Source organism: Hypanus sabinus, chromosome 17 (assembly GCF_030144855.1).
Source record: "Hypanus sabinus isolate sHypSab1 chromosome 17, sHypSab1.hap1, whole genome shotgun sequence".
Taxonomy (NCBI): Eukaryota; Metazoa; Chordata; class Chondrichthyes; order Myliobatiformes; family Dasyatidae; genus Hypanus; species Hypanus sabinus.
Window position 1 is genome coordinate 36,646,633 of NC_082722.1, and position 144,179 is coordinate 36,790,811.

Consider the following 144,179-nt stretch of genomic DNA (forward strand, 5'->3'; position numbering starts at 1 on the left):
GTTTAGTCACATCCTCAAAATATTCAATCAGGCTTGTAAGGCACAACCTGCCCTTAACAAAGCCATGCTGACTATTCCTAATCATATTATACCTCTCTAAATGTTCATAAATCCTGCCTCTCAGGATCTTCTCCATCAACTTAACAACCACTGAAGTAAGACTCACTGGTCCATAATTTCCTGGGCTAACTCTACTCCCTTTCTTGAATAAGAGAACAACATCTGCAACCCTCCAATCCTCGGGAACCTCTCCCGTTCCCATTGATGATGCTAAGATCATCGCCAGAGGCTCAGCAATGTCCTCCCTTGCGTCCCACAGTAGCCTGAGGTACATCTCATCCGGTCCCAGCGATTTATCCAACTTCACACACAAAATACTGGTGGAATGCAGCAGGCCAGGTAGCATCTATAAGGAGAAGCACTGTCGACATTTCAGGCTGAGGCCCTTCGTCAGGACTAACTGAAAGGAGAGATACTAAGAGATTTGAAAGTAGTGGGGGGAGGGGGAAATGCAAAATGATCGGAGAAGACCGGAGGTGGTAGGGTGAAGCTAAGAGCTGGAAAGGTGATTGGCGAAAGTGATACAGAGCTGGAGAAGGGAAAGGATCATGGGATGGGAGGCCTCAGGAGAAAGAAAGGGGGAGAGGGGGAGCATCAAAGGGAGATGGAGAACAGGCTGGGAGATGGGCACAGAGAGAGAGAGAGAGAGAGAGAGAGAGAGAGAGAGAAAAACAAACAACTAAATATGTCAGGGATGGGGTAAGAAGGGGAGGAGGGGCATTAACAGAAGGTAGAGAAGTCAATGTTCATGCCATCAGGTTGGAGGCTACCCAGCCGGTATAAAAGGTGTTGTCCCTCCAACCTGAGTGTGGCTTCATCTTGACAGTAGAGGAGGCCATGGATAGATATATCAGAATGGGAATGGGACGTGGAATTAAAATGTGTGGCCACTGGGAGATCCTGCTTTCTCTGGCAGACCGAGCATAGGTGTTCAGCAAAATGGTCTCCCAGTCTGCGTCGGGTCTCACCAATATATAAAAGGCCACACCGGGAGCACCGGACACAGTATACCACACCAGCCAACTCACAGGTGAAGTGTCGCCTCACCTGGAAGGACTGTCTGGGGCCCTGAATGGTGGTGAGGGAGGAAATGTAAGGGCAGGTGTAACACTTCTTCCACTTACAAGGATAAGTGCCAGGAGGGAGATCAGTGGGAAGGGATGGGGGAGAACAAGTTGACAAGGAAGTTGCATAGGGAGCAATCCCTGCAGAAAGCAGAAAGTGGGGGGGAGGGAAAGATGTGCTTGGTAGTGGGATCGTAGGGAACGATCCCTGTGGAAAGCAGAAAGAGGGGGGAGGGAAAGATGCGTTTGGTAGCTGAACACCTACGTTCGGTCCGCCAGAAAAAACAAGATCTCCCAGTGGCCACACATTTTAATTCCATGTCCCATTCCCATTCTGATATGTCTATCCATGGCCTCCTCTACTGTCAAGATGAATTCACACTCAGGTTGGAGGAACAACACCTTTTATACCGGCTGGGTAGCCTCCAACCTGATGGCATGAACATTGACTTCTTTAACTTCCGTTAATGCCCCTCCTCCCCTTCTTACCCCATCCCTGACATATTTAGTTGTTTTTTTTTCTCTCTCTCTGCCCATCTTCCTGCCTGTTCTCCATCTCCCTTTGGTGCTCCCCCCCCCGCTTCTTTCTCCTGAGGCCTCCTGTCCCTTTCCCTTCTCCAGCTCTGTATCACTTTCGCCAATCACCTTTCCAGCTCTTAGCTTCATCCCACCCCCTCCGGTCTTCTCCAATCATTTTGCATTTCCCCCTCCCCCCACTACTTTCAAATCTCTTAGTACCTCTCCTTTCAGTTAGTCCTGATGAAGGGTCTCGGTCCAAAACGTTGACAGTGCTTCTCCTTATAGATGCTGCCTGGCCTGCTGTGTTCCACCAGCATTTTGTGTGTGTTGTTTGAATTTCCAGCATCTGCAGATTTCCTCGTTTTTGTGATTTATCTAACTTGATGCTTTCCAAAAGCTACAGCACATCCTCTTTCTTAATACCTACATGCTCAAGCTTTTCAGTCTGCTGCAAGTCATCACTACAATCACCAAGATCCTTTTCCATAGTGAAATCTGAAGTAAAGTATTTCATTAAGTACCTCTGCTATTTCCTCCAGATGCACTTTACCACTGTCACACTTAATAGGTCCTATTCTTTCATGTCTTATCCTCTTGCTCTTCACATACTTGTAGAATGTCTTGGGGTTTTCCTTAATCCTGCCCACCAAGGCCTTCCCATGGCCCCTTCTGGCTCTCCTAATTCCTTTCTAAGCTTCTTGTTAGCTTTATAATTTTTTAGATCTCTAACATTACCTAGCTCTCTGAAAATTTTGTAAGCTTTTCTTTTCTTCTTGACTAGATTTATTACAGCCTTTGTACACCACAATTCCTGCACCGTACCATAACTTCCCTGGCTCATTAGGATGTATCTATGCAGAACTCCACACAAATATCCCCTGAACATTTGCCACATTTCTTCTGTACTTTTCCTTGAGAACATCTGTTCCCAATTTAAGCTTCCAATTTCCTGCCTGATAGCCTCATAATTCCCCTTATTCTGATTAAATACTTTTCTAACTTGTCTGTTTCTATCTCTCTCTAATGGTATTGTAAAGGAGATAGAATTATGATCACTACCTCCAAAATGCTCTCCCACTGAGAGATCTGACACCTGACCAGATTAATTTCCCAATGCCAAATCAAGTACAGCCTCTCCTCTTGTAGGCTTATCTATGTATTGTGTCAAGAAGCCTTCCTGAACACACCCAATAAACTCCAGCCCATCTAAACCCGTTGCTCTAGGGAGATGCCGATCGATATCTGGGAAATTAAAATCTCCCATCACGACAACTCTGTTAATCTTACACCTTTCCAGGATCTGTTTCCCTATCTGCTCCTCGGTATCCCTATAACCATTGGGCGGCCTATAAAAAACACCTAGTAAAGTTATTGACCCCTTCCTGTTCCTAAACTCCACCCACAGAGACTCCGTAGGCAATCCCTCCATGATGTCCACCTTTTCTGCAGCCTTGACACCATCTCAAGTCAACAGTGCTACACTCCCACCTCTTTAAGCCTTCATCCCTGTCCTTTCTGAAACATCTGAAATCCGGCACTTGAAGTAACCATTCCTGTCCCTGAGCCATCCAAGTCGCTGTAATGGCCACTACATAGCTCCACATACTGATCCACGCTCTAAACTCATCTGCTTTGTTCACAAAACTCCTTGCATTAAAATAGACACATCTCAAACCATCTGTCTGAGCGCGTCCCTTCTCTATCACCTGCCTATCCTCCCTCACACACTGTCTCCAAGCTTTCTCTATTTGTGAGCCAACGGCCTCTTCCCCAGTCTCTTCATTATGGTGCCCACCCCCCAGCAATTCTAGTTTAAACTCTCCCCAGTAGTCTTAGCAAACCTCCCCGCCAGGATTTTAGTCCCCTTAGGATTCAAGTGCAACCCATCCTTTTTGTACAGATCACACCTGATCCAAAAGAGGCCCCAATGATCCAGAAATGTGAATCCCTGCCCCCTGCTCCAATGCCTCAGCCACACATTTATCTTCCACCTCATTCTATTCCTATACTCACTATCACGTGGCACAGGCAATAGTCCAGACATTACTACCTTTGCGGTTCTGCTTCTCAACTTCCTTCCTAACTCCCTGTAGTCTGTTTTCAGAACCTCTTCCCTTTTCCTACCTATGTCATTGGTATCAATATATACCATGACCTCCGGCTGTTCTCCCTCCCACTATAGGATATTGTAGACGCGATCTGAAGTGTCCTAGACCCTGGCACCTGGAAGGCAAACTACCATCTGAATTTCTTTCCTGTGTCCACAGAATCGACTGTCTGACCCCCTGACTATGGAGTCCCTTATCACTACTGCCTTCCTCTTCCTTTCCCTACCCTTCTGAGCCACAGGGCCAGACTCTGTGCCAGAGGCACGGTCACTGTTGCTTCCCCCAGGTAGGCTGTCCCACCCCCCCACCGTCAACAGTACTCAAACAGGAATACTTATTGTCAAGGGGTACAGTCAACAGGAGTACTCTCTAGTACCTGACTCTTCCCCTTTCCTCTCCTGACTGTTACCCACTTGTCTGCCTCCCGTGGCCCCAGTGTGACCACCTGCTTATAACTGTTTTCTATCACCTCCTCGCTCTCCCTAACCAGACGAAGGTCATTGAGCTGCATCTCCAGTTCCCTAACGCAGTCCCTTAGGAGCTGCAGCTCGACACGCCAGGTGCGGATATGGCCGACCGGGAGACTGAGAGACTCCAAGACCTCCCACATCTGACACCAAGCACAGAAAACTAGCCTCACACACATACTACTTCCTTTCCACAATTAACACAGGTAACACCTTCCTCACCTCTTTACTGCCTAAGCCCATTGAGCCAACACCCTATCACTCTGCTACCCACTGAAAATGGCAGTCTTTTTAAACTTTTACTGCTTTTTCATCTTTTCCCTTCTTATAGCTTTTTGGTTGCCTTTTGTTGGATTTTAAAAGCTTCCCAATCATCCCACTCACATTTGCTACCTTATCTGCCCTTTCCTTGGCTTTTATGCAGTCCTTAACTTTCCTTGTCAGCCACAGTTACTTAGCCCTGCCATTTGAGAACTTTTTCCTCTGTGGGCATATCTATCCTGAACCTTCTGAACTATTCACATCTTTGCTCTGCCGTCATCCCCACCAGTATCCTTCTCCGATCCACCTGGGAAAGGTCCTCTCTCATGCCTCTGTAATACTGATCCTTGAGAGTTAAGCTTCTCCCTCCCATATTGTAGTATGAATTCAATCATATTATGATCACTGTCTTCTAGGGTTTCCTTTATGTTAAGCTCCCTAATAAGATCTGGGTTATTACACAACACCAAATCTAGGATAGCTTTTCCCCGAGTAGGCTCAAGCACAAGCTGCTCTGTAAAGCCATTGGACAGGCATTCAGCAAATTCCCTCTCTTGTGATCCGACACCAAACTGATTTTCCCAATCCCCTTGCATATTGAAGACCCCCATTACACTTATTACATGCCGTTTCCAGCTCCCTTCACAATCATAACCCCACATCTTGGCTACTCTTTGTAGGCCTATTTATGATTCCCATAATGGTCATTTTACCCTTGCAGATTCCTAATTCCACCCACAAAAATTCAACATTCTCTGACCCTATGTCATTTCTTTCTAAAGATGTAATTCCATCTCTTACTCACAGAACCATTGCATATTCCTTCCTGTCTGTCCTTTTGATACCAAGTATATCCTTTGATGTGAAACTCCCAACTATGACCTCCTTTCAGCCACAACTCAGTGATGCCCACAACGTCATACTGACCAATCTGTAACAGTGGCACAAGTTCGTCCACCTTATTCTGAATGCTACGTGCATTTAAAGACGCCTTCAGTCCTGCATTCTTCGCTCTTTTGAATTTTGCCTAGACTGGTCTCGTGGTGTGCACCAGTTTTAATTGCCTGTTATTTCAAACACCAGCTCTGACTGGACTTTCAGTTTGCTCCTATACATTTTTAATGGTTTTACAGGAATGAAAACAGAAGATTTGGTGATAATTGGAATAATACTGGTGGAGTAACTTCAAGGGACTCATATCAGTACATTATACATGACACTGGTGAGGCAGACTAGAAGGCACGGGTGGATCTTTCCCATCCTGATCCACATTGACTGCTAAACACCATAATATTAAACATATTTCTCTTCACAGAGTCACAAAGTCATAGTCATAGCATCATACAGCACGGAAGTAGATCATAACATCCACACAGAACTTATTGTCCATCTACACAAATCCCACTTGCCCATATTAGGACCATTTCCTTTTCTGCTTTGCCTCCTTATGTGTCTGTCTCTGTGCCTCTTAAATGTTAGGCAATTGTATCTGATTCCATCACCTGCTGTGACAGTAGTTCCAGCTGTCAGTCACTCTGTGTAAATAACCTATCCCTCAGTTGCTCATTAAACTTCTTCCTGTCACCTTCAACCTATGCTCTCCTGTTTTTGATCCTCCTACCTTGGAAAGAACATTTTGGCTATTTTCCCTAGCCTTAGGCACTTCTATCAGATCATTCTTCAACCTCCATTTCTTGAGGGAAAGCAAACTCAGCCTATTTAATCTTTCCACAGAACTAAAATCCTCATCCTGCAGCCCTTCTACACCCTCCAGCACCATCACACCCTTCCTATTGAATGGTGAACAGAACTACGCACAGTACTACAAGAGCAGTTTAACCAGGGTTTTGTAAAATTGCAACGTCATGTCCCAATGTTTGCGTTCTGTGCCCTGACCTACGAAGGCAAGCATGCCATATGCATTCTCCATCACCCTTTCCTACTGTGTTATCACTTTCGGGGAAGAATGGTCTTAGATCACTAGGTCTCTCCATTCATTAACATCACTTAGTGCTGCACCATTTATTGTACATTTTCTTCCCCTATTTGAAAATGCATCACTTCACAGCTGTCAGGATAAAGTTCTGTTTGCCAATGCTTCACTCAAGTTTCCAATAGACCTTTATGTGATTGTAGTCTTAGAGAACTGAGCATTAGACAACCATCCTGGCCATCCACAATACAACCAACTTTCAGAAGTGTAGACTTACCAATCAAACCTCTTTTATTCATTAAAATATATCACAAACAGTAAATGGTTCAGCACCAATCTCTGTAGTACACAAATATTTACAGACTTCCAATCATTAAGAATTTCTTGAAAAGCAATAAAATTGCAGATGCAGCAAATCTAAAACAAAAATGAAATATCTTGAAAACACTCAGCTGATCAAGCCACACCAGAGCTATTTTTTCAGGTTGAAAATTTGACAACGACTAGCTGACCTGAAATATTCACTCTATTTTTCTTTGCACCCGATTCAAATTTCTGATATGTCTGTATTTCTTTTAGATAAATATTTCTTCATTTGTGTTGCATTTCATTTGGATAAAAGAACGTGGCCTTCATTTGGTAGATTTTAATTTAACATATTGAATAAATGTGGGTGGTGGGGTAGAGATATGTCTCTGCCACAGGAGGTAAGGTGCTCCTTCTCTTTCGCTAGCCTGCAGGTCAGCCTTGGGCAAGGCGTAGCATCTACTTAGCTCCCTGATCAGGTGATGGGAGTAGGTAGTAGATGGTCACATGAGTAGCTGTTGTACATCACTAATCCTAGTTATGTGACCACTGACACCAGGCAGGCAATCTCTGAAGAGAATTGATGATGGCTGGGGTCACCTGTCTTGTAAAGACACTGCTCAGAAGAAGGTGATAGCAAACCATGTCTGTAGGAAAATTTGCTAAGAACAATCAAATGGCTCAAGTTAATATCAAAGAATGTATACAATATACAACCTGAAATTCTTACTCTTCTCAGTCATTCATGACACCAGAAACCCCATAGACTGAATGATAGAAACATCAGAACCAAAGCCCCTCCCTCCTCCCATCTCACAAGCAGCAGTAGAAGTATTGACACTCTCCTCCCCTCCCCACCGCTCACTTGCCCCAGGAGAAGCACCGACTCCCCACCCCTTTCTAGGCGAGCGCTAGCAAAAGCTCCCAAGGAGACTTTGATCAAGACTACAGTCCATGACCCAGCACTTCGGTATCTCAAACAGGCTCTCTCTCTTCACTGAAGAGGGAGAGAGAAGTCTCTCCTGTGGCAACGAGAGCAGAGACCAACAACCCACTGCTCCAGTGCTTCACATTGCAGTTGCTTCTCCAGTCCATGACCCTGTTTCGGGGACTGACAGGCTCTCAGTTTAGAGAGAGAGAGAGAGAGAGGTTACCCGAATACTGAGGTCTTCTTCCAACTGCAGCACACATCGCCAGCTGTTCGGATGTTTCAGTCTCCCACAACGCTTCAGTCAGTGAAATTGGTGAGGAATCAGACCATCTATGGGACTGCTCCCTGAAGGCGCATGTCTCCAAACCGCTCTTGGAGCTAGCGAAGCGCCTGGTCTCACAGTCAGTCTGAAAACCCACCGGTTGCAAAGAACCATCACTTGAATTGTAGATCACAGACGACGACGATGATCACCCATGTCAAATGACATGACACGTAATGAATGAATATGAATAAAAGGCACTGTAGTATGAATAATGCTGGAAGCAAGATTGTAACTTCTACACAGTCACTTAACTGAAGTGCTTGACAATGATGTTTTATTATTGACATTGACCAGAAGACCATTATTATATCAGTACCTACAGAAAGCAAGATAAAATGTTTGAATGACTACTGCTTGGTAACTCTGACATCTATTATCATTAAGTGTTTTGAGGAGCTGGTCATAGTTTGTATTATTGTATTAACACCAAACTTGCAGACAACCTTAAGCCAATGTAATTCTCTACCTCCAGAACAGATCTGGAACTTTACCATGGACAGTCTCAAGCCCATCTCAAAAGGAGAAGGATTGGGCATGGGGCTAGCAACCCGATCCTGTGAAAATCCTGGTGATACAGAAATGCCAACAGAGGCTCCAAAGACCTCATCCCTGAGAGAGGAAGGACACACTGAGAAGATGGGCTACACCTGGGAATACTTGAAAGAATGCCCCGGGACAGACAATGCAGGCAAGCTGCTTTTGCTGGCCTATGCCCCAGAAGGGGTGATGGGTTTAAGAAGAAGAAGAAGAAGAAGAGGTCTATAGTTAATGCATCACCCTGCCCCTATGTACATTTTTGGAGCATCTTAACATTAAGGCACCTATGTTAGACTATTGTTTGTTGACTACAGCTTTGCCTTCAGTACTACAATTGCAAGAAAACTCATCTCCAAACGCCTAACCTGGGGCTCAACACCAAGAAAACTCATCTCCAAACGCCTAACCTGGGGCTCAACACCAAGAAAGCTCATCTCCAAACGCCTAACCTGGGGCTCAACACCAAGAAAACTCATCTCCAAACGCCTAACCTGGGGCTCAACACCAAGAAAGCTCATCTCCAAACGCCTAACCTGGGGCTCAACACCAAGAAAACTCATCTCCAAATGCCTAACCTGGGGCTCAACACCAAGAAAACTCATCTCCAAACGCCTAACCTGGGGCTCAACACCAAGAAAACTCATCTCCAAACGCCTAACCTGGGGCTCAACACCAAGAAAACTCATCTCCAAACGCCTAACCTGGGGCTCAACACCAAGAAAACTCATCTCCAAACGCCTAACCTGGGGCTCAACACCAAGAAAACTCATCTCCAAACGCCTAACCTGGGGCTCAACACCAAGAAAACTCATCCCCAAACGCCTAACCTGGGGCTCAACACCAAGAAAACTCATCTCCAAACGCCTAACCTGGGGCTCAACACCAAGAAAACTCATCTCCAAACGCCTAACCTGGGGCTCAACACCAAGAAAGCTCATCTCCAAACGCCTAACCTGGGGCTCAACACCAAGAAAACTCATCTCCAAACGCCTAACCTGGGGCTCAACACCAAGAAAGCTCATCTCCAAACGCCTAACCTGGGGCTCAACACCAAGAAAACTCATCTCCAAATGCCTAACCTGGGGCTCAACACCAAGAAAACTCATCTCCAAACGCCTAACCTGGGGCTCAACACCAAGAAAACTCATCTCCAAACGCCTAACCTGGGGCTCAACACCAAGAAAACTCATCTCCAAACGCCTAACCTGGGGCTCAACACCAAGAAAACTCATCTCCAAACGCCTAACCTGGGGCTCAACACCAAGAAAACTCATCTCCAAACGCCTAACCTGGGGCTCAACACCAAGAAAACTCATCCCCAAACGCCTAACCTGGGGCTCAACACCAAGAAAACTCATCTCCAAACGCCTAACCTGGGGCTCAACACCAAGAAAACTCATCTCCAAACGCCTAACCTGGGGCTCAACACCAAGAAAACTCATCTCCAAACGCCTAACCTGGGGCTCAATACCAAGAAAACTCATCTCCAAACGCCTAACCTGGGGCTCAACACCAAGAAAACTCATCTCCAAACGCCTAACCTGGGGCTCAACACCAAGAAACCTCATCTCCAAACGCCTAACCTGGGGCTCAACACCAAGAAAACTCATCTCCAAACGCCTAACCTGGGGCTCAATACCAAGAAAACTCATCTCCAAACACCTAACCTGGGGCTCAACACCAAGAAAACTCATCTCCAAACGCCTAACCTGGGGCTCAACACCAAGAAAACTCATCTCCAAACGCCTAACCTGGGGCTCAACACCAAGAAAACTCATCTCCAAACGCCTAACCTGGGGCTCAACACCAAGAAAACTCATCTCCAAACGCCTAACCTGGGGCTCAACACCAAGCAACCTCATCTCCAAACGCCTAACCTGGGGCTCAACACCAAGCAACCTCATCTCCAAACGCCTAACTTGGGGCTCAACACCAAGAAAACTCATCTCCAAACACCTAACCTGGGGCTCAACACCTCCTTTGCAAATGGATCCCTGACTTACTGATCACCAGATCAGAATCAGCAAGGATAGGCAGCAGCAACTTTGCTATGATGTCCAACAAGGCTATTCATCACCCCCTACTCTACTCGCTTTACACTCAGTAGTCTTTGAGGCCAGATTCTGCTCTAACTGCAAGTTTGCAGATGATACCTCCACATTGAGCTGCATCTCAAATAAAAATGAGTCAGAGTAAATGAAGATATAGAGATCCTAATAACATGGTGGCATGATACCAACCTTGCAGTCACAGTCAACAAAACAAAATAAAGTTGTTCATTGACTTCAGGAAGGGGACAGTGTACCTCAATGGTGCTGAGGTCAAGTGGGTTGACAGTATCAAGTTCCTAGCAGTAAAGGTCACCATTAAGCTGACCTGATCCATAAAATGTTCAAACCATGGCCAAAAAAATTACCAGTGCTCTATGTCCTTAGGAGGCTAAAAAAATTGGCATGGTCCTTTGACCCTCGCCAATTTTAATAGATGTACCATAGAAACCATTCTATTTGGATGCATCATGGTATGGTTTGGCAACTGCTCTACCCTTAACTGCAAGAAACTGCAGAGAGTTGTACTCACAGCTCAGCACATCACAGAAGCCAACCTCTCCTGCAAGGGTTCTGTCTACACTTCTCGCTGGCTCAGCAAACCAGCCAGCATAATCAAAGAAGCACACACTAGGTAAATGCTGGAGGAACTCAGCAGGCCAGGCAACATCAATGGAAAAGAGTACAGAGGACACTTCAGGCCGAGACCCTTCGGTGGGACTGGAGCAAAAAAGATGAGGGGTAGAGTTAAAAAGGGGGACGAGGGGAGGGAGAATCACAAGATGATAGGTGAAACTGGGAGAGGGGAGGGGTGACATAAAGAGCTGGGAAGCTGATAAGTGAAAGGACTACAGGGCTGGAGAAGGGGGAATCTAATTGGAGAGGACAGAAGGACATGGCAGACAGAAAAGGGAAGAGGAGATGGGCAGGTAAAGAGATGAGGTAAGAAAGGGAAAGGGGGATGGGGAATGGTGAAGTGCAAGGGTAGTACTGGAAGTTTGAGAAATCATTGTTCATGCCATCAGGTTGGAGGCTACCCAGACAGAATATGAGGTGTTATATTCCGTCTCGATAGCCTCCAACCTGATGGCATGAGTATCGATTTCTCGAACCTACGCCAATACGCTGGGGCATTATACTCAGGAGTGCCCCATTCCTGAACAATTCCACTCAGGTTGTTCCTCTGACCTGAGTGTGGCATTATTGTCACAGTAGAGGAGGCCGTGGATTGACAAGTCGGAATGGGAATAGGAAGTGGAATTAAAATAGGTGGTCACTGGGAGATCCTGCTTCTTGCAGCAGATGGAGCATAGACGCTCGACAAAGCAGTCTCCCAATCTACGTCAGGTCTACCTGATATACAGGAGGCCACTCCGGGAGCACTGGACATGGTATGTGACCCCCAATAGACTCATAGGTGAAGGATCGTCTCACCTGGAAGGACTGTCTGGGGCCCTGAATGGTAGGGAGGGAGGAGGTGTAGCACTTGCTCCTCTTGCAAAGATAAGTGTTAGGTGGGAGATCAGTGGGGAGGGATGAATGGACAAGTGAGTCGCATAAGGAACAACCTCTGTGGAAGCAGAATGAATGTGGGGAGGAGGGAGAAGGGAAAGATGTGCTTGATGGTGGGATCCCATTGGAGATGGCGGAAGTTCCGGAGAGTTATGTGCTGGACGCAGAGGCTGGTGGGATGGTATGTGAGGAAAAGAATAACCCTATCCCTGGTAGGGTGGCGGGAGGGTGGGGTGAGAACAGACATGTACAATCAAAAACTCTGCCCACTGTGGATGCTCTCTCTTCTCATCTCTCCCATTGGGTAGAAGATACAAAAACTTGAATGCATGTACCACAAAGCTCAAGAAAAACTATTAATGTGCTGTTATAAGACTATTGAATGTTTCCCTCATATGATAAGATGGAAACTTGACCTCATGATCTACCTTGTTTGACATTCACGCACCTTAGAGGCTGCCAGCACGGCTCTTTACCACATTATTCTGCACTCCATTATTGTTTTACTTTGTACTACTTGGCCTTACTTTGAGGAGTCTGATCACCCAGTGTACTTCTACACCCTGAGTATAGGCAGAGACTGAAGACTGCAACACCAGCAGTGAGGACCAAGAAGGTTTGGACAAGGGAAGCACAGGAGCACTGACAGGGCTGTTTTGAATTGGTGGACTGGACTGTTTTCAGGGATTCATCTTTGAATCTGGACGAGTATGCTGCTGCAGTTGTTACCGCCATCATTAAAACCCATGTGGATGAGTGTGTGCCCACAAAGAGTTACTGTACGTTCCCAAACCAAAAGCGGTGGAGGAACCAGGAGGTAGGTTGCCTGCTAGAGGTTAGGTCTGTCGCATCCAAGTCTGACGACACAGGTCAGTACCAGAATACCAGGCATGATTTGTGGAGGCCTATTTCAAGGGCAAAGAAACAATTTTGAACAAGGTTGGAGGTGGCATCGGATGCATGAGAACTTTGGCAGGATTTGCAAGACATTACTTCCTACAAAGCAAAACCTAATAATATGAATGGGAGTGATGCTTCACTACCAGGTGAACTTAATACCTTCTTTCTCGCTTTGAAAGGGAGAATATAACTACAGCTGTGAAGATCTCTGTTGCACTTGATGACCATGTGATCTCTGTCTCAGAGGCCGATGTTAGCCTGACTTTGAAGTGGGTGAACCCTCGCAAGGCGGAAGGTCCTGATGGAGTACCTGGTAAGGCTCTGAAAACCTGTGCCAACCAATTGCTTGGGAGTATTCAAGAACACCTTCAACCTCTCCCTGCTGCGGGTGGAAGTTCCCACTTGCTTCAAAAAGGCAACAATTTTATCAGCGCCTGAGAAGAATTATGTGTGTGAGCTGCCTTAATGTCTATCACTCGGTAGCACTCACATCGACAGTGATGAAATGCTTTGAGAGGCTGGTCATGACTAGACTGAACTCCTGCCTCAGCAAGGACCTGGACCCATTGCAATTTGCCTGTTGCCACAATAGGTCAACGGCAGATGCAATCTCTCCACACGGCTTTAGACCACCTGGACAACACAAACACCTACGTCAGGATGCTGTTCATCGACCATAGCTCAGCATTTAATACCATCATTCCCATATGCCTGATTGAGAAGTTACAGAACCTGGGCTTCAGTACCTCCCTCTGCATTCAAATCCTTGACTTCCTAACCAGAAGACCACAATCTGTGCAGATTGGTGATAACCTATCCTCCTCGCTGACAATCAATGCTGGCGCACCTCAGGGGTGTGTGCTTAGCCCACTGCTCTAGATAGAGTGAGCAGTTTCAAGTTTCTGAGTGTCAAGATCTCTAAGGACTTAACCTGATATTGACATATTTATACAGTTATGGAGAAGTCAAGACAGAGACTATACTTCATTAGGAGTTTGAAGAGATTTGGTACACTCAAAAACTTCTATAGATGTACCATGGAGAGCATTCTGACTGGCTGCATCTCTGTCTAGTATGAGGGTCAAGTGCACAGGACCAGAAGAAGCCGCACAGGGTTGTAGCCTACAAAGTACCCAGGACATCTTCAAAGAGCAGTGTCTCAGAAAGGCAGCGTCTATTATTAAGGACCTCCAGCACTCAGGGCATGGCCTTTTCTCACTGTTACCATCAGGTAGGAGGTACAGAAGCCTGAAGGCACACAACTCAGTGATTCAAGAACAGCTTCTTCCCCTCTGCCACCCGATTCCTAAATGGACATTGAACCTGTGAACTCTACCTCACTTTTTATATATATTATTTCTGTTTTATGCATGATTTTTAATCTATTCAATATATGTGTACTGTAATTGATTATTATTATTACTTTTTCTTCTATATTATGTACCACATTGGACTGTTGCTGCTAAGTTAACATATTTCACGACATGCCGGTGATAATAAACCTGATTCTGATTCTGAATGCGCCTTTCTACACAATTTATATGTATGAATGGTATGCAAGACAAGTTTTTCACTATATAGTACCTCAATACAAGTGACAATAATGTGCCAATTTAATTTACCAATATGATCACATTACAGACTGCTTTGCAAATTCAAAGCAGAATGAATATTGCCAACTAACTTTTCTTCATATTATTTTATCGTATTACCATCAAATATTACTACATTTAACTTCTGAAGTTGAGTACTTGAATGTGAAACAACATGGATCTGCAACAGTCAAATGGCCACTATAAAGAAATTGAGGGTGGCCTTGAGTAGCAGAAGGACGAGATCTTTCATTCATGCACCAGGAACCCATAATAACATATGCAACTCTCTCATGTCCGTCTAAATCAGCAATAATACACAATTCACTGAAATGTTACTGGTTGTAAGGAAAGGTAATAACCTGACAACACAGTAATCCCATCATTTGCTAATGTACCTAACTCTGCAGCCAGAATCTCCTTGATGCTTACTCTTCTTTACAATGTCTTTTTCCTCCTTTTTGTTGCCCCCAACTGTTATGATATCTCTTTTTGCGCAGAAATTCCCCAATCATTGCCTGCACCATGTCCCAAACATCCAATGTAATTACTCATTGCTTGTGATATCCTCCTACCGACCACAATGTCTCATTCACCCCCATGATGTTCAGCTTATCCCCCCCCCCACCATCACGATGTGAGGTATCAATCTCTTTGTCCCAAAAGGATGTCCTTTTACTCCCCCTAACAAGATCCAAACCACCACAATGTCACATTGTCCTTTCTTTTTGATCATTTTAAGCAGGTCCCACTACTAACTTGGGCAGAAATAACAAAAAATATGCACCTTACACTTCTGGTTTCATTACAGTCACGGTGTACCATGGTTTAATAACCACTCTTCTCCCTTAATCTTCGACATTACACTGTGGATCCTAGATTTCAGTCACTTTGCTTCCCTCTTCTCCTACCCACAGAGCAATCTTTCCCCAAATACTCAAATTAAAAGCCTAAGGTTTAGTTCAGCCTATTAACCACATAACAATTACAGCACAGAAACAGGCCATCTCGGCCCTTCAAATCCGTGCTGATGCTTACTCTCACCTAGTCCCACTGGCCCGCACTCAGCCCTTAACCTTCCATTCCTTTCCTGTCCATATACCAATCCAATTTTAATTTAAATGACAATACCGAACCTGCCTCTACCACTTCTACTGGAAGCTCATTCCACACAGCTACCACTCTCTGAGTAAAAAAATTCCCCCTCGTGTTACCCTTAAACTTTTGTCCCCCAACTCTCAAATCATGTCCTCTTGTTTGAATCTCCCCTACTCTCAATGGAAAAAGCCTATCCACGTCAACTCTATCCCCCTCATAATTTTAAATACCTCTATCAAGTCCCCCCCTCAACCTTCTATGCTCCAAAGAATAAAGACCTAACTTGTTCAACCTTTCCCTGTAACTTAAGTGCTGAAACCCAGGTAACATTCTAGTAAATTTTCTCTGTACTCTCTCTATTTTGTTGATATCTTTCCTATAATTCGGTGACCAGAACTGTACACAATACTCCAAATTCGGCCTTACCAATGCCTTGTACAATTTTAACATTACATCTCAACTGTACTCAATGCTCTGATTTATAAAGGCCAGCATACCAAAAGCTTTCTTCACCACCCTATCCACATGAGATTCCACCTTCAGGGAACTATGCACCATTATTCCTAGATCACTCTGTTCTATTGCATTCTTCAATGCCCTACCATTTACCATGTATGTCCTATTTGGATTATTCCTACCAAAATGTAGCACCTCACACTTACCCACATTAAACTCCATCTGCCATCGTTCAGTCCACTCTTCTAACTGGCCTAAATCTCTCTGCAAGCTTTGAAAACCTACTTCATTATCCACAACGCCTCCTATCTTAGTATCATCTGCATACTTACTAATCCAATTTACATCTTGAAACACAGTGAATTCAAGATCTAACTCTCTGTATCAAACCACCTTTCCTTCTATTCACCGATCTTAATTCTGCGACTTTCTCCAGTCCTCTAGTCTCGTCCTTATGTTTCCCAGTTCTGACTCCCTTTTGTGTTCTTTGTCCTGCCTGCCCTCCCTCCCATCTTCCCCAGCCTCTTCTATAATATACCACTACAAAACCCTATAACACATTATTGTGATAACAGAGAATTGTCCTCCTGATTCACTCCCCTTCTTGATCAGATAATGTTTTACTGATCATTTCTCTCCACAAAGAAAATAATTTTGGAATTATCATTGCAAAAATTAAAAAGGTCGCAGACCATTTCATGGTGTTGCATTAAGAGCTAATGTTCGTAATTCTATAGATATCTTAACAGTGAAGTGTTTTCTTTAATGGCTAATCTTAACCATGCAGAGAGAGAAGCTATTTAAATGTTTTAATAGTGGACATTTGATTTGGCTTTCATTAAATGGCTATTTTTTCTTATCTAATATAGATGTAAATTACTCATAATAGTTTAATATTTTAGCTTTGTGGTATGCACTCAGAAGTATGAGGTGATTCCTTTTTCAAAAGCCATGGGTCAAGCTAGGCTGCATTCATATTGCAAGGTCTCTTTCTAACCGATAATGAGCCAAGCCATTTATTTTCATTTGGCTGTACTTAATTGTATGGCTCTTGCTTGGAATATTAACTCAATGGACAGGTGGTTGGAATTCCAAGCAAAGGCAATGGAGCAGTTCCAGGAGAATAAATTCCTTGTCCTCAATGGGAAAAATATGACTGGAAATGTAGCCAAAATGCTAAATAAAATTAATTTAAGAAATGAATAAATTTAGTCAAGGTGGCATTAAAATTGAATCTGTCACCATGCATTTGCTTGGAGTGTGGCAATTGTCTTCTTATTAACTGAGATCATTAAATAAAGTTTTAAAAATAGGAACCTGCCATTTGCGTGGTTGGGTTGCCTGTAATTTGGTTCTCACTCAATGCAGGGTAATTTATTAATGAACTGATTTTAATTGATTGTTTTCAGTTTGCTTGCACAGTCACTCAGAGGGATATGAGAGTGATCGGACATAAGTCCTAATGGTCAAGTGTTAGAGATCGACAGGAGTTGTTTATTCTGTACATTTACGAGCACGATTCGCATTGATCCCCTGATAAAGGTGCGGTGGGTGATATTTATAACACGAGTTTCGTATTGTGTTTACATCTCGGCGCCTCCCTGCTCATGTGTACTATCGCTTGATTACTTTTTTTAAAGAAAATAAGACTTACGAAATGCATTTCCAGTTGGTCTGAACCGGGGAAAGGGACTTGAACAAGGAGACTGAAACTGCCCAGAAGTAAACTGGTTTATTATGGCTGAGATACAATGTAATCTTTGGTTTGTGTGTGTGTGTGTGTAGAGTGGCAGCTGCTCTTGGTGGGAGTGGTGAGCAGTACTGGGAGTGGCTCATTATGAAGCTTTCTTTACTGCCTTCCAAGGGCTTTACTTATTCATCATTCTCAGGGAGCGCTGCCAGTAGCAGCTTCAGAGCTCTTCAGCGCTTTTGACTACAAGCTGTGACCGTTGGGTGGAAGACTTGCACTCCTGTTAGCAACCCCTGGCTTTAAATTCTTCAAGGACAGCTTTTTAATCTTGCCAGCCCAGCTGGCTGTGCGTGCGTGAGTAGATATGGACGGCTAAAGGTACTATTTTAAGAGTTAACAGGAAAGGAGCGAGAAAAAAAAAGGCTTGGAACCGCCTCCGTTTATTATAAGGGACTCAGTTGCTGTTCCAGTGTTTATCAGCAGCCCAGATCAGAGTCTGCAGTGGTGAAGCTGGAAAGCATCAGCTTATCAGTGCTGGTCGCGTGGCTTCTTTGTGTACAGCAGCTGCTGTTGAATGCATGGACAAATACTGAGGCTCAGCACTGGGCAGTTAAACACAGACCCAAGGAACACAGGAAATACATGTATCTTTTCTAAACAAGAGATTTAAACCACTTTGTACACAATCCCCAGGGTTACATCTGTGCATTATTTATCCTCAATTGAGTTAACACTTAAGTGGATGTCAGAAACCCCCACAATAATCAAAGTGGTTCATTATTGAGGGTTGTTATATTTTTTTAAAAAATGGATGTACGTTTTTATCCAGCTGCTGCTGGCAACACTATTCCTGGAGATCCTTCCAACCTGGACCTTTCCCAATGCTTGGGCTACTACAACTACAACAAGGTGAAAAGATTTCTTTTATCTTCATTGTTTCATGCTTTACGTGATAGTTCGTAAGAAGAAAGATGATTGAATAACTTAGCATTAAATTGTATCCTGCATATACATTGTCACTATTTTATGATTCTACCATTTTGCTTTTATGATTTCAAATGTATTATGTGCACTAGAAGTCTTTAGAAAGTAACTCCAAGTGCATAATCATTATCTGTCATTTTAGATTTCCAAAATCAATAGGAACAGTGATGAGTTTGGCAGTACTATCAGTAAGCCAGAAACTTATTGTTAACCATCTTCTGAAGAAAAGGCCATATTTGAACTCCTGAAAATCAGGCAGTTAACAGAAGCATCATTTTCGATATTGTTTTCTGCCTGTGGATATGCCCTTCAAAAGTCGTTTTTTTTAAAAAAAAGTGGAATATTTGTTTGAAGCTATAAACTTGAATACCAGAGAAATTTACAGATTCAAGCAGTGTAAAAAAATTTTGTCACGTAAAAGTTTACAGCCCCTTTTTGGAGGTCATTTGAAATGAATTTATGTCTTATGAATTGCAGTATTTTATTGTGTTGGTAATGTGCTCTCCTTACACTGCATTGACTTTATTACTTGTTTACTGGATGCTTTTACTGTCTCTGGGTAACACATTGCTCTGGCAATTGTTGCTGTAGGCTTATGGGACATTGCATCTAATTATTGCTTAATTAATGTGAGAAAGTTTATTTTCTTCCCCCCCCCCCCACCCCCACTCTTCTTTTTCTTGTGTTAACATTTTCATGGCAGCATTATCTTCTGATTCTCTTGTTCCGTGTATTAGGAAAGTAATCCTTTTGTGCTGTAGTACCAAGTATTGTTTCTGAACTCTCACATGGTAAATACAAGCCTGTAATCATCGCGTCCTCTTTTCAGCATTATTAGCACTGCTGATCTTTGTTGATAGCTGTATCATCATTGCTGTTTAGTAAAGAGTATGGTGGATTCTAAAGAGGGTTTGGTAATTCTAAAATGCCTTTCTTTGCTCCTGTGAATATTTTGGTGACCTGCTCCAGATATGCTACCATCTAGCAAGTCCAATTGATTGTGTTATTTAGCATACAGTTGTGATCCTACTGAGTAAATGCTTGCTCATTCTCCCATGTTTCACTGGAAAGGTGTTAAATGTTTCGAAGCAGTTCCCAGTTTAATTTCAGTTATGAATTTGTGAATGTTTTTTGAGCTGAATTAGGTGCTAACAGTACATAAAACTTTTTGAATATTGTACTTTGAAGCATTTGATGTTTAAGAGCTGAAACTTTGGAAGTGCTGCAGCGGTTATGAGTAAAGACTGCACCATCCTGAAGCTTATTGAATATTGAAAATCACCTGCAAAGTTGGAATACTATTTTAGTTTGTTTAAAGGATAATGTAATTTTGTAACAAGGAAACTGTCTTAAACTGTTCAGAATTAACTCAGTGCAATGGTGAATGTTAGAAAATGAAAATACTTTATTACTCAACCATAGGCTCCACCCACTGTTATTACTTCATCTCTGAGCATGAGCATCATCATCATCATTATCATCATCATTAACTTCAATGTGTCAGAATCTGATCTAAACAGTGACAGTCTAACCTGCAATCATTGACGTCACAATGGATCAAAACTAATTTTCTTATTATACCTGAAAATGTCAGCATTATCAGTGTAAATATACAGGTGCTTTTGTAAAAATAAATCATGTTTCTGAAGATGTAAAATTTGTCACTTAAAAAAACTGTTATTTCACACGAGGTTGCAATTAGAATGTTTCCCCCCCACTAAAAATGTATAAAAATGATTGTACTTGTATCTAGAAAACGAGTGGAAATGGAATTCTGATATTTTTGGACATTTGGTAGAGGTTGATGGGCTTCTTTGCTTTGAGTAATACCTACTTAGAATTTGGAGAACTGCAGTGTTGTCATTCATAACTTAAGTATAGTAAAGACTTGTTCTGGGTACAAATCAGAAACATTATGCATTTAATGGCCTTGAATCCGTTACCCCCCCCCCCCCATATTGTAAGTGCCTGAAGTACAATCTAATGGCACAAAGGTAATTAGTTTAGATTGACTGGCTAACCAATGTTTTTGTTGAATGTGTGTAGCTGTCCAGTCACCGTTGTTTACCATCAGTAATATATTCAAAATATCCTGCGTGCAGTAAAGTCAAAATGGTACATTAAATAAAAATCTTCCAACTACAGAATTTTAGAGTTTGTACCATAATTGGAGTAGGAGGAACCTACCTCAGCAATATGAGCTTGTCCAAAAGATATTCAACAAAGTTACAGTATACATTTGTGCTATACTGTAGTTAGATATTTTTGGTCTAAAGTTCAAAGTTTTTTTGATTATTAGATGAATTGAAATGATCCAGGTTTAAGATAATCCCAAATATTGCTCTGCATATTTATGAGAAAGAGGAGGAGCTGGAGTATGTTTGATGCAAATATAATATTTCCCAGCAGTTAAATGTTTTTGTTCTTAAGACGAAGAAACAAGTTTTTGTTTCTTGATATTTTCTGGGTCCATTTCAACATAGCCTTATGGGCATGTCTTCAAGATGGTTTTATAAAGTATCTGCCAAAGACTTTAGTCAGGCTATTTGTTCCCAGGTGGTTCTCTGCAAAGGTAGTAGATATTGTTGATATGCAGAGCAGCCATGATGTAATGGGATGTCTGAATAGCTGATGGAAGTTAGATTAGGATGATTAGACTAACCCTGTGTTAGTAGAGATGAAACTATGGATGGAGTTAGAACCCATTATTAGTGCACTTGTCAAAGTCAGATGCAATGAAAATTGAATAAAAGTGTATGGTTAATGTTCTTGGTGGATAATAAAATTATAACTCTTCATTAGTTTGTTCTGCTTCTCAACTCATTGGGCCTTCAAAAAACAGCAAGTGAAAGGAATAATTTTTGGACTGCTGTTTTCTCTGAAATTGTAATTAGTGAATGAAGTCATTGCAAGGGAGTAAATGATAAAGAAATTGAGAACCTATTGTTTTGTTTGTTGAAGGTATCCAATGGTGCATATTAGCATTTGAGGCAACTCTTGTTTTATTATTTCATAAAAAGCTACTGAACAAATACAGAATTTATTTTGTAGCTCTGAGTTAATGATCCAACTCAGACTCGGCTTCATTCTGGAAAAGAAGTTTGGTATTCACCAGGTATTACAACTCTGATTTAATCAGTGTAGCTTAATTTGACATCAGAGAGAACACTACATCATAAACAGTGACAGAGTGATCACAGTTTAACATTACTGTTTATCCTTCATTCATAAAATTTTGCTTATTTTCCCTTTCAGGAGCAAACCATGTTCTGTTTTTTTTGATAAATAATTTATCAAAAAATGTGATAAATAAAAATGGTTATCAATTTTTTAACGTTCCAAGGCTCAGTAAATGAAAATCTTGCTCAATAAATTTAGTTTTGGGAGAGATTAGTTTTTAAATAACTTTGAAATGTACTTGCAGGAAGGGAATATTTAAATAATGCATGCATTAAATATGACACTAGAGCAATTGAACTGGGGTTAATACAAGGGCTGAGGAAATTGACAGAAAATATATACACGGCAGCAGTAGAAGACTGCATTCTGTTTGCAAGGAATATGCTTATATTTGTAAAGTGCTTTTGAAGTTTTGATTTATTGTACAAATGTTACGAAGCTAGTGAGGGTAAAATGTAGTAAATAAGGACAATTGTAATGAAAAGCCACTTTACATTAATATAGTATAACACTGATTTTATATGCAGACAATAATGCCATCTTGCCTGGGTGTGTGCAATCATAGACTACGTTAATATGTTTTATTTTCACAGTTTGCTACTTAACCAGCATGTGGTAATCAGCATCATTCTCCAACCTCTCTCTGTGGTGCATATTTAAACAAGGAGAGAAGTACTCAGCTGTGTCTGAGGTTCAGTGCTGGTAAAACACAAGTGATAGATGTGCTTACCATCTTTTTAGTGTGTATTGATTTAACTGCTATGATCCATAAACTGGCTGTATCAATAAACTTCTGAAAATTAATTCAGAAAATCTTACTCAGGATTAGCAATGTCAAAAACATTTACCAAAAAACGAGAAGTGACAGTTCTTGAACTAAGGGTTTTGCTTGTGTTTTTTGTTAAATGCAGTAAATATCATTGTCATTTTTCATTAATACATAAAATTGAAAATTTACTGAGTTATGATGTTAAATAACCAAAAGTTTCTCCCATCGGCTTTTGTTTGTTTACTTGTGTTAAATGCATTAAGTGACCTTGCTGTGCTAGGAAAGAACCAATTTAATCTCGGGAATGGCTGGATTTAATAAGGAATAAAGATTGGAAAGATCTGAAGATTCTCTGCCTGTGTCTCCTTTATAATGTTACAATTCAATTCAATTGATGTAAAATTGTATGGATAGATTGAGCAATCAATTTAGCTTACATATTCTGTGCTAGAGAGAGGCTTGCAACTTGTATATGCCTGAAACTATGTGTTGTATATGTAAGATCACAGCAGGGAACAAGAGAAATTGTTGACTTATTATGGATGGAAAGCCTCTATTCCTTACTGAAACACAAGAGTTTTTCAGTACCTTTGCAGCGAAGACACTTGCACTGTGTGTTGCTAAGCCGTTGATGGCTGTGAGAGCAGAGAAGTTGAGGTATTATTGTCCTGCTACTTGTAATGACAAGATCCCAAAGTTTGTAATATGTAATTTTGAAATAGCTATTAGACGGAGGAGAAAGAACTCACTTCCAGAAAGTAGAAGGGAACCTGCTTTTGGAAAGTTACTTCATAATGTGCATGTTTCCTAAATTTGGAGGGGGAAGGGCCAATAACTGTTCAATTTCTTTGTCTTGGTCCTTGGCATACCTTTTGGTAACCCTGGTAACAAAACAGTTTGCAAGAGAATGATTTGTCACAGCATGGTACTGTATTTGAAGCCACATATGCATAAGTGGTTTAAAATGGTATTTTTCTGCATCAGTTTCTCCACTGTGACTACTGAAATGATTTTAATTACAAGCTTGTATGGAACAGTAGTAATAAAAGTACCTGACCTCAGTGTAATCTGCCTCAATGCTGGCTGTCAATGATAATGTTTATTATACTGTGCATAATTTGAGTATTAGTGGCCAAACCAATTTCTATATTTGACAATTACTAGGATTTGCTTTATTCTAAAGTTCATTTGGTGTTGCCAGCTGTCTTAGCATTTTGATCAATAATTGCACACTTGCTTAATTTTTATCATGAGTGCTTTCAGCAGCTAAGTATGGCTATATAAAAACTAATTTGTTTTCAACGGGATATGACTACAAGCATTATACTACTAATAAATAACCTTCACACTAGAAGCATGTTCTTTCTCTTTTGAGGTAGGAACCAGAATGTAGCCACACATCTTTACTAGAGTCATTAATGGTCAAATGAATACCCCACAATGAGACAAGGGTAGAGGGTGAAAAATCTCATTGAAAGGATGGTTGAAAGTGGATCTGAATGATTGTAAGGCATGATAATCTCTCTGAAAACAATACAAAAGTATTGACTTGGGTATTGTCACTTTAATCTCTGTTCAGAGAATAACGAGGTGGTGGAGCTGTTGTGCAGCGGGGTCTTGCCAAATCACAGAATGGTAGAAATCCACAGCTCTTAGGCCTCTGGTGTCCATACTTGTGGAAAATTGCTGTTTGTATACATCACCCTTCCCAGATATCAAACTGCATTCTTGTAAGTAATGCCATGTCAGAATTGATCCATGTACATTGAAAGTGAAATTAGGTCTTTTGACTTCCTCCATTATTTGAATAAAACAAAAAAAAAACTCAACTCCTCCCCTAAGGAGCTTCCACACTTAAATCTGTACCTTGGGTTTTTGAACGTGTTGCTAAAGAGTATAGATTCTTCTTAATCCATCTCCAGACCTTTCAAGATGCCATCATCTTGGTTAATTGGCTTAATACTAGTCCCCATCTGATCTTTTTCCTGCGAACTAGACCAATGCCAATTCCCCACGTGTGAGCAGTCTCTGAGGGTCAGTACAGACAAATGGCAAGTTCTCTAAGTAGGGTTTAAGATGGTGTTAAAAGATGGCGAACTCCTGGCGTTGCAAATACAGATTGTTTTGGTCACTACTAAGTGCCATATGTACAGCAGCTGCATATCTGAAGGTGTGAGAAATTACTGTTGAATTGTGTAAAATGACTACACAAATGAAATAATACATGGTTGTTCACTTGTAATTCAGAGCAAGCAGAAGTCATTTTTACCTAATCTGTATTGAAAGAAACTAACAGGACCAGGTTGAACAATAGTTTGGCAGCCCACCCAATTTTACCCTTCACTGACTTCAGTGGAGGGTAATTTGAGCCTGGTGTCAAAATGGCATGTAGTGTGGGTTTTGTCAATTTCCCACTGGGTGAATTAGGTCAAAATTACCAGTAAGGTTTCAGCTTGTTGATCTTGGTGGATTGTTTTTGAAGAATTAATATATATCAAATATGGCTGCTACAAATGGCAGGTGCAAATTTTGTAGCTTTTGCTTTTAGTGTTGGTTATTAATGTAATAATCCCTGATACTTAAACTGCACCAGGGCATCTGCCAGTATACAATCTTAGATTTAGTAGACAACTCTTATCGTATTGATTCAAACTGAATGCAGGCACTTTGGGGAACACAATATAAATGGAACATTGGACCGGAAAAGTACTGCTGTTCTATCCAAAGAATTGAATGGGTTATATATTCTATGTTGTAAAAGTTTATGAGAAAATAATGTATTAAAACATTCTTCTGTGATGACTTTTTGCCTTGTCAGAAGGTTAAGGTTCCATTCTACTGCTGTTGTACATTATTCATTATAAAACATAGTAAAGAGCACAGTTCTAAAGTCCAATTGAATTGGTTTTGGCTGCTGTATTGTGTTGTCAGTTAACTGAAAAAACACTGCTGTTGTATATAGTGACAGTGAGCATAAATGCTTTGCTTTCCAAAGTGCAGAGCGGAACACAGCTTGTTTCTTTGTGATTGAAAGTGGTTCAAATCCTCCTAGGTAACTGGCATTGACTTTTAAAGCCCTGGACATATGGTACAGTAAATGATTTGTATTTACAGTACTGCCAGGCCTGGGTATCATGTTTCATAAAGGCAGTGTTTTGTAACAGTGCCCTAGTTTGTATTCCCAGTCCTCTTTTCAGTGTGCCATGTCTCGGTATCCAGCAATTGAGGTAGCCATTATCTTTTACAAATCATTGCATCTGTTATCTTCTCAGGTTACTGTTGACAAAGGATTGAGCCTCAACTGCCTGCATATTCAGTTACCACCTTGCTTGTTTGTTGGCTGTCTGACCAAATGTAGCAAAGATTTTTTTGCTATAGTTACTGTATTATAATTTTAAATGTTTCATTATATTTAATGATGCAGGTTTTTTCAAAGAAAAGAATGGGTCAGCAGACATGTTTCAATTTGCTGTAATTAAGTAGATTTGTTTAACTATTTATTTGGTGTTTGGAATGGTTAAGAAATCTGCTTTTCATGTACTTGCTCTTTGTGGGATTTAAGTTCCATTTCCATTTTAGCTCTCATTAAACTGGATCCAATCTTCTGCATTGCTGGCATGCAAAAAAAAAACCTGAGACAGTGGGAATTACAATTTTTTCTCTCGGTACTGAATGTTCATAAGCAATGACAGGGTGACCGTTGTTGCATAATTGTAAGCTTGTAAGCTTGTAAGCAGATGTAGCTAAAAGGAAATTCTCGTATTGCTTGATCAACTTGTTCCAAAAGCAGCAACAACTTCTATCATTCAACTAGTGCTGTTTGAGAAGATAGATTTGAAACTATTCCATAAAATTTTGCTCCACAATGCAAAGCAGTTGAAGTCTTAAATGGCATTTCCAAGCAGATGATCCTGAGGCACATTTTCAGAATAATATTAGTATTATTCTAAATGCATTCTACACCTTGTTGAACTTCACATGATATTTTAATGTAACTTGCTAGTTTTCTATCAGTGAAGTTACTTATTTAAATTATGCAGTGATGCTTAATAAGAACTGTTTGGGTAGTATTGTTTATAATAGAGGTGGATGAAAAAAGGTACAACATTTGTATAACATTCCTCTGCCTGTGAGAAACATTTCAATAACTAAAATGGGTTAATGCTTTACAAGTAACCTCAGAAGGTGATGTAAATAAATTATTGTCCTGTTAGCACTGCAAGTAGTTTGCTTGTAGTGTACATGCTTCAACTTTTTTAAAAAAAGTCAATAGAAATGATATGAATGATTTCACAACAGCTTAATAATAGAGCAAACTACTTAGAGAATTGCATTTTGTAATCGGGCAAAAAATGGATAGACTGTTCATTTTGTATATTTTAAAAAAATCCAAATTTGAAGGTAAATTTTTTTCAAAAATGTGGAATATCCAGAGATTTCTGATTTGCAAGTAATGAACTTATTTTCTGATTAACTGTGTTCGGAGTGGTTTGGCTTTGGCTCAACAGGCTTAGGCAAGCACGGACAGATGTTCTAAGTAATTTCTAGTTATATGTTCTTGGTGTGAAGTGCGGGAACTCTGGGAGACTTCCAGTATCCCAGATAACTACATCTGCATGAAGTGCATCAAGCTTCAGCTCCTTAGAGTCCGTATTAAGGAACTGGAGCGAGAGCTGGATGACCTTTGGCTCAAATGGGAAAATGAAATGATAAATGGGAGCTACAGGGAGGTAGTCACACCTGTGTTGCAGAAAGCAGGTACCTGGGTGACTGTCAGGAGGGGGAGAGGGAATAGGCAGCCAGTGGTCATTCCCCTCAATAATAAGTGTACAGTTTGTGGGAGACGACCAATCAGTGAGCAGATCTCTGGCACTAAGTCTCCCTCTGTGGCTCAGGAGGGAAGCGGGGAGAGGAGCAGTGCAGGCGTGTGAGGGGATTCCATGTTTGGAGGAGTAGAAAGCAAATTATGTGGATATGAAATTGGATGGTATGCTGCCTCCCAGGTGCCAGGGTCAGGGATGTCTAGGACCTTGTCCATGGCATTCTAAAGGGGGATGGTGATCAGTCAGAAGTCATGGTACATTTTAGTACCAGAAGGTTGGAAAAAGGAGGTCCTGAAGTGAGAATATAAGGAATTAGATAGTATGCTGTAAGTCTGAGTCTCTAGGATAGTAATCCCTGAACTAAGCATCAGTGAAGGTAAGAATAGGATGATTTAGCAGATGAATGCATGGCTGAGAAATTGGTGGATTTCACATTTCTGTATCATTGGGATCTTCTCTGGGGAAGGGTTGACCTGTATAAAAGGCACCAGATACACCTTAACCTGAAGTGGACCAATATCCTTGCAGGCAAGTTTACTAGAGCTGTTGGGGTGAGTTTAAGCTAATTTTGAATGGGGATGGGAACCAGAGAGATAGGGCTGAGGATGGGGTAGTTCGTGTACAACTAGATGTAGTGTATCGTGAAGCAGTGAGGAAGGATAGGCAGATGATAAGGCAAATTGCAGTCAGTGGTATGAGTAACATGTAACGGAAGTGCAAAGTCAAAATGGGTGATGAATACAAGACTAGATGTTACATGTGAATGCACGTAGCATACAGAATAAGGTAAGATGATCTTGTGGTGCGGTTAGAGATTGGCATGTAGGACGTTGTGGGCATCTCTGAGTTGTGGCGGAAAGTGGATTGCAGTTGGGAGCTTAACATCCAAGGATTCGTATTTTATCCAAAGCACCAGAAGGTGGGCAGAGGGGATGGGTAGTTCTTTTGTTTTTTAAGAGCAGCTTGTTGAACCCACTAGGGGAAAGACATTTCTGGTTTGGTTGTTATCTTGCGTTTTAGATTTGATTAGGAAGCTTAAGGTAAAGGAACCCTTGGGAAGCAGTAATCATAATATGGTAGAGTTCATCCTGCAATTTGAGAGGGAGAAGCTAAGGTCAGATATATCTGTATCGCAGTGGATTAAAGGGAATTATAGAGGCATGAGAGAGAATAGCAATGGCTGGTATTTATGGGGGAAATTTGAAAGATGCAGGAATGATACATCACAAAGATGAAGAAATATTCTAAAGGGTTGATGAGGCAACTGTGGCTGACAATGGAAGTAAAAAACAGCATAAAAACAAGAGCGTATAACGTAGCAACAATGGAAAGTAGAAGATTGGGAACCCTTTTAAAACACTAGAAGGCAACTAAAAAAGTCTTAGGAGAGAAATGACAAAATATAAAGGTATGCTAGCCAATAATACAAGAGGATATAACATGATTTTTCAGATATATAAAGAATAACAGAAAAGAGAGTAGCTATTGGATCACTGGATAATGACCGGAGAAGTATTAATGGGGAACAAAGAAATAGCGGATGAACTGAAATATTTTGCATCAGTCTTCACTGTGGAGGACACCAGCAGAATGCCAGTAGTGTGAGAGTGTCGGGGCAGAAGTGAGTGACATGGCTCTTACTAAGGAAAATGTGCTTGTGAAGCTGAAAGGCCTGAAGGTAGATAAATCACCTGAACCAGATGGACCCCACCCCGGGTTATAAAAGTGGTAGCTGAAGAAATTGTGTAACAATCTTACAAAAATCACTAAATTCTGGAGGATTATGAAGGTTCCCGAGGATTGGTAAAACTCCAAAAGTCACTCTATGCTTTAGGAAAGAGGGAAGGCAGATGAAAGGAACTTATAGGCCAGTTAGCTTGACTTCAGTGGTTGGAAAGATTCTGGAGTCCATTATTAAGGATCAGATTTCAGGGTACTTGATAAAATAGGCCAAAGTCAGCATGGTTTTCTAAAGGGGAAATCTTGCCTGACATATCTGTTGGAATTCTTTAAGGAGATAACAAGCAGGATAGATAAAAGTTAGTCAGTGGATGGTGTTTCTTTGGATTTTCAGAAGGCCTTTGACAAGGTGCTACACATGAGGCTGCATAACATGATAAGAGCCTCTGGTAAGACAGGGGAAGTAGAGCATGGATAGAAATTTGGCTGACTGGCAGGAGGCGAAGTCTGGGAATAAAGGGGGCCTTTTCTGGTTGGCTGTCGGTGACGAGTGGTGTTCTGCAGGGGTTTGTGTTGTATGTCAATGACTTGCATGATGGAATTGATGGCCTTGTGGACCAGTTTGCAGAAGATATGATGATAGGTGGAGGGGCAGGTAATGTTGAGGAAGCAGGATGTCTGCAGAAGGGCTTAGACAGATTGGGGGAGTGGGCAAAGAAATGGCAGATGGAATATAATGTAGAGAAGTGCACTTTAGCAGAAGGAATAAAGGTGTGGACTCTTTTCTAAGTGGGGAGAAAATTCAAAAATAGAGAGGTGCAGATGAAGTTGGGAGGCTTCGCGCAAGATTCCCTAAAGATTAACGTGTAGGTTGAATCGGTGGTAAGGAAGGCAAATGCAATGTTAGCATTCAATTTGAGAGGACTAGAATACAAAAGCAAGGATATGATGCTGAGGCTTTTTAAGATATTGGTCGGACTGCACTGGGAGTATAGTATTGTGAGCAGTTTTGGACTCCTTATCCAGTGCCAGAGGGCACAGCCTCAAAACTGAGGTACATCCATTTGAAATGTAGATGAATAAAAATTTCTTTTGCCAGAGGGTGGTGAAACTGTGAAATTCATTGCCACAGTTGGCTGTGCAGGCCAAGTCATTGGATATATTTAAGGAAGAGGTTGACATGTTTTTGATTAATCAGTGCATCAAAGATTACAAGGAGAAGGCAGGAGAATGGGATTGAGAGGGGTAATAAATCAGCCATGATGGAATAGCGGAGTTGACTCAATGGGTTGAATGACTTAATTCTGCCCCTGTGTCTTATGGTCTACTAAGTGCATGGAACATGCTGCCTATGGTGATGGTGGAGGCAGTTACATGAGGGGATGTAAAAGGGCACATGGATGAAAGAAAATTAGAGGGTTATGCAGGAGGGAAGAGTTAGATTGAGCTTAGATTAGGTTGGAAAACATTGTGGTCTGAAGGGTCAGTAATGTGCCCTAGTGTTTTATTTTCTATGTGGAATCTCTCTTATTCTCTGTTAGAATGGTGCTTTGATTCAGAGTACCATCAGCACTGTCGCTCCCAGCTCACTCCGTCCTCAAAGTGGTCACTCTTCCATTAATGAGGATGTGCTGGCTTTCACTATAAATGCACACAGACGCATCAAATCGTGCAGCATTTATGGAAGGGAGTACAGAGTCAACATTTCGAGCTGAGACCTTCATCAGGACTGGAAGGGGAAGGGCATGGATGTAATGTTTGGCTTTATAAGGTGTTGGTCACACCACGCTGGCATATTGTGAGCAATTGTGGGCCCTGATCTAAGAAAAGATGTGCCAGCACTGGAGAAGGGTCCACAGGAGTTCATGAGAATGATCCTGGGAATAATAGGGTTACCTTATGAGGAGCATTTGATGGCTCTGGGCCTGTACTTGCTGGAGTTTAGAAGATTGAGGGGCAATCTTATTGAAACCTATTAAATATTCAATGACCTTGTTAGAGTGGACGTGGAGGCGTTGGTTGTTATAATGGGTAAGTGTAGAACCAAGAGGGTACAGCCTCAGAATAGAAGGATGTCCCTTTAGAAAAAAAAATGTGGAATTTCTTTTCCCAGAGGGTGGTAAGTCTGCGGAATTCCATCTGTGGCATTGAAGTCATTGGATTTGCATAAAGTGGAGGGTGATAGATTCTTGATTAGTAAGGCATCAAAGATTATGGGGAGAAGTCAGGAGAATAGAGTTGAAAGGGAAATAGCCATGATCAAACGACAGAGCAGCTTTAATGGCCTTAGGGTCTTTAACCTGCAGCCAAGAAAGTTGGAGTATGATGAAAATTAAGAATTGGGCTTACTCTGGAGACAGAAATAATGATATTGGACGTGCCTGAAGCTTTATAAAGTTGTGTTAAATCTATTCAAGAAAAAAACTTTAAGGCTTTCTTTCTTTCTTTTTCAATCTTTTTATTAACTTTCATATATAAAAAAAATAACACAAAATAATGAATAGATTACAGATTCAATAGACTTGAGATTACATTAGTAATAGGATAATAATATCCTATTAAAACATCCATCAACAAAAGGTACATAAATCAATCAAGTCTATATAAATATATATGAAAAACAAAAATAATCGTCGAAAAAAGAAAAAAAAAAAAATTGAAATTATATATGAGAAAAAATATATAATGAAAAAAAATACTAAACTAAAACTAACATGGGCAATAATAGCACTTTATAAATATATAAAGGTGTCAAGAAAAACTCCAGAACTCCATACCTGAACAAGTATAAGTAGAGAAAAGGATCAAGGCTTGGTTCCAAATGCTGCTCTTCACTGCTTATGGAGTCATGAGGAAAAATAATAATTCATTGAAGTTCAGGCGTAAAAGTGTGTACTTCCTAATGAAATATTGTCCAACCTGATGAAAATTCTCTATATTTGGAATTGGTTGATTGAGCTGCTGGCATGCGTTTAACTTGCAGGCAAGGAAGACTACATTAACAGTTACAGAATACACCACACATCAGCTGAAGAGGAGTAAATAAGAATTTTATGTTACAGAATGTCAAATAAATGAGGAGCTTGATGCAATTGCAGAATAAGTGCGAGATGGCAAATTAATAAAATTGAAAATTACAATTATTGCATGGGAAGCAAAACAAAGGTTATAAACCGGGCTTCCAATCTGATATTGGTGTGCTCGTTCAAGATACATCTAGAGATAATCACATTGAGTACTGTGAGTAATGGCTGATTCCATTTCAATATCCACAGTGGAAAACTCAAAACAACAAATTATAGTTGTGGGTGGTTACCTTTGGGAATCTAATTTAGATCATGACATTGAGGAGATAATTCTGTGTTTCTGGGAACAAATCTTCACTTGCCTGCTAAGCATTCAAAGTTTGGGTGAGAATCATATCTTGATCCCACGTGTGACTTGAGAACTTATTTACTAATGAGTTTAACGCTTGTGTTATCTCTGACAATTAATTTAAAATAGAGTGATGTTTTGCTCACACTTAACACGATAAATATCTCCAAACATAGCTGATACACCAATAATACGATTTACAGCCATGATTAGAAACTGTTTCTTTACTTTCTCACATCTCATGTTTTTATACTTTTTTTTCTACAATACTTATTCCATTTTAAAACATTCTTATTTATTTGATCCTCTGCAAGATTCAGTGTTTTATCTAATGTGTTATCTTTTCGAATTGTATGTTTATTTATCATGAATTTTATGGTTACTGTAGATGTCTGTGTTGGAGAAAAACCAGCATTATGTTTGATTTTCATCAGTTGCCATTCTACACAGTCATGTTGTATAGAACTGGAGTCCACTTATATCTGCCCAGTCTTCTTCCTGGCAATGAGTGATTCTGTTCTGTGAACTTGTACCTGTTTTTTTTAAATACTGGGGTTGGCAATGAAAAGTTACTGAAGTTTTGAAACTTTATCTGGCAGAAATAAAAATCTCTTTCCTTCCAAATATTGTATGTACATTTCAGTTATAGTAACACAAGGTGATGAACTGGATCCTTTAGAAAGGCACTTTTGTGCATTGACCATCAAATAATTGCAGATAAAAGTACCAGCCAGCATTTTATCTTTTAAGTGCTATCATCACATTCATCCTGGCTTTCAGCAAAATCTAAATTGCTTCTTTTAGATAGCTGTGCTTGGAGTAATCACACGGACTTTCACTTATGAAGATGAATTGAACAAAAATTTAACTTTTTGGTTTTGATCTAAATGATGACTATATGTCACATTGAATCTGTGGTGAATGATACTCAGAACTCACCTGAGGCCATATATAAAGGATTATAAGCTTCTGTCATCTCTTGGAAAAATGATTTAGGCTTAACATTAAAAATGCGGATTATTTAATTCAAGAGTAGTATCCATTGGAAGATTTATGTTGGTATCTGGATCAGCTGGTGTGCTCTTCAAAATTTTGGTTGCCCTAATTGGTGCCATTGAAATCCCCACTAATAATGAACTATACTTGTGTTGAAAAGTAGAAGAAATTGTCAGTGTATGGGTTTGAAAGGGTATTTGCTGTGGAGAGAACTGGAGTCTGAATTGGGCAAAATTATTGATACTATTCGTTTGATTGGCATCATATTGGGTGCCAACAAATTTGGAGCTTCACTTAAATATAGCAGTATGGTCATTATGCCTGACTTGGGGATGTTTTTGAAACTGATGTCCAGATGTTCTTGCAATACTGCTTCAGTCACCCACCAGAGCATCATATTAGTTCAGCAAGAGTTTGCACAAGGTGTTGGATGCTTTTCACTTCTAGAACATCAACCCAGTCAATTTGTTTTTTTTTTCTGGTTCAGTTATTTTGCAAAATAAATGGCAAAAGCTTTTTTTTACAAGGGTTTCCTTGTTCTTAATTACTGATGATGCAAATGGCCTGGCGTTACCATAGGCTTCCACATCAGGTGGGACTGCAGCTTTGTGGAGTGGAGGAAAGAGATATAAACATTTTGGGGAAAGTGGTGACGGAGACAAAGGAGACATTATAACCTATGAGTCTGTAACCTATGAGCTGGAGAAGGTGTATGCATGACTCTGCATGCTTCTCATCACAAACCAGTAGTGTTTTTAAATGAGAAGGGTATGGTTTGGTATTTGTTGTGGTGTGGAAAAACAATCCTTTCAAGTCTCTGCTTAGTTTTCTGATGAGAGTCAGTATAGCTTAACAGTGTGTCAACTCTCATTGGGTGCCTTTGTCTTGCCTTTATCATTGGTTGGCAGGATGGCTACATTAGGACAAGACTAGCCATACATCACACTAGCTTTTCAGGGACTGGTGCTATGCAATGATGAGTGCGATGCACCAACAACGAATCTGGTGGAGCAAGTTGCTAATGTCGTTACATTTAATAATTCTAGGCAGCTGAAGAGGGAAGCTTCAGTACAGGTGACAGTAAATTTTAATATTCAGCTTTATTTGCTGCGTGTCTCAAAAAATCTTAATGTCTTACGGGAATTTCATCTGTCTGAAGGAAGTTGATTCAGAAATGCCACTCAGCGCGGATAAAGAGTGCAAACAGCCGGGCTGCTGAAGTTATAAAACCGCATGTTCATGAAGACTGATTCTCTTCAACAATTCCTTCCTGTTCAGAGCTCGAACTTCTTTAACCATTCTGACATCCGTTTAATCAATGCATTTAATATTAAACAACCAGTATGTTGATGTCATATTAGTACAGTTAAGAATAAAAGGTGTTATAAAACTTAGCACTGCTCTTTTCAACAGCTGCCAGCCTTAATACACGAACATCTAATCTTGTGCTCGATGAGGTGTTAGAGTTTGAAGGCTGCGAAGCATCCTCAACAGCCTCCTCATCCAACACATAGTTCTTTGTAACTTCCACCATCTCCACTGGGATCCCACCACCAAGCACATCTCCTCTTTTCCCACCCCCCACCCCCAAACACTTCCTGCTTTCTGCAGGAATTGCTCCCTATGCAACTCCCTTGTCCTTTTGTCCCTCCCCACTGATTTCACTCCTGGCACTTGAGTTTGCAAGTGAAACAGGTGCTACACCTACCCCTACACTACCTCCCTCACTACCATCAGAGTTCCCAAACAGTCCTTTCAAATGAGGCAACACTTTACCCGTGAGTCTGCTGGGGTCATCTACTGTATCTGGTGCCTCCTGTATATCAGTGAGACCTTGCACTGAGCACTCTGTCTGCCAGAAAGAGCATGATCTCCCAGTGGCCCCCCCATTTTAATTTTTCTTCCCATTTCCATTCTGACATGTCAGTCCATGGCCTCTACTACTGCTGTGATGAGGCCACCCTCAGGTTGGAGGAACAACACCTTGTATTCCGTCTGGCTAGACTCCAGCCTAATGACATCAATTTCTCAAACTTCCAGTAATGCACCCCTCTCCCCATTCCCATTTCCCTCTCTCACCTTATCTCCTTAGCTGCCCATCACATCCCTCTGGTGGACCTCTTCCTTGCATTTCTTCCATGGCCTTCTGTCCTCTCCTATCAGATTACCCCTTCTCCAGTCCTTTATGTCTTTCACCAATTGACTTCCCAGCTCTATACTTCACCCCTGTCACAGCCCAGTTTCGTCTATCACCTACTACCTTGTATTTTCCTCACCTCCCTCCCACCTTCTTGCTCTGACTTCTCATCTTTTCTTCTTCAGTTCTGATGAAGGATCTTGGCTCAAAACACTGACTGTTTACTCTTTTCTATACTTGCTGCCTGGCCTGCTGAGTTCCTCCAGCATTGTAAGTGTGTGTTGCTTGGATTTCCACCATCTGCAGATTTTCTCTTGATTAAGCTTCCAATTGTTCAGATCATGGAGGATGACAGAGGAACTAGGACTCTTGACCTTATCACAATGTGCTGGGATGTTGGTTTGAACAGGGTAGTCTGGATGGCTTGGCAACATCAGCAGAAAATAATTATGAATGTCAGTGGTATTTATCTTTCATATCAGGTGGATCTGAGTACAGGAGCAAGAATGACTTGCTGCTATTTTACATGGCCTTGATGAGGCCACACCTGCAGTATGTTGTGTAGTTTTTGTCCCTTCCCAAGAAAAGGTAGAAAGACTGCATGAAAGGGTCACCTGACGTGTTTGTTGTATGGAAGCAGAACAGGTCAACTCGATTTGTCTTCACAAGAGGTTCGAAGAATAGGGGATATTATTGGAACTCCCAATATTCTAATGGATCTCAACAAACTGGATATGAGGAGATCAGCTAATGCAGGGATCAGTCTTGTATCATAGGTCAAAGGGCATAGAGCACTTAATAGGTCAAAAATAGGCAGTCGGCATGGTTTTGAGGACAGATAATGTCTAACAAACAAACGTCTTACAATTTTTTGAGGAGGTAACATGTAGACTAGAAAAAGGAAAGTTGGTAGATGTTATTACTTGGATTTTCAGAAAGTCCTCGACAAGGTACTGCTTGTCAGAGGCCTTCTGAAAATCCAAGCAGTAACTGCGAGGCTACTAAACAAAATAACAGTCTGTGGTGTTGGAGGCAAGGTATTATCGTGGATAGATGAATGGCTGACCAGAGTGTGGATGAAAGAGCCGATTTTGGATTGATCAGTAGAGTTCTGCAGGGGTCACTGTTGGGACCATGACTTTCCTCTTTTTTTTTCATTTATGATCTGGGTATAGGGACAGATGACATTGTGACCAAGCCTGCAGATCATATCAAGGGAGATGGAGTGTAAGCTGTATAACAGAGGCGGGAGTCTGCAGAAGGATTTGGACAGGCTTAGAGAGTGGGCAAAAAATGGCAAATGGAAACTGATGGGGATATGGGATGACACACTTTGGTAGGAAGAATAAAGATGTGGACTACTTTCTAAATGGGGAAAGAAATTGAAGAAAATTTATTATCAAAATATGTATACGTCACCATATACTACCTTGATTCATTTTCTTGCAAGCACTCACAGGAAAATAAAGATATACAATTGAATTAACAAAAAACTACCTAAACCAAGACTGACAAGCAACCAAAGTGCAAAGGAAGACAGATTAAATGTGAGAATCCTACAGCAGGATTCCTTTGCAGGTTGAGTTTGTAGTAAAGAAGACGAATACAATGTTAGCACTCATTTCAAGAGGATGTACTGCTGACGATTTATAAGGCATTGGTTGGACTGCATTTGGAATATAGTAAGCAATTTTGGGACCCACATCGAAGGAAAGATGCGTCGGCCCTGGAGAGGGTCCTGAGGACGTTCACAAGAATGATCTCGGTAATGAAAGGCTTGATGTATGCGTGTTTGATGTCTCTGGTCTATACTCCCCTGAGTTCAAAAGGGTGAACGGGGAATCTTGCTGAAACTTGCCATCTACTGAAAGACTTGGTGTGCTTAAACACTTGATCACCGCCCTTATAAAATGTCTACCCTTGGTGTGCACAAGTTGGACCTCTCTGCTGTTTGACTGTATTGTCAAAGTTGTACGTGAGAAGCCCAGTGCATTAGAACATCTCTGCAGATTGTCCTTGGATCTATATCCTGCTCTGTGGAGCTAGGTCGCAAGCCTTGTCCTGCCCTGCATCCATGATCCATATTCTATGTATCCAGTATTTACAAAACTTGCCTTCCCTCTTGGCACACGTGTTGTCAGTTTCTGAACACATCCAGTGATGTCACGTGAAGATTCCTATTCTCCAATGTTGCTTCTTTCAGGGCTTCTGATATGGTGGTTCTGCACAATTGTGTTACTGAATCTGCAATTTAAGGCATCCCAGATGGAACTTTTCAAGCTCTACTGAAATAAGAAAATATAAGCAGATAAAAACACAACATAAGATGTTAAATAGATATGACAGTAATTAGAGTAACAATGTGAAAAGATAAATACTAGATAAAATTATTTGGTTTGCTAATGCGCTTAATGAAGATTTGATTTCTCAAGTAGCATTTCCAAAATTACAATGAGTTGTGTAATTGACTTAATGTCCTATCAAACATTTGATTGCACCTGCCAACACTAAAGCAATATTTATGATATAATATTTGTTGATGATCACCTTTTCACCATAGCTGCTTCACATAATCCTCTGAAATACTGATGAGCAATCTTTTAATTGAGTGAGAGTAAATGGAAACATGCAACATAAAAGCTCTCAGTACTTTTATACACAGAATGCACGTTTTCTCTGAAAAATTAATGAAATTGATATTGGTTAAAATACCTGTGTCCTGACGTTACACTTAGCTGCAATAAAATCGGCAAATATAGGAAACACTTAGCAGGTCAGGCAGTATCCAGGGAAAAACAGACATTTAACATTTCAGTTTGAAGATTGGTTCAGGAAGTGGAGGGTCACTAATTCAATTTCGCCTTCCTCAGATGCTGCCTGACCTGTTGAGTATTTCAAGCATGTTCAACTTTCCACTTTCTTCCAGCCCACTTCCACCTCCATGTTGAGGTTCTGATTCTTGGGAGCAAATCCACTCATGACCTTAATGGCAGATTTAAAGAGACATAAGAATGCACCTAACATGTTTTCTTTTGCCAGTTGCTAACTTTTTACAAATGGTTCCTCAAGTTATGGATAGTAAACTTCCACTCCAGTGGAATATTAATGTATTTAATATTTTAATGTGTATTAAAATGCACACAGGTAGGTGTGTGTGTGTGTGTCCCCTATTGTATCTGTTCTAGGTTCTTGGTGCTTTTCCAGAGGTACCTTCACAGGCAATGAATTTGATGAGTTGATAAGGATGTTGGAATTTTTCAGAGATGTTGAGAATGACCTTGAAATGTTTCCATTGTCATTCTGGATATCTCTTCCCATGGTGGAACTCGGAGAGGAGAGCTTGTTTTGGGAATCTGTTGTCGACTTTTGTTGTCTGTTTGGGAATCTGTTACCATGAAGAGCATTCTGACTCGTTACTTCACCACCTGGTTTCGCACAGGATAAAAATAAAAACTGGCAAGTGTTGTAGAATCAGGGCACTAACCTCCCCCACCATCAAGGACACTTTCAAAAGGTGATGCCTCACAAAGTTGGCATCCATAAAAAAGGACCCTTACAATCCAAGACATTGCCTCTTCTCATTACTACCATCGGGGAGGAGATACAGCAGCTGAAAGACAAACTAAATGTTATAGGAACTGTTCACTCCCCTCCACATCAAATTTCTGAATGGTCAATGAACACTATTCACTATTTTTGCTGTCTTGCACTATTTATTTATTTTATATTTTTATTGTAGTTATTTATAATAAATTATATATATAATTTATAATCAATTTGTAGTGATTTCTGTATTACTCTGTACTGCTACAACAAAACAACAAATGTAACAACAAAAGCCAGTGATAACAAAACTGATTCAGATTCTGGGCACGTGTCCTATCCACTGGCGCTGATTGAATGTGATCAGACCCTGAATTATTAGGCTGGGAGAAAATGCTGACATTGGTTCGCTTGGCATCATCTGCGGAGAGGAGTAGGTCTTGGAGACACTGTGTTCATGACCATCTTTGAGAAAGGAGACAAAGCTGATTGTGGTATTTACAGAAGGGTTTCACAGTGTCTGCCACACAGAAATGCACTACCCCCTATACCCTGTGGCCAGAGAGCCCCGGACAGAGTCAGGGAGAGTGGGGGGGTGGATGATGTATTTTCCCAACTAATTGGCACATTGGTCTTCTGCGTATGATAGATTAATAAAGCTTCAGGAGCAGATGTGACTTTCCTATCTTCCATTCCGTCAGTTGATGGGATTGGGGAAAATTCTTTACATATTTGGCTGTTGTCACTTTTAAGAATTTATTACTATTTTGATAAATAGTTTGTGTTATCCCTTTGGTAAATGGAATTGTTTCCTATCTTATTCCCAACAGAGTTGCTGAAGCACCATTTTAAGTTGTTCCCTGCTCCCAGCACTTGTACCTGGGAGCTCTGAATGGCTCTGTGGGGGCAGGAAGGCTCTGAGGGTCCGTAGAAATGAAAAGGTTAATTGTATTCATTAGTTATTCCAGTGTTTTTCTTCGTTTGAACAATGTCTGCCTTGTGAGTGAGCTGTAACTCTGAAACGTGAACTGGCTTTAAAATCCAACCAGACTATGCATAATGCCGTAATTCTCCAAGGTGAACTGCTGAAAGAATGGAACTACTCAGGCAGTGAGAAAGTGCACCATTTGTGCTGACTTTGCCACACAGTACTTACATGGTGTGACTGTGGAAACAGATTACTTTTGCAAAGGGTGGGGCTCTTCAATTATCTCTGCAGGTGAACAGTACTGGTATTGGCAACCAAGTATGGATTCTCTCAGCCGCGTTTTTTATCATATGGTGTGCTTCAGTTTGGAAAGCACAAAATGTTGTTAATATTCGTATAAGAAGATGCTAAATAAACACCTGTAGAAAAACGATATACGGAGGAGATTCAATGAAGAGGAGTGTGCAGAGGCTTGTGTGCAACACCAGTTAGCAAGTGACTTGCTTCAGTGTTATGCATTCCACTGGAAATATCAAAGGTTAATTGGGGAAATTAATTGTAATTCACTAAGTAAAAATTATGTAGTGATTCAAAGAGCCATCACTGAACTTCAGGATCCAAATGAGGACTGCTCTTTTCACCTAGTGTGCTAAGTCTCAGCAGTAATTTGTTTGAAACTCAAAGTTCAAACTCTTCTTCCCATCTTTCATAGAGTTATAGAGCTTGTGGGGGGGGGGGGGGAGAGAATTTCCCACATTTTTAAGAATGGTGGCTTTTGAAAGAGTTATCCAGTTATCCTCTCCACATGTGCTTTCCAGGTATTCCTACACTTCACTTTTGAAACTGCAGTCCATTCCAGTTTATAACACTTCACCTCTGTTTCTTTTTGCAAATGTTCTATAGTATGTCCTAGGAGAAAGTTCTTGCTTAGTCTTAACAAATTTTTTGATTGCTTAAAATCCTTATTCTGAATTTCTACTTAATGTTCTTTGCTGTAAGGAAAATGAGCCCAGCCCACTCCTAACCCAATGTAACTGAATCCTTTGTGTTTGACGCCAATCGAGTAAATCTTCATTTCAATATTCCTATACCCTGGACATTCTCCTTCAATTCTCCTTCAGTAGTTTTATCCAAAGCTGTAAGTAATGCTCCAGCAGAAACATGAACAGTGCTTTAATATTCAGGGTAATTTCCTGGCCTTTGTACTTTATAACTCTTGTTATAATGCCAGAGACCTTGCTTATTGTTTAACAGTCTTAAGTTTTCCGTGCATGTGGCTAACTTTACTCCAGCTGGCCTGGGCAACCTAGGATTCAGCACATTTGTTTCAGGGGGCATTTCAATGTTGAATCCTGATAGGTTCAAGTATTTTCCCTTTTCTCCCTTGTGCAATTCCACTGTTGCCATGTCAGTAGTGAAGATGAAGAATGGATATCCTTTGCCTCCACAAGATTTCCTTTCTGATCTCCATTTGGCTGAACCTTCCTGAGATGAATCTTCTAGCTTTAATATGTTTGTGGTTTCCTTTCATGTTGCATGCAAATCTGGCAGTGTAGATCTTGAGTCTTTTTAAGAAAGCAAATGGTTACTGTAAGATGCACAAGTAGTGGCCCATGAAAAAAAATATCGTTCACAGAGCAAATCGCTTATTAGGAGCGATTTTAAAGTTTACGTTGGGAATTTATAATTTGCTTCTTTGTTTTCCAAATAAAATAAATCTAAAAATTTAAGTTGAGCACGCATGTTTATTTGTACACTGGTCATCTTTGCTCAGTACTTATCACATACATTAAGTGGATTTATTATATTAATTTTTCTGTGCAAAATTGTTTTTTGTTGGAGGATAACATCAAGTCATTGAGAACCCATTGATTAAATCAGAAATATTAGCAGGAAGAAGTGCACTTTTCTATCTGAATCCTGATAAGGGTATGACTAACTAGGTCAACTGAGTGTCAGATGAACCCAACCTCACCATGAACCTCTGCTGTGCTTTTACTGAGGGAAACATCCACTTGTGAAAAGATGCAACAAAGAAAGTTCGCAGGAGAAAATGTCAGTCTCCTCCTACAACAATGCATAGCTAAGGAATATGAAGTTCCCTCCATTACCTTAATTATTTTAGAACTAGCCCAGATTTCTTCTGTTAAAATTAAGAAGGATCCACTTGATCTCTTTGTCTCCAAATTGCTGTTGATGTGAGAAGGCAGATGTTCATTGACCAAGGCAGGGATATGAAATCTTGGTAAATCTAATTACCACAGAGGATTAAATTATCGAATGATGATTAATTAAGTACTGTGCAAGTATGTTATCCCTTTCATTTAGTTACATTATAGTTGTTAGTGGTACTTAAATATTTAAAGTTTTAAGATTTTAACTTTAATATTTAATTTTAATTCCTTTGTGAATAATTATTGCTTGAAATTTGCAGAGCAGTAAATAGTTTTGCATATTGCCTGAGTGAAATTTTGGTAAACATTTAAAGAGTGATTATTCTGAATCGTCTTTTCACTTGTATCTTTACCAAAAGTTTTACGCTTTCTAGACATTATTTAGTGGAAAGGACATAACAGCTGCTCAATTCTCAGACAAGACTCAGATATGTAGAAAAATACAGATTAAACTGAGCTAGTCGGCATGCATTTGTCAAGAGAACGTCATGTTAGATTGACTTGACAAGTCTTTTAAAGAGTTAATGCGGACACTTGTGAGAACGATGCATTTGACATAATTTATGTGGAATTTGGCAAGGCTTTTGTCAATTTTCCATATTTCTGCTGAGCACATTATAGGAAAAATGTGATTGCTCTGGGGAGGGAGGAGATTTACAAAGATGCAAATCTTTGAGTTTTGTGAGCTCGGGCTTTTCTGTTTGCAGCAAAGGAGGATGAGAGGTGACCTGATAGAGGTATACAAGATGATGAGAGGCATCAATAGAGTGTACAGACAGAGATTTTTCCCAGGGTGGAAATGACTAACAGAAGGGGGCATAATTTTAAATTGATTGGAGTGAAATATGTTGGATGAGTTTTTTTTTTAAACAGAGTGGTGAATGCGTTGAGCATCTTGTCAAGGGTGGTGGTAGTGGGAGATGCATTAGGGACATTTAAGAAATTCTAAGACGGGTACATGGATGATAGAAAAATATACGGTTATGTAGGGAGGAAGAGTTAGCTTTCTCATAAAGTAGGTTGAAAGGCCAAAGGTCTAAACTATGCTGTAGTGTTCTATGTTGTTGGTGCTCACAACTAGTAGCAACATAAGCAATGGTTGTTTTTTTTTTAGAGCAGTGTCAGGCTAGGTGGGGATATGTATACAGTTAAGGGGGCTGAGTTGAAATTAATAGGAAGAATCTACTCTCCTTAGCAGAGAGGTTAAAACTAGTGGATTCCAGAGAGGATGAGGATTTTATTTTATACCCAGAGGATTGTAGGGGTCTTGAACCCTCTGGCTGAATGGATGCTTGAGGCAGGAGCTCTCATCGTTTTTTTTAAAAGTACTTGTACAGCCATGACCTGCACTGTTGCAGATCTAGTACTGATTAGGTTAGGTAGGCATTTTGTTTTACTGGCACAAGCATGATGGGTCAAATTGTCTCCTGTGCCATGAATTGTTTATGATTCTTTGAGACAGCCAAAAGTAATCTATTCTAATTATGCATTGTTTTAAAGCCTAATCTCAAATTAATCTCAAGCTAATATCAAATTATTAGCACTTTTAAATATTAAAATACTAATGTTGTTATATAGTATAGTTAACGAGCTTCAATGCAATCAATAAGTTAATATATTAATGACATAGTTGCATTTTATGATGCCAGTCAAGTGAAGTCTTTAAATGACTATTTACAGTATAAAATACAACCATTGACATAGTCACAACTTGTAGTTCACAAATATTTTCATTGACATAAGTTTGGAGACCTGCAGCATTTAGTTGCAAGCATCCATCCCAGTAGGCAACTACTTTAACTGCTACTATAATTACTCACCTCTTCACCCTTACTGGCAGGACAACAATATCCTCGTTTATTGGGTCACACACTGGAGGATGTAATTCAATTTTCCACAACAATATTGTTTTAGTATGTATGAAGTAATCCTCCCAAACTACATTTCTTACAAGAAAATATTTTTGCTTTTATATGAACTGCTTTTGATTTGTTTTTAGAACAAGCAGTATTTAACTGCACGAGTGGATTTTGGTTTTGGCTTTGTTGTGCAGGGGTTGACTTTTTGAGTAGCGATATAAAATCGCGCTGATCTCATCAGTTAGCATAAAATAATTGTTAGGAGGAGGAAGAGCTCCCTGTTGGCCCAAACGTGATCAGGATGTTACCAGGCGGGTCAAATGTCTGCCTAATGAAGATGAATGAAGAAAATCTCTGTATGAGAGAGACATGGTGGGCACTCAGCCCGGGTTATTGAAACTGTGATAGGAAGTCTGACAAAGCATCGCTGCTTCATTCATCACTGTCAAATTTGTGTTCAAGCTATTCTTCCTATAAAAATCAGTCAAATGTTACAACACTGATTTTAAAACAACACTTCAATCTTCTTCAATTAGTTGTTTAGGCACTTGAAAATCGGTGTAAGGATCAAGATAACTGATGGAACTTCATACTTCATAGCCATGTAAAGGGTCTCATCCTGGTGTGGATAACAAAGGAGCACAGGAAATACTGAAGATGGGCAGCATACTTATTTAAAGATTGTTTTCCTCCACATAGTTATGTGGGGAGAAACAAAGTCTTGAACATGCTTTCAGTCCTTCAAAGAATTTAAGAAATGTTTTACTTTTTCGTAAATACAGTAAGCTTAAAGTCATAACTGGTGTTATTTATTCCCAATTCTACTAGTAATCCACTAGCCATGTTGTCAAAGGCTACAATCTTCATAACGACACCATTTTTGATGGCGTCTGGACTCCTTAATGACTGCAGCCTTAGAGGGTTTTAGGGTTCTTTTTAAAGTCTCTATAATCACGTAATACAGCAGAGATGAGCAGTCTGTAAAATTTTGTTTAATGGCTAATGCAGCTAAAACTATATTGCAATGTGGATAAATGCACCTCCACCACTTACCTAAGTGTATTTACATGAAACCAGCAAGCTGAATCAACATTGACTGACAGATCGAAGCAATTGAGAAACAGGTGTATAGAGTTTTTTTTTAAAGTGCAAACACACAGGACAGATGTTTCTGTGGTTCAAATTAATTTGCTACAGTCATTCTGTTAATCTTTAGCAACTTGTTGATTGGCATTTTGTAGGCATATTTTTGGAAAACACCCAAAGCAGTTTGAGCACAGACAGTGCATCACTGGCAGTAAAAGCAAGCAGCGGGGAGCACAAAGTAGAGTATTGTACTGGGAAAAGAGCCAAGATTTAAATTAGACAATAACCTCTGATCTGTATATTGCATCCATTCTTCAGCTGCAGGCAAAGTGATTTGTTTTAATATAGTCAGCCCTGTAGCATATAATAGACTGATGTATGAGTCATTGCTCGTCAATATGTGTTTCTCAAATTTATATAGATTGAACAACTGGTTTGTGATGCTTAGTTACAGTCGTGCAAACATTAACCAGGAACAGGATTGGAATGAACTTGCAAAAAAATCGACCTTAGTGGAATATTTCCCTGTTAAAGCTGATGCATAACTGCGTATGAATAATTGAATTATTAAAGAAGAAGAGCAGCATTGACTTTTTATTTGTATTTGGAAACTTTCCAAGTTATTTTAATTATCCTTACTTGTAAAATATAATTGGCTCTGAGACCAACGTAATAATATTTGAATTATCCAGATTTTATGCTATTATATGATAAAATGTAAATTTGCCTTTGATTAAATTTGATGTACTTTAATAGAAAGTAATTCTATGGTTCACAATTTGTAGCTCTCTTCCCCCTCAGAATTTTAAATTCACTGAAATGAAGAATGTTAAAGTGGGTGTTTGTAATATTTCCCCAGTTTAAATGTGTGCATTAAGCTTTGCTCGATGTAGTTACCAACTTGCTAATGAAGGAACATTAATTTTCCCTTCCTGTGCCAAGCTGAGCTAAAATGAATTGGGATGGTTCCAAATTCTGCCTGTTGGGTCCTTGGATTGAAAGGTCATGGTTGCACTTTGGCCTGAAATTATTTTTCAAAAGGTGGAGCCAGCATTAAGGTCTCAAGTTAATGCTATTACCTTTCAGTCAGTGGAGAGCTTCCTTCTGAGCTACAAATAGAGATCATAGTTGCCTTTCTTGTAACCCTCTTAGAGAAGCTGCTTCAAAGTGTTTGCTACTAGCTTGGTGGCAGACCCTCGTCGGACCAGGGGTCAGGGCAAGAATGTAAGTGCTCGGCACTTGCCCCTATTTTGCATGCCACCATTGGACTTGGGGGGGGGGGGGGGGGGGTGGAGTGCAATCTCAGTAAACAGCTGCCATTGAGTTGTAGAACTGTCTGCTGACATTTGCAACTGTGGAATTTGCTGGCATTTTCTTTGTAAAACCCCGCCCAAGGTGAGCATCATTGCCTGATGTTGTTATCATCATCGCATCTGTTATCCCCATTGAACCATTGCTCCAGCTCATGTGAGCACAGTGTAAGGTTGAAAGTCATACAGATATTTTAGTTTTCAATAGTAGTCGATGTTTTCCATCTGTGCATGAAAGTCAACATAATTGAGGACCGAGGAGTGTTACAACCAGCAAACTCTGGTGCAGATATGGCCATTGATTCGATTCTCAGGGCACTCATTTCTGACCAAAGTGGTTGTATTGCACTGCTGGATAAATAGCACAGGATTATTTAGTCAATTTAAGGCAGGCTTTAAACAATTTAATGTTAATATCTTGGTAATATGGGGAAAGATCTAAAATGAGAAACCCAATCGTGCATTGGCATTCATTCCAGATTCCATCATGGATAGTCTGGCATATATAAAGAGCTAGAGAGGAGTTCATCCCTACACCTCTTTATTTGCTTTCTCTGCTTTAACAAGAACATGCGCATTAAAAATGCCTTTCAAGTATGATAATTGATCAATATCCTCATACCAGAGTTCTGACTTGTGCCTGATGTTGTAGTGCTATAGATTTAGCTAAGTTAGGAAACAAACCAGCAGCAGCCCACAGCAGAATAGCATCCCTCTGGGATTATGTCGAAACCCAAACTGAACACCAGCTAATTGGCTACAGTGATGACCATCCTTATGGTCACAGCAACCAGCCACAGCTCCAACCACAGTAACCATTCTGTTGTTCAAAACAGGAAATGTTGGAGCCATTTAATTAATCTGCCAACTTTCTGTTTTTCGGTCCTTCCTCAAATACATAAAAAATGCAGCATAGGATTGTTTTAGAAGTATAATTTATGCAATTTCTTATTTCTGAAGTATTTAATTTATTGGAGAATTGGGGGTTACTACGTTGTAACCCTATTTTTATTCACAGTTCCCATGGGTATGTTTGCTTTTCTGAGCATTATGCATGGTAGAATTGTCCCTCAGACACTTTAAAAATACACTATATTTCCTGCAAGGATTTAAAGTAATTGATAACATAGCTCTGTGACAAGCTTGTTTGCTTACAATTTGTTCTTGTAGCACTTGCTCTAAATAAAGCTTTTAAGTTTGTTACAAATGTTAAACAGTTTTAGATTTTTCTTTCTACAGTCCCTTGGTAGGAACGTATCTTCTTGCAAATTTTCCCATTTTATCCACCGTATAGTCTCCGGACAAAAGAAGAAGTTTGTTTAAGGGGGATTTATACAAAGCCTTGTGATTGATGGTTAGAATTTGCAATTCAGTCAGACAGTTTGCTAAAGAACAAAAAAAACTGATTCTGATGCAAAACAATGGCTATTAGCAAACAGCTGTGCAGACTTGTTCTGCATTGCCTCTACCCTTTATTTCTAAAAATACCGGGTAGTTGTTTTGGGGCTCATGGTGAGTTCAATTTGCTGGTGTTGAAATTGTCATCAACTACAGGTAATTGGAACCAGTTGACTGTGTCCTAGAAACTCAAACTTCTTGCATTTATAGTATTAAAAATATCTATTTATTTGAAAGGATCCCACTAACAGAATGTATATCAAAGATTTCACCTGGTCTGGATTGCATCAGCAGTCATTTTCTGGTGAAATTGCAACCAATGCAAAATTGGACTGCACTCATCCATGTGCTATTCATCTCCAAAATTGTTCACACAATATCCATTTACTCCCTTAGGAATGTAGATTGTTCCTCAATCCTTTGAGTTAGAGTTTCCATTGAACTAGGAACTCATTATGCTATCTTGCTGGCTTTAATGCTGTTTCAAGGAACGCTCTGCTAGCTTCAGATGTTTGACTGGTCAGCTTCAGAAGTTACTGCACGCTGCTGTGAAGTCTTCCAGTTAATGAGAAGAGCTTTTTTTCCAATCATTTCACTGTTGACATATGCACTTGCTGTTACTAAGAATAGATCTCTTTTTTTAAAAAAAAGTTTGTTGAATTTAACGCCTCTAACGGCCACGATGGGGGGCAAAGCTTTGCGCTGGATCCAGAGTATCAAAACATTGACTGCTTGTCCAGTAATGAAACCACCATGCTACTGTTTGCCTCCGATTGGTGGTCACACCATCAAAGCACTGGACATGGTATTGAGAGATCTCGTGTCTCCATGCCATATATCTGCAGGAGCAGGAAGATGGACTCCCCCATGCCCTTGTTGTCTTCTGCATGCAGTGAGATTGGCCAGACTGTTCGCTTACAATTTCGCTCTGCACTCACGTCAGTCTTATTAACTCAGGATAGGACAGATGTGCAGACATCCCATTTGGGGAGAGTCCACATGAGATGCTTGAATCCCAGCATGTCTCCCTGAGGTACAACTTCATCCAACCCACTCAATCATCTCAATCAGTGTCACATACCTTGACACTGTTTTATTCCCCCCTTGTTCAATCCCTTCCCACCTATGTTCGTGACAGTTCTCACGCTTTTAATTTTTTCAATGATTTTAAGTCCCCTGGCCCCCACCGCCTTATTTTCACCATGGATGTCCAGTCCCTATATACCTCCATCCCCCACCAGGAAGATCTCAAATCTCTCCACTTTTTTTTGGATTCCAGACCTAACTAATTCTCCTCTACCACCACTCTCCTCCATATAGTGGAATTAGTTCTTACTCTCAATAATTTCTCCTTTGGCTCCTCACATTTCCCCCAAACCAAGGGTGTAGCCATGGGCACCCATATGGGTCCCAGTTACGCCTGCCATTTTGTTGGCTTTGTGGAGCAGTCCATGTTCCAAGCCTATACGGGTATCTGTCCCTCTCTCTTCCTTTGCTACATCGACGACTGCATTGGCGCTGCCTCCTGCATGCATGCTGAGCTCATTGACTTCATTAACTTTGCCTCCAACTTTCACCCTGCCCTCAAATTTACCTGATTAATTTCCGATACTTCCCTCCCCTTTCTTGATCTTTCTGTCTCCATCTCTGGAGATGGCTTATATACTGATACCTACTATAAGCCTACAGACTCTCACAGCGACCTGGACTATTCCTCTTCCCACCCTGTCTCTTGCAAAAATGCTAACCCCTTCTCACAATTCCTCCGCCACATCTGCTCTCAGGATGAGGCTTTTCATTACAGGACAAAGGAGATGTCTTTGTTTTTTAAACAAAAGATCTTCCCTTCTTCCACCATCAACTCTGCCCTCAAATGCATGTCTCACATTTCCTCACATCTGCCCTCACCCCATCCGCCCACCACCCCACTCGGGATGGGGTTCCCCTTGTCCTCATTTACCACCCCACCAGCCTCCAGGTCCAACATATAGTTCTCTGTAACTTCCGCCACCTCCAACGGGATCCCACTACCAAGCGCATATTTCCCTCTTCCCCACCCCCCCGCTTTCCGCAGGGATCGCTCCCTATGCGACTCCCTTGTCCACGTATCCCCCCCCCCCCATCCCTTCCCACCAATCTCCCTCTTGGCACTTATCCTTGTAAGCGTAACAAGTGCTACACCTGACCTTACACTTCCTCCCTCACCACCATTCAGGGCCCAAGACAGTCCTTCCAGATGAGGCGACACTTCACCTGTGAGTTGGCTGGTGTGATATACTGCGTCCAGTGCTCCCGGTGTGGCCTTTTATATATTGGTGAGACCCGACGCAGACTGGGAGACCATTTTGCTGAACACCTACGCTCTGTCCGCCAGAGAAAGCAGGATCTTTCCCAGTGGCCACACATTTTAATTCCACGTCCCATTCCCATTCTGATTATCTATCCATGGCCTCCTCTACTGTCAAGATGAAGCCACACTCAGGTTGGAGGAACAACACTTTATATTCCATCTGGGTAGCCTCCAACCTGATGGCATGAACATTGACTTCTCTAACTTCTGTTAATGCCCCTCCTCCCCTTCTTACCCTGTCCCTGATATATTTAGTTTTTCTCCCCCCTGTTTTTTTCTCTCTTTCTGCCCATCACTCTGCCTGTTCTCCATCTCCCTCTGGTGCTCCCCTCCCTCTTTCTCGCGAGGCCTCCCGTCCCATGATCCTTTCCCTTCTCCAGCTCTGTATCCCTTTTGCCAATCACCTTTCCAGCTCTCAGCTTCACCCCACCCCCTCCGGTCTTCTCCTTTCATTTCGCATTTTTCCCTCCCCCTCCTTTCAAATCTCTTACTATCTTTCCTTTCAGTTAGTCTTGACGAAGGGTCTCAGCCCAAAACGTTGACAGTGCTTCTCCTCATTGATGCTGCCTGGCCTGCTGCGTTCCACCAGCATTTTGTGTGTGTTGCAATCATCTCTCATGGTGGCAGTCATGATATTTACTCTGATATTTCACAAAGGTGGAACAGAAGGTCAGCTCACTGGTAAGCAGTTTGTAGTGATACAGCATAGAGACAGTATTGAGGATATACATGGGGATCAAATCAAGCCTCATGTAATGATAAAATGGTGAAAAATTTTAGATCTACTTGTTCATAAGGCAAAGCCTCTTGCCCTTTGGTTGAGTAATTTCTCTAGGTGGGACAGGTGCAACACTTGTGAAGATTGTTGAGTGACTTTTTCGTCATCATTGTAATGGAGATGTAAAATTTAATGACTGGGGTGATGCAGAAGTGTGTAGTGTGTGAAATGACCAATAAGAAGCAGTTGCTGTACAATATCCTGTTCACCCAGTGTGGGATGAGTTCCACACAGCTCCAGACCACATCAAATCACCTATCCAACTATATTCTGGAGGTGGGGTGTCATTGATATAAAGGCAGATTTTATCAACTATAATACCAAGTCACTCTGGTAAAACAGAGACCAATGGGCATCAAAGGAAAAACAATCTAATATCTGGAGTCACATCTTGCCAAAGGAAGATAGTTGTGGTGGTTGGGGTCAATCATCAAAAGCACAGAGCATCAATGCACAAGTGTACAGGGTGAGTTTCCTGGGCCAAACTGACTTAATTTGCTACATTGATGACCTTCCATCATAAGGTCAGAGTTTGGGGAAGTTCACAGCTTCACAAAGTGGAATTCACCTCCTAACTCTGTGAATGAAGCAGGTAATTTCTGCGTGCAGCATGACTGAGACAACTTCCTAGCAAGAGCTGTCTCATTTGCTGAGGCTCTGTGAATGGAACTGAACAGTAAGCCATTGGAAGACGATCCTGACTGAAATGTGGCTGATGACATGAGTCACACAAGTGCCGGTCATTGAGTGTCCAATCATGTACCTTTAGCATCCAATGAAATTTCCATTCCTGAAGACTTTATCATCAACAATTTGAAGCTCTACAAGGCCATCCATATAATACTTTTGCTACAAAACAAGAGCAGAAGATGGCTGCCTCATGGGTAGCAGCCCCCATACTATCCAAGACATCTTAAGGAGCGGTGCCTTTAGGAAGGCGGAGTCCATCAGTAAGGATTCCCACCACCCAGGATACACCTGCTTCTCATTGTTACCATCAGGAAGGGGATAAATAAACATGAAAGCACACACAGTGATTCAGGATCTGCTTCTTCCCCTCTGCCATCCAATTTCTACTTTGTAAATGGACATCAAACCCATGAACACTACCTGACAACAGTTTTTATTTCTATTTTTTCACTATTTTAACTTAACCATTTAATATATATATACACTTAGTATTTTTTCTCTATAATTATCATGTATTTATTGTACTGCTGTCATAAAGTGAAGAAATTTCATGATATATGCAGGTGATATTAAATCAGATTCTGAATTTGACACAACCCAGGGAAAATACACATCCAGTGTTAACCCTAATAATAATTCTAATTTGTAACCATAAACATTTATTCTCTTGCATCACTAGCACACAGTATCTGAGATGTGTCCGGTACAACGTCCATCATTTTCAAAAGGTTTTAAGAAATTGGTATCCTTTATTAAGGACCTTCACCACCCGGGACAACTCGTCCTCTTATTTCTTCTTTGGGGAGGAGGTACAAAAGCATGAAGACCCTAACTCAATTATTCAGGAACAATGTCTTTACCACTACCAGCAGATTTTAGAATGGTGTATGAACAGTTCATTTTTGCGCTGTTTATTTATTTGCGACTTGCAGTGATTTTATTTTTGTATGTCTGACTTTATATCGCTGCCCAAACATCATATTTCATGGTATTTCTCAATAATAATAAACCTGATTCTGATTCTCAACTGAGTACTCCAAGACATTTCCTAAACCCATACTCTGTACTACCTAGAAAGATAAGGGCAGCGGGTGCATGGGGACGTATTCCAAGATGTACACCATCTGGTTTGATAGTCTCACTGATCTGTCGTCAGTTGATCTAAATCTTGGAACTCCCCACCCAATACCATTGCGATGGCATCTTCACAGAAGGACTTCAGAGGTTTAAGAACGAGTCTCATCACTTCCTCTGCAAGGTAACAACGAGCGATAGATTCTTGCTTTGCAACAGTGCCAGAATATGATTTAATAAAAAGCTCTGTGTTTGGTGTTTAAGGTGTCTTTCTTCTTGACAATCTAGCTTTGTCGTGAAATTTCTTCTGTACTTTTAGAATATTCACTTCTGTTCCTGTCATCTATTTCCAGACTTTTATCCTGCATCCGAACTCTTAACTCTCTCCTCTCACAGAATATCTACATGGCTTCTATCTCCTGTACCTGAAACTCAGTTTCATGTTGAATAAGTTTTGGAGCTACCTCACTCTCCCTACCTTTCACACTATTTCTCTCTCTCCCCCCCCCCCCCCATCCTCCCCCACCCCCCCCAATTCCAGTTGCTGTTGCCTGGCTGCCATGGGCAGTTTGCCTTCAGGAGATGGCATCTTTGCGTCTTCACTGGTGACATCAATGCAACAGCAGGTTAGAATGCACCATGTTAAGGTGCTTTCACTCCAGAAGTGAATGTAAATTGTATGCTTTCATTGCCATTCCCTGCGTGATGAATTGTGTGGTATTTTATGAAACGAGACTGTGAAACTCTCTGCGTGAATATTACAGTGGAAACTAGAATTCATGGAGAATGAAAACCAGCTTTGGAATTGAGTGGCACTCAATCTCCTGATTATGTACGTTTGCATTCTTGGCTTCTCCAGAACTCCTAGATTTGTTCCAACTGAAGAGCAGTAAAAAGAGACAACACAAGGCTGAACCACTCCAAGCGCTGAGTTGGTTTGGTGAGATTGAGAATGGCTTTGGGCTGGGCAGCCCAAGTGTGTCGCTACACTCAAATCCAAGTCTACACCGGGTCCTACACAGTGCTTGGACTTTTAAACTCCAGCCCAGATAGTTTGTAAAGCCTGAATGTTGGGGTGGTAGGCAAAAGTTGGGCTGATTTCGCTCACTCTCCTGCGATGTTCAGTCATCTCTGTGGTGGGCTGCTGTGCTATTGAGACTGAGGCTTGGACCTACTCCGGCTGTTCCGGGGAACAGATCTAAGGACTTGGTCTGGTTCAGAACGCTGTTGCTTGCCCCCATTGGTTGCATGATTGTGTTTTATTTTCTTTCTCTTTCTCTGTGCAGTGGTTCCGGTCTTTTTTAAAAAAAATTGAGTTCTTGGGTTTCTTGCTGTGTAGCTGCCTGTAAGCAAACAAATCTCAAGCTGTATAGGTTGTACATTCTTTGATAATAAATTGTACTTTGAAGTTGACTTGGACAAAACAAAAGCTAAAATAAACCTTGAGGGCTATTGCAGGTAAGATATGGTCTGTATTATGAATGTGATGTAAGTTTCTTGGCAATTGTGCAACTATTTCTACAATATATAAGCAACTGTATTTAAATCAGGGGTGAATTGTCTGTGGCATTTTGCCATGTTGTAAATACGCTAAATGGAGCAGGGTTATAAACCAAATTGTAAAGCAATTTAATGAATTCTACTGTTTTACTCTTTTGAGATGTCTGATGGGGCATATCCAAACAAGGCGATGGATCTGATATGGAGGGAGCTTGAGGGGGGTGGGGGAATCACATTCAGCACACGGCGGGCTCATGTGCTGTTCTCATTTGCCTTCTGGTAACATGAGTTACTTTACCACAATTTGAAATGCTTGTCTGGGTAGAATCTCTTGATGGTATTACAGAATGTAGCATTAGCCTGTTAAAATCCAATGAATGCATTTTCCCCCTTGGCTCCTAGCTGAATTAAAGTGAACCTTTCATGGGGTACATGCACACCAGTTTAATTTTGAACTGAAATGCCAAGCTCTTCTACAGTTGTGGCTGACACTCTTGTCCATTTCTTATGCCCAAGCCTACTTAACATTGTAGGTTTGAGGAAAAAAATAACTAAATGAACACCATTCCCAAATAGTTCTCTGCTAACGCTAGATTTGTAAGTTTGCCATTTTCAGCTATAATTGGGTAGAAATAAAAGCAGATGGATTATTCTTAGGAAGGGCTTATGCATACTCTGTGATTCTATTTCCTTTTTTAGGTTTTAATGAGATAATTTGTTTCTAATGTGCTTCGATCTCATGTCAGACGAACATGTAGAGGAAGTAAACAAGGAGGGAGCTTAGCAGATCCTATCTCATTCCTTCAGTGATTAGCCCTTATACTTTCCATTTATAAAGTCGTGTACTTTTGAGTCTGCCCCAACCATACAAAGCAATGTATATCTTTTAATCACATACTAATCAGAAACTTTACTTGGGTATCGGTTATCATGGTTTATCTCTTTTTCCATAAAGTACATGTGCAACATTAGTTCTGAAAGTGCTTGTGAAGCCACAGTACTTCTAATTTGAACCTTGACCATGTTTTGCTTTTCTGAAAGTGTTCTTTTTTCTGCAGTTCTGCAGTGTTCTCTGAAAGTTCAGGCCCAGCAAATAATAAACTACAGTCTGTGTTTTTTTACTGACTTTGCTGGATTTCTTGATTAGGAGTAATAGGTGTCCAAAGGGATGAAGAGATGTGCTAGAGCAGGAGCAGCTTGTGTGCACATATCTGTGGGATTGTGTGGATTATGAATGCTATACTCCAGTCAGGTTTCCCTCTTTAAGTGGAAAGATCTGTTTCCTGATATACTTCCAGTATATGGGAAAATGTGTAAGTTTTGTAATACAATTGTTATAACTAGCGTTAAGTATGATAGGAACAGAGAAGGTATGTCATGAGGAATTTACTTCCCTTTGCAATTGATCATTCTTCACCTTTTAGGGGTGTGTGGAGGTCAGTCAGAATTGCATTTTGTTCAAAAAGATAATGCGTCGCTTAGCGTCCATGATATGTTCTGTGAAATCGGACATTATGTGATTTGGGCGTTGTGCGAACACCATATCATATACTTTGCCTCTTGCTGCTGCTATAACTAGGAGTGGTTTTGCTGTGTTTGGAAGCCATGATGCACTTTACGATAATATTTTCGAAAGAAAATTAAACAGAGAGATAACGCTACTGCTTTCAAAAGAGGCACGATACACAAGATGGTTTACGTCCGCTCCGTCTCCTTCTCGGGACTACGGACATATATGTGATCGGGCGTTGTCCAAATGGATGTTAGGCGGCGCACACCTGTATATGGTAAAATGCAAAAAGGGAAGTGAGGGAAGAAGGAGTTCCAGCCAAAGTTAAGAATGACTTGTGGGCATTGCTGCTTGGCAGTGTAAGCACTTTAACAGAGCATGATGGGAAGGCCTTTGCCACTGGAACTTACTGCAGTGTATTTTTGGAAGCAGTGGCTGACTTACTAATGTCACCAAGTCTTCTCTCTCACTGAACTGCATGCAGGAGATGGTTGCATTGATGCTGGCTGGCCAGCTGCCTTTCGGCGCTCCTTCACAGGCCTCTGACGATTCCAAATTGAGCCTGGTTCACATCCACAAAAAGAACGCTGGGCGGCTCGTGTTGCACCAGTGCCCTGTTGGTGTTCCGAAATTTGTCTTGAACAGTTAAATATACATCATTGCTGATTGTTCCAGGTTTTAAAAGCTGTTACCTTGTTAACATAATTATTCAAAGTTTTGTCGTGAAAATTCGAGCAAGGCCATTAGCTGTGATGTCATTCTCATCACCCAACCGCTCCCACCACCATATTCATATTCATGGTAGGATCAATTTTGATTGGAAAATCTAGAGTTGGATCACCAGAGCATGGTAAGACATGATGATGATGTTGAATGAATCACTAGATACATTTTCAGGGAAAGACTTAATAGATGTCCTCAAGGGGAACTGTTTAGAAAAATAGTCCATAAACTAGCTGTCACCTTGATGAAGTGCCTTTCAGTAGCAGAGCCGAATAGAAACATATACTGTAAAATATAATTTTATATTAGGTCTTGACTTTCAACCAGAGAAAAATAAATATTAAAGCAGATTATAGCATGGATTATTATTAGAACTAATGAATATTGGATTGTAATTGTTTTTAACAAAAAAATGTGAAAAATTATTTGTTATATCAGGAATTCTTGATAACTAATGAGTGCATAAGGGAAGTTCTAGATACTATATAGTAGTCCAAGTGAGATGGTTTAAATGTGGAGTACACGTGGCAAACAGTTTCTTTATTAATTGTGCCATAAGTTGTGATGGTAGACTCAAACATTTAATTGGGCATTCGTTCTAGTTCAAGTCACTTTACTGCTGCTTTCAAAACACATCAGTTTTTGAAATGTGCGTAAAATAAAAACCATTAGAATAAGTTGTCTAGTCACTGGTTTTAAAATTTAAATATTTTCAGTTAAATACATCTTAGAGATGTTTTAATTTTAATTATAGAATGAAAAAGCTTTCATTTTTAAGAACTGCCCAAGACACTCACAATGACAGACATAAAGGCCCTACAACAAGGAGTCAAAACTGCCCAAAGCATCACTAGCACCAGCCGACCCATCATCAAGGATGTATGTGCTGAAAGGTACAGGAAAAGGAGTAGTAATGTCATGAAGATCCCACAAAACCTGCTCACGGACTGTTTGTCCCACTCCCATGAGGGAGTTGCATCGATACCAGGACCACCAGTCTCAAAAACAGTTTCTTTCCCCAAGCAGTAAGGCTAATTAACACCTAGCCCACACCCCCAATCACTACTACTTTATCATTTCATGTCAGTCACCTTGTGTACAAACACTCCTGTGACTTTATGGACATACAAACAATCTATTTTTCATATTTATATTTAACATGTTTTAATTATTTGTTTTCTTTATCTTATTGTGCAATGGAATCACAGTAGCAATTATTTTGTTAGTCTTTTGTAATGGAAATGACTTTAACCAATCTTCAATCTTATTCACTTCGTCCAGGTCAACAAGGTCAACAAAAATTTAACTTTGGGTACTACCTCATTATCATGTACTTTATGCATTGTATTAAATCAGAATTCATGTTGCTAACTGCCAGTGATGTGAAGAACTGAAAGGAACTGGTTCAGGTTGCATCTATCCTGTACCTGTTACTCCAGTGCCAAGTAAAACCTGTTCACGTTGCGAAGACTGATTGACCTAAAAGACTAAGCTAATCAGTTTTTCTTTCCGCATGCTGACTGTTCTGGCCTCTAGAGGTGCAATTCATTCCGTATGCAGTTCATTTTGTATCAACATCACTTTCTGTATGTACAGTAAGCTGTGTTTTTATATCACTTCCTTCGTGGTTTAATTTGGATTCAATTTGAAGCACACAGTGGAAAGATGTCCATCTCCATCCTCTCTTTATTTGCCCTTGAAACAGCAATATCTGTGAGTCTTATGTTTTGTTATTGTTGGTAAACATTTAGTAGATATATTTTGATGGAAGTATTATGTTTATTTCTTACTGTTATTAAAATATTGTGCCAAAATTGTACTCTTTTATACACAGCATAGTTATGGAGATTTGCATCTGTGTGTTACTTTGGTTAAAACTGGTTGTGAGAATAATCAGCAATATTAGTATATTCAGCTGTGTGAAGATTCACACTCTTCCTTGAGACCTCTACACACTCTTGCCACGTTCTCCATATCTATGCGAGCTTTCTCCATTTGCATCTCAACTTTGTGTCTAGCTTAAGTTGCTCCCATTCTTGCCACTTCAGTAGGACACAGGTTTGCAAAACCATTCTCCACAGTGCCCTCATTCGGGAGCCACAGATGCAGTGGATTTGGCTTGGTATCTGGCTCATCGAGACCCAGTCACAGCAGGACAATAAGTGTTTGACAACCAGTCTGCCAGTTATCTATCCTGGAAATCAAGCTTTTGCAATACCATGGAAGGACTAAGTTTCAAACCTAGCAAAGAGCTAGACATTCACCGCAAGTGGTTAGATGGGGAGTCGCTGCAACATGTCAGTAGGGTAGAACCGTACACATTAACTTTCTAGTCAAGGGTTTACAAATATGGCAAAGGCTGGAGAAGTGCCATGGCTCTCCAAAGGTAATTGAATCATCTCTCTTCAGCAGGCTCGATAGTTTTCCAGCACTCTCACACAAAGATCTGAGGAAGCAACTGGAGCTTACATATTTATCGTGGGAACTGAAAGCCACAATAAACAAGGGTTGCCTACTGGGACTAACTTTCTTGGATACTGAAAAAGGTGTAAATCTTTTAGTGGAGAAACTACCAAGCAACATGCAAGAACAGTGGATAACTGAAGGGTTCAGTTGTAAAACAAAGCACCATGACTCCTACCTGCCATTTTCATTTTCATTCTTTGTGCAATTTGTCTGCCTCCATGCAGAAATGCAAAATGACCTTCGTTGTATCTCTCAACTTGAGTTACATGTTATTTAACAGAAGATCTCCAGTAAAAGCATGGAAAACCAAAAATCTCTGTCACAGTCAACAAAGCTTGAAGTACAGACCTCTACCATGAAACCCAATTAATAAAGTCCTGTCCATAAGAACCCTTCCTCTTTATGGAAATACAGAGGATTCAGAAAAACCGTTCACAGATCAGAGGCACTCAATATGTTTCAAATATGCTTCAGCAGAGCAAAAGACTGTTATCAGACACTGCAGTGTGTGCAACAGTGACCAGCACATATCAGCACTTCATTCAGGGCCGGCCCCTTGGGCTTCTATTGGTTCCAGCACATCAGTAGCAGAGCATGGTGGGGAGACAGCTGAACATTCATCAGATGTAGCTACTTCATGCCTAGTTAGCATCTACCCAAAAGGACATTTGAGCAAAAAATAAAGGCATTGTGATATTGGATGATCAAATCGCATAACAAGGTGACATTGGCAAAGTCAGCATGCTTTAACACATTCATTATTGAAAGCTCTATTTCCTCATAAAATCTAAAGACATGTTCTGGAACATCAGAAGTTGTCAGAAGAAAGGCCAATGGATTTGTCATTGAGTCAATAGGAGGCAAAGTCCACTTGCTCTTGCCAACCCTCAATAGGAACTGCAACAGCAGGGGTGAGCTCCCAACTCCTAAAGCTGCATGCGGTCATTTATATCTTGAACGTAGCTGACAAGATTCCCCCCACTTGACTCTTCTGCTGAAATTCTACTTTGGTTGGCAGAGACGTCATCCGTGCACGTAAGATACGTGAACAGCACAATGGTCAGCACATTGCACCTTATGCCCATTGACTAGACCTAGGCTGGGTCATAGTAGGTGATGCCTGCCTCAGTGGTGCTCATCAGCACATTTAAGACTAACGTCCTGAAGAATGAGCACCCAAGTCAGTTCAGACACTGAAAGTCGAATTTGTCTCTAAGTGAAGATTGTACTTAAGCAAACTAAGAACCCTGACATACTTGTCTCTACTGAACCAGATTAAGGCAAGCTGGTCTTCTGTGACTCGAAAGATGATTAAGAAGGTGAAGTCCTCCTTCAGATCATGGAAAAAAAGGGTTTAGTGACAATCGTGTAGCTCCCCTTCCTTTCCACTCTCCATGACAATTCCTACCAAATTACAGAGAGAAGGCCTTAGTTGACTCATGTCCCTTAGTTGCACATTGAGAAGGAAGCCAGAAATGTAAGATCATTATGCAGAGCTCATGGATAGACTCTCAAGGAACAATCATACTGAGTTAGTGACTTCATTGGATCCTAACACAGGAAACTGGTATTTGCCCAGTGTTGGCAGTTACCATAACCAGAAGCCTGTACAAATACAAATTGCCTTTGATTCAACTGTGCAGTTCTAAAGGAATATCACTGAGCAATGTGCTGTCGTAGGGTCCAGACTTTATCAATAGTCTGCTCAAGGTCCTCGTGAGCTTTAGAACCAAGTCTGTCACAGGTGGATGTCAAATGAATATTTCACCGCTTCCTCATGAGAAAAGATCAGCGAGACAACCTCGGGTTCTTGTGCTTTCATGAGCACCAACTGCACAATAAGATTCTGGAGTACTGCATGAGATTTCATGTGTTTGGTAATCTGTCGCAGTCTGTGGCCTTGAGAAGACAGCTATCGAGGGAGAGAAGGAATTCTGGACAGAAGCATTTATGGTGTTTAATCATTTAATAGTGCAAGCAGCTTGCTTAACATGTTGGTGCAGACTAATCTCAGACTACATTAGATTGCATCCAACAGTCAAGCAGCATTCCCCGTCTGGAGATCTGGCCAAAGGTCTAAAGACTCTTGATCTTGGGTAGGCCATCCCTCTTGTGCAGCATAGTTGGGCCTTAGATGGGACCTCATTATAGACATCCTTACTTTCCAGCTCATTGATACTGAAAGACCCTTCATGTGTGATGGAGTACTATCAACAGCTATTGGATTTGCTGCTCTAGTCAGTTTCTAGGAATGATTCATGTAAAGAGGGTTGACTCTGGACACTTGTGGGTGGGTTGTCTCACTCCTAAAAGAAAAGCATGAGCAGTGGCAATTGTGGTGTTCCTCCCTCCAGGATCTTAAAGGCTTGAAGATTCCAAGAGCCTACAAAAAGGTTCCACAATCTGGACTCAAAAGAAAAGGGTAATATGCCAGTTAAAGCTATTGCTGCTCTTGAATACCTGAAGGTCATAGATGTTGCTGGATATAGTGCGATTGAATTCATCCCAGGCCAGACAAAGCTTGCTCCCAGTCCAGATCTCACCAAACCAAGGCTTGAACTTAGTGCTGCTGTTCTAGCAGTTGAGATGGCAGAGATGATAACCAAGTAACTGGACACAGGACTAGATGATATCAAGTTCTTTACCAACAGCTTGGTTGTGCTCAGTTACATATTTAATAAATCAAGGAGATTCTGTTTATGTACATAATAGGGTCCAACATACTAAGCGATCAACCCAGGAAAGCCAGTGCAAGCAGCTATGTTCCTCCTGACCACAACCCTGCTGGTCATGCCACAAGAGGGCTTCAAGCTAATCTGCTCACCCTCTCTTGTTGAAACCCACCAGCAACATCATCATGGCTAGTATTTTCAAATTGAGAATAGTTAAAGACTGTGTAGTAAGACTGTCTTCAAGACCAGTCTCTGAGACTATCTTTCTCTTGCTGAGGACATTATGAAATGATCAATTGATTTTTGTTTCAATAGTTAAGTTTGACATACAATGGATAACAGATGGGGAGTGTTCTGGCCCCTGAAATACAGTTTGATTTGCATGAACATCACTTCCTGTATGTCAACTCCTTTTATATCATTTCCTTTGCGGGTTAATTTGCATTTTGTTTTGAAGCACACTGTCTCCACCTTCTCTTTATTTGCCCTCTCTTATTGTGAGTCTTAGGTTTTGTTAACGTTGGTAAACTTCTAGTAGGTACAGCACTGTGCAATAGTCTTGGGCACATATATACTGTATAACTAGGGTGCCTAAGACTTGTGCACAGTTCTGTAGTAGTTTTATGCATTGCACTGTATTGCTGTTGCAGAAAAAACAAATTTCATGATATGTATGACTGAAGAAAAACCTGATTCTGATAAGGGTCTCGATTGTGGACTGAGAGTGGGAAGAGGTGTGGTCAAGGGGAATCATAGTTGGGAAAGGGGCAAGAAGAGATGAGGGAATAAGAAGCACTAGAGAGACATTCTGTCATGATGAATAAACCAATTGTTTGGAATCAAATGACTTTGCCTGGCATTTCGGGGCTGGGTATGTGTGCACCCATGCCCCTCCCACCACTCATGGCACTCTTTCTCTGCCACCAGTCCCACACCCCTCCTGGGGCACTCCACCCTCACCATTCCCATCATCCTTTGCTCCTGCCGGATTTACGAACTCATTCTCCGCTTCACGTTGACAAATATACTATTGTGCAGAAGTTTTAGGCACCCTAACTATATATACTTAGGATTTTTGCACAGTACTGTATATTTTGAAGGGAGCTTTGTGTTTATTGCTTATTGTTATTAAGGTATCATTGCACCATGAGTTTAACTTGTCTACATGGCATAGTTATGGAGTCTTGCAGATCTGTTTTACGTTAGTTAAAGCTGGTTGTGAGAATAGTTGTCAGTATTAGTATATTCATGTGCACAACAATCCGGTATCGAATTTAATACATACTATTTTTTTTGCAGTTTCCCAAGTAAAAATTCTCATTTTAAAAATCCTGAAGAAAATTTCCATCTGGGGTGAATTTTGAGAAAGTGTTTAATTTGCTGCGTAGCTTTGCACACACGCACTGTGAGGGCAGTAGACTAACTGTAGTTCACAAGGCCTGGGCTGTTTGGCGTATGGTCCATTGTTTTTCTTAAGTCCAGGGTTTTCAATGATGTCAACAGTAGTGCAACACCCAGTTCAACTTCTACTGAGATTTTCAAACACGTTGTTCTGAATCATGATGGGCTTTGTTTACTCAAAGAAAAACCAGCATGATAAAGGTTCAAGCTAAATATTAAAGATCAACTCTGCAGAGCAAAGGTCAAAGAGGGACCCAGTAACTATTGCTGTTCCTTTCAAAAGTTTTCGGTCAGAATTGTCAAAAAAATTCCAGCATTAAAGAATGAATCTATGTTCACCCCATCAGAAGTGAGTATAAAGTTTGGAGAAAGACTATTGACAAAAGAGACGACTCTCATGCAGAGAATTTGCCACGGGCATATCTATAAGGCAAACAACTTCATGTCCAAAATGGCTTTTTTCTATTTCAAATTTAAAGGTCACATTTATCATAATGGAAGGTTGCTTGCTATGTTGGTAGAGCTTTCATTGACTTCTGCAATATTCATTGGCTTTCATTGGCTTCTGTAAGCAGCAAAGTATCATACTTGGCACTTCTCACCACAGGCAACCTGGGAGGTTTCTGAAAGTGGGACTGATAATGACTTTCACTGTGAAAGAGCACTGCAAACATTTTTCAGAAGGCAAGCCTATAGTAGCCAGGTCAACTTCCTCATAGTTGGTGCATTAGGGTCAGGTACACTTTTTAACCATTATGACAAACTACACATTGTAGCTACTTTATAATACCCAGTGTCCTGCTGAATTATATCTTCAGATTCTGCATGCTTTTAGTGTTAATACCACTTTGCTAATTAACTCTGCCTGTAATCAGGTGGTCAGCAGCTTTTAGGGTTTCTACCGATATATGGATGTTGAGTTTCATTTCTGTTTTAGAATAGCTGTATCTAGCATCATTGTAAATATCAACATTTATGTTTATTTAAGTCCAACTCTCTACACACCTTGTCAGATTCAAGATTTGAAAAGCTTTTGTGTCTTTCTGTCATAAATTTTCCGTTTAAATTGTGGAATCTACCTGGCTGACAATATTCTGGTTTGCACCCCCGGGACTGGCCATATCCACTGAGGCTAAATGCCCTTTTCGTAATTGAAGCTCCTTACTGAGGTAAATTGCCATATCGATGGATGATTTTCAATACACCAGTAGCACGTTCCCCATCAGTCTCGTCTTTTACTGATTATAGGCCAGTCACTCTGACTTCAGCAGTTATGAAAACGTTTGAACATTTGATGTTGGCCTACCTTAAATCCATTACTGGTCATCTTCAGTTTGCTTACACAGTAAGTCACTCAGTTGAGGATGTAGTTAACTTGTGCCTTCGTTACATTCTTCAACATTTGAACTCCCCCAGCACGTCTGCAATGTTCTGTCTAATTTGTAATGGCCAGTGTGTGCGAAAATCTTGTGCTGCGCAATTTTTTGCCCAGTGTCAACACCATCTGCGAACTGAATAATGTCTTTGATTAAAAACAGTATAAGTAAGCCAGTTCTAAAATCAGCAGACAGATCAATGCAAGCTCCACATTGTCAACACCATCTGCATCAGAACTTGAAAAGAAATGTGATTGTTTATGACCATGAAGTATACCTAACATGCCAACGAGGTAGAGGGTGGCAACCTTTTGTGCACCGTTTAATTTCCTTTGTGCGTCAGTAGCAAAAGATGTGTCTGTGCGCACACCTTAGAGGGATCATTGCACTTGCGTGAGGATCTTGTTTTGTGGATTTTAACTCCACCTTGAACGCTGTTGTTCTGGAATTGCTCCACAATGAGCTAAACCAGCTAGCTGCATCCTGCAGTGTTTGTCAGTGGATTATGAACTTCCTGATGGGAAGGAAATGGTATGTAAGGCTGGGCTCCTACTTGTTCAATCCAATGTCTATAAGCTGTGTTCTTCCATCCTTCCTGTTCTCACTTCATACAAATGACTAAATTCAAAGACAAATCTGTTAAAATCCTAAAGTTTGCAGATGACCTGGCTGCAATTGGTCTCATCTCATAACGATGTGATCTGCTGTCAAAGGGAGTAGGCCATATTGCAGCATGGTGTGCTCATAACAACTTGGAGCTTAATGTTATCAAGACAGTTGAAATAAGGATTGACCTCCACTGACAATCCCCTACCTGCCCTCTCCCCTTGGAAACTAATGGTAAGGCTGTGCCTGTGGTCAAGTCATTAAAATTTCTGGGGACCCACCATGACCAATACGTTGAAGTGGTACAAGCACATTACGGTCATCACTAGGAAAGCCCAGCAGAGATGGTTCTTTCTGCTCCATCATGGGAAACTTAACATCTCAGGGCGCATCCTGATGAATTTTTACTCATCCAGCATTGAGAGCTTTTCGTGGCCAGCTGTCACCATTTGGTTTCCTGCTGCCTCCCCCCTCACCAAGTCCATTTTGAAGTCAGTGGAGAAGACCATTGGCTGTCAGCTGCCAACATTAGAAGACCTGTCCATCGTCAGCAAAGAGCTGAGACAAACTACTGCTGACTCCACCCACCATAGGAGTTATCTATTCACTCAATTGTCATCAGGAAGACGCCATAATACATCCCCACCATGACTCCATGTCAACTCCGAAGCTTCTTTGCTGTAGCTATCCAGCTTTGCAACAAAACTCTCTCGGGCGTAATACCCTAACTGTCCCTGCACAGCATGCATTAAATTCTCTTTCCTGCTCTCCTTGTTCTGTTGGGAATTATTTAGTCCGCTCACATATTCACACTTACTTAGGTTTGAATGTTGACATTTTATGCTTGTGACCATTCTGCTAACTGTTGACTGCTCATAGCACTTTGCATTGTTGTGTTGGCTGCTATTGTGATGTCTGTCGTGATATTGTCCTGTGTTTTACGTTTGGCACCAAACCACAATCAATTCTGGTATACTTCACATACTGGCAATAAAGTGATTTTGATTCTTGTGCACCAGTGATTTATGTTTTGTGCCAGTGTTTCCATCTTTGCTATCATTGTTTACCCGTACATAGACACGAAGCAAAAAGGATGCAGGATGCAGGAGGAACTCAAGGGACCAGACGGCACCCAAGGAGGGAATCAGACAGTAAACTTTCTGGCTTGAGACCTTTTCATCTGGACCTGAATTGTCAAATGTTGATTTGACCCCACAGTTTTTGCCTTACCCATCGACTTACTCCAGCATTTTGCTCTTTCATTGAGATATCTCCATTAAAATGAATATATTGTGCTCCAACTGAAATTCTTTTGCATTTTTGAAAGTCACTAATATCATGAATTTGTATGTACATTAAAACGTTAAAAGCTGCGTGTTTAATAACTTGGGTGAATATCCTCATTTGTTAAACTGCACACAAACCTTTCCTATAATGCTTGATTAGAGCAGGAAGCAAAATTTTAGCATTGGTGATAGATTCTGTATACTTGCTGATGATCTCACCAGACCTTTAGCTCAGACTTCTGAGTTTTAAAGTTTTCTGTAAGGCCTGAATGCACCAGGTATAAGTGATTCTATAATCATGTTATCACCTCATTGAAGTTAATGTCATTTGTCTGGTGTGGCCTCTAGAATCTGTCAAAATGGCAGACATCCCACCTCTCCCGGAAGTTCCGGGAGTCTCCCGTATATTGATGGTGGCTGCCTGACACCCGCAAATTATATACAATATCCCGGAAATCGATTTTTTTTTTAGAGAGAGCGAGCGCACCATGGCAGAGTGTTTCAAAAAAAGGAAAATAAAACGTACTTCACTCCAGACTACACTAAAGTGTACCCCTGCCTAACGGGTCAAAAATAATGACAGTGTTGCTGGCTGCACTGTTTGCAACAGTGACTTTTCTATTGCCCATGGTGGGTTAAAATGTAAAATGCATGTTGAGGTGAGTTTAACAGGTGTCATTCGTTTGTTAGCATAGCTAACGTTATTTAAACTAGCTGGCTCGCTGCTCAGGAGCTGCTCTGTTGCAGACATCCCACCTCTCCCGGGATTCTCCCGCAAACTGATGGTGCTACCTCCCTGAAATGAGTTTTTGCAGGGTGGGATGTCTGAAATGGCACATGTAACCAAACGCAGGCTCTGAGTTAGAAATAGGATTATTTGTGCCCTCATCTTTAACTTCTACAATACTGTTTCTCCAGAAGTGCATCTACAATTTAACAATGCCACTTTTAACAATTACAATTCTGACACTCAGCAACGTAGGTGTGATGTACTTTTTCTCCTATGCTTGGGTCTGAAATGAGTTCTGCTGCTTGGAGTCTCCTGTTGCAGTTACATTGGCCAACTGTGAGTTTTCTGACTTGCTTCCTATGTATAGCAATTCAGTGTAATTTGATAACTTTGTAAGTTTGGACAGTTTTATCTTTTTCCTCATCCAGTGCTCATCATCAGCATTAGGTATACATCCCCATGGGTTCCTGCACTGCACTGAGCTCTGTAGCAGAGTAACCAAGGAAATATGGCAACTCCATGCACTTCATTTGAGACTTTTCTCAGACGATGCAAATTCCTTAAGTTTAGATACACAATTTACAAAAACCTGCAATAATGTTGCATTTATTTACATGTACTTCATGAGTGTCAAGGCATCTTTAGAACCAGGATGAGCAATTTGAGTTAAAGTTAAAACAAAAATATTGGGAATGTTCAGCAGTTCTGTTAGCATCTCTTGAGAGAAACATGAATATGGTATCTCAGATGATAATCCTGGACTATTGATCAGAATGTATTCAATCCAGCCTTCACTTCATGTTTGTTCTATGTGCAATCCACTGATGCACCATCAATAACTCACACTGAGACGTAGGCGAGATATCGGCTTTTATTGACTGGAAGAAGGAACCAGGAGTGAGTGTCTATCATACAAGGTCCTGGAGACTGAGGCCGATCTTCAGGCCGCAGGTCTCCTTTATACAGGGGCCTGTGGGAGGAGCCACAGGAGCAGTCAGCAGGGGCGTGTCCCGACAGGCACATAGTTCACCACATTCACCCCCCCTTTGTTTGAAAAAGTCCATGTAGCGAAGGTTCTTACAAGTCAAGCCGATCAGGCGGTCGAATCTGTCGCTGCGATCTACGTAGCACCGGCTGTGACCGCATAGGTGCCGGCAACATTGGCGATTGCACAGGGGACGGGGGTTGCGCGTGTTCTTGCCCACTAGGCGCCGGTGAACCCTCATGCATGTGCGAGGCGCCTGGTATAAATGCGTACGAAACGCCCGGTATACAAGTGTCGTGAGGAGTCTGTGTAGGGCCTGGTGAGTACGGTGTCACCTCTGGTGCAGGGTTCACAGTTACCGGAGAGCCTTCAGGGTAGTGGTCTGCTGCACCTGCGGGTGCCAGGTCGCGGATGGAGACCGTGTCCTCCCGCCCATCAGGTAAGACCACGTAAGCATACTGGGGGTTCGCATGGAGAAGGTGAACCCTCTCCACCAGCGGGGAGTATTTATTGCTCCTCACATGTTTCCGGAGCAGCACTGGCCCCGGGGACGTCAGCCAAACTGGTAGGGTGGTCCCAGTGACAGACTTCCTGGGAAAAGAGAATAGGCGTTCGTGAGGGGTGGCATTGGTGGACGTACATAACAGAGAGCGGATAGAGTGCAGTGCTTCAGGGAGGACCTCCTGCCATCGAGAGACCGGCAACCCTTTGGACTTAAGGGCTAAAAGTGTGGCCTTCCACACTGTGGCATTCTCCCGCTCTACCTGGCCATTACCCCGGGGATTATAACTCGTGGTCCGACTGGTAGCAATGCCCCTAGCTAGCAAATACTGGCGCAGCTCCTCACTCATAAAGGAGGACCCTCTATCACTGTGGATATAGCAGGGATACCCGAACAGAGTGAAGAGCTGGCGCAGGGCTTTTATGACGGACGTGGCAGTGGTGTCGGGGCAGGGGATGGCAAAGGGGAACCGTGAGAACTCGTCAATAACACTGAGAAAATAGACATTGCGGTCAGTGGAGGGAAGGGGGCCCTTAAAGTCAACACTCAGGCATTCAAAAGGGCGGGTGGCCTTGACAAGTTGTGCCGTGTCAGGACAGTAGAAGTGCGGTTTGCACTCGGCACAAATTTGGCAGTCCCTGGTCATCGTCCTGATGTCCTCCAGGGAGTACGGCAGGTTCCGAGCTTTCACAAAATGGTAAAATCGGGTGACCCCCGGTTGGCAAAGTTGTGCATGAAGGGCGTACAGCTGGTCGAGCTGTGTGCTAGCACATGTTCCCCGGGATAGGGCATCAGGGGGCTCATTGAGTCTGCCAGGCCGGTACAGGATATCATAGGTGTAGGTGGAGAGTTCTATCCTCCACCGCAAAATCTTATCATTTTTGATCTTGCCCCGCTGTTGGTTGCTGAACAGGAACGCAACCGAGCGCTGGTCGGTCAGCACAGTGAATCTTTTGCCAGCAAGATAGTGCCTCCAGTGCCTAACAGCCTCCACTATGGCCTGGGCTTCTTTCTCCACCGCGGAGTGCCGAATTTCAGAGCCTTGGAGGGTGCGAGAAAAGAATGCTACTGGTCTGCCTTCCTGATTAAGGGTAGCAGCCAGAGCGAAATCGGAGGCATCACACTCCACTTGGAAGGGAGCGGTCTCGTCCACTGCATGCATCGTAGCTTTGGCAATGTCCGCTTTAATGCAGTTGAAGGCCACGCAGGCCTCAGCAGAGAGGGGAAACGAGGTAGACTTGACCAGGGGGCGAGCCTTGTCTGCGTAATGGGGGACCCATTGGGCGTAATAGGAAAAAAACCCCAGGCACCGTCTGAGGGCCTTGAGAGTGGTGGGAAGAGGGAGCTCTAACAGGGGGCGCATACGTTCGGGATCAGGCCCAATAACCCCGTTTTCCACGACATACCCAAGTATAGCAAGGCGGGTGGTACCAAAAACACACTTGTCCCTGTTATAAGTAAGGTTCAGAGCTGCGGCCACTTGGAGAAACCGTTGGAGGTTGGCGTCGTGATCTGGCCTGTCATGACCACAGATGGTGATGTTATCCAGATAGGGAAATGTGGCCTGCAGTTGGTACTGGTCCACCATCCGGTCCATTTCCCTCTGGAAGACAGAGACACCATTCGTGACACCGAAAGGGATGCGCAGGAAGTGATAGAGCCGGCCGCCCGCCTCGAAGGCGGTGTAGGGGCGGTCCTCTGGGCAGATGGGGAGCTGGTGATAAGCGGATTTCAGATCTATTGTCGAGTACACCTTATACTGAGCAATCTGGTTGACCATATCCGCGATGCGGGGTAGGGGGTATGCGTCAAGCTGCGTAAACCTATTGATGGTTTGACTATAGTCCACCACCATCCTATTTTTCTGCCCAGTCCGAACAACAACCACCTGGGCCCTCCAAGGGCTTGTGCTCGGCTCAATGATCCCCTCCCTGAGCAGCCGCTGCACCTCCGACTGAATGAAGGCCCGGTCCCCCGCGCTGTACCTCCTGCTTTTGGTTGCCACAGGTTTACAGTCGGGGGTCAGGTTGGCGAACAGCGGTGGGGGAGGGATCTTGAGAGTGGAGAGGCTGCAAGTGTCGGTAGCGCAGCTGTTGGCCTGGTTCTGGATGGGATGTGTGTGTCCGTGTGTGTGTGTGGTCAGTAGCGGGGTATGTGAAGAAGTCCCACAGAACTGAGGATTCTTGACAGTGAGTGGTGGGAGGAGCCCGTCGTATACCATAGTCACACTTTCGAGATGGCTCTGGAAGTCCAGCCCCAATAGCACAGGTGCACACAGATGAGGCATGACCAGCAGTTCAAAGTCCCGATATTCTGTGCCTTGCACCACCAAAGTCGCTACACAACCCGCCCGGATGTCTGCGGACTGCGACCCAGAGGCCAAATGGAACCTCCGACTGACCGGCCGCGTTGCAAGTCCGCAGCGTCGCACTGTGTCCGGGTGAATAAAACTCCCAGTGCTGCCCGTGTCAAACAGGCATCCAGTCCAATGCCCCTCCACCTGGATGTCCATCATGGATCTTGCAAGCTGGTGTGGGGCGCTTTGGTCGAGAGTCACAGTGGCCAGAGTTGGATCGCCATCGGGGTACCCGGTCAGCATCGGAGGGTCGGGGGCGGGGCATGCTGACGCCGACAAAGATGGCCGCTCACATCCGGGGTACCCGGTCAGCATCCGAGGATCGGGGGCGGGGCGTGCTGACGTCGACAAAGATGGCCGCCCACATCCCGGCATGCAAGATGGCGGCCCCCACGTTTCACCCGCAGCGCTGCACTCCGCTCGAGGTTGAGACTTACAGACCTTGGCGAAGTGGCCCCGCTTTCCGCAGCTGGAGCAGGTCGCTTCTCGCGCTGGACAGCGTTGTTGAGGATGTTTCTTTTGGCCACAGAAATAACAAAGCACGAGTTTCTTACGGGCCACAGCCGTGGTCTGGGTCGGGGAGCTCGTGGAATGGCGACTGGCGGCGGCGTTGGCGAATTCGCTCCCGGGAGCCGGCGGTGGCGGGGTCTGAGGCGTCCACGAAACCGGCGGGGAATCGCGCGACTGGACAGCGTCGGCGTTATGCCGCGCAGCTTCTAGAGCGTTGGCCTTCTCTATCGCCGAGCTTAAGGTAAGATCCGAGTTCTCCAGCAGCCGCTGGCGCATGTACACTGACCTCAGTCCCGTCACAAAGGCGTCTCGCACCAGCAGCTCCGCATGCTGTTCTGCCGTGAGCGTCTTGCAGTCGCAAGGTCGGACGAGTGTCTGTAGTGCTCGGAGAAACTCAGCGCACGATTCGCCAGGCCGCTGTTGCCGGATAGCTAAGCGATGTCTTGCGTAGACGGTGTTCACCGGCCGCAGGTACTGTCGTTTGAGGGCGTCCAGTGCCCCTTCGTAGGTCGGCAGGTCCCGGATAAAGGAGTAAACTTTGGAGGAGACCCTCGAGAGTAGGATTCTGTGCATAATGGCGGGTTCAGTCGCACGAAGCTCCGCCAAGTACGATTGGAAGCATGCAAGCCAGTGTTCAAAAGCGAGAGCCGCGTCAGGGTCTTGAGGGTCCAAATCCAACCGGTCCGGACGCAAAACGGGTTCCATGTTTTAAAACTTCCAGTCAATAAAATTGATGCACCATCAATAACTCACACTGAGACGTAGGCGAGATATCGGCTTTTATTGACTGGAAGAAGGAACCAGGAGTGAGTGTCTATCATACAAGGTCCTGGAGACTGAGGCCGATCTTCAGGCCGCAGGTCTCCTTTATACAGGGGCCTGTGGGAGGAGCCACAGGAGCAGTCAGCAGGGGCGTGTCCCGACAGGCACATAGTTCACCACATCCACAACATAAATTCACCAAGTAAATTATTGAAAACCACTTAATATTAATTAATGTAAAGAAAGGATTTCTTTTATCTGCCTTTAACTTTGCAATCCAGGTCAGTACTTAAGTGAAATGGATGGGGCTGCATTACATGACTAATAACGTAAACCACAGGGGCCAGATTTAAAATATCATCTTGCCGCTGGATGCAATGCTCAGCCCAGCTGTGGGCTTAGTGGTTGGAGGAAGCAGCAGATCAGACCTCTAGCACGTTGTTGGGTTCTGTATTGTTGAGAAGAGATGCAGAAGCCTGGAATGCCAGGAGGACTGGCCTTGCAGTGGTTTAAAAGAGAAGTCCTACATCACAGTCATTGTTATTTACATACACTCCAATGGTGTGAATGCATATTTAGAACCAGAAAGAACATGTTGCTTCTGATGTTCTGATATTTAGAACCAGGAAAAATGATGCTTGAGTGAAAATTATAATAGGATTACTAGAAGCGTGCAACAGTTCCGACAGTTTTAGGCTAATAATCTTGTACCATTGCTCAGAAGCTCTGGATTGGAATATGTCCGCTTCAGCCCATGCTTCCTGTTTGTTCTCTGTGTGATCAGCCCAGTGGCTTTGCTCTTATCTCCACAGATGCTTTTTAACAAGTTGAGTATTTATTTGTATTTTCATTTTAGCCTTGACAATTCGACATCCTGAACCTGCAAAATAATCTAAAATTCTCTGACTATTTCAGAAGTGCTAATTTATATGTAATAATTGATGACATTTTAGTAAATATTTTCCAGGGTTTTGCAGATGTAAACATAACATTCAGTGGCTCTGCCATGTAACTGAATCATTTGTTTATAAGTATCACGAAGGACTATAACGCTAGGATGCAAGTATTGATTTACTCAGCATTTAGCCATATTGATTATAATCTTAACCAACCTTTTCAAACTGAAGTCAAAGGATTATTACACAAAAATATTTGGATACTTGCGCAGCATTAACACACTTTTTGTGATGTGAATGCTGTCACACATCGCTGTCGGAGGAAGGTTTATATGTTTTTTTCAGGTTTATTTCTGTTTTCATTGAGCTATTGAAAGAGAACTGGAATAAGGAGATCCAATACCAACAGATGAGATGCTGCAAATGCAGAGTAACAAATCCAGAATGCTGGAGGAACTCAACAGTCCAGGCAGCATCTATGGAGAAGAATAAACAGTCAGTGTTTCAGGCTGAGACCCTTTATTAATCCTGATATAGGGTTTTGGCCCAAAATGTTGGCTGCCTTTTGAGCTCCATTAGGCTGCCACATCTGCTGAGATCCAATACAAGCCAGCCAAGCCAAGATTATGAGCATTAAGTTTGCTAGCTTTTAGAGAACACACAATTGCATCCTTAATGGAATGAGGTGAATGAATGCATATCTGCTTCATTATGTTATATAGGATTACTGCGAACGGTCCTAGCCCTTGCTTACACCTACCTTGTTCAGTTCCCTGTGCAAAGAAAATCAGGTGTTGACATACCAGGCTTTCTCTTAAAAATCCAGCCACAAGCTGCAGAAGGTGAACATTTGAACTTGCTTCATGTTGTGAAAGACAAATTTTCAGAAATTCATAATTACTTTTATTAACTTTTTGCAATTATTTATTATATACAATGACAAATTATGTACGGCAAGATAACAAAATCTATCTTTCCTTCACATCAAAACATTTAACCTCTCAGGTTTCTTGTTGACATGCTTGATATTCAGTGTCAGCTAAAAACAAAGGATTTACTAGTATTCAATAATGTAAATTGCGAAGTGCCATATGTGTGCTAAACCAACCTGCTGAGCTAAAGCATTTGTGTAATCCCTTTTCCTGTTTCCAGCCAGCTGATCAATTGTAGATAGACATTACATCGTGTTTTACTACTGAATTTAATCTACAAGTATAAAACGGGGCAACATTTGACATTCATTATTGCATTAAGTCTCAATAGTACACCTGACAGCTGAGCATGTGTTTCTGAATCACACTGATGCTTTGAACCCACTGTCATTGCCAAAAGATTTTTTTTAGTGCATATTGTGTTGTTTGGACTAATCAGGTTGAAGTAGCATTAGTCAGTCTTCTCATCTTTTAATTACAGACAGTTTATTGTCTCTGCTGACCCAGATTCTGCACCAGCATGGCAGGCTTAGCAATCTCTGTTAATTTAATTTGTCATTTCATTCAATCAGACAGACTGTGAGCATGATGAAAAAAAATTAAAAAAAAAATAACTTGCTGTTCATCCTTAATTGATGCCCCTATCAGCCTTTGTCCTTGCCAGGACTGGCAATTATTTGCCAGTCATTCAAGCAGAATGTAACCAAATGTATTTTCTCCTGTGGAAACATAATTTAGAAACCTGATTCTGCTTTCAGAAATAAATTGGAGCAGGTCTATAATTATGGCTTTGGAAGTTTATTTTCTCTTCACCCATGGGTGAAGATTTGAGGGTTGTGAGGTGGATGGGGGGAGTTTTAAACTAATCCCCAAATGTCGGGCTTTCTAGTGCTTCTGGGTCAAAGGTTATTTTGAGCTGGTAGAGCTCCTGCAGCTTGTTGGCTCCGATAATGACTGTTTGTCCAAGGCAGACCTTGTATTTCAGGTGAGGGCTTCTCTGCAGATTCCTTGCACTAATGAAGCCACCTGTTTTATCAAATGGCATGAGGCCCTGTTTCTATCCTTATCCCGGTACTGTTGTGCTAATGTTGTCACAGAGCTGGTTGATTCTCCAGGGGAAACTGTAATTAATGGGCACCATTCCCAACTGATTAACTGTAGTTCCCCTACTAATTACATTCCCACAAAGCAGAAATCTTAAACTTGCTTTTTATTTCATTCTGCCTGCTTTCTCCTGCATTATTCAATGGAAGATGATAGTTCTATTATTTATTTAACTAAACTTTCTGGAGTTACCATCTGTCTTTTTTTGTGAGGGTGCTGGCTGGAGACTTTAAAATGGAATAAAGCAAACAACTAAAGTTTGCTGCACATAAAATGCTGGAGGATCTCCGCAGGCCAGGCAGTATCTATGGAAAAGAGTACAATCGATGTTTTGGACCGAGACCCTTCATCGGGACAATCTTGGCCAGAAGCATCAACTACACTCTTTTTCCCATGGATGCTGCCTAGTCTGCTGAGTTCATCCAGCATTTTGTGTGTGTTGCTTGGATTTCCAGCAACGGCAGATTTTTCTCTTGTTTGCAATTCAACTTAAGTCTGCTTTGAAGTTGGAAGCTGACTTTCTCCCTTAACCTTATTAGTGTTTCATATGCTTTCCGCTCTTCACGTCTTAAGAAAAAATGAATTTTTAACTCAAAAAACGCAAAGCAAGGATTCTATCTTCCAGCTAGGTAACCACACTTCTAAATGTGGCAAAATTACCAGAAATGATTAAGGATGAAGATGCAGACAATCTGGAAATTAACTTTTGGAGCCAGGAACCTGCTATATCCACATTGACCAATACCCATATTGGGGATAAAAAGAACTGGCGATGGGATGGGTAGTAGAATCACTAACTGTTAAGATTACTGCACTCTCGTGCATTTAAAAGGCACACCAATAGCAGATGGGTACAGGTGGATAAGCTAAAGCAGAGCAAGTTGTACAACGAGGAAACAGTGGCATTTGAATAGCACCCTGGAAGCATCTCGACTTTTCAACAACTGTGAGAAGTTTTAAGTTTCACACAACAGGAAAGAATTTGAAGGAATAGGGTCCAGTATAAATTCATTTTCTGCGTTTTGAACTTGTAGGAAGAGAACAGGAGCAAGGCTCCAAACTTCCTAGCCAAGAATTCCTTCGAGGCTATATAGATTATAACAGTCAAAAGCTTTTGCTGGACAGGTGCTTTGCACAGAAGGAAATCTATCTCAAACATGAGGAAATTGGCAGATGCTGGAAATTCAAGCAACACACACAAAATGCTGGTGGAACGCAGCAGGCCAGGCAGCAGCCGTAGGAAGAAGTACAGTCGAAGTTTCCTGACGAAGGGTCCCAGCCCGAAACGTCAACTGTGCTTCTTCCTATAGATGGTGCCAGGAAATCTATCTCTGTTATTTTCTCTCTAGCACTTCAGTAAGTCAAATGGGTGTGTGAGAAGACATTTTGTGAATGGGGTAGGGGTGGAGAACACCTCAGTCAGCAAAGGCCTTTCTTTGTTCCTTCTCATTTCAGTTTTGTACTTTCTGTATTCTCCATTTCTGGCATGACTGGTTTTATTGGCTGGTGAGCTGTTCAGTCAGCACATCATGGAATATCCCTTGTGGTAATGATAGGCCATTCGAATCTGGATTTGCATGCATTTGTGAGGTACAGTTTGGATTAGGCAGCATCTCAACCAACCCATGTCGAACACGAGGAAATAGGTTATGGGAGTTGTAAAAGCAACAAACATAACTGCTTGGACTTCAGTCCATTAAACTGCAGGTGCATTTTCTCTTCTTTCAGTACCTCCTCCTGTGGTTTAGTAACTATATTTTTCTAGTCTAGCAGCTTCAAGTCATACAGAACTTTCAACCACAAAAAGTGCTGTGGCACTTTCCAGGACTAGTAGTAGACACTGAGTCACAAATGGAGGCACAAGTAAATAGGTAAAATATCTACACGTGACAGAAACCCAAGTTTGTGGTGTTGTCACTGCACTTCTTTATGAGAATAACAAGCCAACTCTTCATAACAATCAAAATGGTGAAGGATTTCCCCCAACTGCACACTCTAACATTATTTTAATTAACTCGGGTCTCTTGTGACAGTCCAGACCTCAGCTGCTCATTTCTTGTCAGGCCCAGCACGCGGATGGACAAACACCCACATTTTGTCGTGAATCTGGTCTACTTCGATCAATGGAGCTGGAGGATATTTTTGTTATGACACCATTGGTTATCTTAACCGATTTGAATTACAAGCTCTTGGGCCTGAAGTGTCAGATTTGTAGTAATGTTTCAGTGTCATCATGAGGTCATTCTGTGCTCCTGAAGAAGCTTCACTTGGCTCCAGAATCAGAATCTGAATCAGGTTTATTGTCTTGTATGACATGAAGTCTGACGCACAGTACAGTGAAAAGACATGCAGTATAATTGCTATGAGTTACAAAAAAAGCAGTGGAAGAAAGGAATAATGAGGTAGCATACATGCGTTCATGGACCATTCAGAAACCTGGTGGTGGTGGAGAAGATGTTCCTGATAGTTGAACAAAAGAAAATCTGCAGATGCTGGAATTCCAAGCAACGCAAACACAAAATGCTGGAGGAACTCAGCAGGCCAGGCAGCATCTATGAAAAGAGTACAGTTGACGTTTAGGGCCGAAACCCTTCGGCAGGGCACGGTCAACTTTTTTTGGCGGGCAAAGCCCTTTGGCAGAACTGTACTCTTTTTATAGATGCTGCCTAAATAATTCATTTCAACGTCAAGCCAAATTTTATTATCCATCTGTAACCACCTTTGAGGGAGTGCGCTGCCTTCTTGAAATGCTGCTGTTCTTCTGATGAAGGTACTCCCATTCTACTTTTGTGTTTGGAATTCCAGGACTGGTGAAGGAATGCCAAGATATTTCCAAGTCTGCATGTTGCACGAATGATAAGCAATTGGTGTGGTGGTATTCCCATGTGCTGACTTGTCATGTTCCTTTTGCTGATATGTTCACTTAGAAAATTAAGTGTGACTGGCTTTATGTAAAGCACGTAGCTACCTTCTGAATAAAGTGAAGTTATATTGAAAGCAAGTTTGTTTTTCTTGAGGCTGCTATTTAATCCCCGATTCTTCCCTAGTTTATCTTCAACCACACGTTTAAATAAATTTGTCTCACAAAATATAACCTGAACCTTTTTATTATTATTCTTGCTGTTATTATCCCCTTGTTCCAGCAAACCAAAAAACTGCCCAATATTGTTTAATTTTTAAAGCTGCTTACCATGCACGAGTGTGAGTGTATGTTTGTTTTGGACCTATTCAGCATGAAGACGCCATTGCATCTTGGCATAGTCATGAAAATTTTATGTACCACCCATTGGAAAGAACAAACAAAAGTTTTCACTGTTCTATTGCTTTAAAAGCTAGTCTTTAAAAGCTGTTGTGAACATTGGGTGGCCATCAAGAACCATGCTCATGTTAATGTGTACCTTGCATTGAATGTACTGGTGCATTATTTAATTGGATTCAGGTCTAGAGTAGTTAGATCTTCGTAATCCATTAAGATAATAGTCTCAGAGTTTAGGCATTTCTACACATTTCACGTGGCCTCGCTTTCATGGAAACAGGCTCGTTGGTCTAGGGGTATGGTTTTCATGTTGGGGATAAGATTCTATGTTGTATTGCCAATCATGTGAATTTGATATCACTTAAAGTCAAACTTTCTCCTGTGGTCTTTTCATCATCAACTGAAAAGTTCTTTGGTTAAATTCATCTGAAGTTAAAGAGAATGAAGTAATTCTGAATTACCCAGTAAATGTTACAACCTGATTTAAAATAGCACAAAAGCTGAGATATTTTATTTAAAAAATACTTCTGCTATTTATATTTCATTATATTCTGGAAATCTAGAATTGTACATTACAGGATAAATGGCTGTAACTATTTCTAAAAAATGTATTGAAACAAAATGAATTTACACAGCAACCATTTCTAATTGTCAGTGTTTTGACAAACTCAGAAATTCCGTACTCTGTAAATCATATTTAAGAGCAAAGTAGTGCTTTCCCAAGTGAGTAAGAACAATGGGCAACCTCTAGCTCCATGAATGCTTCAAAGTCAAGTGGGAATGAATGCAACAACTGTAATCCTTATGGCTTTTCCTTTCTATTCCAGTTTGCAGGGAACAATAACTACATGAATATGGCAGATCCAAGCCATGCGTTCTTGACCACCAATGAGGCAAGTATAATAATTGTCCTGTATCTATCAGAAATAGAAATGTACATTATCTTATACTATAGTACATTCATCATCAAGACCACGATGTTTGATTGTGCAACACCTCTTTTACACATATCTTGTGGACACTCATTCCATCCAGGGCCCCATTCCATGCAGTGGTCTCCCTAAGAGGTGCGCGTGTGCATGTGCACACATCTTTTGCCACTAGCGCTCAAAGAAATTTAAACTGCACACTAAAGTTTGTCTCCCTCCACCTTGCTGGTGAATTTGTATGTGGGAAGAAGTGGAGTGTTATCTGGAAACTTGGTACCCAAAAGTAATGCTGTGAAGCTATCTCCTTGTGTAAATAAACCTTCCAACTTATTAATAGATTAGTTATTGATGTGCTAAGTGATTGTCTCCATCTGGTCTGCAAGCTTCCTTGAAGTAAACAATATAGCCAGTGTTGACTATTTTGAAACAAGCTAAATTAAATAATCCATTGTCTTCTACTGTGCCTCTTGAGTAGCAATTAACAAGTTAAACTGACTCAACCTCCTGCTTTCTGTAGGCAAAGTATCTGTTTGCAAGGTTCCTTTCCAACTTCAAACTAATTATTGCTTTTCATTTCCATTTAGAACTGAAGGCTGACTCACGTTTATGACAGAGGCTAAACAAAGAATATAGTTGGAAGTTTAACTTACAACTGTTTGAACTTCACAAACGGCAGCTGCTCTGTTTAGAAAGCAGAGCTTGGCAAATAGAAGAGGCTGCCTAGCCCAGGAAGTGAATATTTATCACAACCCCTGCATGAGCTGTAGATGCTCTAGTAGTTTTTGAAACCTTAACCAAACAAGCTTGCAGTTTTTATGTGGGGGGGGGGGGGGGGAGGAGTTATTTTCAATTTACCTGAACGTGAGCTGGGGGAAGCAGGAGTGAACTGTCTGATACCCTATGCCATCCCATCTTAGCTTCTGTGTGCATCCACTGCTGCCTCCCTCCCAGGCTCCTCATCCGCACCAAGCTTTCACCCTCCTTGCAAGTGGCACTGTGTGTGATTACTGCCTCCTGCATGTAGCTCCCATTCATGTGCTTGATCATTAATTTCCATGCACTGCCAAAATATCACCGAGAAGAAGACAACATGAATAGACAATGAGCTGTTCGAACATTCTATCCAGAATGTGGTGCACTTTTTTCACATTCATAACTATGTGTTTAAATACTGTTGCACAGCATTACAATTGAAATCAACATACAAAATTAACATTAAGAAATGGGTGGGGGGGGGGTTGATGAATGGCACAGTGCATCGTAAGAAAAACTAAAATATGCATTGCATTTTAAGTGACATGACATTGAGTACTACACAGTTCATGTTTAGAGAATCATTCTGACTTTACTGTCCAAATAATTGCCATGGTATTGGACGTGATTGTATTTGCATTTTAGGTATTTGAAGAGCTTTGTGGGATATAAAGTGTTCATTAGCAGTGTTAAGTACCATTTTGGTAAGCACACCGGTGTTCATGGTAAACCCCAGGGATTATACAGAGTGAGCAGATCTTGATATTGATATGGTCTGTTGATCTCGTCCTACCGTCTTGGAGCTGTAGGTTCTTATTAATCATTGCTTCTAGAACAGGACAAAAGAAGGCGGTGTGAGGTTGCATTTCCCTTCTCACCTTAACTCATTCCAGTAGTACTATTTAAACAGTTCAACAGCTACTGACTACTAGAATCTGCTTGATCTCCCCTGGTTGTCTGTGTGATTCAGCAAGTGTCTTCCCCTTGTCTCTTCATGTTTTGAGAGTCTTCAATGGAAAAGGAAATCAGGTATTCGAAGCAAAGGGTAATAATGGACATTTATTTAATGCTGATCAGACCCTGGCATAAAGCAGTTTCTCTCTGTCATAGGTAACTTGCTAATCAATCCTCACACATTCCTTCCCTGCGCCAGTACTTAAAGGCCACACAGGAGGAGAAGGACAGGGTTGGCTTTAGGCAGGAGGCTACATGCACCTCACTGAATGTTGGTAATGAACAAAAGAGCAGATGTCAGTATTTCCTTATCTTCCACCTGTTGTATCCGCAATCACAGGATAAGAGTGTATTATCTGTAGTTCTGACAGTGAATATTTATGCACCTGCCTCTTTCCAGATTTACCTCACACTTTGCATGCAGTGTTACACAGCAGAAGTCGCCAATACTCTCAGTTCAAAGAGATCTAGCTACATTGTGGTAGAAGACAGAGATTACATGGACTTTTGTCTGGCTTTCAACAAGATCACGCATGATGGGCTGGTCCAGAAGGTTAAGCCACAGAGGATCCAGGTCATGTTGGACAAAACCAGATCTAAAATTGTCGATAATAGGAGGCAGGATAATAAGTTTCTTTTTAATGATGAGAAATCTGTAAGAAATAATATACCACAGTGTTGGGAACTTTGTTGTTTGTATAGAAATGATCTAGGTGAGAAATCATTTAAATATATTGAAAACAACAGAGCAGTGGCAGATGGAACTTAATCCAGATATTTACTGAGGTAAGTAAGTCAAATTCTAATCCACAACTCTCTGAAAATGGAGATGCAAGTAGATAGTGTAGAGAAGGATGTATTTTGTATGCTTGCCTTCACAAGTTGAGGCATTGAGTATGAGAATTTGGATATCATGTTCAGCTGTGTGAAATATTGATTAGATCTCACTTGGGATATTGTGACAGTTCTGGTCTCTACATTACAGGAAAAGTCCGATGGCATTAGGAAGAGTGCAGGAGAAATTCCCAGAAATGTAACTTGAAGTTATGCGGAGAAATTGGATAGCTGTGTTTGTTCTCACTGGAATGCAGATAAGGTGTCCTTAGGGGTTTACAAAGTTACGAAGAAAATTAATAGGAACTATGGAGTATTTCTTCCAGGACAGGAAAATCTAGAACTAGAGAGCATGGGTTTCAGCTGAGAGAGGGGAAATTTGAAGATCTGAGGTGTATGTTTCTCACACACATGTAGTGGTTTGTTGGAATGAGCTGCAAAAAGAGATGGTAGAGGCAGATGCTGTTATAGCGTTTCAAAGGCATTTGGGCAAGTAGACAGTCAGATAGAAAGGCATAAGGTGATTTGAGCCTAATGCAAGCAAATGGGAATAGCATAGATCTGCAGCACAGCTGGCATGGATGAGGTGAGCTGAAAAGGCCTATTTAAGTACTTAAATCCTTTAAGTACTTGATTTTGATTCCAAGGACTGGCTGATTTGGTACACGTTGCCATCTTCCAGAGGCATCAGTCACTCAACCACCACAATTCTAGCAAAGGAGTAGGCAATCTGATCTTGTGGTTCTGCAGGCAGGCAGCTGTTGAGTCTTTTGGTTTCATTTTGCCAGGATTTGCTGCTTTCCATAAAGATCTCTGAATATAAATATTCTGCGGATTTTCCAAATCTATTCAGGTTGAGCATAGACCACCACTTGGGCTCTGACATCACCAACAAAAGTGTTCCTGGCTGCTGTTCATTTTTCCATTGCCGAATGTTTGTTTAAGACTCCACATCTTCTCCTTTCTGATCTTCTGTAGCCAGTTTTATTTAGCGCTGCTTTGACCTGGAGTGAGCTGCCTCTTGAAGCGGCAGAATGCTTTCCTGAATTTCCATTCTGTAGCAAGGCAGACGTAGTTGCACATCTCTGCAGCAGCCAGACCAGCTCCCAAGGCTCTGGTGATTTGAGGTAAAGTTCAAGGGCATTAGCAGAAGTCCCACTCAATGTCACTTCAGTACCTTTGACTGGGTCTACAGAATACCCAGTTCTTTTCCTTGGGTTCAGGTAGGATCAGTTTTTGTAACTGGTGGATTGTAGTAATTGAAGCTTGATATCATTATATTTATTGGGAAATTAATTGTTCTTCACAGAACAACATTGCCAGTGGGTTCAGGTTTTATGTGTACTCCACTGGGTAATAATTTGAACTTGAGAAATATAACAAAACATCATTACTACAAATTACTTTTAATTATAACACTGTAATAGGAACACTAGTCATAATCTACAATCTACAAATTAAATGTGTGTACCTTCAGACATCATTGAATTAAGCAGTTGTGGGATTTGCTAGTGGTTCATTGAGTTTCAGAGTCGCTGAGCCTTGTAGCACCGTACTGATTTCAGCCAGCAAGGATCAAAGTTGGAGAACTACAGGTGGCCTTGTTGTGCTGAGGTCTGGCTGGAAAAGATCATTCCACCTCTGGTTCACCGTCTAACAACCCTGCCTGAATGTGCACATGTACGGCGGCTTGGGAAAGCACTGACACAACCTTTTGAAGTTGACTGCAGTCAAAGTGGAAGGAGTCACTGTCGAGTGTGATTTTTAGAATGCTCGTGTTGACTGAGGGAAAAAAAATGCTGGACTTTTTGTTGGAATTTGGCACCAGTTAAGAGTTGAGAACTTTCACGGAAAAAGAGAAAGGCACCGGATGGGAAGGAGGATTCGTAGAAATGTTAACAAACAACTGTTGCCACGTTGAATTTTGCTAAAGAACACTAATACTATGGTTTTAATAGGGGGGAGGTGTGAAGGCTCAGGATCCTTGGTTTTGTCTCCAAATTAGAAAATTGATCTAATAGTAATCAAACCTGTGATTAACTGTAGGATTTAGCAGCGGTGATTAGTGCAGTTTGAATTGTGAAGGAACAGTAGTTGTGGCTTGGAGCCAGAGGTGCCCATACCATATATCAGCATTGTGAACAAACTGCATTGTTGATCATCATTCATGTTAGTACACCTTTGTCAAAACTCCTCTTTAACCAGCTCTTCTCATGTTCAGCTTCTCAACTATGTTAATTTATGGAATGGGATATTATGGGAGGAAAGCTTTGTTATGCAGCATGTATTTTTGGGATGCTGAAATTGTTAGAATAACTCTTGACATGGCTCTTGGTGTATCTGTACACTATTAGCGGTGCATATGAAGTTGGAAGTCAGTTTTGAGAGTGGTGTTGCAAAACAGCTGAAATTTTAGAGAGCTGTCAAGTTGTACAAGAACCAGAGTGTAATGTATGATAGCAACTTTCTGGGCCTGTTAAGTGGCAACTGGAGTTTCGGCTGTGTGGCATCTAATACTACAGTGCTAGTTGCTTGCCCAGCCAGCAACAAGTGTGCTTGTGGAGTTGCTAGTCCTAAGCAAGATGTATGTGGACGTCTCCACCATCATAATATGGGAGAACTTTATGTTACATTTAAAAGTGATTGAATTCAATTGAAATCTGGGTTGTAGTTGTAAATAAATGGCATGAGGTGAGAATTTTCCCAAATACATGATGTGTGATGGTGAACCATAAAAAGTTACCATAGCTTACAGATAATATATATCCCCTTTAGGGCAAAAAAAACAGACATTAAAAAACATGGTCCAGATATGCCTATCAAGGCAAGATAAAGAAAGTATTAAAATAAGCAAAAAAAAAGGCTTGCAACATTATCAAGTAAAGCTGTAATTCTAACTGAGAAATATCAGAATTCAACAAAGAAACCAAGAAATTTAAAAAGTCAGAGAAAGCAAAATATATGAATGCGTGAGTGATGACCAGCCTTGGTTTAAAATCCCATTTTGTAGAAGCTGTGAGACTTGGAGTGCTCAGTATGTGGGAGATGAGCCAATGTAGGTAGGGGTCCTTATTAACAGAGGTTGTTAAGGTGAGCAGTTGGTGAAGATAGTATCACTGACACTGAGCACATTGAACATTTTGTTTCACTCAATCCAGATCCATGGGTCTGGGTTCTTGCCATTTCTCACCATGATTGCATCTTCTACTTAAGGACCCAGCAATTTTCCTCACAATCTTGTGGGCTGTGAGGAAATTTCTTCTTCTTCAGCTCTCAGCACGTGTAGTATATTCAAATGACACTAACATCCTCACTGATCTTGCCCTCTAACAGATTAACTCTATGATTTGAGAAATATAAAAAAACATCATTTTGTAAATGGTAATCTTCACCTCTTTGCTTCCTCCATCAAACCTTGAGTGCAGCACGGAAAAATCATGTCTGATGTCTCCCATCTAATACTACTCTTCAGTATCTTTTAAGTCAGCAGAAGTTCCTGGTTCTGTAGTTCATATAATTTTCTGTAGGTATTTTAAATCTACAAACCCCTTCCTTGTATTGGAAGACTATATTTCAATTAGCAAATTTTAAGGTTCACACATGAAGTAACAGAAATGGTAGTGCATTTCAGCTTATCATTTAAATGTCAGCTAAGAAACACCTGATGTCTCCTGCTGTCCACTGTTAATCACTGAAATGACAAATGCTTGATTAAAGTAATCAACAAATGATTATTTATTGATGTTTATGTCACAATACTTGCAGTAAATTAAAGATTGCAAAGTGCCACTAATTTATGTTTCCAAAGTTTTAATTCAATTCTTAATACTGAAGAAAATGCGTATTGTTTTAAAATAGTCAAGAAAGCATAGTTGCTTTCTCATGCAGTTAAGCAATTACTACTTACAATTTCAAGGCAAGTTTAATGGTGCCACTTCTCAGTTGAATGTGTTTTCATTGTATGGAACAAGTCATATATAAGGTCACAATGAGCAGGGTGTAAATCTTTCAACTGACATCTTGTAGTTAGTATATGCTGTGTCAATACATTGCTCAGTTAATGAGGACTAGAAGTTAGATTTTGCCTTTTGAACCAATATTTGTCCTTGAATTGTAGACAAAAATAAACTAAATGCAATGAACTTGACCCACTTTTTTTAAAATTAAAATTTACAGAGGGAAATAGCCATTTAGAAGTCAACAAGTCTAGAGTCATAAAGCACTGTCACAGAGGCAGACTCTGCAGCCCATCTAGTCTGTTATTCTGCCTAGTTCCATTGACAGAAACCTGGATCATAGCCCTCCATAGCCTTCCCATCCATGTACTTATCCAAACTGGCCTTACCCAACCTCAGTGGGGAAGAAAAAGCCTGATGCACTTACCCCATCTATACCACTCATGATTTGTATACTTCTATCAAATCTCCCCTTATTCTTCTATGATTCAAGGAATAAAGTTTTAACTTATTCAACCTTTCCCAATAACATCCTTGCAAATTTGCTCTGTGCTCTTTCAGTCTTAATAATATCATTCATGTAGATTGGTGACCGGAACTGCACACAATACTCCAAATTGGTTGGAGTATCCTGGTTAGACAACTTAATTTGGCTCCTGTTCATTGCTGATAGAGATTGATCTGGACAGCACAGAGTTCAGTAAAAATTGTTGCAGTTTTCTTTTGGTTCTAATCTACATGCAAAATATCGTGGATTGGCTGTTCCTGATTTTCAGTGCTAATCATGGTTGGTTTCTGAAAGTTGTGTATTTAGCTGTAGGCAGTCTCGATAGCTATATTCCCACTGATGAATCATGAGTACCTTACAGAGAGAAGAAGGCTTATAAGAGAAGTTACATCATTTCCAGGAACTTAGAGCCTATTTCTTCATCTGTCCTCAAACCTTGTGTTGTTCTAATATGCTTTTTTTTCAATCGATGCAATTTCTTGTGTGTGATATTCTGTCCTAGAGGACAAGCTATTGGTAAGCTAGGTCTCTTCTGAATGTGCTGCATGTACTGTGAGTTGGAGGAAAAGAAAGACAGTTTGAGGCTGTGTAGTTCAAACGAGGTTTGCTTAATACAACGGAGTAAAGGGTGTAAGTTGTGGCTGGTGTCTGCGCAGTTGTAAGAAGCAGATGATATTGATGTAGAGGCAGCAAAGGAAGAGGCTCTTGAGGAGGAGGAGGAAGATGTTGCAGTGTTTTCTTGCTATATGTGTGCAGGTATATTCTCGTGTTTGCATGGTGCAATATCAATCAGTCGTCTTCTGAAACAGCAAGTCAGTAGGATAAACTCCAGAGGCATGATGATGTGACACAGTGGTGTGTTTAAGCATGACAAACTGGGTTTGATTTTTTTTTTGAATTTTGGAATTGACTATAGAATAAGAAACTAAATTCTACATCAAACTTATGTGGGGTAGTTAATGATTGTGATAGTTGGTGATAGTTCTCATATATTGTGGATTATTTTTTGTCAGTTTATCAATAGTATGTTGGCAAGGCTGTAGATTGGCTTATTTAGCTCTGTGATGCCATCATAGAGTACCTGAAACCTCTGATTTGTAAATTGGAATCCAGACCATTGCCATTACATTATGACTTTGCCATGGGATACAGGCACTATTTTGTGTTTTAGACTATGCAGAATGCAATTAGTGTTCCTATTAAATGTGTGGACACAATTTGGAATTAAGTTATAAAATTGGCCTTGTTTATTCTCACAGTACAATGAACCAATTAGAGGATGGATTTGTAGTAATATATCTAAAGATGAGCAAAAATTGCGATATTCATATTCTTCTGTTACAGATCCCAAAGCAATAATGAAGGTCATACGGTGTCTGATAATCTAATGCTCCCTTACTCATTGTTTCCAATTATAAAAACTCTATAATTAGTATTTATTTTATTATTAGATGAAGGGTATATGTTGGGAAACCTGATATGGTAGTAAAAATTTTGCTGGCAGCAAGTGTTGATAATTTTTAAGAACTCCTGGGCAAATGTGGATATCCTGAAGATTCAGCAGTAGATTCACCATGTTTTGTAGCAGTGGAGCAGGAACCTGCTGAGACTTCCCAGCATTTACTCAGGAGAACCAATTCACAGATCCTGTGCTAAGTTAGATTTTGCACAGGATCAAAGTTCCCATCCATTTGGATAGGGATGTAACTAAGGCCGCTGAGAGGAATGCAAAAGAAGTGTGTTTTTCACATGAAATTTTATTTTGCTTAATAACCTTGAGGCAGGTGTTTTACCAGTTGTCAAAGTCTCGCAGAGGAGTTTTGTGGGTGGTATTTTAACTGGCCCATTATGTCACCCAGTTGTCACACTATATGACTACTCAGCCCTTACCTTGCCATCAGATTCCAACACGATCTTGGTATGTCGGATTGAAAGTCAATTTCCTGAGTTGGATCAGAAACAGAACACTGGAAGAACTCTGCAAGTCAAGCAGCATCTGCAGAGACAAAAGGTGCAAGTCGACGTTGCAGGTCCAGGCCTTGCAATAGGACTAAGAGGGAATACGAAATATTGGCAGAATATGTGAACTGAGAAGGAATATGCCTGAACATGCGGCGGGGTTGGGGGGATGAAAAGGTTGGTTGTGGGGTAGAGGACAGTTGCTAGTAAGAGGAACCAGGTGCGGAGGGGATGACAAGCGTATGAAAGCATTTGGGGCAAAAGGATGGGACAAAGACTGGTAGATGATAATTGGGGATGGAAGCAGATTGGAAGGGGAAGGGAATATGAGTGAACAAAAGAAAAAGAAAACTTGATGTAAGGATATTTGTGTGGGGGAGGTGAACACGGGTAGTGGGTTCCTTGAATTAAAAATAGATATTGAAAAATTGGCTTGCAAGTTGCTTGGCGATAGTCACCCTAGCTTTGTAAGGTGTAGATTGTGCTTCACGAGTCTGATTGACTTCTTTGGGGAAGTGACAAACCATATTGATGAAGGTGTATCAGTGGATATTTTGTAAATGGATTTTAGTAAGGCATTTGACAAATTTCCCCATGGTAGGTTAATTTAGGAAGTCAAGAAGTATAGTTTCTAGGGAAACTTGGCTGTGCAGATTCATTGTGTAGCTTGCCCACAGAAGGTAGAAAGTGACAGTAGAGTGGAATCTGCTTGTAGTTTGGTGACCAGTGTTGTTCTATAGGAATCTGTTCTCAGACCTCTGCTCTTTCTGTTCTAAAGAATTTAAATGAGGAAGTGGAAGGATGGGTTGATAAGTTTACAGATGACGTGAAGGTTGGTAGTGTAGTGGATAGTGTTAGAAGGTTGTCGTGGGTTACCAAAAGAACGTACATTGAATGCAGAGCTGGACTGAGAAGTGGCAATCCAGAGAAGTGTGAAGTGATTCACTTTGGAAGGTTGAACTTGATGGCAACTAAGAGGTTAATGGGGGGGTGATTTGTAGCAGTGTGGAGGAACAGAGATCTTGGGGGTCACTTCCATATATCCCTCAAAGATTGTAGTGTAAATTGATGTGTGGTTAAGAAGGTGTATGGTGTGTTGGCCTTCATTAGTTGGGCAATTGAGTTCAAGAACCACAAGGTAATGATGCAGCTTTCAAAAAGTCTGGGTGTTGGTGTTCTGGTTGCCTTATATTTAGAGAAGACATATCGGGATGCTTTTGAGAACTGGTTAAGCAAACCAGGGATTTTTTTCTTTGGAGAGAAGAAGGATGAGAAATAACTTGATAGAGGTGTAAAAGGTGGTAAGATGTACAGATAGCATGAGTAGTGAGACTTTTCTCCCCAGGACAAAAATGGCTAATGTGAGCAGAGTTTGGAGGAAGGTGTTGAGGGGATATTATAGGTAGATAGCTTGTGCTGAGAATGCTAGGTGTGTGGGACACTCTGCCAGGGGTGGTGGTAGAGACATAGATTAAGGCACTTAAGAGACCCTGAGATCAGCACGTGAAAGTAAAATGGAGGGCTATGTGAGAGGGAAAGATTAGATTGACTGTGGAGTATGTTAAACAGTTAATACAACATCAACAATAGTAATGGCCTGTACTGTGCTGTACTGTTCTCTGTACTGTAGCAGAACATGAGATGTTGTTCTTCTAATTTCTGTTAGATCTCCATCAGAGTAGATAGGGCAATGTGAGTGTGGGAAGGAGAGTTGAAAGGGCACGCAACTGGAAGCTCAAGATGGGTTTTGTGGATAGTGTCCAGATGCTCCACAAAACAGTCACCTAGTCTACAGCTGGTTTCACCAAAGTAGTGAAGGCAACAAAGGCAACATCACAAGCACCAATTGCTAGGTATGAAGAGAACATCTGCCTAACCTTGAAGGGCTATTTATTTCCATAGCTGGTGGTGAAAGTGGAGGTGAAGGGAGCTGTACTATACCTCCTTCTGTTGCAGGTAAAAGTATCAGGAGAACAGGGCTGGGTGAGTTGGTATAATTAGCCTCGAGTCCCAAAGAGTGGACATGCTGAAAACAGAAAGGGTGGAGGAAGAGAGAAGGGGGCATTTGTAACTGGCCCCACTCAGGAAAATGAAGGAATCATCTGTATAACCTTTCCTGGCACTTCCTTGTGGAACACATTGATTTCTCTGTCAGTACCTATGCTGGGCATAAAAAAGTGACTTTAAACTGTGTGAAGCTATTCTGAGGTTTTACTATGTATAGTACCATAATCACATAATGGCTTATATTTGCTTGGGTTTCATGTTTGCAGTTCATGGCATCATGCTGCCTTGTGATCTCTTTGTTCTCAACACAATTGATTGCTCGATACAGTCTGACCGAACATCTACTGAAGTGTTGCCACCTCATATCAGTACTACCACCAGCTTTATAAGCATGCCTTTTCACCAAGTTTCAAAATTAAGCTGCATATAATTTTGAATAAATGTTAATTGGTTGTGGTATTTTGCTTTAATCTGCACCAGCAGTCGGATGATTTATCTCTCTAACATTCTGTTCAGTCTCAAAATCTCTCCAGTCAATTGCAGTAAATAGATTCAATGACAGATTAATACTGATTACGGGGCCATTCTGGGTTCCAGATCTTAAACCAAATGTAATATTTCATTTGGGTACAGGCACATTTGTAATATGCTAATATTTCACAAAATAATGATTGTCATCCATGTATCAGCAAGACCCATCTGTGTTGTTTCAAAAAAAAAACATCAGAGCCTAATGTCTGAGGTACACGCTCTTGTCTCTACATTATTAATTTGGAGCAATTAAACTTTAATCACAAACAAATGTTTTCAAATGCAGACTTAAACAAGCCAAGCAGTTATTTTTATCTGAAGTGACACTAATAGAAGCTATGCTGTGCTGATATTTCTAGCCTGCTCACATTGACTCCATTATCATATTTTGGTTTAAGGGAAATAATGATAGCTGACTCCTGTGTGCTAACAGTTATCAGTGAATTTTTGACACTTTCCAGTGTTATTAATTTCATATTATCATTCACAATTTGAACAGTGATTATGTTTAGAAAGAGATAAATATTTTCATTAACTGTGAATTGCTCATAGTTTAGAAGTGCACAAATACAGTGAGCAGTAAATGTAGTTGTATTCTGAATATGGATTATATTTGAAGACAGTGAATATTTGCACTTAACATAGTGCCCACAAAAGTACAATGTCCCACATTTGAAGGAGCGCAATATTTTGATAAATGGATTGAACGCCATTAGAACCAGAACCAGGTTTAATATCACTGGCATGTATCATGAAATATGGGTTCTCCTCCAGTTTGCTTACCAACTTGACTTTGAACTACATAATTTGTTTTTTTTATTATCAGAAAGTCTAAATCCTGCAAAACTGGCAATATTTTGACAAGAAGCACTACAATAGATCAAGTAGATAGCTCACTTCCACTTTATCAAGGATGTTAAGGGAATGCTGGTTTTGCCAGAGATGATTTCATTCAAACAGAATGAATTTCAAAAAAAAGTCTAGTTACTCCTAAATTGAAAGATGTCCATTGCAAAGTCAACCTCTTTGCACGTTCCACTACTGCCCTCAGCTCCTTTAGTACCTGGTCTTGGTTGCTACTCAAATACTCATACGTGCCCAAGGCGCAACCAATCTTTTGATTATTCCAATGTCCCCTTACCCAGCTGATGTTGCTAACAATTATCTTGAAAATTCAACAAATTTCGTTTAAGCCAAAAGTCTACTGTTTAACCAGTCATTCAAACAGCATCTCTTGTCTTTGAAGACGTAAATTGACTTGTGTTCTTGCTTTATCAAAGAGCTGAAATTTATATCCTTCTGTTTAAATCTCTGTAGATTTACCTTCCCTGGACACTTCTTTAGTACTGGAACTTCCTACTTAACTCTCTGATTCCCTGCCTCTGCTCCCTTGTGAATCACCCCCCCCCCCCCACTTTTCAGAAGTTTAATCATTTAGACCCATTTATTCCTTCCAAAGTCGCACAATAACATCAACTCCAGTGCACATTGCTATGGTTTCATCGAATGGAATCGCACCATTGTTTGCTTTGGTGCCTCATGAATAGTGAGCAGCTTTCACTAGCAGTGAACTCGTGACCAGGCTTAGTAAGTGTATGACATGACAAAGGAGCTGTTACATTTGGTTGCATAAAGAACAGCTGCAACCGTATATCAGCATTGCTAATCACTGTAGGTAGAAGGTGAGTCACCAATCATCAGAGCATCTAAGTAAATTTCACAGGACCATTTTGTAAACTTTCAGAGTAAGGTCAGTGATGTACAGTATATTGAATTAATCTACACACGGCTCATGTAATTGTTGAGCTGATTTGGTAGCCATTGGAATGAAGTGCTTGCTTCGTACTTTTTCATTTAGAAGCTTTAACTACCCAAGATCTTGTGGGATTGTTTCGCTTATACTGAACTGAAAATAAGGAATCCTCCTGCATTTCGGTTGTCCAAGTAGTCAGTTGTTAGCAGATCAATGTTATCATTTGGTTGAAGTGAAATTCTGAATTGTGCGAAGTTTTGGTTCATTTTGATGGTGATCAGAAATTTTACTAATCATCATGCTTTAGAGTGGAAATGCAAACATGTAATTGAGGAAATATTTCATAATTCAGTTCTGATAGCTTATGTTTGTACTGTACGCTGATTGTCTGCAATCTGTTTTCTCTTCAGACATTCCACACTCCGAGCCTTGGGGATGAAGAATTTGAGATTCCCCCCATAACCCCACCACCAGAATCAGAGCCCACCTTGGGACTTACAGACATGGTGTCAGCTTTCCAAGGCCTTAATGATCCACTGTCCTCACAAGAGAATGAATTCACACCTCACTTTCCACCACAGAGCCTGGATCTACCTTCCATCACGATATCCAGGAGTATTATGGACCAAGATGGTGCAATGCTCAACAATGGCTTGACTGTGGTGGGTGGAACTTAAAACACAGTTGTATGGAATGTACGACATTCATATTTGAAGCAGGGATTAGGCATGTTTTATGTGGGGTTCAAAATAATGCCAAAGTCAAAAATTGTAATAATACATAACTAATTGTAGTCAATTAATTGATACTCAAATTAGACTTACTCAATACAGCTTTTGTTTAGTATTCAGTGTGGCTAATCCATTTAGTTTTTAATAATAACTTCCTGATTGTAGAACAATAAACTGTAGAAATAATTGTTCTGCTTTGTAGTGACTGAGAAAATTTACATTAATTGAGTTGGTCCATCCTTGGGACCAGTTGGTGGCTTGATGAGTTAAACTGAAGAGCCATAAAAAAGCAGGGAGGTCATAGGTTTGATGTTGATTCTTTCTTAACCTCAACCCTGTAATGATGAGAATGGTGGCACCAGCAAAAATACTCTAGATAAGGACAAAGGAGGAAGGTTCTCAAAGTTGAAGGTTGCCCAGCAACGCTGTTTATGATGTGCCACATGCTCGGGCTAAACTCTGATATGCTCCGCACTCACTATAAAAACCCATTCGTGAATGTTAGAGCTCCAACAATGATTTCAGGCCTTAATGAAAGGACAGCAAGGTGGAAACACAGAAGAATACTCACGATAATTCATGATTTCCTCATACCTTTGTGTAAGGTATTTTTTAAATCCAAGCAATCAGCATTAGATTCCTAACCATGAATTATTTTCTAAAAAATTGATTGATCTTTAAGTTCTTGAATATTAAATAATTATTTAAATGGCTACAAGAAATTTGCCTTAAGACGTATTAACTCACTACAGATAATTACTTACAATGACTTTACAGTTCTGAGCTGATAAAATGTGGGAATAAATTGAAACATAATATCTATGACTACTTAAGTAGGCCATGCAATACAATATTAATTTGAGCCTTAAGTAGTCACACAGTTACCATCAGAAACAACCAACATGGGTTCTTACCGTAGCATGATCACTTTTACTACTGCTGTAAAAAAAAACTGAACAAGATGGATTAAAATATTCAAGCTATTGCTCAGGAACTTAAACTGCAAATTTATTTTGAATGATTAAAGCCGACATGCAGTTTCAAATGGGATATGAATATATAGACTTCTACCTCCATTTCCTCAACGTTCAGCAACACTAAACTTAGTTCCATTGATATTAATCAAATGAATTTTGGAGGCAGAGAATGATGTGCTGACACATCTAGCATTACCGACTGGGATGAATTTCTAGACACCATTATTTTGCATTTCTGTTGGGAAGTGGGTTTGAAAATGAGTTTGTCTTTCTTGATGAGTTCAGCAGTATAACATTGTAACCTTCAAATGCTCTTTCATATCAAGGCTAAACTTTTTATCTTGTCTGGGCTTTGTTATTTTTGAACGTGGCCCAACTCTGTTTTATTTTCTTTCTCATAATCAGCAGCAGTTTGCGGTTTATAGCTATACCATGCGTTTGTGTTTTCAGCTGTCTGTTCAGTGTTTGCAGAATGTAATCATAACCAGTGCGCAAGAGATTAGCGGCAGGTGTAGAGCCAATGCTTACGTTGGTGCAGGTGACTTGTGTGGAAGTCATTCAGGTAAAATGGTATACAGCTGCTTGAAAAATGCAGCATTCTTAAAGCTGTACTGTGCAGAAAAAAAAATCAGAGCCTTAGCTGTGTTCTTTGGCTGCTACAGGTAACACTGATAACACTGATTGTGGTTCAAGACACTGGACGATGTTTCAAGGGTGTGAGAAAACTGGACAGCACCTGCCGCGTATTAAGACCATAACGCATAGGAGCAGAATTAGACCATTTGGCCCATCAAGCCTGCTCCGCCATTCAATCATGGCTGATCATTTTTTCTAACCCCCCCCCCCCCCAACCTCACTCCCTGGCCTTCTCCCTGTAACTTCTGATGCCATGGCCAATCAAGAACCTATCAAGCTCAAATTTAAATGCACCCAATGACCAGTCCTCCACAGCTGCCTGTGATAATAAAATTCCACAAATTCATCACCCACTGGCTAAAGAAATTTCTCTATATCTCTATTTTAAATGGACGCCTCTCTATCGTGAGGCAGTACACTCTTGTTCTAGACTCTCCCACCATGGGAAGCATCCTTTTCCACATCCACATCTAGGCCTTTTAATATTCAAAAGGTTTCAATGAGATCCCCCCCCCATCCTTCTAAATTCCAATGAGTTCAGACCCAGAGCAATCAAACGTTCCACGTACGATAACCCTTTCATTGCCGGAATCCCCTTCCTCACCACCAACTCAACCTGCAAGTTAACCTTCAGGGTGTTGTACACAAGGACTCTCTACTCCCTTTTCATTTCAGATCCTTGGATTTTCTCCCCATTTAGAAAATAGTTTGCACATTTATTTATACTACCAAAGTGCATGACCATACATTTTCCAATATTGTATTTCATTTGCCACTTTCTTGCCCATTCTCCTAATATGTCTAAGTCCTTCTGCAACCTACTTGTTTCCTCAACGCTACCTGCCCCTCCACCAATTTTTATATCATCTGCAAATTTGGCAACAAAGCTATCTATTCCATCATCTAAATCCTTGATGTACAGCATAAAAAGCTGTCCCAACACCGACCCCTACAGAACACTGCTAGTCAAAGGCAGCTAACTAGGCAAGGATCCTTTTATTCCCACTCGCTGCCTCCTACCAATCAGCCAATGCTCTAATCAGGTTCCTTTAATACCATGGGTTCTTAACTTGGTAAGCAGTCTCATGTGTGGCATCTTCTAAAAGTCCAGATACATAACATCCACTACATCCCCTTTATCTATCCTACTTGTAATCTCCTCAAATAATTCCAACAGGTTTGTCAGCATAGATTTTTCCTTAAGGAAACTATGCTGACTTTGTCTTATGTCACCAAGTGCTCCTTAACCTTATCCTTAACAGCTGACTGCAACATCTTCCCAACCACTGAGGTCAGGCCAACTGGTCTATAATTTCCTTTCTGCTGCCTCCCTCCTTTCTTGGAGTGGAGTGAACCTTGCAATTTCCCAGTCCTCTGGAACCATGTCAGAGTTCAATGATTGATTTTTGAAAGATCATTACTAATGCTCCACAACCTCTACTGTTACCTCTTTCAGAACCCTAATATGCAGATCATATCTCATCTCGGTGACTTGTTCATCTTTAGGTCTTTCAGCTTTTTAGCACCCTTTTTATGCCCTTGTAATAATAATTGCACTCACTTCTCTTCCCTCACACCCTTCAACATCTGGCACACTGTTAGTGTCTTCCACAATGAAGGCTGATCCAAATCACTCATTTAGTTCATCTGCCATCTCCTTGTTCCTTGTTATTATTTCTCTTGCCTCATTTTCTAGTGGTTCTATATTCATTCTCATCTCTTTTCTTTTTTTATGAACTTGATAGCTTTTTTTATCCACCTTGTCAGCCGCAGTTGTACCATTTTGCCTTTTGAGTATTCTTGTTTTTGGAATACATCTGTCCTGCTCCTTCCCCATTGTTCCAAGAAACTCACACCACCGCTGGTCTGCTGTCAACCCTGCCAGTACCTCTTTAAAATTTACTTTGGCCAACTCTTCTCTCATACCACTGTAATTTCCTTAACTCCACTGAAATACCACTATATCAGTCTTTGCATTCTCCCTATCAAGTATCAAATTGATCTCAATCATATTATGTATCACTGCCTCCTCAGGTTTCCGTTACCTTAAGCTCCCTAATAACCTTCCGTTCATTACATAACACCCAATCCAGTTTAGCTGATCCCCCGGTAGGCTCAATGACAAACTGCTCCAATAGCCAACTAGTTGGCATTTAACAAATACACTCTCTTGGGGTCCATTACCAGCCCGATTTTCCCAATCTACTTGCATGTTAAAATCTCCCATGACCATCATAACATTGCCCTTTTGATATGACTTTTCCATTTCCCATTGTAATCTGTAGTCCACATTCCAGCTACTGTTTGGAGGCCTGTATATAACTGCCATCAAGGTTCTTTTACACTTGCAGTTTCTTAACTCAACCCACAAAGATTCAACATCTTCTGATCCTATGACACATCTTTCCAATGGTTTGATGCCATTCTCTACTGGCAGAGCCACGCCACCTCCTATCCCTCTGCTACAATGTGTAACCTTGGACATTCAGCTCCCAACCACAACCATCCCTTCAGCCACAATCCTGTGTTGGCCACAACATCATACCCGGCAATCTATAATAGTGCAGCAAGATTATCCACCTTATCTCTTATACTCCATCCACTGAGATATAACATATTGATTATTGTATTTGGTTCCCTTTTCGATTCTGCATCCCTAATGCTCTGATACTCGCTGCTGACTATAACTTTGTCCCATCATCTGCCTGCCCTTCCTGACAGTCTGATTGCACATTATCCTTGATGTTTTTACCATCCATCCCACCTTGAGTCCCTTCACTCTGGTTCTTACGTCCCCCCACCCCTGCCAACTAAGTTTAAACCCTTCCCAACAGCACACTAACAAATTGTCTTGCAGGAATATTGTTTCCCCTCGGGCTCAGGTGCAACCCATCCCTTTTGTACAGGTCATACCTCTCCCCAGAAGAGATCCCAATGATCCAAGAACCCGAAGCCCTGCCTCCTGCACCAGCTTCTCAGCCGCATGTTTATCTGCAAAATCATCCTGTTTCTACCCTCACTGGCGTCTGACGCAGGTAGCAATCCAGAAGTTACTACCCTGGAGCTTTCTGCCTGAGATAGTTCCCTCTAGTAACTACACAGCTAAACAAAGTCCAGCAACTGGGATAACCTCACCTCCCTCCCACATCTCACCAACTTTATTCACATGGATCATCAAATGCTGTTAGTTGCTTTTGATTTCTCAATGTTGCTACAATTCTCCAAGTGTTCCCTGTTTCTTAGTGATAAGGCTCCACGGAGTCCAGCATCTGAGGAAGGACTAGAGGATCCATCTTTTCAGGCTGGTTATTCCCACTTGTGGATACATTTGTAGACATTCTTCTTGGAATACAGATTGGCTGGGAGATGAGCTTCAAGAATAGGGTGGTGGAGGAGGGTGATGTAAATAGAAGGCTGCTTCATCTCCAGTTATTTGGTGAACCGTTTCCTATATGAACATTTTTACTGAAATTTTCCAGTTACATCTGGCATAGTGACAACCTCACAACGGAGTGAGGAATGCATAGCTACTGGCTGTCAAGGTGATCATAGATATTAACTTTAATGCAACAAGCTCCTTCCAAACTGGAATTGCAGATTTTTTTTTATAATGCCTTTCTAGTGTTGCATGAGTGAGGTAACTGCTATGCTTTATTCAAACTCAGGTAATTATTGTCAAAAGCAATAGATACAGAATATTCCACTATTTCTATCCCCTTGGTTATTTTCAGAGGCTATGAATTTTTTTGATCCTCTTTGGTGAAAACCTTTCACAGCATCCTCAAAATCAATTGGGATTTATAACCAATAATGGGATAATTTTCATAGTTCAATAATAGCCATTTTTTACAGCATGATAATGTTTTGCATTTTGTCTTCTCCTGTATGATATGCAGTTTAAAATTTATAACCAGTCATTTGCCACAAGACTAGTGCCTCACTTTATTAGGGCTTGCCAAATCAGACGATTTCCATTTACATTAAAGAAGCTGTTAGTTCAAACCTGGCTCCATATTCCTTCCTCTGTCAAATCATGGAAAAATTACTTCAGTGGAATTGTTAGATATTTTTCCCAATTAATTTAACAGTCATGTGACTTGCTAATCATTCCAAAGTTGTAACAAGCAACAGAGTGGATTATTTGCATTTTTTAGTTCTTGGACAATAGTCGGACATGCAGACCACTAAGCGCAATAGAGATCCCATCCAGTTTACATGTCACTGGCCAACGGCTCATGGATGGTATGGATAGGAGCTTCTCAGATCCATTTCATCAGATCATCTAATGCTGTTCAATAAAAATGGAGTGACAGGTCTAGAACCCAGTCAGCCAGTCCAGCTACAAATTCTTAAACTCTCATTTCCAGTGTATTTGTTGACTGATAAATTGAAATGACCAGAAAGCTACTTTTATGACCATTACTCAGATACTCTTCTCAAAAGCATAACAGTGACAGCCTCGTTATGAGTCAGATTAACATTGACGTGATACGAAGGAGTATTACCCCTATTAAATATCCTTTTTTTTATTCCTTCTAATTAAATTCTGTAAATACTCCAGTGGTTAGCATTCAAATGGGGTTATATTCCTGCATTTGTTTTTCTCTAAAGAGGAAATTTTGTTCTTTTCAGTATGGTGAGGGTCCATCAATAAGTACCTTTACCATTCCGGGACATGCCCTCTTCTTGTTACTGCCATTCCTATTCAGATTCATTTATTTATCACATATACATTGAAACTTACAGTGAAATGTGTTGTTTGTGCCAACAGCCAGCTCAACCTCTGGGGGTAGCACATAAGTGCTGCCACATATTCCTACGCCATCATAGCTGGTCCATAGGATTCACAGAATACATCGTCAACAGTAACAACAACAGAACAACTGCCGCCAAACATGCCAATGACCTCCTTCTCACTCACCCATGCACACACCGAGAGAGTCCTCTAACCGTAGGACAGGCCTTCTCTGGGCCTCCAGCCTTCAGTCTCGCAGAGATCAAAGAGGAGGTGCAGGAGCCTGAAGCCCCACACTCTAATGTTTTAGGAAAAGCTTCCTCCCCTCTGCATAAGATTTCTGAAGAGTGCATGAACATTAACTTGTGATTCCTCTTTCGCACTATTTATTCCGGTTTGCAACTTAGAGTAATTTGTGTATTCCACTGCACTGCTGCCACACAACAACAAAACTAGTGACATACGTCAGTGATAATAAATCTGACTCTGATGCAGCACTTGATAGGTCTCTTGGGTATTAAAAGAGAAATATACAGCAAACCATTTCAGGAAGCAGAACATTCTTTAAGTTTCTTGTTTAAAAAGAATATGCCAGGGTGCATGATAAGTTGCAAAACAGTGCAAACATTTTCAATGTATCTGGTTGAATGAAAAGCAGATCAAACAGAATTACAGCTGGGTCTTCAATTAAAAGAAATAATGATGCTCCTTAGGGGAAACAGCCAGGACTATTCATTCATTTTAATCTATTTTACAACACAGTAATGGTTATTTTTAGTTTATGGAGAGAGGCGTTTTGTACCAAAAGGATATAATTTACCTTTCAGACATTAAACATGTCTTTCCCTTTTTATATGAGATTTTCAGTACTTGGTCTCAGCATGATTGGCATTTTCTGTTCAGGGGAAGTATTTTGCTTTCATGACAGACAATGGGGAGGAATTCACTTCTGTAGAAATAATAACTGCTGAACAAATTTATTATACACCAAAATAGACTAATTTTTGTGCATTGTGAATCAGACAGAATCAGATTGGGGAATGAATAGGCAGAGTGTCATTTCATGGGAACATTTTTATAATAAAATGTTTAGTGAGGATGCATTTATTTGACTTTTTAAAATTTCTTTTAGCATTAATATTATTTGAAGTGAATTTCCTAAACTCCTATAACAAATACGCACACAGTAGCCGCTTAATTAGGTATAGCAGTACACCTGCTCGTTAATGAAAAATGTAATCACCTAATTATGAAACTCAATGCATAAAAGCATGCAGGCATGGTCAAGAGATTCAGTTGTTGTTCAATCCAAGCATCAGCATGGGAAAAAATCTGATCTAAGTGTCTTTCATTGTGGAATGGTTGATGGTGCCAGACAGGATAATGCAAGTATCTCAAACTGCTGAACTCCTGGAATTTTCATGTGCAACTGTCTCTAGAGTGAATGGTCCAAAAACACATCCAGTGAGTGGCAGTTCTGTGGGTGAAAACACATTGTTAATGAGAGAGGTCAGAAGAGAACGGGCAGGCTGGTTCAAAGTGACAGGAAACAACAGTAACACAAATAGCCACACGTTACAATAGTGGTGTGCAGAAGAACAGATAGGAGCGCCCAACACATTGAAACCTGAAGTTGGATGGGCTACCGCAGCACATGATCATGAGCACCTACTCAGTGGCCACTCTATTAGGTGCAGGATGTACCTAATAAAGTGGCACTGTGTCTATAGTCATTGGCTTATCTGCTTTTCACTTCTTCAGTGGAATTTCCATTTTGTCTTAGGTAATTGTGGATCAGTAGAATGTAAATAGATAGGCACTCGTGGTCACGTTGTAGGCTGTCATACATCCAAAAAAGAAATCAGCTTCTCTTGGTGGAGCATGGCAGAGAATAGGCAAGTATTGATTATAGCGAAGTTTGTGCTGCTTTCATGATCAGAGATCATGTGGTGCAATTAGGATGAGAATGATTAGTTCTTGGAAGGGTAGCTTCATGGAGCACCAGTCCAAGGGAGAACTTTACACCTCAGGGGAGAAAATAAATGGCTGACTTGTCCAACAACACTAACATCTCTCATTAACCGTTCACCTTACAGTGATCATTGAGAAGATTGTAGCCTTAATTGTCCATTCTTTCTGGCTGATAGATGTGGTAAATAGGGAGTTTCTTAGATAAAAATTTAAAAACTTTCATCAAACTATTGTATATTACAAACCCTTTTAAAAGTCTTAATTAACAAAGAAAATACAGTAGATATTGGTTACATTAAAAGAAATTAAGATTAATTTTGTGGAACATCTCAAATACTAACAGCAAGTTAGATATGACAATAAAAATGTTTCCACAGTATCCTGTATGTAGGTGATGATGCTGGAAACCCAGGAATAAATTTCAATGCCATCTACATCATTAGTGTTTATAATGTTAATCTTGACTGTAATGGTAAATTCAAAAACACAATTAGACTTCCACATTTTAAGCTTATTCACAGTTTTAAGAAAATTAACTATCAATTCAGTCACATAAGTTTGTGCAATTGTAAATAATTTCTTTCTCCAAAGTGAAGGTCCTAAAAAATCACTTCAAGGCCATTTCACATCAATTTGGAAATTTAATTGTTTTTTAAATCCTGCATGCTTTTTTGCAAAGTTGAGGACATTTTCTCCCCCCCACCCAGCTACCTGCAGTCCCTACTGAATTTATCCTTGGAGAAGAGGATTGGGCAGTTTATATTCTTCAAACAAAACTTTCAAGAAAGGATCCATAACCCAAAGGACTGGTGGCATTCCTCTGCTGGCTCCTTTTGCTGTGCCCCAATATCTCCAAACAATCAGATTTCCTAAATTATATTCAAAATAATAAAAGCACCATGTAAATAAATTCAAGGCAAGTGATACAATACGAATTCTGATCTTCAATTTAAACCACTCAAGCCGTATTTGGGATTATGAATCTGACCCCTGCAAATGTTTATTTATCTTTTGTAATGTATTTACATAGATTCATTATTTTACATGCATGTTTTATTGGAAAACATAATGTTTAGCTTAACAAGCTTATTCACCTTTTCTTTACATGTGAATTAAAGCTATTTTTAAGGTGTACAATTCCATAAATCATACAGTCTGCACTTGGGAAGACAATTTCAGTTTAATATTTGTAATACTAAATTCAAATTTAATTAAATTCAGCTCATTGATAATTTCCTTTTAGCATTATTTTTATTGCTTTATAATAATTGTATAGTTATCCCATGACATTTGCTTGAATCTATGGCTACTGGTTCAGCACATTCTTTTAACACCTCTCTGTAATCTGTCCAGTCCACTGAATAGCAATGACTTCTGTAGTACATCAGTTTCAGAAAGTGGAATTTTTACTAGACAGCTATTGTGACATATTGGGTCAGTCAGAAATGAAAGATATTCATGCAAGCATGCAATACTTGTAATGAAGTCTCACTCTGACCTTCTGTATGATTGATTCTGTAATTTAGTTTTCTCAGGCTGTGCCAGAAATGAAATGAAATCGTGTTGAACAAGTTCTGAATACCCACAGTGCACCACAAAAAATCTTCAGCCCAAGAGGCTTGAGGGGCAACAGCTGAGCGATTTATCTCTGTGCTATTATAGGCTTTGCTAGCATTCAGAATTTCATTTTTCTCATTTGGTTTAAGAGCTTAATTCTGCAGGTAGTTGTGAAGGGGGGGGGGGGGGGGGGTTAAAAAAAAGTAAAACACAGTTCACATATAAATTGCCCGAACAGGAGTATGTGCAGAGAGCTGATAAAATGTCTGAATAGAGCTGACCTTTCATGTTGCTGAAAGTTGCTGGGGGATTCATCCTCATAATTACCATATAGATTATTTTATTCCTCTTCTGCAATGAAACATTTCAGAGAGCAATACTGCTGATTGAATGAAAATTGAACTTGTTAACAGTCTTTCCAGCTTTGACTTAGATGTGCTAGGGGACTCTGGTGTATGTTATGTGAGGTTAGTTTTAATGAATTCTGATATTAACTCAAAAGGAGCAGTGAATGTCAGAGTGATATGCATTTTCCTATAGTCCTCACATATAATGCAGGAGATTTCACTTAAGTATACATACTTAATGCAAAAGATTTCACTTAAGTATACATATTATAATATTGAAGGCAATAGTCTGCACAATATTCAGAACACCGGTTTTTATACTTGATCTGTCCCAGTAAATTGTATATAAGGGAGTTTACGTTCCATGATTTTCACTGACAATATTCCCCTTTTCCATGTTTCCCGGCAAGACTATAGCTGAGGTTGCAATCCTCATTTTAATTGAAATGTGAATTGATGCAGCTAATAGCACACTAAAAAGGAAAATTGCTTTATATATCAAACATATTGGAGTGTAGTTGTACTTGTATGCCAAATCCTGTTAGTGAATATTCATTAGGGTTAAAAAGAAATTGTTTTCACACTATAAACGTGGAGCAAGCATTTATCTGCCTATTTTACCTCCAAGCAAACCATCCAATAATGGCTTTTTTTTGCTGTGATTTGTGGCATATTTAAGCAGCAGTACAGATGCCCTTTTTTATGTATAAACATTGTATATAACATTTAAATCAATTCACGTTTTTAATCAATTTAGTGAATTAACAGCCTTGTTTGCAGGGCTGCAAGTGAACTAGTTATTTTATGCACCATTAAAATGTTTAATGTCTGGAACACTTTGTTCTTTTCGACAAAGTGTTGGCTGCAGAGTTGTTTATCTTCTTCCTATCATAAATGTACCTATGAAATTGTCTATTTTAGTGTTATAACCTTAAGAAATAAAATGGCCTGCAATTATCGTATTTCCCTCAATTTGACATTTAACAAAGTTAAAAAGGTTGATGGAAAATTGAGTGACTGAAAATTCATTATCAACAACAAAGATATCAGTCGAGGGAAAAAGTACAAGGATAATGATGGGAGAAACCAGAAATAATGCCTTTGGGTGCTGCAAATGTTCATCTTAAGAAACTGAACATTTTCTAACTTGCTCAGTGACAATTCTAGCTGATAGTACTCAATAACAATCGCACTTAATTCCACTCACTGACAATTCACACTGCTTGCTTGTGCAGATTAAAATATTTTAGAAAAAGCATTAATAATTTTCATGGAAGCTGCTATATTTCATATTTACTCCATAACATTCACTTTTGATTCCAAGAGCTGATCTTCAATGTGGATCATCTATTGATTTTGTTAGCCACAACTTAATTTGTGAGGTTTGTGAACACGAAGATCCCCCAGTTATTCATAATTATGTCAACATCAGGTCTCCAAGTTTATAGAGATACATATTGAGGTTTTGCATCAACATGTTGTTATATTTGAATATTTTAATAAAACGTATCAAACACTACAAAGCATCAGAAAATGGGATGAGTTGTCTGTATACAAGCTTCTTCTATAAAACCCTCAACAATGTGTCTGCTGGATTGTGGTTCCTGCCTCATTACTATAAGGGATGTGTGAAGTATAGATTTCTTATACAAAATACAATCACTTCTCTCCCAAGTTTGACGAGAAAGCCCCTGCATGAAAAAGAGTTCTAATGCAACATCGTCCTCTACTTCCACCCGTGCAGAAATTAACCACAAACATTCTGAAGGTCTTTGTTAAGTGTTAAGTGTTAAGTGTTAAGTGTTCTGTTTCTAATTTTCCATTTTAATCTGTATCAAAGTTGGCTGGTTTATTATGCTTCACTTCTTGAATGCAAAAATTAATTTTCTGCAAATGATAACAAGAATCCATTTAATATCGGAGTATCGACGCAAATAGGTGGATTGCAGTTAAATTACAGTCTTATTCAATGCACTTGCGTATCTTACTGTTTGGCACACGAAGATGTTGCACTAAGTGCACTCCTAGTGTGCACTTCAGTAGAAAATTCTGTTCCAACAGACTATGTATTTCCACTCCAGAGAATAATAATCGGGGATTCCTATTTTAATATAAAACAACTGCAACTCACTTTGCTTTGCTTGGTTATTTATGTAAATTATATTTTTAAATGATTAATAATTTATTAGGTCAAATATCCCATGGACAGAATATGCCTCTAGTAGCAATGACAAAGGACGAATTCATTGGAGAACTCCAACTAAAACATGCCTCTTGTACACACAATCTCATTTATGGGTCAGTAATATTACATGAGAGCAATCTCCACAGTAAGCCCAATTATAGTTTGGCCTAATGGAATAATTGATATTGTCTCATAACCAGAGTACATCATTTTAAAATGCATTTTATAAGCAATTATATCTTTCCCTCAACTGGTCGTGCACAATATTGCCAATATTCACATGTTTCCACATTTGTGCTCTGCCACATTTCTATCAGTCTATATTGTCTTGTCTTCAGTGACACTTCTCCCAGTCACTGGAGGTAGAATTTTGTCTTCTGGTGGAGAGTGCAGGAGCCAGTAACTTACACAAGTTTTCATCTCTGAAGTGATGAAAATCTTATCAGTTACGCTAAGATAATTATTAATTGTCTTCTTTTGTATCAAAGTCTGTATCCACTTAGCTTTATTTGAAACTGTTTTCTTCTTCTTCTCCCAATGCAGGACCTGGTCCAGGCACAAGTTCCCCAGTACCACCATGATCCAAACATGGGGATGAGGTCTGTTGTTCACATGGCTGATGTTAATCAAGCAGGAATAATGCAACACAATCAGCTGACCACCATTAACCAATCACAGTTGAGCGCCCAGTTGGGGTTGAATCTCGGAGGGGGCAATGTGCCACAGAATTCACCTTCACCTCCTGCTAGCAAGTCAGCCACCCCATCCCCTTCCAGCTCTGTAAATGATGATGATGCTGAGGAATTCAATAGGGTAGGTAGATTGCTAATTATCCAAAATATTTATATTACATGCTGTTATATACTGTTCCCCTGGCAATATAAATGTGTCTATTTAAGGCTATATGTGCAGATGACATTATAGCTTCTTTAATGGGCATTACTCTTACTGAGAATCTTCAATACTCTGATGTCGAGAAAGATTGACTTTGCTCACTGCAGTGTTTATTGTCATGATTTTGATTCATTTGCAGAAGTGGTTTGGTTGAAATGCAGACAAATGAAATTTCAAGGTCAATAATTGCCGAGTTTCTGCAGGCCCATTTTAAAGTAAAAGCAAATGAACAGTTCCATTGAATGTCACAGTTAATTTTCATAAAATAATTGCAGTTTTTGAGTTTGCTTTGAATGATATTTGATTAACTAATCTGCCTTGATTTGCTTTTGTTCTGTCAAGCACTTTGGAGATTGTTTTAAAACCAGTTAGCTAATCTAGATCAAGAAAGGACTGCTACTGTTTGATTGCCTAAAGCTTTGATCTGCTGTTGCTAAATCCTGCTTGATTCAAAAGTATACTGTACGTTTAAATGCCTAAAGCCATTTCATATATTGTCATTTCTTTTTGATTTATCTAATACTAAATGTACAAATATTTGTTCTTTCAATTTACCATGGTTGGGAGAATTACATTCTTAAATGAATGATCATTTTTCAACTTAACTTAGTCCAAAGCACTTACAAATTCTTACAGTTTTAATCGCCTTGAAGTGAGCACTTTGTGTAATGGACCATTTTTCTTGTGACCCATTTCAGGTTAGTGTAGAGAAACGAGCTGCGGTTGATTCAGGAAAGAAACCCAAGACACCAAAGAAGAAGAAGAAGAAAGATCCCAATGAGCCCCAGAAGCCAGTGTCGGCTTATGCTCTGTTCTTTAGAGATACTCAAGCTGCCATCAAAGGGCAGAACCCCAATGCCACTTTTGGAGAAGTTTCTAAAATTGTAGCATCAATGTGGGACAGTCTAGGAGAGGAACAAAAACAGGTAACTCCTAGATTTTCTTTATAGATCTTGATGGAGTTGCAACCAATCATATCTTCAGCAACTGAAATAGATTTGATAATGCAGCTGGATTGTAGTAATGTATTGGAACTGATACTGATAATACCACAGGGCAATTTTAAGCATGATATTAGTATGTAGCTAGCATTTTTCCCATCTTCTGGGGTACAAATATTTACAAGTAGTAAAAATCAACATTGTCAAATTCCAAAAGTCCATGGCTTATACAAAGGTCCTGACAAAATTGAAGGTAACAAATGTAAACCCAGTATTTTTTAAAAATATGTTAGTGAGGAAGTGTGGAACTACAAATTAGTTGAACTAGCAATTGGTAGTAAGGAAAACATTAGAATCTATTATTATGGAAGTGCTATCACAGCATTTAGAAAATAATAGGATTAGGCAGTGTTGGCATGAATTAATGAAAGGGAAGTCATGTTCAACAAAACCTTGAGTGCTTTGTGGTTCTCAACAGCAAAATAAGGGTAGATTAATACATATGGTGTATTTGGACTGTCAGAAGACTTTCAATAAGCTGTCAAGAAAGAGCTTGTCAAACAAAATGAGGTTACATAGAATTGAGGATGATATACTGGATTGGTTTGAAGATTGAAAATGGAGGGTGGGAATAAAGTTATTTTTGCAGTTAGGAGTATAAGAGTAGTCCGGGCCCTGCTCATCTTCTACTCTAATTTGCACTGGGTCCTTTTAAATCATCTAAATCTGATGAACAGGATAAGGAAACTAAGTGCAACACATCCACATTAGCTGATGATATCACATTGTGTTGTAGAATGAGTTATGAGGAGAATACTGAGAGACTTCTGGGGATATAGACTGGCTAAGTGAATGGACAAGGAGAGAGCAGATGGAATATTGTGCTGAAAGATGCAAGGTCATCCACTTTAGTAGAAAAATAGATAAGTAGAGTTTATCTTCTGTGTTGACAGTTGAAAGGTGAAGTCTTCAGAAGGACCTCAGAAACAATAGACAAGTAGGAAGAAAAGTGATTTGTTTTTCCTTTGTTGCATGGACCTGAAGTTATATAGGACCCTTGTGAATATTGTTCAGGTCTGGTTTCCCTGCTAATGATAAAGGAACTACAACAAAGATTTACTACATTGATTCCTGGGATGGGGTAATTGTTCTATGAGGAGACAAAGAGGTAGACTGGGCTTATACTGTCTTGACAACACACACAAAATACTGGAGGAACTCAGCAGGCCTGGCAGCATCTATGGGGAAAAATGTACAGTTGTCGTTTCAAGCCAAGGCCCTTCAGCAGAACTTGTTTGTCTTGCACTGTCTTGAGTTTGAAGAACTGAAAGGTGATCTCATTGAAATATATAGAACTCCTATGGGCTTGGCAAGATGCTTGGAGAGACATACCTGGCTGTTGTGTCTAGAACCAGGAATCACCATTTCAAAATATTTAGTTGGCTATTTTAAAAAAATGGTGAGGAGAACTTCCTTCACTAAAAAGAGCTCAGAGTTTGTCACAGATGATATTTAATGCAGGTTCGAGTTCAATGTACTTAGTTAATTAAGGGAATCAATGGAAAGAATGTTACTCTCGGAAAGTGGCATTGGGGTAGTAGCCATGTCTTGATCTTGAATGGTGGATCAGGTACAAAGAGCTAACGGACTTGTTTGTGTCTTCATTTCTAAAATATTTTCAAATTTATATTAATCAAATGCTGCAACATTGCTGCATGTTACAAAATTCAAAATTGTAGAATGCTAACAAATATTGAAGCTACATACAGTCTTTGAGAATATGTTTTTTTTTTACTATAGGTATATAAGAGAAAAACAGAAGCTGCCAAAAAGGAATATCTAAAAGCTCTTGCTGCCTACCGAGCCAGCCTTGTTTCAAAGGTAATTTTCTGAAGGTGCATTGTGAACGTGGTTTGTTTGCTTATGCTGGTTTTTATAGTTCATGCTAGGTCGTGGGTTACTGTGAGAGTCAAACTGAATTAAACCTTCACAAATCACATAACAGAACTTGGTTTTATATCACAAGTGACAAAAAGTGAGTGACAAAAATATCTGCAGCACATATTGGATTTATGGAAAGAAGCTGCATTTCATCATTTGTCATCTCTGTCAGAATAAGTTGCTGCAGTAACATACATCTTTCACCAGCTCTATCATCGGAGGAAGAAAATATAATTTATTTTTAAACAAAATTTTAAATGTAGGTCAGAAGGCTATGAGTTCAGGGCCCACTGCTAGGATCTGAGGAAATAGTCTAGGTAGATAGCTTAATATAAGACTGATGGAGTTCTACACTGTCTTTTAGATCAGACAATAAAATGAGAGTTTCTCAAGTAGGTTTGAAAGATCCCACAATACTTTTTAATTGAGAGTGAGAGAGACCAATACTTAGCATTTGCATATTTTCACTAAAGCAAATTGTTTGGCCATTCATTTCATATTCTTTGGGAATCTTACTGTTAGCAGAATAGGCCCATGCATTTCCTATATTTCAGCAGGGAATGCATGTCATCATTTCCCTGAGAACTGTTCAGCTTTTGGAATGATGATGCCATATCATTTCTTTCTATTGTAGCACTAAAATATGCCAGCGGGTTAAACTATCAGATTGTATTGCACCTATTATGATGTAGATCTCACCAATGGCCATTGAGCTCAAAACAATGGGAAAGGGATCTAAAGTCTGGCAGGAGGGGTGGATTTGGGCTCGAAGTTCGTTTTGAAGGAGCATTAATCAAACTGGGTGGAGATGTTCCAGGGATCCATAGATACAGGTAAATAATTATTGACGATGACCATGGCAGTAAGTGTGAGAGAGATCTGAAGATTTTGATTCATAAAGTTCATTGCATTAATGTTCTCTTAAACATGCTTCCTCAGCATTGGAATGAGATGTTACAGAGGTGATTGGAGATAGACTCCCTTGTTTTCTTATCTTAACATACCCAATTCCTTAAATGATTACCTTCCAAACTGCATCTAATATTCTTGTTAGATTTTGCTAATTTACAGAGATTCCTCATGTTATTTATGAGAGACTTGAAACTAAAAATGTAGATATTCATTGTTTAAGCATTAGAAATGTTTTCATACAATAAATTCAATGCACTGGAGAGGTAAACAAGCAATCATGAATCAAGTTCAATTAATTCAAAATAATAGTTTAAAATAACCCTTTTTGTAAAGATCTAACTTAGTCAATACCTTATACACATATTAAACAAAAAGATATTCCTGTGAATGAATTTTAAATAAACAAGGCTGTCTGTATACAACTTGTTTGGTGCACATGCTAGCATTTTCTCAATAAAGCTTCATCAATTCTTAATGATACAAATATATTCTTGTTTAAAGACCTGAGTAAGCAATTGATTAATAATCACATCTTTTTTAAAAAAAGATCTTGGCCCCCAGTTTGCAAAAGCAAAAGTAATCATGGCTTTATATCACTGTTTGACATTCTGTCTACATTTACTGTTCGACAAAAACTCTAGAAATTCATTTGTGCAGCTCAATGCAGAGAACGAGAAGTTGATGTCAATCATAGTTTGCTCCATTATGAATTGTTATGTGACATTCTTTGCAGATGCAACCAATACTGAATAAATAAATAGATACTAACTTCAAACTTTTAATAACTTACTGTGGTAAAAGAGATTGAAAAATTAGGCCTTGTTGAATGATGTACAACTAGGTTTCTTATGTTATAAAATTTCTATTACAATTAAGAAATATCTTTCTCTATCCCTTGATAAAAATTTTAGGGTGCTTAAAATACTTTGTACAGAATTTATATTTTTAATTCTACTATAATCTTAAATACATATAACATGCTTTATTTTGTTTACTTTAAAATGTGTAAAACATGAATTATAAACTGTGCCTTTTTTATCCTTGGCTTGTTGCCTGCAAGAACTCTTCAAACGATTTAGTTAGGTTGGCATTCTTGATTATTTTGTTGTTCCTTGATAGCACAGGTCCCCGATTAAGAATGCATGGCTGAAGGTCATAAGAGATTTGAGAGAAACCACTCCACAGATCTCACTACATTTATATGAGCAGCTTTCATTGTGGCTTGGCTTGCCCCCCCTGTACCACTGACTGCAAAGTCCAAACCATCATGTTTGTAACAGGCATGTTCATGGATAGATAACCTTCCGATTTCTTATAATTGGTTCAAAATTGCTCCAAATGATTATTCATCACAGCATGCCTTTGATATCTGATTTTTATTGCAGCTTATTATCACATGGCTGGTTGAGATATTTTCCCTTCATTATAGCTGGTAATGATCAACATATTAATTTACCAGCTAACTAGCCAAATCCCTCAAGTGCTCCAGAATTGATTAAAATGTTTCCAGTGCATTTCACTGCAAAAATATACTAAATAGAAAGGAAAAGTTGTTAACTACTTCCATGTCACTTAATCATAACTGGTTCTTTTTGTTCAAGTAGTGACTTGGCCTATTCAACCTCCCATTTATATTTGTGTATTTTGTTTAGCAAAATATTGGGTTGATCTATGCTAAGGAAATTCTCTTGAATCATGTCTGTAGTATCATTAATCTCAACAACAAAGGTGATATGTTGAAGAATTGATTCCCATGTCTCTGATTTTAAGCTATTCTACAGTGATCAGTAACAAATTACCTTCCATAAAAGAAAATGCAACCTTTGACAGTCTACTACTAATGATGTGGAATATACTTCAAAGCAGTAGGGAAATGTTAGCCAAGTTCAAATGATGTGGAGATGCATGATTACTTCTTGGTCAATAGTATTATCATCACTACATATGGATATAGTGGTTTATAAAAGTCACATGCATTACTCAGTTTAAGGTTGCTGCATTTTGTTCTTTTCACAGGCTGCTGCAGAATCAGCGGAAGCGCAGACCATGCGTTCTGTGCAGCAGACTTTGGCCTCGACGAGTCTTTCAACCTCACTCCTTATGAATTCATCACTTTCGCAGCATGCATCTGTTTCAGTGTCAACCCAGTCCCTGCAACAGACCCTGCCAAGGGCAATTGCCCCCAAACCAATGAGATTGTCCCTGCAAGGCAATCAGCTGGCATCTGTTCCTATCACACCAAACATGTCAACAAACATTGCCACCCCCATGGGGACTTCTATTGGCACTACCATGGTCCCCACTTCACCCACACCCCAGTTAAGCCCTCCACTGCAGCCTCAGCAACACCAAATGCAGCAGATGCAACAGCATCAATTGCAACACTTCCAGCAGCATCACATGCAGCAGCAACTGCACCAGCAAATACAACATCAGCATCAAATCCAACAGCACCAAATGCAGCAGCAGCAAATGCACCATCAGATGCAGCAACAGCAAATTCAGCAGCACATGCAGCAACAGTTGCATCAGCAGCTGCAGCAGCAACAGATCCAGCAGCAGTTACAGCAAATGCAGTTACAACACATGCAGAAACAGCAAATCCAGCAGCTGCAACAGCAGCAGCACCCACCTCAGCACTCACCACCTCAGCATTCCCCCGTTGCATCGCAACCAGTGGTGGCCTCACAGATAACTTCTCCTCTTCCCACACGGTCAAGTCCACAGCCAGTCCAGCAACAACAGCAATCTCCACTACAAACCCAGGCCCAGACCCAAGTATTGCCACAGGTCAGTAAGTATTAAAAATGAAAAAAAATTCCCTGTGAATCAAGTTGATGTGCCATGTGACTAATATTGCTAAAATGGGAATTGAATGGTATTTCATAAATTGATGTATCCGGTGTACTAATTACCTCAAGCTGTTTGTTATAATAAAAAAAATACTTCAGGATCTTCTTTGTCTTGTGATATACTGATCACAACATGGTTTTTTAGTAATGAATTATGCACCCATTAAGTTTATTGTTCATTATAATGTGAAGCTGGCAATTCAGCTTCGTTCCGTACTATGTATAAAATACATATTGTACAGCAACACATTTTGCATACTTTGAAGAAAATGTAAAACTAGACAAAAACTGTTTAAATAAAAATTATAGCAAATAAAACTGTGTGGTAATTACTATAACCATTTTTCAAATCAATATAGAAAGTGAAATAATCTTGCACAATTAGATGAGTTAAGGGAAGATTGACATTAACCAAATCAATCTATGGTTTAATTGGGGGCTTTGAATAAAACATTCCCATTAGTCAAACATAGTAAAAATCTAATTATATTATCACCACATTCTATATTTTTATTCTACAGAAATTAATATAATTTTCACTCTTCTATGTCTGTACACCAAGTAAATGAGATAAGAATTATCCTTGTGGTATTGTCTCATGTAAGCTCTCAATAGCATGTCCACTATTTGAGCAATATCAGCTTACAATTAGAAAGGAATTGGAATCCGTAAGGAGCATCATCCACAGAACAACTAATATTGATTTTTTTTTTCTTGGTGGGAAATCAACAAATATATTACTTAGGGGGAAAAGAAGCCCTTTATTCCATCCTATTTACTTTAAACTTCATAGAATGTATAGATCTTATTGGATTTAGTTCACTCTTGAGGAAGGCCTTCATAATTCATTAGTATTGATGGTCCTTTCACACTTCAGAAATGAACCCCACAGATAACACACTGATTATCTGATTCTACAATTGGATGACTATCAGGAAAATGCAGTTACACTCTATGTACTGGTATGCTGCTTTGCAAATAAAATCCATCTGCTTCACCATCTCCAGTGACCAATGTTGAACAGAATATCGAATGCATAATGAGTTTGATTTGACGAAGCAGGAAATGAATTAAAAGCTACTTCAACTAGCCTCAGATTGCCTCACATTTTACTAACTATATTTTTCTTTAAATTCTCTTAGGATATTTAGTGCCAGCTTCTCTTTTTGATTGTCCTCCCCACATATCATCAACAAGACATTTCAGGATAACATTCTACTCCTCAGATGCAAAACTGGAATAATGATACAGCACATATAGGAATACTAATAAGAATCTAAGATAATATAGTTAAGAAATAACATTCATTGAATTAAACTGTGTTCTAAATAGTTGGCAGTAGTAAAAGATATTATCAGTTGTCTAATCGTTCATCAGTAAATGAATTTGTAATTTGTATTAATAGCATTGAGAAAGAAGTACTGAGCACCTTTGTGCATACTGCCTGCACACAGATGGGATTAGCAGTTCACTTTATTTCATTTCTCATCCAAGTGCTTCAGAAATGAGGCTGCCATTATAATGTTCTCTGGAACAGCATGGCTGCCGTCCCCAGCTGTCTCTAGTGATTAATTACAGCATCTGTCCTGTCAGAAGCTATAGTGGAGAAGTCTGGTTAAAATTGCAAATTAGCACTGGCAACAACCTTAAACTGCTGATGATAAAATGAAAATTAAAAACAGCAAGTGTCATGCATGACTGGAATCCCAATACACACTGGGGTACATGCTAGAGTCTGTGTCCACAGCTACCAGCTATTAGATGTAAACAGAAATTAAAATAATAAGCAGTCACAAAATAGCAGGTATTGTGCTGAGGCTGAACTACAGTGTTTCATTGATAAGTAACATGCATTTCTCATTTGCTCTGCAACTGTTCAGCATTTTGATCCCTGTGTACAAATATTTAATGGTGTAGTGGTGTATATCTGATTAAATTCTTAAATCCATTGCTCAGAATAAATTAGATGGGAAGAAAAGAAAGCATTGTGTGAGGAAATTATCTCCTCCAATTAACATTTCATCTGCTATCAGAAAATTAATATGAATTAGGCATTGAGATAATTTGGTGCAAATTAGCTTTTTATATTTTATTGTCAGGTATAATTACATTTTTACTTCTGACAAAAGAGTAATATGAATCATATTTTAATTTATGTTTATATTTGGCTATTTCAGACATTAAAGTTTGCATGACTCATTCTGCCCCAGGGAAATTAGCTGCCTCCAATGTAAAATTATGATGTGATATCTCACTTGCAAGCACAGAATTTTTCAGTCCCTTCATTGCCTATTCATGGCACAAATGTTTAACATGTCAATAACGTACCATCGCATAGAAAAATAAGGAGTTTAACAGTTAGGTTTAAATAATTTTATTTGTTTTCATCTAATGCGGCAAGATTACACACAGGGATTTTTAACATGCTGGTGGAGAGCTGTATCATTATTCCCATTAAACAGCTTTGCATTAGTTGAATGAACACAAAGTTTTAATTATAGTTGGCACTAGGTCATTAATCACTAACTTAGAGTACAACAATCCTGGTGACTGTATACAGCATAATTTCAGTCAGCCATTATCACCTGACCCATTGATGTTTGGAGTATTATGAGACAGATGGATTAAATATCTCAGGTTTAACCAGTGTCTTCTGCCTTACTCTATTGAATAGTCTTTAAGCATTTGGAAAGATTCTTTCTATTACCCACTTCATGGAGTAGTTTGTAATACTGGACTTGAGTATAACCTTTCTTGCCCCTTTGTTTGGCTTTTGTTTTGTAACAGCTGTTATCATCGTTTTTGGTCAGCTGTGATTGCTGGAGGGAAAATAGGACCAGATGGTGTTTTGCTATGCATGAATGGAGTGTTAGAGTAGTTTGGACTGAATAGGCCACGATTGAATGGTGTCTGTTCACCACCTGCCCCCTTAGCAGGCAGTACTTGGATCAGAGTAGCATGATCTGTCTTGGACTTAGTAGATTTGGATGGGAAAACATAAGAGAACTTTGTTGGATTTAGCTCATATTTATTGATCTGCTGTGAGGGCTGCAGTATTCTACAGTACACAGTCAATTTGATTTAATTGGATATGACACCCCATGTACATGTAATCTATCATTGTTTTCCTTCAATACTGTTTATCTGTTTGTTCCCATGGAAACGTGGGATTGCCATATAGTATCAGCTAAAGGAAGGAAAGAGGCAGGAAAATGTCTCAGTGTGTGTTTTTCCTTTTGTTCATCTTTTTATAATTGTGTTGAGTATAACAAAGATGCAAATCTTCAGAAAGTGTCTCCAACAGTTTACTGGTGCAAGCACCAGTCTGAAAATGCAAAGATGCCAGGCATGATAGCATACTTGAACCGTATATTGTTGTCTCAATTAATTTCAAAGATTAAAGTGTGCAAAATAGTGTTTTTACTCATTTTTAATTTGAATAGTAATTACTAATTATTGTGCAGACTCTACAAGGACAAGCTCTCTGAATATAATGCTGATCTGTGCCTAAAGTGACCCTCCTTTTGTTGTGGAGTACTCTGCCTACCTAATTTGTATGCAATCCTTGCTGGTCCTTGTCTGTTGGAAGCCAAAGTATGGTTTTCTCCATTCCAGTATCTACAGGTCATTCCCTCCTTTGAAAAGAATGATTGTGAGTTTTGTTACCATGTATAAAGTTTAGTGCTTGACCTTAGACAGAATTCAGGGTCAGGTTGGGCATTTTCTTTATTCTCTTCCATTGTGCACTCTCTGTACTTAGCATGAGGCTACAGCAAGTTTGTAGCTTGACACTCAATATATGAAGACAAGCTAATAGGACCGAATCCACATTGTAGAGACCCCATTTATTCATTACAAGGACTGTTGGTATCATTATTCCTTGCCAACTGTTGATTCTACATTTACATCTTGTTTGGGCACCACAGGGATAGAAAATTTCACCAGGTCTTTACCCTCCCCTTCACAGCCATTTAAACATTGGATTAATTAGAGGAAAAAAATTACCTATTTAAATAGTTTTTAACTACTTCCAGACCTTTTCACCACCTCCGCCTGAAGTCCAGCCTGTCATCAGCTCTCCCCCACCAACTCCTGTGGGTGCTACCACTCCAATACGATGCATGAGGACTGGCTGCTCAAATCCACCAATCCCGAGCGTGGAGTGGGATAATGAATACTGTAGCAGCGAGTGTGTAGTTAACCACTGCAGGTAACATTTCACATATACCTGTTTTATCAGATTAGTTACAATATCTAAATGAAAATGTATTTTTTCAAGGCACACAATGGAAAAAGTTAGTTTGGAAGCAGTATGCACAAATGAAATCAAAATCTCAACCCACAGTGGTAGGCATTTAAATAGATATATCCAGTTCAAGCCCTTTTGTGGCTGAAAACAAGAATTAGGCAACACACTTTATGTTGTTTTAGACATGACAATACATCCCCTCCCCGGATATCTATTTTCATTATGCAAAACTTATCAGCCATCAATCCTTGTCAGTTGGCAGAAATCAAATAGTGATTAACCCATTGAGTGTACTAATGTACTGGAAGATGAATCTTCTGATTATAATACTAATATTCTTAGTTGATGGAGCATAGATCATTGTGATTAAACGTTATTACAATGATAGAAGTTCTGAAACAATTGCATTTTGGAACTGCCGGTAAATACTGTAACCATCCATTTGCAATAGCAAACTGTATGGAATATATATTAAGGACATGGTCTTTATATATTCTTTTGAAGGACTGGATATGAATATGAATCCTAAAATCTTTTATTTTGCCTTAGTGTAAACAACAATATCAGCCATTACAACTTTAAGCTATTTAATAGTTTCTTTTCATTGTAGCTGTGAATTAAAACATAAACATGAATTCTGTTTTCATATGGTATAGATGGAACGGTGAAACATACATGTTTAAAAAAATCATGAATTGTTGATATTTTTCTATTGCTAACCCATGGAAAAAGTGATAGGCTTGCCAGTGTCACATTCCTTCCTGACAGTGATAAACAGTAAGATGTGGAAACAAAAAGCTGAAATAAAACTATCGCTGGATATCATTATTTGCTGCTGTTAGCATTGCCATTATGCACATTGCGAGCAGTTACTTGCACCTGGTGTATGAATGTCATTTGAAAAATTACCATTGGTGTTGAGGTGCAAATCTTTTATTACTACCATTCCTGGTTGAATTACACTGGTCAGTTGAAACATCACTCAGTGAATGGGGGATTGCAAAACTGCAGAGCATTTGACTGAAATGGATGTTTTTCTGTTACTACTTCCAGTTACAAATATTTCACGAGCCGGTCTGAAATTCTAAGATGAGTGATGTCATTACAATTAGGTGGAAAGACTGATCTATCAATGTGTATCTTACTTATTGCTTTTTGTCTGACAGGTTTCTGAAAATGATAATTGAAATAAAATACATAATCATACTCTTCTAAAAACTGAAACATATTTTGTCACTAAAAATCTAATCTCAATCCTTTGTTCAAATGTCACAATCATGCTCTCGTCAAGATTGGTAGAGAAAATGTGTGTCTAACTTTGCTTGAGATTAAATCTAATAGCAGTAAGGTTAAACTCTCATGTCTTCTATAGGGATATCTTCATGGCGTGGGTTGCCTCTCGTAATCAGAGCAATACTGCTTCGGTGAAGTGAAGATTTGCCATCAACATTTTTGAGCCAAAACTCAGCATTTATCAGACGGACTGCCAAGAAGATGTTCTGAAAGGCAGCCTGACATGCTTTGTTTCCTTGTAGCTACATGGGCACAGACTTCAGAAGGCTTTCCAGTGACAGGCTGTACAGACTTTCTTTAGGCCCACCTGCCATTTCTGCCAGTGCCTGGAGAGCTGGCCATTTTACATTGTGTAATGTAGCTTCAGATGATTATTTTGTTTGACATGAACTTAAAGGGCATGGCTTTTAGTAAATGACATGCCTCTGCATGATTGCTGAAGACTGTGAGAAGACTCAGATGGAAAAACTTCTTTTGTGACAGTGATGTCATTGTGACCAGTCAAGACATAAAGTACTGAGTGAAGCATAATACTTAAACGGAATGCTAATTACTTTTTTTTAACCATAGCTCTATCACTTTCTAATGGCTTAAAGGGGAAATTAGATTTTTTTTTGTTCAGAAAATCTTTCCATTTTACCTATTGTACACAATGATCAACTTTAGGAACATTGGTTTCTCAAAGATGTAATTATTTTCTAAGTTCTTAAGAAACCAGGTTCATCATGTAATCAAGCAATCATGTGATATCCATGCAAAATCTTTTTCATTATTAGTTTCTATTTCTGCAACCAAAAAGCATTATTTTAATATGTACTGTATTGTAGGAATTGCTTTTTGTATAGCAATTTCTTAGCATAGTCTGTTCCGTTGAACTGTGGCTTCTTTAAAGAAGAGTTCTGTGCAGAAGGCCAAATGCTTTTAAAAAGCTCCTCTTTAATGTAGTAGTCAAGTTAGAAATGGCTAGAGAAAGAAAAGCCCATAAACCAAAATCAATAATGTTTAATATTTTTACTTCTGTATTTAAATTTTTTGTATTAAAATGTGTTCTTATTTAAGGTTTAATTATTGAGAAACAATAGCGGATGTATTAATGATCGACCATGCAGTGAAACCTGTTTCTTCATTCAGAAACAGAAGTTTTCTTTCTCTATTGTAATTGATCTTTAATTTCCTTATTTTGGCTGTAATAAAAAGAGACATGAAAATACTTAAGAGACTGTGTCGTGAACCACATGAAAGATAAATTTCCCATTGTGGAAGGCAGCACTCTGACATTTTTTCCACATAATTATCAATTCGTACGTCAGGGTATTACGATGACGGATGTGTCACAACTCATGTAGGACAACTAAATCCACCAGAATACAGTAGAACTGGGGAATCCAGACGGTTTCAAAGTCAAGAAAGTCACTGTAATGTTGTAGGTCCAACCATTCACCCTGAACCTGAGCTCAGATTAGCAATTTTATTAAAATCTGCAAAATGTATTAATCAGGGTTTCTGAGAGTTACTCCCATTCCAATGATATTGTGTAGTGAGCAAGATCTCTAACAAAACAGATGCAAGATTATGTAAGGATTATGAATCAAGGTATAGTCATGAAGTCCAATTACAGATTTTCTATTCTATAATGAAATGGCAGAATAGACTTGGAAGATCTAGTGGCCCACACCAGTCCTATAATTTTATGACCAAGAGACTTCCTGAGCAAATATTTCAGTGTAATAGAATTTGTCTGCCAGTGTGTTTTGCCAGCTTAGATACTGAATTCAAACCTGTAGATAATTTCATGTTAGATTTGGGATCCTGTTCTTCATTAAAAGGATTACACTGTTCATTAAACTGTTGCTAACTGTGAGGAGGAACAGGTGGATCCTCTTTTTCAAGTAGGGAAAGTCCCTTGTAATCCTGGATCACTGGTTTTAGATCCCTTTTGACAAGAAAAAACCTGCTATACATCCTAATGATTCAAAGATGATGAAAAAATGTAATTAGTGGTTTTAAAGAAAAAGGTTATTTTCTGTTGATTCCCCATTCCTATACCAATGACTCTCAGACTTCCAAAGACCACATTGGAATAAATCTACTGTTAGATGGTGATGAAGAATTTCATGTTGGTTTGTCCAGGAGTCAGTGGACGAGTGCTCTGGTAGCATCAATTTTGAGGTGGTGACAACGTTGGAAAGACCTTTGCCACTTCGTGCTGAAGGCCCACTCAGCCTTTCGACCACCCAGTTTCTCAGTATTGTACTGTCCACAAGCTGCAGAGGAGCATGCTTTTGAACTTGCAAGCTGGCAACTATCTTCCAAGCTTAGAACTACTTTGGACCTCCTGAGACCATCTTTGGATGTGTATTTGACCCAGGCTGACCAATAATTTCTTTTCAATTTTGGGTGACTGCCTCCAACTCCTGCATGGTTATATATATTGAACCATATCAGGTTGCTATGGTGCAACAGAGCAAGCTGCAACGGTGGACAGAAAGTTGTATGATCTAAAAGTGGTAGTTAATCTTTGTGGGCAGCCAGCACCAGAACGAATTCTGCCTGAAACCAGTATTGGGTTGGAACGCTTGAACAGATGCATTTTAGGCCAATCAAACAAGTAATTAACAGAATTTCTATAGATAATTGCTTGGGACTAGGAGTGTATGATTAAGAAGTAGTAGTAGTGACTGAATGAAATCAGCATCAGCAATAAGTGAGGAGCAGATAGAACTGGGCATTGCTTGTTCAGTGGCAGTTCCTAACCTCTGCAAACCTCCAGGTAATTAATTTTGGGATTCTGAGATAATTCCTACCCAAATCCTTTCACAACCTTCCCTGTCCTCAGGGTACTAAACCTCTATGATGTTTCATCCAAGTAGTTGTTTGCATTTAGGCTGAGAAAGCTAAATTAGCCTTATATAATCATTAAAAACATAGATGACTCTTGAGAACTGCAACAAATCCTAAACTCTGCACATTGTTAGGGAGTATTCTGAAGCTATGGGAATATAGCAGATATTAATTCGAGGAAGAACCCGTCTTCCGTTCTTATTGTAAATTGCAAGCAGTAAACGGAAGTTAAAATCCCACAGATTAAGAGATATGGTTTGCAAAATAATGACCATGAGATATTTGCTCATGCGTGAGTCAAATGGGAAGACAATAGGGTTGTGTTAATTGGTCTGCATCAAAATAGGCAACACGGGCTAAATTATTTTCATCTTTATGACTTGAGTTAAAACTGGAAGAGCAGTTTGATGTTGTCACTTAGCATATCAAACGCGGTCACAGGTATAGGCAATCAATAGTATTTTGTGTACTCAGGATATTTATGTACTCAGCAACAGTCCCGTCAACATTAATTTTGGTTGTCTGGCTCTCTGTCTTCAGAAACTTTTAGATTATTGTGTGAATTACTTTGTAACAAAGGTGTTTGAACATTCAGAGATGTCTGTCACTGTAGATATGTAATTTAAAGGAAGCAATGTCAACCCAAAAATATTGAAGTGAGTGATGTTATTGTAACTATTGAAATTGTTTTGAATCACCTGTTGTTACCTTTGATCTTAAGGGTATAAAACTGTGATGTACTTTTGGGTTTGTGAGCCTCTACTGAGAGTGTCTCCAGTATGATGCCTGCTTGTTGTGATGAATAAAAACTTCTATATCACCAGCTCCAGTGTCCTTCGGGTGACTTTGATCATAGTCACAACAAACATAAATTACCAAATAATTAACATGCATTGAGACACATTGATACTTCCGTTTTCTAATATCTAACTGATAATTATTCAGTATCTATCTGGACAATTTAGTAAAAACAAGCTACTGGAGAAAGTATTTTAATCAATATGGTTTTGCAAGTACTTAAAAGTATTTAACTCAATTATTTTATTGATTGAAGAAAGTGCAAAAGGTAGATGAGTGAAAATGATGAGCTCAGAGAAGGTATACTCTACATATTATTTTCATAATTCACAATTCATTCCCATTAATTTAAGGTTAGAAGTATTTAAAAGCACATACAAACATATATGAAAATACACAAACATATTAATCCTCTTATGCATGTAAAACTTCTTTCTGCAAGATATTTAATATGACAGCTAAGGACATGAGCTCTCTGCAAAGTTTAAACATATCTGGTTTTGGTTAAAAGTATTATTTGTGAGGTGAGTTGCAATCAAGATGTAGATTTCTCACGCTTTTGGCTCCCACATACCTCAAGGGCTTAAATTCCCAAATGGTTTCCGTAGTTCAACATAGGATTAGTAGCATTTCTGCTGTTTTATTCTACAGAGGGCAAGAGGTCGTCCTGAAAATGGGTTCCTATCGGAGGACAAAATTATGAGAATAGTTGAAGCCGATCTTTACATAAAGCCTTCAAATGTTGACAATTATCTTGTCATGAGGACAGTGGTCAGGTTGGTAGTTTTACTTTTCAAGGAAAAGCCCACTGATAGTCTATATAATTATCAGAACGGATGTAGATGCCAGGCCATTGTCTGAATGTTTATGGTCTGCTAATTGTTATTGCCAGAACTCAGACCTTACCACTCCATCTGTGGCATAACATGGAACATAGTACAACACAGAAACTGGTCATTCAGCTCACAACGTCTGCACTGACCATAATCCCAATCCAATCTATTCCCACCTGCTACATATGGTTTATATCTCTCCATTCCTGGCCTGTTCATATGCCTGTCCAAAACCTCTTAAATGTTGCTGTCTCATGTACTTCCACCACTTCCACACTTGCCTCATAATTCCCCTTTAAACTCCCCCTCCCTGACTTAAACCTATTTACTCGAGCACTTGACATTTCCTTCTTGGGTGGAATACTCTGACGTCCTACGTTTTGTATTTACTTTTCTCAAATGGTTAACACGAGCTTCATGAAAGTGCTATTTCAGAGTATCTTCAATAAATGCTGTCCCGAATCTTTGTGCGGATACTTTCACCAGTAAAAACAATCATAATAACCAGACAGGATGTCATTACATAAATAGTCAATCATACTCCATAATATTTAGCCTTAAACATTACAGTGATTAAAGTGATTGTTAAAATGATTTTGTTGGTTAGATCTACAATATGATTATTCAGCAGACCTGAGAAATGATCAGAGACAGAGTTTAATTATGTCTATAAAATGGAATCAAGCTATACATGTGTTTAAGGAGAGTTGGTAATTATATGTTTGATGAATGAACGGGTTAATAAAATTCTCATTTCAAACCCCTTATTTGAATCTTAGCAACCAAACGAACTACCAATGTGATCCACCTGTTCAGCAACCCTTTCAATAGCTGGCTGAATCTCCACCTCATTGTTACCCAGAAAGGGAGGGGATTGCCCTCACTCCATCCATTTGCACTCACTAACAATGTCTTCTCTTGGTGGATCCATGCTGTTCAATCCGGTCTTCCTGAGGGTTGATATTTTAGCCCTTCTCTTTTTCACTCACCTCAGAAACATCAACAACATTCCTACACGAGTTTCTGCTTGTAGCAGTGAACAGTCAGCTCCATCTTGGCTGAGCCACCTCTGATCCCCTCCGCTACCCTGAAATTAGCACACAGTCTTTCTGACAGTCATCGATACTAAGAATGTTCTCCTATTAAATAAAACCATTGCTTTTAACCGTAAGCTATAAGCACCTCTCATGTCCAGGTCCAGCAATATGGAAATTTCTTGTTGCAAAGGCACATTGCTGATCTTGGACTGGCATCTAGAACTTCCTTACTTGTTGTAGATGGGGTTACTGCATAAAACTGATATATTTATTTTCTGTCCACCATTTTTCTGGTCCACTCCTGCCTCCAAGTATTTTAATAACTTGAACCTGGGCACAGGTAGATTGCCATGGCCCATAGAAGCAAGGTCCTAATTCCACTTTTAACATCATTGAGATGAGGAACCCATTCCAACCATTTTGTGTCAGAAGAAGAGTGTATGCTCTTCCCTGCCCCACATAAGAACATCTGGCCTCCTATGACTTGAGTTCCACTGACTCCCATCCTTTACTCTTCAACTATCACTGATCACCATACTTCCCCATTCACCCCTACAAAGATTGTTGCCATGAGTCTATCATGCCTATAGATAGTAATGATATTTCTATAGTTACAAGTTGAGAATCTGTGTTGAGTATCACTGATCTTGTACAGTCAAGGCCTATTTGGCCCTTTGCCTGATGATTTGTTCTCTTAAGGCCAAATATACACCATCCTACTTCATCTGTGCTGATATAATAATGGTGTGAGCCTAGGGTGCTGAAGATTCCAATCTCTACCATGACCCAGGAACTCACTGAAATTCTCGCTAGAGGAAATGGGGCAGATTGCTAGAAATCAGGGACAATATCACAGCTGCACTTAGGAGAGATATAATGGAAGGTTCAGACACTGAGTCCATTTGAGCAGGTCAAGAATAGGAAGGGTCCAAGTCCACATTTCACTAATGGGGTTGTACGATAGACCACCCAACAGCCACCACGACATTGAGAAACAGGTATGATATCTGAATAAGGAACTTTTTGAAAATAATAGGGTTGTTGTCATGGGGGTTTTTAACTTCCCTAATATAAACTGGGACCTTCGTAATGCGAGAGGTTTAAACAGTGCAGAATTTGTTACATGTATCTAGGAGGGTTTCTTAAATCAATATGTATTTGGAGAGGAGCTGTACTGGACCTGGTGTTGGGGAATGACCCTGGCCAGGTGACTGACCTCTCAGTAGGTGAGCAGTTGGACAACATTGACTGCAAGGATAAGGATGGAAAGATAAGAGACCTTGGATGTCCAGAGAAATGATGAATTTAGTGAAGAAGAAGAAGAAGAAGAAGAAGAAGAAGAAGAAGAAGAAGAAGAAGAAGAAGAAGAAGAAGAAGAAGAAGAAGAAGAAGAAGAAGAAGAAGAAGAAGAAGAAGAAGAAGAAGAAGAAGAAGAAGAAGAAGAAGAAGAAGAAGAAGAAGAAGAAGAAGAAAAAGGAAAAGTATTTAAAGCTTCAGAAGTTAGGATCAAATGGAGCACATGAGGAACATAAAGACAGAAAAGAACTAAAGAAGGGAATTAGGAAAGCCAAGAGGGGCCATGAAAGGGCCTTGGCAAGTAGGATTAAGGTGAATCCTGATGCACTCTATACAGACATCAAGAGCAAGATGATAAGTACGCAAAGGGTAGAACCACTCAAAGATAAAGGAAACATTTGCTTTGATGCAGAGAATGTGAGTGGTATTTTACTTCAGTATTTATCAAGGACAAGGAAATGGAAGACCAGGAGATCAATGCTGAGTGCATAAAAGTGTTAGGACATTTAGAGGTCAAGCAGGAGGAAGTGTAGGACATTCTAATAAGTATTAACGTGGATAAATCCCCAGGGCCTGATAGGATTTATCCCAAGTTATTGAGGGAGGCAAGAGACAAGACTACCAGGGCCTTGACCAGTATCTTTCTGTCTTCTTTAGGCACAGGCAAGGTCCTAGTGGACTGGAAGGTGACTAAAGTTCTATCTCTATTTAAGAAGGGAAGAAGGAAAAATCCTGGAAACTGTAGACTGGTAAGTCTCAGGTCAGTTGTAGGGAAATTGCTGAAAGAAATTCTATGGGATAGGACATATAAGCATTTGGAAACCCATGGCCTAATTAGTGAGAGCCAGCACGACTTTGTGCAGGGCAAGTCATGTCTTATCAACTTGATTGAGTTTTTTCACAAGATGGCAAGAGAGATTGATGAGGGTAGGGCAGTGGATTGATGAGTCTACATCGATTTTAGTGAGGCGTTTGACCAAATCCCTCATGGGAGGCTAATCCAGAAGTTTAGGATGCAAGGAGTCTGCAGCAAATTAACTGTTCAGATTCAGAACTGGTTTGCCAATTGAAGACAAAGGGTATTGGTTGAAGAGACTTATTCGAACTGGAGGTCTGTAATTAGTGGTATTTTGCAGGGATCTGTGCTGGGACCTCTGCTTTTTATGATGTATATAAATGACTTTGATTAAAATATAGGTGGGTGGGTTAGTAAGTTTGCAGATGATACCAAGATTGGTGGAGTTGTTGATAGTGTAGAAGGCTGGCAAAGAATACAGTGCGATATAGATCAATTACAGATGTGGGCAGAGAAATGGCAGATGGAGTTTAACACCGATAAATATGAGGTGTTGCACCTTGGTGGGGCAAATGCAAGGAGACAGTCTCCTGTTCAGGGCAAGATCCTTAACAGTGTTGCTGAGCAGAGAGATCTTGGGGTCCAAGTTCATATCTCCTTGAAAGTGGCTACACAGGTCAATGTGATGGTTATGAAGTCTAATGGAATGCTTGATTTAATTAATCAATGCATTAAGTTCAAAAGTTAAGACGTTATATCGCAACTTTATGTAACTCTGGTTAGGCCATATCTGGAGGATTGCATACAGTTCTGGTCACCCCCTCTATAGGGAGGATGTTGAGGCTTTGGAGAGGGTGCAGAAGAGATTTACCGGGATGCTGCCTGGATTAGAGTGCATGTGCTATGATGAGAGGCTGGGCAAAATTGGATTGTCATCTCTGAAGTGCCGGAAACAGAGTGAAGATCTGATAGAGGTTTATAAGTTTATGAGAGGCATAGATAGAATAGATAGGAAGTATTCTTTTCCAAGGGTAGAAAAGTCTAATACCAGAGGGCATGCATTAAAGATGAGAGGGGGTAGATTTAGGGGGGATGTGAGGGGTAAGTTTTTTACTGAGAGTGGTGGGATGACTGGTATGGTGGTAGAGGCAAGAATATTGGAGGTTTTTAAGAGATGTTTGGATAGGCATATGAATGGATGGAGGGAAATGGACATTGTAAAGGTAGATTAGTTTTTTTGGGTTTTATGATTTACCTTTAGATGTTTTGGCTCAACATTGTGGGCTGAAGGGCCTGTGCCTGCGCTCTGCTGTTTTCTGCTCATCGATATAATCTGGAAAATTAGGCAATCCTAAGGAAAAGAGTCATAAATTTATATTAAATATTGATAGGGCTTACTATATATTTAGTGTGAAATGGAAACCAAAGATTTTTATTATTACTCATTTGAGTGACAAATAGCACAAGAAAATATTCACATAAATACAATGCAGTAGAATGTGAGATCAGTTGTTGATTTTCAATGTCTAAAGCCCCTTGAAATATGTCAAATGCTCCAAAGATGTGCAAGGTAAACAGATTTTAGTGAAGATCATTAATGAAGAGCATGTGCAGCTTTCCACTTGAAATTTAAAAGAAGAAACAATTTATTCTTGTCACAAGACAGATATGTTGTCTTATAATTTTGGAGAACTGCTGTTACATTGCAAAAGGGCCTTCCTTCCTCTCAGTTAACATTTCCCAGGGCATAGGTAATTAATATTGCTAAGTGCTGTTGTTTTTCATTGTGTGGGGTTGGGAAGGGTCATGTGGAAACAATAAAGTATGGAAGATCTGTGTAATATTATTATCACTTTTACGGGAATCAAGAAGGATTTGAGATCAGTTTAGGTCTGGAGATTTACCCAAGTAAACAACTTTGCCACCAATATAATTAAGACAAAAATCAATTCAATTGCGCTGATGTATTTGGATGTCTGGCTGTTAAACAGCATGCCTATAGAAAGCAAATACTTGGCTGGAGATTGCACTGGCAAGTAGATGGACTTAGTACTTAGTGCAGGAAGTTGCTGGTAAGGTGAGCATTTATGCCTATCCATAATACTCCTTGAACTGTGTGACTTGGTTTGTTATTTCAGAGAGTATTTAATATTCAACTACATTGTAGATAAACAACTTGTGTGCTTACTGCTGAGTAGCTGATCACCCACAACATCTAATGCTCACTGTGACTGGGAAAATGACAACAACAAGTAGAGCTGAGGGGTCTTCTAACTGGTAAGCTCTCCCCAGCCTCACTTTCCAGCACCATAGCTCGACTCACTCTCTCTGTCCTGCTCTACTCTTTGAGGGCTTTATGCACACAAGGGGCTCTGGTGGTTCCAGCAGAGCAGGCAGCTTTCTGGATAAGACAGCCTATGTGCATCTTGGACTCCCTACTGAGTCTATCCCTCATTCTTTGTGCATCGCGGCCATTGATGGCCGTCCCTTGGAATCTGGGATGGTCAGAGCATGCACACAGCCTGTACAGGTGAGCATCGAAGAGCACTGCGATTCCGCCCAGTTCCTCCTCATTGACTCACCCAAGAATCCTCTTATCTTGGGTTACCACTTACCCTCATTTTGCCTGGTCATCTACTTCACTGATGATTTGGGGACCACTTGCTTGCAACCCCAGTTAACTTTACCCTGTAAGTCTGTGAAAGTGAATGAAACCTGCGACCTCACTAAGCTCCTGCGGGAATACCATGGCTCAGGCACCACTTTTAGTCAAAGGGAAGCCAGCACCCTGCCACCTCACACACTACATGACTGTACAATCAACCTTTTCCCAGTCACCATCCCTCCCCGTGGTCATCTGTTCTCCCTCTCCTCTCCTGAAACCCAAGCCATGAATGACTAAGTTGCTGAAGCACCACAGCACGGCTTCATTCAACCATCCCAGTCTGAGCCAGTGCAGGATTCTTCTTCATCAAAAAGAAAGATGGGGGTCTCCATCCTTGCTTCAACTACTGTGGATTCAATGAAATCACCATTAAGAACCTTTCCCCTTGATGGATAGCACATTCAAAACCCTCTGTGCAGCCCAGATCTTCACCCAAACTGGACCTACAGAGTGCATACAACCTGATCTGCATCCATCAGGGAGATGAGTGGGAGACGGCAATCATAACATCCACTGGCTTATTTAGTGACATGAACTTTGAATCACAGAACCACGGAATGGCTACAACACAGGATATGGTCATTCAGCCTGTTATGTCGATGTTGGTTTTCTACTGAAGCAACTGTCAGGTTTCACACTGTGGACCTTTCCCCATAGCCATATAATTTTTTTCTTCCCGCATTTCGTATCCACGATTCCCCAGTTGCCATAATGGGTTTTAAGCTCATGCCTCCAGATCATTGACAAAGGCCTCTCAGTACAAATCTAGCAAGTAGTACAATGCTTTTGGACTCCTAAATTGTCAGGTTCCTTAAGGTTGCTATAGCCAGGGATGGGTAATGGGGACAAGCTCCCACTACCTATTAATTGATCTCAGTGGCATGCGTCTCAAATAGCCTCTGACAACCAAGTCCAGCTCCTTGTCTTCACACGTGGCTTAGCAACTAAACCCTGCAGAACCATTTCTACTGCCAAGAGAAGGGGCAAAGGTGGGTCACTAGCTCCTTAAAACCAGTTGTGTTGGGCAAATGGGGCTCACCAGCCCATGTAGGAGAAAGAAAACTCTGATCTCAAACCTCCACTGCCTTGCGACTATACCCATAATGGGAAGGCTGGGAGTAAACCTCAAGGAAAACTCCACAGCTGTAGTCCCTAATGCAGTCATCCATTGCATTTGGCACTGACTGGCAACTACTGAGACACCTCTGGTGCCAAACTATACTGCTCTCTGCTCTCCGTTCGGATTCATCTGCTGAATGGAGAGGAGGAGCCTGCTCTATGGGCAACAGCTTGCTCTCCACATCATACTGCCCTGGCTTGCGTATCTTGCAGCCAGCTGGGATGCAACTTCCATGTTTGACCACAATCAACGGAGGGCCTCATAAATTGTCACAGGTTAACGACCACTGAGTTCACTGGATGCCAGAATTCAAGAGCGTCTCTTTAGTCGAAGATGTGAGTTTGATGAATAGCATATCCATGCGTAGGTTCTGAGGCAAGCCTCTGAGAATGGACTCCACGTCGCTCTTAAATTTGCTGGAGAAACAATACTTTATGCAGACCAGAGGAATGTGTACCCGTTCCATTGGATTACTCTCCCGACCTTTACATAAGAAATAACCAGAAGCCAACAGATCGCCACACCTCCTCATAAAGCCAGACATCTGGTGCCAAGAGAGAGACTATATAACAGCGCTGGTTATGGAGGCTCTAAAATGTTTAACTTTCCATCATGACTCTGAGATAAGCCTTCTTGTTGATAAGAGGGATCACGGATCCCTTAAGTGGATACGGGGTTTTATATTCCTTAAGAGATCAGCTCACAGCAGGCCATATGATCTCCCTTCCCAAAGCAATAAATCAGTAGGTGCTAGGGGATAACATTAGTCTTGAGCATCAGTGACAAAAAACATACATTTATTATTTGCCTTTGCGTAGTGAAACACCCTGCAATGTTTCAACAGCATAATTATCAGATAAACATTTGACACACAGCCAAGCAAGAGGATAACAGGATAGGTGACTAAAACCTTGAGCAAAGAGCTGTATGTGAAGAAACACACTGAACAAGAGAAGAAATAGGAAGGCTGAACGGCTCAGGGTGGACTTTCAGACCTTGAATCCTAAACAATTGAAAACACACCCAACAGTTAGAGAGTGATTAAACCTGGGATGCAACTGTCCAGGATAGAGTCAACAGCCTCTTCTTATCTCCTTACACCATCACACCCTACATTTCCAGCTATAAATCAGTTTGTTGCACGCTGAAGACAGAAATTGCAAAAGGTGCCTTCTAAACATGAGCTTTTGTTTCCCATGCATTATGTTATTGTAAACAGGAATATTTTTACAAAAGAACCTCTGGACCTTTGGAATATAGTTAGATTTTAGAAATTGCAAGAACTATTTCAAAATTGAAAAAATTAAAATTGCTGAGCTGAGTTACAAGATTTTTTGATTAAACTATAAAGGATAAACTACTGTTAATGCGGAATAGGAGCATATTTAGAATGTCATTGCCTCAAATTGTACAAATTTGCCTAATTAACACTTTGAGCTAATAGTAATAAAGAAGAATTCTGGACTAAACTTGAATCAACACAGGACTCTCAACAATTGTGGCAGGGTTTTAATACTATCACCTCTTATAAAGTTAAATCAAGGCAACAACAGGGTTCTGCTTCCTAATAAATTCAATGCATTCTAAGCTCACTTTGACCACGTAGTCCCACCTCATCAAATGTTTGCATACACCACAAAATAAATTAAAAGGAGACACTCCCAGACTAAAGGACAATGTACTGGAGCACCATTGTTCTAAGGTTAGATATAACACAAAGTAAGTCAATCCCCTACAACATGGATCAGTTACAGCTACTTAACCAAAAGAAATACACAGATTAGTCCCTATCCAAACAAAGTTTCCTCTTGAATAATTTGCATCTGGATGTTGCATTTGATTTCTAGCATGGGCTTAATGAGACTTCAAAAATTCAGGAAATTAGTTATAATAGAACTAATCTTTCTGGATTAGTAATATCAATATAACTCTAACCTTCCAGAGATGATATCCACGTGTGATCACTGGGAAGCTATCTCATGCGCAAAGAAGGAATTCCAGACTAAACTTGAGTCAATGAAGGATGCTCTACAGTTATAGCAGGGCTTTAATACTATCTTCTCTTATAAAGTTAAATCAAGTGGCATAGGCAACAACAGGGCTTTGCTTCCAGATGAGTTCAATGCCTTCAGTGCTCAATTTGAACATCAAAAGATGGAGGAACTATTATGAACTCCCACAGTTCCTGTAATTTCCATCTATGAGGATGATGTGGGAAGAACCTTCCGGAGAGTGAAGAAGGGGTACTTGGCCAAATACTAATTACATATGTTGATCAATTGGTTGGTTGGAGTGTTCACTGAGATCTTTAACCTCTTCGTCAGATGAAGGACCCTTCATCTCATGTTCTTGATAGTTATTGCTTATTTATTACCCTCAGACACCAATGGGGATAACTTCACTTGTCCCAGCAATGAACTGTTCCCACAACCTAAGGACTCACTTTCAAGGACTCTTCATCTCGTTCTCAATACTCATTGCTTATTTATCTATCTATCTATCTATTTATTTATTTATTTATCTATCTATCTATCTATCTATCTATCTATCTATCTATCTATCTATCTATCTATCTATCTATCTATCTATCTATCTATCTATCTATCTATCTATCTATCTATCTATCTATTTATTTATTTATTATTAGTTTTCTTTCTTTTTTTTGTTTTATATTTGCATAGTTTGTTGTCTTCTGCAACTTGGTTGTTGACCTGCCCCATTTGGTGCAGTCTTTCACTGAGTCTATCATGATGCTTGGATTTACTGAGTATGCCCGCAAGAAAATGAATCTCAGGATTGTGCATGCTGTGCATATATATACTTTGATAATAAATCTACTTTGAACTTTGAGACTCACATTATTCAGACAATCCCATCTTCCAAATCACCCCAGTCCTAGCATTGCCAATCAGTAAGCAAAGAGAGTCCATAAATATCAACCATCTCAATGACAAAAGTGTCATGAGAAAACAGTAGTGACTGAATATTCTATAATGCTTGCTGATGGTTCAGTGATTCTCTATGACTGAGGTGAAGAATGTGGGCTGATAAATATTATTTCTCCATGGCTACAGTGATGCTGGAAGGGAGGTGGCATTTTGACCACGCATAGTAGTATAAAACAACAAAACAGATTCAACTGTATGCTGCTTTGATCTCTAATGGTTTAATGGAAATTAAAACTGGCAAAGTTATGTCTCAGGCACCTGAATTAATCTCACATGTTTTGTACAAGTGCACAGTTAAAATCACTCCCATACTGTTCATTTACCATCCACAACAAAGCAACCAGCTCTGTCACAGTGTATGCAAGCCTTTTCAATGCTGTCAGATCTTTTGTTCAGGTACAAGTCAATTGTCTATTGCTGTTTATAGTGCAATGATTGGAAAGCGATCTTTAAAAGATAATGTATAATAACAGTACAATAGCTAAGCTGCATACACTGGTGGAATATGATTGCAAAAATGCTTTTTGATGTTTTGTTTATAGCAGAATATATACAACAAAAAACTCATTTACACAGAGTCTTAAAAAAATATTTGGATAGTACGTTATTTCACCACTGCAATAAGACCATAGGACAAGGGAGCAAAATTAGGCCATTCAGCCCATCAAGTCCACTCTGCCATTTCATCATGGCTGATCCCAGATCCCCTTCAGTCATGCACCTGCCCTCTCATCATATCACTGGAAGCCCTGACTAATCTGAAATCTATCAACTTCCGCTTTAAATATACCCATGGATTTGGCCTCCACTGGAGTCTTTTGGCAGAGCATTCTACAAATTAACCACTCTTTGGCTAAAAAAAAATTACTCCTTACTTTTGTTCTAAAAGATGGCCTCTCAATTTTGAGCCTGTGCCCTCTAGTTCTGGAACCCCCCCCCCCCCACCCCCCACCAGAAGAAACATTCACTTCAAATTCACCTTATCTAGTCCTTTCAACATTTGGTAGGTTTCAATGAGATCCCTATGCATTTTTCTAAATACCAGTGAGTACAGGCCCAAAGCTGCCAAACACTCCACATACAGTTGGCCCTCCGTATCCACGGGTTCTGCATCCACAGATTCAACCAACCGCAGGTTGAAAATATTCGAAAAGAATTGCAGAAAGATCCAAAAAGCAAAACTTGAATTTGCTGTGCGCCGAAGACTACGCTAAATCCACGCGAATGAAGTGATGTGTAGGCATACTCTGCTGTAGCCTCCCGGCATTTCACAGATCCTCAAACTCTTTCCTGCACTCGTTGTTTGAGCATGTGTCTTGTTCATTCGCTACTTGTGTTGTGAGCGAGAGGAAGGTGTTTAAGGCCAGTAAGGGATGGCTGGCTAGCTACGTAAAGTGCTACAGCCTCAAGAACTGAAAGATCATGGGAGAATCGACATCAACTGTTGCCGAGGCAGCATCAGCGTTCCCAGAAGAGCTACGATGGTTGTGTCTGTACTGAAAATGTACAGACTTTTTTTCTTGTCATTATTCCCTAAACAATACAGTATGACAACTATTTACATAGCATTTACATTGTATTAGATATTATAATTAATCTAGAGATGATTTAAACTATATGGGAGGATGTGCGTAGGTTTTATTTTATTAAGTGCAATCGTGAACAATAGCCAGATCAGAAATGCTGATCAAGTCAACTAGTTCCCAAAGAGAACTCTGATAGGCCAGTCAGACGGTTCACTGCTGCTCAGCGACAGAACATAAAAAAAATCATATGTAGAATTAAGAAACATTAAATAATAGTAGAAATACTGGAGCCATGGTGATCATGATGAGATCTCCTGGAGAGAGACATTTATACACATGCTGTCCTCCATAATTCAAAGAGATTGAAGGATGAGACTACAGGGTGACAAAAACGTTGCAGGAGCACTTGGAGCTAAAAACTAATCTCTACCGGGAGCTCCAAGCCTTTGTCCAGCCTTGTTTGAAATAGTGGAAAGGTGTTCATCCCTCACCAACTCGCTGTCAATATTAACACCAAGGATTACTAGCTCCTTCTTCAAATCCACTTGCAGTTCCCAAAATCCAGGTCAGGGGTAGATGGATTCCTCTTCCTAGACATCACCATTGCCCGGCACTCAGTAGGCTCAAAGGTGACATTCTAGTCATCTGCCCAGGATTTCATCCTGTCAAGATCCCTATTCAGGCCTGCTGCCACTGTATTACTCTCTCCTGCTCTAATTGGTGCAAATAGTGTGGATTCATCAGCGTACAAATATAGCTCGTTACTGCATGCATAAATCAAGTCGTCAATAAAGACGAAAAACAGAAGTGGCCCAAGTATTGAACCCTGTGGTACAGATGCATTGATGGTTGAAGAATCAGAAGCCTGACCAGAGATGACAACTTTGATGGTCCGTCCATGAAGGTAGCTTTACAGCCATTCAAACAGCTTTCCAGATATTTCTTTGAATCTCAGCTTAACACAGAGTCCATTATGCCAGACGTTGTCAAATGCTCCTTTGATATCCAGGGCTATGACTCACACTTTGCCACCTTTGTCTAAGAAGGTGTTCCACATTTGAAATGAGGTGGTGAGGAGATCAGCTGTACTGTGATCAGGTCTAAATCCATGCCGCCTACTTGAAATGAAGTTGTTACGGAATAGGTAGTTCTGAACTTGTTTGAGGAATGCTGCTTCCATTACCTGGCTGATGACACTGAGTAAGGGTATGGGGTGGTAATTTGTACGATCAGCTCTGGAATCCCGCTTGTGTACTGGTGTTACTGATGCTATTTTCCATTTTTCTGGGAATACACCACTCGAGAAGCATAGCTGGAAGAGGCGGCAGAGAGGATGTGCAAGTTCTGCACTGCATTCCTTTAAGACCCCAGTTGGAATCTGGTCAGGGCCAGATGCTTTATCAGGCTGAAGCTGTTGCATAACTTTCCTGTTGTCTTAGTTTGAAGATGATTTTGTTCAGCAAGGTGGGTAGTAAGCTGCTCGACATCTGGTGGCTGGTTATTACCATTTGTGAGCCGACATTTATCTGCAAAAGCCTGACAGAAAACATCGGCCTTATCCTTTGCTGTTGTATGTACAGACCCATCGTGCTCAATGACAGGGATGTCAGAGTGGCCTGCTCTGCCAGAGAGGGAGTTCACAACATTCCACCACTTCTCGTTGCCAAGGTTACCACTGGTCAAGTCATTTTTGAGTTTGATGTTATGGTTTCTTCTGGCCGGTCTATCTGCTCGATTGTATGACTGCCTAGCCCATGCAAACGCCTCCTTGTTAGCAGGGGTGTTTGCACTTCTTTAGATGGCGGTAGAGACGATGTTTCTTCTTTGCTGCTTGTCTGCACTTGTCATCAAACCATACTTTATCGCCAGTCTTCTTAGTAACAAGTTTGCTGGGAATGTGAATGTCCATGGCCTCACATATATCTTCTGTAAGCTTGGTGCAGGCCTTCTCAGGGTCCTTGTCTTTGAGAATGCTAGACCAGTCAGTTGATGAAAGATGACCAGGCATATCCCAAAAGTTGGCTTTGTCATAACACCAAACTTTCCTCTTGTATGGCTGGTCATGGTAAACTGGAACATTCAACTTCACTAGCACGGGGTTATGGTCTGAAGAACCCCCTTGAGCCATAGTTGTTGCCTTAGCGGGTAGGTCCGTCATTGACAATCAACATATAAAGTAACGATCCCATTACTAACCTCTGAGGAACACCACTAGTCACCGGCAGCAAAACAGAAAAGGCTTCCTTTACTCCCATTCGCTGCCTCCTGCCTCAGCCATTCCTCTACCCATGCCAATATATTTTCTGTAACATCATAGGATTTTATCTTGTTAAGCAGCCTCATGTGAGGCGCCTTACCAAATGCCTTCTGAAAATCTATTATATTGTTATATGGTTAAATGACATCCACTGCATCTCCTTTCTGCACTCTGCTTGTTACTTCTTTGAAGAATTCTAATAGATTGTCAGGCAAGATTTCCCTTGACAGAAAACATGCTGACTTTTATCATTAGACTCCTAGTACCTCAAAACCTCAACCTTAGTAATGGACTCTGACACTTCCCCAACCACTGAAGTTATGCTAACTGGCCTATAATTTCCTTTCTTTGGCCTTCCTCCCTTCTTAAAGAGTGGGGTGACATCTGCAATCTTCCAGTCCTCTGGGACCATGACAGAATCAAGTGATTCTTGAAAGATCATGACCAATGCATCTGTTATCTCTTCTGCAACCTTTTTCAGGACTCTGGGATGTAGTCCATCTGGCCCAGATGACTTATCCACCTTAAGACCTTTCAGTTTGCCTTGTTCTGTTTCCTTTGTAATAGAAATGGCACTCACTCCTGCTCCCTGACACTCAAGAACTTCTGACATACAGCTGTTGTCTTCCACAGTATAGACTGAAGCAAAGTTCTTATTAAATTCATCTGCCATTTCATTGTCCTCCATTACTATCTCACCAGCATCTTTTTCCAGTGATCCAATATTAACTCTCACCTCCCTTTTATTCATTATATAACTGAAATATGAAAGCTAGTTTGCCCTCATATTTCATCTTTTCCCTTCTTATAGCTTTTTAGTTGCCTTTTGTAGGATTTTAAAAGCTTCCCAATTATCCAGCTTCCCACTCACTTTTCCTAGTTTATAGTCCTTTCCTCAGTTTTTATTCAGTCCTTAACTTCCCTTGTCAGCCATGGTTGCCTAGCCATGCCATTTGAGAACTTCTTCTGTGGGGCATATCTATCTAATGCCTCATGAACTATTCCCAGAAACTTCAGCCATCTCTGCTTTCCTGTCATCTTCAACAGTATCCTCCTCCAATCCACCTGGGCAAACTCCTCTCTCATGCCTCTGTAATTCCCTTCATTCCATTGCGATTCTGATCCGCACAAAATGCTGGAGGAACTCAGCAGACCAGGCAGCATCTATGGAAAAGAGTACGGTCAACGGTTTGGTCTGAAACCCTTCAGCAGGGTTTAGCTGGTGGAGCACACAAACAGTACACTGGGAAATGTTGACAGCTCCTCTTCGCCCAATAGATGCTCTTTGATGCATTGAGATATTCCATTAGAATACTTGTTGCTCCAGATTCCAGCATCTGCAGTTTCTTGTGTCTCCAACTATCAAATATCATCTGTTTTCTTTTCCACAGATGCTACAGTGTTGCTTAGCCTGGTCAGTCCTTACAATGATGATTTCAGATATCCAGCATCCACAGTGTTTTTCACTATTTTTATTCAAGATTATATTTAAAATACATTTATTTTGAGTGATCCAGAGCTCCGTTGTCTCCGAGAAGATTCCGCGAAGTCAGAGTGTACTAGGATGGCCTTGAGAGGAAGAAACTTCAAGATGGGTCACAAGCTGGCGTTTGACTCAATTTCACTGATCAAGGTGTCCATTAATGGACAATTAAATTGCCGAGCAAGATTGAGACATCCAGACGAATGCGGAAGGCGGGTGTGAGTTCAGTGCTAACTGCCTTCCTTTTGATGGGTGCTGGGGAAGGATTCACTGAGCAGCTGATCACTGTGTGGCTTGCTGTGGCAGGTGGGTGGACCTCCCTGTGTTCGAGTGGTGTCTCTCTCTTTCAGTGATGAAGGAGGATATTACTGTGGTTCTGTGTTATGGATTGGACTATTTCATTTGTAGACTGTGCACATTCTCAGTCTTACGGTTTTTATAATCTATGTTTTTCACCCATCCTTTTCTGTTCTGTTGTGCGAGGGAAGGGGTTTGAGAGTTGAAGTTCTTATTGTGTTCTGTTAGTTTTTTGTGCGGCATTTGGGAATCGAAGTTCTTGTTCTGTTTTGTGTGGTGGGGGGGTTTGATGTTTCTCTCTGAATGGCTTTCCTGTTCTTTCTTCATTTCATGGCTATCTGGAGAAGAAGAATCTCAGAGTTATATTTGGATACATACTTTGATAATAAATGAACTTTTGAACCTTTGAAAATACTTCTGTTATATTCAAAATTTGGAAGTCACACATTGAAAAAAATTAAAATAACCACACTTTTTGATGTAATTTAGGATGTTGGCCAAAATTCAAACCCTTTCAGTGTACAATAGCACTTGATGCAATATTGAACACGTGGATCTTATTCCTTCTACTATCTAGTTAAATATAGAAGCCTCTCAAATGAATACAATAGTATTGGGAGATTTGATCATTTTTCATTATATTAGGGGTGGCACACTAGCCTAGCAGTTAATGCAAAGCTATTACAGTGACCGGACACAGGTTCATTTTCCACCTCTGTCCTTCAGGAGTTTGAAGTTCTCCCCATGAACTCATAGGTTTCCTCTGGGTGTTTGCTTCCTCCCACCTTCCAAAGACATACAGGTTAGTAGATTAATTGGTTGCAATGGTGTAACATCAGCTCATTGAGCTGGAAGAACCTATTGTACCTCTAAATAAAAAAATAAACATGTAGCACTTGTGAAGTTAGAGCGGGGGTCGGCAACCTGCGGCTCCCGAGCCATTTGTGGCTCTTTCACCTCTGTGCTGCGGCTCCCTGTGGCTTTGGGAAATAATTGGTCAGTATTTAATTAAAATGTATTTTATGTTAGTTTGTTAGCTTTTGAAATGTAATTCTAAATTTGAAGATTATGGTGATCTTGTACAATCTAAGTGTGGCGACACATTTCCTGGCACATCCGAAACGGCTCACAATTAGCCAGCATTCCGGCTAAGGGAGATAGCCTACGGGGGTTTGTGAGTACGTGTCTTTTGCAGCATCTGCGTCCATGGGGGCTGGGTTGAGGGAGGCTTAAAAGCAAGGCTGTTTAGTTCGAATAAAGTTATTCGACTGCAGTTTACTGACTGCGTGAGCACAACGCTACAACGTGTTTTTATCGCTATTAATATACGTCACCACTGCCAATACCTGACACCCGCCAGTGCGCGATTTCTTTAATTTTTCGATCCAAGGTAAGCCAACTATGGAGAATTCTAAAAAAAGAAAAGTGACTGAAGAAAACAGAACGTTTAATGATACGTGGACAGATTCATTTGCTTTCACTGTTGACGAGACTGGTTTACCGGTATGCTTAATATGCAATGAGAAACTAGCAAACAACAAAAAGTCAAATGTCGCAAGGCATTTCCAGAGTAAACACGCAGCCTTTGCTCAAAAATATCCGGATGGAGATGAGAGAAAAAAAGCCGTTTCGGAACTGATGCGGAAGGTTGATCTGAGCAAAAATCATTTCCAGAAATGGATGAAGTCTGGAAAATCAACGACATACGCCAGTTATATTGCCGCTCAGGAAATAGTCAGGCACGGGAAGCAGTTTACAGATGGTGAATATATAAAAGAATCTTTCATTAAGATTTCAGAACATCTATTCACGGACTTTAAAAACAAGAGTGAAATTGTGCAGAAAATCAGGGATATGCCCCTCTCTGCAAAGACTGTCAAAGACAGAACCATAAAAATGGCAGAAGACATCACAAGACAGCAAATTAAAGACATCAATTCAGCTGTGGCCTACTCGATTGCCTGTGACGAGTCTAAAGACAAAGGTGATATTGAACAAATAGCGTTGTTCTGCCGGTATGTAAACTCTGCCGGGCCACAGGAAGAACTGATTGAGTTGATACCTCTAAAAGACCAAACACGGGGGGAGGACATCTGTGAGGCTGTCTTGAATTGTTTAAGAGCCAAAGGAATAAAGACCACCCATCTGGTGTCAGTAGCTACTGATGGGGCTCCGAATATGACGGGAACGCACAAGGGATTTGTGGCTTTACTGCAGAAGTCGCTGGACAGAAAGCTGCTGACTTTTCACTGCATCTTGCACCAAGAGGCACTGTGCGCTCAAACATTTCCTCCGGAATGCACAGAAGTAATGGATGTTGTCATTCAGATTGTCAATAAAATAATGGCAAAAAGTTTAAATCACCGTCAATTCCGTTTGTTACTGGACGAGATGGAAAGCGCATATTCTGATCTCCTGCTGCACAACAAAGTCCGGTGGCTGTCCAAAGGGGAGGTGCTGAAACGCTTTGTCGCGTGTCTGGAAGAAGTGAAAACTTCCCTGGGCAGCAAAGGGCTCACCTTTCCTGAGCTGGAACAGCCAGAGTGGCTGGAAAAGCTACACTTCATGGTAGACATGACAGCGCACCTGAACACGCTGAACACAGCTCTTCAGGGGAAAGGACGCACAGCCCTGCACATGTTGGAGGATGTTTTGGCATTCGAGCGCAAGTTGACAGTGCTTGCCAGAGATTTACAGAAAGGCACTTTGTCTCACTTCCCCAATTTGAGAGAGTTCAAACAAGGTCACGACATGATAATTTCGGAGTATTTACATTCTGCAATCATCGCAATGCAAACATCGTTTGGGAAACGCTTCTGTGAGTTCAGAGAGGAAAAAAACACATTATCCTTCCCGGTCACTCCCTTAAGCATCGATCCTTCCCTACTGAATACGACTGCATTGGCAGGTGTGAGTCAACCTGATCTTGAGATGGAACTGGCCGACTTAGCCGACAAAGACATATGGGTGTCCAAGTTTAGACGCTTGACAGCAGACCTTGAAGATGTTGCCCGTCAGAAGGCCGTTCTTGCTCAGAATCACAAATGGAGTGATATTGAAAACCTTCCAAATCCGGACCAACTTGTGTTTGAAACATGGAATGCTGTGCCCGACATTTATGTAAACATGAAAAAGTATGCGCTTGGAGTCCTGTCGATCTTTGGATCCACATATGTATGTGAGCAGGTGTTCTCCAACATGAACTTTATTAAAAACAAACATCGCGCATGCTTCACAGATGACAGCTTGCGATCCTGTGTAAAGATGAAGGTGACGTCATACAGCCCTGATGTGCAGACGCTGTGCGCTGAGGTCCAGGAGCAGAAATCCCATTAACCAAGTATGATAAATATTTTAATTGCCTATTATTTTATGTATATTCATATTTTTTCATTGTTCAGTGAAATAGTCCTTTTATTTTTCAGGCTGACAGCTGGCTGATGTTATTTTTGGTTTGCTGCTGGCGGCAAATTTAAGTTTGGCATTTTTCATAAATACAAGAAGGACTCAAATAGACGTTGAGTATTTTACTTAAAAGTAACCTTCAACCCAACGTCTTTTTTTCGGAGTTCAAAATGTTTTTGTTGCATGCAGAAATGTAATTTCGTTTTCTCTGCAGGAGTTCATCAATTTCATAAATGCAACACATTATAGTTTGTTTATACATAGCATAAAGGCAAAAAAAAACGTTGTATGCAGTGTTATTTCATTTTAAATGTCAAACGGGTTTTGCGGCTCCCAGTGTTTTCTTTTCTGTGGGAAACGGGTCCAAGTGGCTCTTTCAGTGGTAAAGGTTGCTGACCCCTGAGTTAGAGCAATAAAATATGATCATGACACAGTCACGTAGTTTAGCAGCAAAACCTCAAGAACATGCAAAGGTATTGCGCTGCATACTTTATTACTCTATTTATTTCTTCCACTAATGTGTATCACTTGAAAATATTGATTTATTTTGCCTTCATTGAAACAAATCATAAGCAGTAACATCTCAACTCAACAGGAAAGATTTTCTGTCAATGAGCAGAATATTCCAACTCAAATTTGAGGTAGGGGAAACAATTCTAATACAGGTTGAGTACTCCTTATCCAAAATCCTTGGGGCTGGAAGTGTTCTGGATTTTGGAATGTATAATAAGATAGCTTGGGATTGCCATCATTTCTGACTCTGTGCAACTGATAAGCAGTCTTTGTCTTAAACTCAGTTGCATATCTTCCATTTCACACGTCTGCTCTTACCCCATCCTCCTACCACCCTACCAGGGATGGGGTTTCTCTTGTCCTCACCTACTACCCCACCAGCCTCTGCTTCCAGCACATAATTCTCCAGAACTTTCACCATCTCCAACAGGATCCCACCACCAAGCATGTCTTTCCCTCCCTTCTTTCTGCTTTCCACAGGACTGACGAGACTCCCCTGTCCATTTGTCCCTCCCCACTTACCTCTATCCTGGCACTTATCCGTGCAAGCTGAACATGTGCTACACTGCCCCTATACTTCCTCTCTGACTACCATTCAAGGCCCTAAACAGGCCTTCCAGGTGAGGAAACACTTCAGCTGTGAGTCTGTTGGGGTCATATACTCAGTTCAGTGCTCCTGGTGTGACCTCCTGTGAGACCCGACATAGACTGGGAGACCGCATCGCCGAGCACCTATGCTCCATATAGCAGAGAAAAGCAGGATCTCCCAGTGGCCACCCATTTTAATTCCACTTCCCATTCCCATTCCAATATATCTATCCATGGCCTCCCTCACTGTCGTGACAAGGCCACACTTAGGTTGGAAGAACAACACCTCATAGTCTGTCTGAGTAGCCTCCAACCCGATGGCATGAACATCAATTTCTCAAACTTCTAGTAATGCCCCCACTTCACCATTCTCCATCCCCTTTTCCCTCTCTCACCTTATCTCCTTTCCTGCCCATTGACTCACTCTGGTGCTCCTCCCCCTTTTCTTTCTTTCTTGCCCTTCTGTCTATCAACTTCACCTATCAACTTCCAATCTCTTTACCTCATCCCTCCCTCTTTCAGGTTTCACCTATCACCTTGTGCTTCTCTGTCTCCTTCCCACAACTTTTAAATCTACTTAAGGATGTTAAGGGTGAGGCGATGGAGTACTTGGTGATACACAACAAGATAGTACATAGTCAGCATAGTTTTTCTTCAAGAAAAATCCTTCCTGATGAACCTGTTGGAATTCTTTGAGGAGATTACAGGTAGGATATATAAAAGGGATACAGTGGACGTTGTATATTTCAACTTTCAGAAGGCCATTGACAAGGTGCCACACATGAGGCTGCTTACCAAGTTAAGAGCCCATGGTATTAAAGGAAAGTTTCTAACATGGTTACAGCATTGGCTGATTG

The 144,179-nt window shown here is 40.4% G+C and overlaps 1 protein-coding gene across 5 annotated transcripts; it reads left to right on the forward strand.

The window, feature by feature from the left end:
• Positions 1-18,075: 18,075 nt before the first annotated feature.
• Positions 18,076-119,488, forward strand: tox3 (TOX high mobility group box family member 3). 5 transcript variants are annotated; one of them, XM_059992859.1, is made up of 9 exons: positions 18,076-18,716; positions 79,342-79,407; positions 93,109-93,360; positions 106,381-106,650; positions 107,430-107,657; positions 109,473-109,553; positions 112,542-113,315; positions 117,412-117,587; positions 118,999-119,488. In XM_059992859.1, the coding sequence occupies exons 1-9, from the start codon at positions 18,615-18,617 to the stop codon at positions 119,057-119,059; spliced, it is 2,010 nt and encodes a 669-aa protein (XP_059848842.1). In that variant the 5' UTR covers positions 18,076-18,614; the 3' UTR covers positions 119,060-119,488. The 5 variants fall into 5 exon arrangements, with proteins under 5 accessions (XP_059848842.1, XP_059848845.1, XP_059848846.1 ...); XM_059992861.1 differs by lacking the exon at positions 18,076-18,716 and adding an exon at positions 25,730-25,792; XM_059992860.1 differs by lacking the exon at positions 18,076-18,716 and adding an exon at positions 58,230-58,387.
• The last annotated feature ends 24,691 nt before the right edge of the window (positions 119,489-144,179 follow it).

Coding starts and splice junctions, on each gene's coding strand:
- tox3 (XM_059992859.1), top strand. CDS start 18,615: ATGGATGTACGTTTTTATCCAGCTGCTGCTGGCAACACTATTCCTGGA. Junction 106,651..107,429: donor ATGCTGAGGAATTCAATAGG/GTAGGTAGATTG, acceptor GACCCATTTCAG/GTTAGTGTAGAGAAACGAGC. Junction 117,588..118,998: donor TGTGTAGTTAACCACTGCAG/GTAACATTTCAC, acceptor TGTCTTCTATAG/GGATATCTTCATGGCGTGGG.